Here is a 141,207-nt window from a genome sequence, read left to right as displayed (position 1 = left end):
CGCAGTAGCTTAACAAGACGGTTTAAATGCCCCTTGGAAGAGCGGTGGAGGTCGCAGTAGCTCAACAAGACGGTTTAAATGCCCCTTGGAAGAGACGCGCAGATCCCAGTAGCTTAACAAGACGGTTTACACGCCGCTTAGAAAAGCGGTGGAGGTCGCAGTAGAGTAACAAGATGGTTTAAATGCCCCTTTGAAGAGATGTGCAAGTTGCAGTAGCTTAACAAGATGGTTTAAATGCCCCTTGGAAGAGCGGTGGAGGTCACAGTAGCTTAACAAGACGGTTTAAATGCCCCTTGGAAGAGACATGCAGGTCGCAGTAGCTTAACAAGATGGTTTAAATGCCGCTTGGAAGAGCGGTGGAGGTCGCAGAAGCTTAACAAGATAGTTTAACTGCCCCTTGGAAGAGACGTGCAGGTCGCAGTAGCTTAATAACACGGTTTAAATGCCCCTTGGAAGAGACGTGCAGGTCGCAGTACCTGAGCAAGATGGTTTAAAAGCCCCTTGGAAGAGACGTGCAGTTCGCAGTAGCTTAACAAGACGGTTTAAATGCCCCTTGCAAGAGAGATGGAGGCTGCAGTAGCTTAACAAGACGGTTTAAATGCCCCTTGGAAGAGACGTGCAGGTCGCAGCAGCATAACAAGAGGTTTTAAATGCCCCTTTCAAAAGACGTGCAGGTCGCAGTAGCTTAACAAGACAATTTAAATGCCCCTTGGAAGAGACATGCAGGTCGCAGCAGCTTAACAAGATGGTTTAAATGCCCCTTCGTAGAGACGTGCAGGTCGCAGTAGCTTAACAATACGGTTTAAAAGCCCCTTGGAAAAGACATGCAGGTCGCAGTAGCTTAAAAAGATGGTTCAAATGCCCCTTGGACGAGACAAGCAGGTCGCAGTAGCTTAATAAGACGGTTTTAATGCCCCTTGGAAGAGACGTGAAGGTCCCAGTAGCTTAACAAGACGGTTTAAATGCCCCTTTGAAAAGCGGTGGAGGTCGCAGTAGCTTAACAGGACGGTTTAAATGCCCCTTGAAAGAGACGTGCAGGTCGCAGTAGCTTAACAAAACGGATTAAATACCCCTTGCAAGAGACGTGCAGGTCGCAGTAGCGTAACAAGACGGTTTAAATGCCCCTTGGAAGAAGCATGCAGGTCGCAGTAGCTTTACAAGATGGTTTAAATGCCCCTTGGAAGAGACGTGCAGGTCGCAGTAGCTTAGCAAGACGGTTTAAATGCCCCTTGGAAGAGACGTGGAGGTCGTAGTAGCTAAACAAGACGGATTAAATGGCCCTTGGTAGAGACGTGCAGGTCGCAGCAGCTTAACAAGACAGTTTAAATGCCCCTTGGAAGAGACGTGCAGGTCGCAGTAGCTTAACAAGACGGTTTAAATGCCCCTTGGAAGAGACGTGCAGGTCGCAGTAGCTTAACAAGACGGTTTAAATGCCCCATGGAAGAGAGGCGCAGGTCGCAGTAGCTTAACAAGACGGTTTAAATGCCCCTTGGAAGAGCGGTGGAGGTCGCAGTAGCTCAACAAGATGGTTTAAATGCCCCTTGGAAGAGACGTGCAGTTCGCAGTAGCTTAACAGGACGGTTTACACGCCGCTCGGAAAAGCGGTGGAGTTCGCAGTAGAGTAAGAAGATGGTTTAAATGCCCCTTGGAAGAGACATGCAGGTCGCAGTAGCTTAACAAGATGGTTTAAATGCCCCTTGGAAGAGCGGTGGAGGTCACAGTAGCATAACAAGACGGTTTAAATGCCCCTTGGAAGAGACATGCAGGTCGCAGTAGCTTAACAAGATGGTTTAAATGCCCCTTGGAAGACACGTGCAGTTCGCAGTAGCTTAATAAGACGGTTTAAATGCCCCTTGGAAGAGACGTGCAGGTTGCAGTAGCTGAGCAAGACGGTTTAAAAGCCCCTTGGAAGAGACGTGCAGTTCGCAGTAGCTTTACAAGATGGTTTAAATGCCCCTTGGAAGAGACGTGCAGGCCGCAGTAGCTTATCAAGACGGTTTAAATGCCCCTTGGAAGAGAAGTGGAGGTCGTAGTAGCTAAACAAGACGGATTAAATGCCACTTGGTAGAGACGTGCAGGTCGCAGCAGCTTAACAAAACGGTTTAAATGCCCCTTGGAAGAGACGTGCAGGTCGCAGTAGCTTAGCAAGATGGTTTAAATGCCCCATGGAAGAGACGTGCAGGTCGCAGTAGCTTAACAAGACGGTTTAAAAGCCCCTTGGAAGAGCGGTGGAGGTTGCAGTAGCATAACAAGACAGTTTGAATGCCCCTTGGAAGAGACGTGCAGTTCGCAGTAGCTTAACAAGACAGTTTAAATGCCCCTTGGAAAAGCGGTGGAGGTCACAGTAGATTAAAAAGATGGTTTAAATGACCCTTGGAAGAGACGTGCAGGTCGCAGTAGCTTAACAAGACAGTTTAAATGCCCCTTGGAAGAGCGGTGGAGGTAGCAGTAGCTTAACAAGACGGTTTAAATGCCCCTTGGAAGAGACGTGCAGGTCGCAGTAGCTTAACAAGACGGTTTAAGTACGCTTTGGTAGAGTAGTGCAGGTCGCAGTAGCTTAACTGGACAGTTTAAATGCCCCTTGGAAGAGCGGTGGAGGTAGCAGAAGCTTAACAAGACGGTTTAAATGCCCCTTGGAAGAGACGTGCAGTTCGCAGTAGAATAACAAGACGGTTTAAATGCCCCTTGGAAGAGACGTGCAGGTCGCAGTATTTTAACATGACGGATTAAATGCCCCTTGGAAGAGCAGTGAAGGTCGCAGTAGCTTAACAAGACGGTTTAAATGACCCTTGGTAGAGACGTGCAGGTCACAGTAGCTTAAAAAGACGATTAAAATGCCCTTTGGAAGAGCGGTGGAGGTCGCAGTAGCTTAACAAGACGGTTTAAATGCCCCTTGGAAGAGACGTGCAGGTCGCAGTAGCTTAACAAGACGGTTTAAATGCCCCTTGGAAAAGACGTGCATGTCGCAGTAGATTAACAGGACGGTTTAAATGCCCCTTGATAGAGACGTGCAGGTCGCAGTAGCTAAACAAGACGGTTTAAATGCCCCTTGGAAGAGCGATGGAGGTCGCAGTAGCTTAACAAGACAATTTAATTGCCCCTTGGAAGAGACGTGCAGGTCGCAGTAGCTTAATAAGACGGTTTTAATGCCCCTTGGAAGAGACGTGCAGGTCCCAGTAGCTTAACAAGACGGTTTAAATGCCCCTTTGAAAAGCGGTGGAGGTCGCAGTAGCTTAACAGGACGGTTTAAATGCCCCTTGAAAGAGACGTGCAGGTCGCAGTAGCTTAACAAAACGGTTTAAATACCCCTTGCAAGAGACGTGCAGGTCGCAGTAGTGTAACAAGACGTTTTAAATGCCCCTTGGCAGAAGCATGCAGGTCGCAGTAGCTTTACAAGATGGTTTAAATGCCCCTTGGAAGAGACGTGCAGGTCGCAGTAGCTTAACAAGACGGTTTAAATGCACCTTGGAAGAGACGTGGAGGTCGTAGTAGCTAAACAAGACGGATTAAATGGCCCTTGGTAGAGACGTGCAGGTCGCAGCAGCTTAACAAGACGGTTTAAATGCCCCTTGGAAGAGACGTGCAGGTCGCAGTAGATTAACAAGACGGTTTAAATGCCCCATGGAAGAGAGGCGCAGGTCGCAGTAGCTTAACAAGACGGTTTAAATGCCCCTTGGAAGAGCGGTGGAGGTGGCAGTAGCTCAACAAGACGGTTTAAATGCCCCTTTCAAGAGACGTGCAGTTCGCAGTAGCTTAACAAGACGGTTTACACGCCGCTGGGAAAAGCGGTGGAGGTCGCAGTAGAGTAACAAGATGGTTTAAATGCCCCTTGGAAGAGACGTGCAGGTCGCAGTAGCTTAACAAGATGGTTTAAATGCCCCTTGGAAGAGACGTGCAGGTCGCAGTAGCTTAACAAGACGGTTTAAATGCCCCTTGGAAGAGACGTGCAGGTCGCAGTAGCTTAACAAGACGGTTTAAATGCCCCATAGAAGAGAGGCGCAGGTCGCAGTAGCTTAACAAGACGGTTTAAATGCCCCTTGGAAGAGCGGTGGAGGTCGCAGTAGCTTAACAAGACGGTTTACACGCCGCTTAGAAAAGCGGTGGAGGTCGCAGTAGAGTAACAAGATGGTTTAAATGCCCCTTGAAACAGACGTGTAAGTTGCAGTAGCTTAACAAGATGGTTTAAATGCCCCTTGGAAGAGCGGTGGAGGTCACAGTAGCTTAACAAGACGGTTTAAATGCCCCTTGAAAGATACCTGCAGGTCGCAGTAGCTTAACAAGATGGTTTAAATGCCACTTGGAAGAGCGGTGGAGGTCGCAGTAGCTTAACAAGATAGTTTAACTGCCCCTTGGAAGAGACGTGCAGGTCGCAGTAGCTTAATAACACGGTTTAAATGCCCCTTGGAAGAGACGTGCAGGTCGCAGTAGCTGAGCAAGACGGTTTAAAAGCCCCTTGGAAGAGACGTGCAGTTCGCAGTAGCTTAACAAGACGGTTTAAATGCCCCTTGCAAGAGAGATGGAGGCTGCAGTAGCTTAACAAGATGGTTTAAATGCCCCTTGGAAGAGACGTGCAGGTCGCAGCAGCATAACAAGAGGTTTTAAATGCCCCTTTCAAGAGACGTGCAGGTCGCAGTAGCTTAACAAGACGGTTTAAATTCCCCTTGGAAGAGACATGCAGGTCGCAGCAGCTTAACAAGATGGTTTAAATGCCCCTTCGTAGAGACGTGCAGGTCGCAGTAGCTTAACAAAACGGTTTAAAAGCCCCTTGGAAGAGACATGCAGGTCGCAGTAGCTTAAAAAGATGGTTCAAATGCCCCTTGGAAGAGACATGCAGGTCGCAGTAGCTTATTAAGACGGTTTTAATGCCCCTTGGAAAGACGTGAAAGTCCCAGTAGCTTAACAAGACGGTTTAAATGCCCCTTTGAAAAGCGGTGGAGGTCGCAGTAGCTTAACAGGACGGTTTAAATGCCCCTTGAAAGAGACGTGCAGGTCGCAGTAGCTTAACAAAACTGATTAAATACCCCTTGCAAGAGACGTGCAGGTCGCAGTAACGTAGCAAGACGGTTTAAATGCCCCTTGGAAGAAGCATGCAGGTCGCAGTAGCTTTACAAGATGGTTTAAATGCCCCTTGGAAGAGACGTGCAGGTCGCAGTAGCTTAGCAAGGCGGTTTAAAAGCCCCTTGGAAGAGACGTGCAGTTCGCAGTAGCTTAACAAGACGGTTTAAATGCCCCTTGCAAGAGAGATGGAGGCTGCAGTAGCTTAACAAGACGGTTTAAATGCCCCTTGGAAGAGACGTGCAGGTCGCAGCAGCATAACAAGAGGTTTTAAATGCCCCTTTCAAGAGACGTGCAGGTCGCAGTAGCTTAACAAGACGGTTTAAATTCCCCTTGGAAGAGACATGCAGGTCGCAGCAGCTTAACAAGATGGTTTAAATGCCCCTTCGTAGAGACGTGCAGGTCGCAGTAGCTTAACAAAACGGTTTAAAAGCCCCTTGGAAGAGACATGCAGGTCGCAGTAGCTTAAAAAGATGGTTCAAATGCCCCTTGGATGAGACATGCAGGTCGCAGTAGCTTAATAAGACGGTTTTAATGCCCCTTGGAAAGACGTGAAAGTCCCAGTAGCTTAACAAGACGGTTTAAATGCCCCTTTGAAAAGCGGTGGAGGTCGCAGTAGCTTAACAGGACGGTTTAAATGCCCCTTGAAAGAGACGTGCAGGTCGCAGTAGCTTAACAAAACGGATTAAATACCCCTTGCAAGAGACGTGCAGGTCGCAGTAGCGTAGCAAGACGGTTTAAATGCCCCTTGGAAGAAGCATGCAGGTCGCAGTAGCTTTACAAGATGGTTTAAATGCCCCTTGGAAGAGACGTGCAGGTCGCAGTAGCTTAGCAAGGGGGTTTAAATACCCCTTGGAAGAGACGTGGAGGTATTAGTAGCTAAACAAGACGGATTAAATGGCCCTTGGTAGAGACGTGCAGGTCGCAGCAGCTTAACAAGACAGTTTAAATGCCCCTTGGAAGAGACGTGCAGGTCGCAGTAGCTTAACAAGACGGTTTAAATGACCCCTGGAAGAGACGTGCAGGTCGCAGTAGCTTAACAAGACGGTTTAAATGCCCCATGGAAGAGAGGCGCAGGTCGCAGTAGCTTAACAAGATGGTTTAAATGCCAGTTGGAAGAGCGGTGGAGGTCGCAGTAGCTCAACAAGATGGTTTAAATGCCCCTTGGAAGAGACGTGCAGTTCGCAGTAGCTTAACAGGACGGTTTACACGCCACTTGGAAAAGCGGTGGAGGTCGCAGTAGAGTAAGAAGATGGTTTAAATGCCCCTTGGAAGAGACATGCAGGTCGCAGTAGCTTAACAAGATGGTTTAAATGCCCCTTGGAAGAGCGGTGGAGGTCACAGTAGCATAACAAGACGGTTTAAATGCCCCTTGGAAGAGACATGCAGGTCGCAGTAGCTTAACAAGATGGTTTAAATGCCCCTTGGAAGAGACGTGCAGTTCGCAGTAGCTTAATAAGACGGTTTAAATGCCCCTTGGAAGAGACGTGCAGGTTGCAGTAGCTGAGCAAGATGGTTTAAATGCCCCTTGGAAGAGACGTGCAGGCCGCAGTAGCTTATCAAGACGGTTTAAATGCCCCTTGGAAGAGAAGTGGAGGTCGTAGTAGCTAAACAAGACGGATTAAATGCCCCTTGGTAGAGACGTGCAGGTCGCAGCAGCTTAACAAGACGGTTTAAATGCCCCTTGGAAGAGAGGTGCAGGTCACAGTAGTTTAACAAGACGGTTTAAATGCCCCTTGGAAGAGACTTGCAGGTTGCAGTAGCTTAGAAAGATGGTTTAAATGCCCCATGGAAGAGACGTGCAGGTCGCAGTAGCTTAACAAGACGGTTTAAATGCCCCTTGGAAGAGCGGTGGAGGTTGCAGTAGCATAACAAGATGGTTTGAATGCCCCTTGGAAGAGACGTGCAGGTCGCAGTAGCTTAACAAGACGGTTTAAATGCCCCTTGGAAGAGCGGTGGAGGTTGCAGTAGCATAACAAGACGGTTTGAATGCCCCTTGGAAGAGACGTGCAGTTCGCAGTAGCTTAACAAGACAGTTTAAATGTCCCTTGGAAAAGCGGTGGAGGTCGCAGTAGATTAAAAAGATGGTTTAAATGCCCCTTGGAAGAGACGTGCAGGTCGCAGTAGCTTAACAAGACAGTTTAAATGCCCCTTGGAAGAGCGGTGGAGGTAGCAGTAGCTTAACAAGACGGTTAAAATGCCCCTTGGAAGAGACGTGCAGGTCGCAGTAGCTTAACAAGATGGTTTAAATACGCTTTGGTAGAGTAGTGCAGGTCGCAGTAGCTTAACTGGACAGTTTAAATGCCCCTTGGAAGAGCGGTGGAGGTAGCAGACGCTTAACAAGACGGTTTAAATGCCCCTTGGAAGAGACGTGCAGTTCGCAGTAGAATAACAAGACGGTTTAAATGCCCCTTGGAAGAGACGTGCAGGTCGCAGTATTTTAACATGACGGATTAAATGTCCCTTGGAAGAGCAGTGAAGGTCGCAGTAGCTTAACAAGACGGTTTAAATGACCCTTGGTAGAGACGTGCAGGTCACAGTAGCTTAAAAAGACGATTAAAATGCCCTTTGGAAGAGCGGTGGAGGTCGCAGTAGCTTAACAAGACGGTTTAAATGCCCCTTGGAAGAGACGTGCAGGTCGCAGTAGCTTAACAAGACGGTTTAAATGCCCCTTGATAGAGACGTCCAGGTCGCAGTAGCTAAACAAAACGGTTTAAATGCCCCTTGAAAGAGCGATGGAGGTCGCAGTAGCTTAACAAGACGATTTAATTGCCCCTTGGAAGAGACGTGCAGGTCGCAGTAGCTTAATAATACGGTTTTAATGCCCCTTGGAAGAGACGTGCTGGACCCAGTAGCTTAACAAGACGGTTTAAATGCCCCTTTGAAAAGCGGTGGAGGTCGCAGTAGCTTAACAGGACGGTTTAAATGCCCCTTGGCAGAAGCATGCAGGTCGCAGTAGCTTTACAAGATGGTTTAAATGCCCCTTGGAAGAGACGTGCAGGTCGCAGTAGCTTAACAAAACGGTTTAAATACCCCTTGCAAGAGACGAGCAGGTCGCAGTAGCGTAACAAGACGTTTTAAATGCCCCTTGGCAGAAGCATGCAGGTCGCAGTAGCTTTACAAGATGGTTTAAATGCCCCTTGGAAGAGACGTGCAGGTCGCAGTAGCTTAACAAGACGGTTTAAATGCACCTTGGAAGAGACGTGGAGGTCGTAGTAGCTAAACAAGACGGATTAAATGGCCCTTGGTAGAGACGTGCATGTCGCAGCAGCTTAACAAGACAGTTTAAATGCCCCTTGGAAGAGACGTGCAGGTCGCAGTAGCTTAACAAGACGGTTTAAATGCCCCTTGGAAGAGACGTGCAGGTCGCAGTGGATTAACAAGACGGTTTAAATGCTCCATGGAAGAGAGGCGCAGGTCGCAGTAGCTTAACAAGACGGTTTAAATGCCCCTTGGAAGAGCGGTGGAGGTGGCAGTAACTCAACAAGACGGTTTAAATGCCCCTTTCAAGAGACGTGCAGTTCGCAGTAGCTTAACAAGACGGTTTACACGCCGCTTGGAAAAGCGGTGGAGGTCGCAGTAGAGTAACAAGATGGTTTAAATGCCCCTTGGAAGAGACGTGCAGGTCGCAGTAGCTTAACAAGATGGTTTAAATGCCCCTTGGAAGAGACGTGCAGGTCGCAGTAGCTTAACAAGACGGTTTAAATGCCCCATGGAAGAGAGGCGCAGGTCGCAGTAGCTTAACAAGACGGTTTAAATGCCCCTTGGAAGAGCGGTGGAGGTCGCAGTAGCTTAACAAGACGGTTTACACGCCGCTTAGAAAAGCGGTGGAGGTCGCAGTAGAGTAACAAGATGGTTTAAATGCCCCTTGGAAGAGACGTGCAAGTTGCAGTAGCTTAACAAGATGGTTTAAATGCCCCTTGGAAGAGCGGTGGAGGTCACAGTAGGTTAACAAGACAGTTTAAATGCCCCTTGGAAGAGACCTGCAGGTCGCAGTAGCTTAACAAGATGGTTTAAATGCCACTTGGAAGAGCGGTGGAGGTCGCAGTAGCTTAACAAGATAGTTTAACTCCCCCTTGGAAGAGACGTGCAGGTCGCAGTAGCTTAATAACACGGTTTAAATGCCCCTTGGAAGAGACGTGCAGGTCGCAGTAGCTGAGCAAGACGGTTTAAAAGCCCCTTGGAAGAGACGTGCAGTTCGCAGTAGCTTAACAAGACGGTTTAAATGCCCCTTGCAAGAGAGATGGAGGCTGCAGTAGCTTAACAAGACGGTTTAAATGCCCCTTGGAAGAGACGTGCAGGTCGCAGCAGCATAACAAGAGGTTTTAAATGCCCCTTTCAAGAGACGTGCAGGTCGCAGTAGCTTAACAAGACGGTTTAAATGCCCCTTGGAAGAGACATGCAGGTCGCAGCAGCTTAACAAGATGGTTTAAATGCCCCTTCGTAGAGACGTGCAGGTCGCAGTAGCTTAACAATACGGTTTAAAAGCCCCTTGGAAGAGACATACAGGTCGCAGTAGCTTAAAAAGATGGTTCAAATGCCCCTTGGAAGAGACATGCAGGTCGCAGTAGCTTAATAAGACGGTTTTAATGCCCCTTGGAAGAGACGTGAAGGTCCCAGTAGCTTAACAAAATGGTTTAAATGCCCCTTTGAAAAGCGGTGGAGGTCGCAGTAGCTTAACAGGACGGTTTAAATGCCCCATTGAAAGAGACGTGCAGGTCGCAGTAGCTTAACAAAACGGATTAAATACCCCTTGTAAGAGACGTGCAGGTCGCAGTAGCGTAACAAGACGGTTTAAATGCCCCTTGGAAGAAGCATGCAGGTCGCAGTAGCTTTACAAGATGGTTTAAATGCCCCTTGGAAGAGACGTGCTGGTCGCAGTAGCTTAGCAAGACGGTTTAAATGCCCCTTGGAAGAGACGTGTAGGTCGTAGTAGCTAAACAAGACGGATTAAATGGCCCTTGGTAGAGACGTGCAGGTCGCAGCAGCTTAACAAGACAGTTTAAATGCCCCTTGGAAGAGACGTGCAGGTCGCAGAAGCTTAACAAGACGGTTTAAATGCCCCTTGGAAGAGACGTGCAGTTCGTAGTAGATTAACAACACGGCTTAAATGCCCCTTGGTAGAGACGTGCAGGTCACAGTAGCTTAACAAGACGGTTAAAATGCCCTTTGGAAGAGTGTTGGAGGTCGCAGTAGCTTAACAAGACGGTTTAAATGCCCCTTGGAAGAGACGTGCAGGTCGCAGTAGCTTAACAAGACGATTTAAATGCCCCATGGAAGAGAGGCGCAGGTCGCAGTAGCTTAACAAGACGGTTTAAAAGCCCCTTGGAAGAGCGGTGGAGGACGCAGTAGCTCATCAAGATGGTTTAAATGCCCCTTGGAAGAGACGTGCAGTTCGCAGTAGCTTAACAAGACGGTTTACACGCCGCTTGGAAAAGCGGTGGAGGTCGCAGTAGAGTAAGAAGATGGTTTAAATGCCCCTTGGAAGAGACCTGCAGGTCGCAGTAGCTTAACAAGATGGTTTAAATGCCCCTTGGAAGAGCGGTGGAGGTCACAGTAGCTTAACAAGACGGTTTAAATGCCCCTTTGAAGAGACATGCAGGTCGCAGTAGCTTAACAAGATGGTTTAAATGCCCCTTGGAAGAGACGTGCAGTTCGCAGTAGCTTAATAAGACGGTTTAAATACCCCTTGGAAGAGACGTGCAGGTTGCAGTAGCTGAACAAGACCTTTTAAAAGCCCCTTGGAAGAGATGTGCAGTTCGCAGTAGCTTAACAAGACGGTTTAAATGCCCCTTGCAAGAAAGGAGGAGGCTGCAGTAGCTTAAAAAGACAGTTTAAATGCCCCTTGGAAGAGACGTGCAGGTCGCAGTAGCATAACAAGAGGTTTTAAATGCCCCTTTCAAGAGACGTGTATGTCGCAGTAGCTTAACAAGATGGGTTAAATGCCCCTTGGAAGAGTGGTAGAGGTCGCAGTAGCTTAACAAGACGGTATAAATGCCCCTTGGAAGAGACATGCAGGTCGCAGCAGCTTAACAAGACGGTTTAAATGCCCCTTCGAAGAGACGTGCAGGTCGCAGTAGCTTAACAATACGGTGTAAATGCCCCTTGGAAGAGACATGCAGGTCGCAGTAGCTTAAAAAGATGGTTCAAATTCCCCTTGGAAGAGACATGCAGGTCGCAGTAGCTTAACAAGACAGTTTACATGCCCCTTGGAAGAAACGTGCAGGTCGCAGTAGCTTAACAAGACGGTTTAAATGCCCCTTGGCAGAGCGGTGGAGGTCGCAGTAGCTTAACAACACAGTTTAAATGTCCCGTGGAAGAGACATGCAGGTCGCAGTAGCTTGACAAGATGGTTTAAATGCCCCTTGGAAGAGACGTGCAGGTCGCAGAAGCTTAACAAGACGGTTTAAATGCCCCTTGGAAGAGACGTGCAGTTCGTAGTAGATTAACAACACGGTTTAAATGCCCCTTGGAAGAGACGTGCAGGTCGCAGTAGCTTAACAAGACGGATTAAATGCCCCTTGGAAAAGCAGTGGAGGTCGCAGTAGCTTAGCAAGATGGTTTAAATGCCCCTTGGAAGAGACGTGCAGGTCGCAGTAGCTTAACAAGATGGTTTAAATGCCACTTGAAAGAGACGTGCATGCCGCAGTAGATTAACAAGACGGTTTAAATGCCCCTTGGTAGAGACGTGCAGGTCGCAGTAGCTAAACAAGACGGTTTAAATGCCCCTTGGAAGAGCAGTGGAGGTCGCAGTAGCTAACAAGATGATTTAATTGCCCCTTGGAAGAGACGTGCAGGTCACAGTAGCTTAATAAGACGGTATAAATGCCCCTTGGAAGAGACGTGCAGGTCCCAGTAGCTTAGGAAGACGGTTTAAATGCCCGTTTGAAAAGCGGTGGAGGTCGCAGTAGCTTAACAAGACGGTTTAAATGCCCCTTGGAAGAGACATGCAGGTCGCAGTAGCTTAACAGGACGGTTTAAATGCCCCTTGGAAGAGCGGTGGAGGTCGCAGTAGCTTAACAAGACGGTTTAAATGCCCCTTGGAAGAGACATGCAGGTCGCAGTAGCTTAACAGGACGGTTTAAATACCCTTTGGTAGAGACGTGCAGGTCGCAGTAGCTTAACAAGACGGTTTAAATGCCCCTTGGAAGAGCGGTGGAGGTCGCAGAATCTTAACAAGACGGTTTAAATGCCCCTTCGAAGAGACGTGCAGTTCGCAGTAGCTTAACAAGACAGTTCAAATGTCCCTTGGAAGAGACGTGCAGGCCGCAGTAGCTTAACAAGACGGATTAAATGCCCCTTGGAAGAGCAGTGGAGGTCGCAGTAGCTTAAGAAGACGGTTTAAATGCCCCTTGGTAGAGACGAGCAGGTCACAGTAGCTTAACAAGACGGTTAAAATGCCCTTTGGAAGAGCGATGGAGGTCGCAGTAGCTTAACAAGACGATTTAATTGCCCCTTGGAAGAGACGTGCAGGTCGCAGTAGCTTAATAAGATGGTTTTAATGTCCCTTGGAAGAGACGTGCAGGTCCCAGTAGCTTAACAAGACGGTTTAAATGCCCCTTTGAAAAGCGGTGGAGGTCGCAGTAGCTTAATGACGCGCCCCCTGGGCCTTTGCTGCTGCTGCTGTGCAGGGGGAATACCTGGAGCCGGATCGCTGAGATGCTGGGGGTTGTAGTCTCTGTGTGGCGGTGACCCGGTCCGTGCCCAGGGTGGTCAATCCAGTGGCAGTCTAAATGTTGTAATAAGTGTCCGACTACGCCACCCGTGGATTGCGGTCAGTGGGGACCGCCGCTGAGCTGCAGACCGCTGAGGCTGATGTTGTTCGCGCAGCCGAGTATGGGATGACTCCCCACGGGAGAAGTATTGCCTCAGGGCAGCTAATGTGGAAGATGATGGGAGTGATGGTGTGAGGGTCCCAGTGCTAATGGTGCTGGAGCGGCAAGGAATCACAGAGACGTGAGGTGCAGTTCAGGGTCTTTACTGATGGTACAAGGCGGACCCTCCCGGGAGTACTGGCTAGTATAAGGGGCCTGGTCAGTCTGCGAGCAAGCAGGAGTTCCCCTGGCCAGGTGGAGTTGTAGGCCTCCCCGTTAATCTGCACTCTTCCTGGCTACCTTGCTGTCAGCGTTTACAAGTAGCCCACGTCCCTGAGTATACCGTGTGGTGCTCACCCGTATGGCTGGTGACTTGGGGCCTTCTGTTAGCCTCCGCTCCTGGATGGCGGCGCTGGTCCCTTCTCTGTGACTGAGCCTCCGGGCTTCTATGGCCAGAGGACCTGGAATCCCCTGCCGGCTGGTTTCTGCTGCTGGGTGTAGATCAATCCCCACAGCCTCGGACTCCTGTGTCCGGTTTTAGTGTACTCAGCCAGGGCGAGCTATATCTCTGCTCAAAGCCCCTGGCCTTCTGCCTCTGCTCCTCCAGAGCTCCTGTTCTTGCTTTCCCTCTCCAGGCTCTGACTGCTCTAATCCCGCCCCAGACCCAGTTTAAAAGGGCAGATTCCTCCCCTCCCAGGTCTGGGCGGACCATGTTGCATGTTTAGAGATCCTGACCAGAGAAACCTCCCACTTGCTCTCAGACATAATATCTCTATTACTGTGGCAACCAGACCCCTGGGGTGTCACATTCCCCCCTAGTAAATTTTAGTACTCCGGGACTAAACACATTTTTAAAGAAACATAAATACAAGGTATAACAATAACAAGACAACATATTTACAAGAAACTTTAGTCTGTAGAGGTCACGGCGTTTCCGTGACCGGGTGTCCATATCACCCAAGGTGAAGTTTATGAAACAAATGGGGTGTCCATGTCACCCAACAAGGCGAAGTCTTGGCACAGAATAGGGGACCTGTCCAAAGCAAACCCCTTGCGTTGTCCTTGGGCGTGGCTGCAAGGCTGGAGCTAGCTACTTTGGGCCGCAAGTAGGCCACGCCAGACAGGTTTTCTCTTCTGCGGCCGTCTTCGCAAGAGGCACCAAGGTGCAACTATCTACAAGCATTGTTCCGGTTATCCAGTGTCCATAACCTGTTAGTCCAAATAAATCTGCAGGGTAACTGAGAAACATAATTAGTAACATGCAACAACAAAAACCATAAACATTTTTCAATAAACAGTCAACTTTACAGTGCATTGGTTTAGATTCTCCAGCGAGCGGGCATCTGACCTCTAGTGACTCTAGTGGACCTACGGAGCACACTAACTGGTTCTGCACTACAGGGTGTAGGAGGTGTTATGGGCAAGCTGGGCAGCTTTCTGCGCACTCTTTGGCTCACTAGGGGCACGGCAGGCTCACTACTAGCAGAGGGTTGATTCTCCTGTACTGCTGGTGTGGACACTTCTGCCTTTTGGGCCGGCTGCCCTTCCAGCTCTACCGGTTCCTCTGTAGGCACTTGCGGGGCTGGCTGGAGAAAGGTGAGGACGGGTACTACGACAGCGCCGTTTACTTGTGTCCAAGACCGGGGGAAGTCTCCAAGTACGGTACTGATCATTTCTTCCCTTTCCTCTGTGGGTTGAGGGTTTTCTTGATCTTCTTCAGGGCTTTGCAGCTGCTCGGGACACTTCTTCAGGTGGTCTCTGGAGACAATGGCTGTGGTTTCTCCTCCATCCTTACTGATTACGCAGATTTTTGGGTTCTCATGGCTTGATGGCAGTACGGTGTACGGGTCCTTCTCCCACTGGTCGTCCAACTTGTGGAGCCGCCTCTTCCTCTTCAAGACCTGCTCTCCAGGTACCAGGGGAACAGTGGGAGCATACTGGTTATAAGCCTTCTCTTGCCTTTCTCTAGCTTGAGACAGACTTCGCTTGACGCTCTCCTGTACTTTCCGATGCTGCTGCTGCCATTCTGTATCCCAGTCTGCCTCTGGCGAGGTGTCCTCAGGCATCAGGACTCCCATATCCAGGTCAATAGGCAGCTTACCAGGTCTTGCTCTCATTAGGTAAGCCGGGGTACAGTTGGTGGAACCTACAGGGATGTGGTTATACAGGTCCACCAGATCGGGCAGTTTCTCAGGCCACAGACTGCGTTCTTCCAGGGGCAATGTTTTTAGCAGATCTATCACCACCTGGTTCATCTTCTCGCAGAGTCCATTGGTTTGAGGGTGATAGGACGTTGTTCTTATCTTCTTGCAGCCATACAGGTTGCAGAACTCCTGGAAGACCTCCGCTTCAAAGGCTGGTCCTTGGTCTGTCAGCACTTGGTCCGGGTACCCGTGTGGACGGCAGAAGTGCTGCTGGAAGGCTCTAGCTGCTGTTTGAGCCGTTAAATCCTTGACCGGGACCACCACCAGGAACCGGGAGTAATGATCTACGATTGTGAGGGCGTAGACATACCCAGATCTGCTTGGAGCCAGTTTCACATGGTCCAGGGTTACCAGTTCCAGTGGCTGTCTGGTGATGATGGGCTGCAGGGGAGTCTTCTGGCTGGCACGGTCTTTTCTTCTCAGGTGGCACGGGCCACAGTCTCTGCACCACCTCTCGATGGCTCCTCTCATGCCTACCCAGTAGAACCGTTCACGCAACAAGAACTCCAGCTTCTTCCATCCGAAATGCCCTGCTCCGTTGTGGTATGCCTCCAGAACCATAGCCGCGTCTCGTCTTGGGACCACTACCTGCCAGGTCAACTCATGTGTTCGAGAGTTAACCATTCTCCAGCACAGCTTCTCCCTGTAGAGGAACAGCTTACTTTTCTCCTTCCACAGTTGCTTGGTCTCCTCCGGAGCGTCTGGGTCAAGACTGGCATCGGCCTGGGTCAGCATTTCCTTCACCAAACGGACTGCGGGATCACTGTCTTGCGTCTTCGCCCAGTTGTAGTGGGGCAAGGGATTGAACGTCACGGAGCGCCTGTCCTTCACACGGTGGGAATACAGGGTAATCCCATGACGGAGGAACGCAGGGAGCTCAACTTCTTCCAGATCTTCTGGATCTTCCCCTACGTCCGGTAAGTTCGGCATTCTAGACAGGGCATCCGCGTTGGCATTTGAGTGTCCTGCCCGGTATTTGATGGTGAATTCAAAGTTGGACAGGCGGGCCATCCATCTCTGTTCCAGGGCACCGAGCCTTGCAGTGTCCAGGTGTGTCAACGGGTTGTTATCCGTGTACACGGTGAATTTGGAGGAGGCAAAGTAATGCTTGAAACATTCGGTCACTGCCCACACTACTGCCAGGAACTCCAGCTTGAATAAGCTATAATTCTCAGGGTTCCTCTCCGTGGGCCGTAGCTTTCGGCTGGCGTAAGCGATTACCCGTTCTTTCCCTTGCTGGATCTGGGACAGTACGGCTCCTAGCCCGATGTTGCTTGCGTCCGTGTGGAGGATAAAGGGCTGGCTGTAGTCTGGATATGCCAGGATTTCATCCCCCGTGAGGGCCATCTTCAGCTGGCAAAAGGACTCCTCTTCCAGCTTTTCCCACCTGAAGGGCGGCTTCTGGTTTTTGGCTTTCCAAGATTGACCTATCAGGAGGTCCTGCATAGGGGCTGCCATTTTGGTGAAACCGGGAATGAATCTTCGGTAGTAGCCTACCAACCTGAGGAACTGCCGCACTTCCTTTATGCTGGAGGGTCTTGGCCAGTCCTTAATCACAGTGATCTTATCAGGGTCGGGAGCCACTCCGTCAGCACTCACCACGTGTCCCAGGTACTGCACCTTTGATTTCAGGAGGTGACACTTGGAGGGTTTCACCTTTAGGCCGTAATTTGCCAGAGCTTCGAACACTTCTGCCAGGTGTTTCAGGTGGTCCTCGTAGGTCTTGGAATAGACGATGACATCGTCCAGGTATAACAGGACCGTCTCGAAGTTCCGGTGTCCCAGACAGCATTCCATCAACCGTTGGAAGGTTCCTGGTGCGTTGCAGAGCCCGAACGGCATGCAGTTAAATTCACTGAGACCCATCGGGGTGGTGAATGCGGTCTTCTCCCGGTCCGCCTCTGCTACAGGAACCTGCCAGTACCCGCTAGTGAGATCCAAAGTAGAGAAGAAGTTAGCAGATTTTAATGCAGCTAAGGACTCTTCTATCCTTGGTAACGGGTACGCATCTTTGTGTGTGATACGGTTGACCTTCCTGTAGTCTACATACATTCTCATGGTGTTGTCTTTCTTTTTCACTAAGACTAGTGGAGCTGCCCAGGGGCTACAGCTGTCCCTGATTAATTGGGCCACCAGTATGCTCACTTTTTGCTCTTCTGTGAGGGGGTACAACTGGAAGAGGCTATCCAGTCTTTCTCTAAAGTCATTTAGGGTATGTGACTCCCCTGAGTACTGGGGTAGCCAGGTTGCCCCCGGGATATAGGGCATGGTGAATGGCATGACTGCTGCAGCGGTTGCGCTTGCGGTGGCTGTGGCAGTGGAGCTCCCCTCGGTGTCCGGCATCCTCCTCCCCCCTAGTGGACCGTGGCCTACCTTGCGATGCTCTTCTTCCGTAGGCCGCGGCTCCGCAGTCGATCGTCGGGGTTGAGGACCTGGCGTCGCGCTCCGATGACGTCAGCGTCGCTCTTCCTCCCTTCCAGGACCTTGCGCAGCGTCAGAGCGTGGGGCAGAGCTTTGGATCTCGCGCGCTTTCGGCGTCCACGCCCCTCTTCTTCCCGTGCGGCGTCCCGAAGATGGCGTCCGAAGGCGGGAAGCAGCTGCGGATGGCGGGAAGAAGGCAGAAGACGGCGGGAAACAGTCCAAGATGGCGTCTGATGGCGGGAATCGGCTCCGGATGGCGGGAAACGACTCCGGACGGCGGGAAACTTCACCACAGGTAAGTATAAAAGTCTCTTTTTCAGGCACGCAGTACCCGGTGGTTGCGGGCAAGAAATCCTGCCGACTATGCCAAAGTTGACGCGCTCCCTGGGCCTATGCTGCTGCTGCTGTGCAGGGGGAATACCTGGAGCCGGATCGCTGAGATGCTGGGGGTTGTAGTCTCCGTGTGGCGGTGACCCGGTCCGTGCCCAGGGTGGTCAAACCAGTGGCAGTCTAAATGTTGTAATAAGTGTCCGACTATGCCACCCGTGGATTGCGGTCAGTGGGGACCGCCGCTGCGCTGCAGACCGCTGAGGCTGATGTTGTTCGCGCAGCCGAGTATGGGATGACTCCCCACGGGAGAAGTATTGCCTCAGGGCAGCTAATGTGGAAGATGATGGGAGTGATGGTGTGAGGGTCCCAGTGCTAATGGTGCTGGAGCGGCAAGGAATCACAGAGACGTGAGGTGCAGTTCAGGGTCTTTACTGATGGTACAAGGCGGACCCTCCCGGGAGTACTGGCTAGTATAAGGGGCCTGGTCAGTCTGTGAGCAAGCAGGAGTTCCCCTGGCCAGGTGGAGTTGTAGGCCTCCCCGTTAATCTGCACTCTTCCTGGCTACCTTGCTGTCAGCGTTTACAAGTAGCCCACGTCCCTGAGTATACCGTGTGGTGCTCAACCGTATGGCTGGTGAATTGGGGCCTTCTGTTAGCCTCCGCTCCTGGATGGCGGCGCTGGTCCCTTCTCTGTGACTGAGCCTCCGGGCTTCTATGGCCAGAGGACCTGGAATCCCCTGCCGGCTGGTTTCTGCTGCTGGGTGTAGATCAATCCCCACAGCCTCGGACTCCTGTGTCCGGTTTTAGTGTACTCAGCCAGGGCGAGCTATATCTCTGCTCAAAGCTCCTGGCCTTCTGCCTCTGCTCCTCCAGAGCTCCTGTTCTTGCTTTCCCTCTCCAGGCTCTGACTGCTCTAATTCCGCCCCAGACCTAGTTTAAAAGGGCAGATTCCTCCCCTCCCAGGTCTGGGCGGACCGTGTTGCATGTTTAGGGATCCTGACCAGAGAAACCTCCCACTTGCTCTCAGACATAATATCTCTATTACTGTGGCAACCAGACCCCTGGGGTGTCACATTAACAGGACAGTTTAAATGCCCCTTGAAAGAGACGTGCAGGTCGCAGTAGCTTAACAAAACGGTTTAAATACCCCTTGCAAGAGACGTGCAGGTCGCAGTAGCGTAACAAGACGTTTTAAATGCCCCTTGGAAGAAGCATGCAGGTCGCAGTAGCTTTACAAGATGGTTTAAATGCCCCTTGGAAGAGACGTGCAGGTCGCAGTAGCTTAACAAGACGGTTTAAATGCCCCTTGGAAGAGATGTGGAGGTTGTAGTAGCTAAACAAGACGGATTAAATGGCCATTGATAGAGACATGCAGGTCGCAGTTGCTTAACAAGACTGTTTAAATGCCCCATGGAAGAGAGGCGCAGGTCGCAGTAGCTTAACAAGACGGTTTAAATGCCCCTTGAAAGAGCGGTGGAGGTCGCAGTAGCTCAACAAGACGGTTTTAATGCCCCTTGGAAGAGACGTGCAGTTCGCAGTAGCTTAACAAGACGGTTTACACGCCGCTTGGAAAAGCGGTGGCGGTCGCAGTAGAGTAACAGGATGGTTTAAATGCCCCTTGGAAGAGACGTCCAGGTCGCAGTAGCTTAACAAGATGGTTTAAATGCCTCTTGGAAGAGCGGTGGAGGTCGCAGTAGCTTAAGAAGATAGTTTATCTGCCCCTTGGAAGAGACGTGCAGGTCGTAGAAGCTTAATAAGACGGTTTAAATGCCCCTTGGAAGAGACGTGCAGGTCGCAGTAGCTGAGCAAGACGGTTTAAAAGCCCCTTGGAAGAGACGTGCAGTTCGCAGTAGCTTAACAAGACGGTTTAAATGACCCTTGCAAGAGAGGTGGAGGCTGCAGTAGCTTAACAAGACAGTTTAAATGCCCCTTGGAAGAGACATGCAGGTCGCAGTAGCATAACAAGAGGTTTTAAATGCCCCTTTCAAGAGACGTTCAGGTCGCAGTAGCTTAACAAGATGGTTTAAATGCCCCTTGGAAGAGCGGTGGAGGTCGCAGTAGCTTAACAAGACGGTTTAAATGCCCCTTCGAAGAGACGTGCAGGTCGCAGTAGCTTAACAAGACGGTTTAAATGCCCCATCCAAGAGACGTGCAGGTCGCTCTAGCTTAACAATACGGTTTAAATGCCCCTTGGAAGAGACATGCAGGTCGCAGTAGCTTAAAAAGATGGTTCAAATGCCCCTTGGAAGAGACATGCAGGTCGCAGTAGCTTAACAAGACAGTTTAAATGCCCCTTGGAAGAGACGTGCAGGTCGCAGTAGCTTAACAAGACGGTTTAAATGCCCCTTGGCAGAGCGGTGGAGGTCGCAGTAGCTTAACAACACAGTTTAAATGTCCCTTGGAAGAGACATGCAGGTCGCAGTAGCTTGGCAAGATGGTTTAAATGGCCCTTGTAAGAGACGTGCAGGTCGCAGAAGCTTAACAAGACGGTTTAAATGCCCCTTGGAAAAGCAGTGGAGGTCGCAGTAGCTTAACAAGACGGTTTAAATGCCCTTGGTAGAGACGTGCAGGTCACAGTAGCTTAACAAGACGTTTAAAATGCCCTTTGGAAGAGTGTTGGAGGTCGCAGTAGCTTAACAAGATGGTTTAAATGCCCCTTGGAAGAGACGTGCAGGTTGCAGTAGCTTAACAAGATGGTTTAAATGCCCCTTGGAAGAGACGTGCCTGCCGCAGTAGATTAACAAGACGGTTTAAATGCCCCTTGGTAGAGACGTGCAGGTCGCAGTAGCTAAACAAGACGGTTTAAATGCCCCTTGGAAGAGCGGTGGAGGTCGCAGTAGCTAACAAGATGATTAAATTGCCCCTTGGAAGAGACATGCAGGTCAGAGTAGCTTAATAAGATTGTATAAATGCCCCTTGGAAGAGAAGTGTAGGTCCCAGTAGCTTAACAAGACGGTTTAAATGCCCCTTTGAAAAGCGGTGGAGGTCGCAGTAGCTTAACAAGATGGTTTAAATGCCCTTTGGAAGAGCGGTGGAGGTCGCAGTAGCTTAACAAGACGGTATAAATGCCCCTTGGAAGAGACATGCAGGTCGCAGCAGCTTAACAAGACGTTTTAAATGCCCCTTCGAAGAGACGTGCAGGTCGCAGTAGCTTAATAAGAAGGTATAAATGCCCCTTGGAAGAGACGTGCAGGTCCCAGTAGCTTAACAAGACGGTTTAAATGCCCCTTTGAAAAGCGGTGGAGGTCGCAGTAGCTAAACAAGACGGTTTAAATGCCCTTTGGAAGAGACGTGCAGGTCGCAGTAGCTTAACAAGACGGTTTAAATACCCTTTGGTAGAGTAGAGCAGGTCGCAGTAGCTTAACAAGACAGTTTAAATGCCCCTTGGAAGAGCGGTGGAGGTCGCAGAAGCTTAACAAGACGAATTAAATGCCCCTTCGAAGAGACGTGCAGTTCGCAGTAGCTTAACAAGACGGTTTAAATGCCCCATGGTAGAGACGTGCAGGTCACAGTAGCTTAACAAGAGGGTTAAAATGCCCCTTGGAAGAGCAGTGGAGGTCGCAGTAGCTTAACAAGACGGTTTAAATGCCCCTTGGAAGAGACGTGCAAGTCGCAGTAGCTTAACAAGACGGTAGAAATGCCCCTTGGAAAAGCAGTGGCGTTCGCAGTAACTTAACAAGACGGTTTAAATGCCCCTTGGTAGACACGTGCAGGTTGCAGTAGCTTAACAAGACGATTTAAATGCCCCTTTGAACAGCGGTGGAGGTCGCAGTAGCTTAACAAGACGGTTTAAATGCCCTTTGGAAGAGACGTGCAGGTCGCAGTAGCTTAACAAGACGGTTAAAATGCCCCTTGGAAGAGCAGTGGAGGTCGCAGTAGCTTAACAAGACAGTTTAAATGCCCCTTGGAAGAGACGTGCATGTCGCAGTAGATTAACAAGACGGTTTAAATGTCCCTTGGTAGAGACGTGCAGGTCGCAGTAGCATAACAAGACGTTTAAAAGCTCGTTTGAAGAGAGGTGGAGGTCGCAGTAACTTAACAAGATTGTTTAAATGCCCCTTGGAAGAGACGTGCAGGTCCCAGTAGCTTAACAAGTTGCTTTAAATGCCCCTTTGAAAAGCAGTGGAGGTCGCAGTAGCTTAACAAGATGGTTTAAATGCCCCTTGGAAGAGACGTGCAGGTCGCAGTAGCTTAACAAGACGGTTTAAATGCCCCTTGGAAGAGACGTGCATGTCGCAGTAGATTAACAAGACGGTTTAAATGCCCCTTGGAAGAGACATGCATGTCGCAGTAGATTAACAAGACGGTTTAAATGCCCCTTGGTAGAGACGTGCAGGTCGCAGTAGCTTAACAAGACAGTTTAAATGCCCCTTGGAAGAGACGTGCATGTCGCAGTAGCTTAACAACACAGTTTAAATGTCCCTTGGAAGAGACATGCAGGTCGCAGTAGCTTGGCAAGATGGTTTAAATGTCCCTTGTAAGAGACGTGCAGGTCGCAGAAGCTTAACAAGACGGTTTAAATGCCCCTTGGAAAAGCAGTGGAGGTCGCAGTAGCTTAACAAGACGGTTTAAATGCCCTTGGTAGAGACGTGCAGGTCACAGTAGCTTAACAAGACGTTTAAAATGCCCTTTGGAAGAGTGTTGGAGGTCGCAGTAGCTTAACAAGATGGTTTAAATGCCCCTTGGAAGAGACGTGCAGGTTGCAGTAGCTTAACAAGATGGTTTAAATGCCCCTTGGAAGAGACGTGCCTGCCGCAGTAGATTAACAAGACGGTTTAAATGCCCCTTGGTAGAGACGTGCAGGTCGCAGTAGCTAAACAAGACGGTTTAAATGCCCCTTGGAAGAGCGGTGGAGGTCGCAGTAGCTAACAAGATGATTAAATTGCCCCTTGGAAGAGACATGCAGGTCAGAGTAGCTTAATAAGATTGTATAAATGCCCCTTGGAAGAGAAGTGTAGGTCCCAGTAGCTTAACAAGACGGTTTAAATGCCCCTTTGAAAAGCGGTGGAGGTCGCAGTAGCTTAACAAGACGGATTAAATGCCCTTTGGAAGAGACGTGCAGGTCGCAGTAGCATAACAAGACGGTTTAAATGCCCGTTGGAAGAGTGGTGGAGGTCGCAGTAGCTTAACAAGACGGTTTAAATGCCCCTTGGAAGAGACGTGCAGGTCGCAGTAGCTTAACAAGACGGTTTAAATGCCCCATGGAAGAGAGGCGCAGGTCGCAGTAGCTTAACAAGACGGTTTAAATGCCCCTTGGAAGAGCGGTGGAGGTGGCAGTAGCTCAACAAGACGGTTTAAATGCCCCTTGGAAGAGACGTGCAGTTCGCAGTAGCTTAACAAGACGGTTTACACGCCGCTTGGAAAAGCGGTGGAGGTCGCAGTAGAGTAACAAGATGGTTTAAATGCCCCTTGGAAGAGACGTGCAGGTCGCAGTAGCTTAACAAGATGGTTTAAATGCCCCTTGGAAGAGCGGTGGAGGTCACAGTAGCTTAACAAGACGGTTTAAATGCCCCTTGGAAGAGACATGCAGGTCGCAGTAGCTTAACAATATGGTTTAATTGCCCCTTGGAAGAGCGGTGGAGGTCGCACTAGCTTAACAAGATAGTTTAACTGCCCCTTGGAAGAGAAGTGCAGGTCGCAGTAGCTTAATAAGACGGTTTAAAAGCCCCTTGGAAGAGACGTGCAGGTCGCAGTAGCTGAATAAGACGGTTTAAAAGCCCCTTAGAAGAGACGTGCAGTTATTAGTAGCTTAACAAGACGGTTTAAACGCCCCTTGCAAGAGAGGGGGAGGCTGCAGTAGCTTAACAAGACAGTTTAAATGCCCCTTGGAAGAGACGTGCAGGTCGCAGTAGCATAACAAGAGGTTTTAAATGCCCCTTTCAAGAGACGTGGAGGTCACAGTAGCTTAACAAGACGGTATAAATGCGCCTTGGAAGAGACATGCAGGTCGCAGCAGCTTAACAAGACGGTTTAAATGCCCCTTCGAAGAGATGTGCAGGTCGCAGTAGCTTAACAATACGGTTTAAATGCCCCTTGGAAGAGAAATGCAGGTCGCAGTAGCTTAAAAAGATGGTTCAAATGACCCTTGGAAGAGACATGCAGGTCGCAGTAGCTTAATAAGACGGTTTTAATGCCCCTTGGAAGAGACGTGCAGGTCCCAGTAGCTTAACAAGACGGTTTAAATGCCCCTTTGAAAAGCGGTGGAGGTAGCAGTAGCTTAACAGGACGGTTTAAATGCCCCTTGAAAGAGACGTGCTGGTCGCAGTAGCTTAACAAAACGGTTTAAATACCCCTTACAACAGATGTGCAGGTCGCAGTAGCGTAACAAGACGGTTTAAATACCCCTTGGAAGAAGCATGCAGGTCGCAGTAGCTTTACAAGATGGTTTAAATGCCCCTTGGAAGAGACGTGCAGGTCGCAGTAGCTTAACAAGAAGGTTTAAATGCCCCATGGAAGGGAAGTGGAGGTTGTAGTAGCTAAACAAGACAGATTAAATGGCCCTTGGTAGAGACGTGCAGGTCGCAGCAGCTTAACAAGACAGTTTAAATGCCCCTTGGAAGAGGCGTGCAGGTCGCAGTAGCTTAACAAGACGGTTTAAATGCCCCTTGGAAGAGACGTGCAGGTCGCAGTAGCTTAACAAGACGGTTTAAATGCCCCATGGAAGAGAGGCGCAGGTCGCACTAGCTTAACAAGACGGTTTAAATGCCCCTTGGAAGAGCGGTGGAGGTCGCAGTAGCTCAACAAGACGGTTTAAATGCCCCTTGGAAGAGACGTGCAGTTCGCAGTAGCTTAACAAGACGGTTTACACGCCGCTTAGAAAAGCGGTGGAGGTCGCAGTTGAGTAACAAGATGGATTAAATGCCCCTTGGAAGAGACGTGCAAGTTGCAGTAGCTTAACAAGATGGTTTAAATGCCCCTTGGAAGAGCGGTGGAGGTCACAGTAGCTTAACAAGACGGTTTAAATGCCCCTTGGAAGAGACATGCAGGTCGCGGTAGCTTAACAAGATGGTTTAAATGCCACTTGGAAGAGCGGTGGAGGTCGCATTAGCTTAACAAGATAGTTTAACTGCCCCTTGGAAGAGACGTGCAGGTCGCAGTTGCTTAATAAGACGGTTTAAATGCCCCTTGGACGAGACGTGCAGGTCGCAGTAGCTGAGCAAGACGGTTTAAAAGCCCCTTGGAAGAGACGTGCAGTTCGCAGTAGCTTAACAAGACGGTTTAAATGCCCCTTGCAAGAGAGATGGAGGCTGCCGTAGCTTAACAAGACGGTTTAAATGCCCCTTGGAAGAGACGTGCAGGTCGCAGCAGCATAACAAGAGGTTTTAAATGCCACTTTCAAGAGACGTGCTGATCGCAGTAGCTTAACAAGACGGTTTAAATGCCCCTTGGTAGAGACATGCAGGTTGCAGCAGCTTAACAAGATGGTTTAAATGCCCCTTCTTAGAGACGTGCAGGTCGCAGTAGCTTAAAAAGATGGTTCAAATGCCCCTTGGAAGAGACATGCAGGTCGCAGTAGCTTAATAAGACGGTTTTAATGCCCCTTGGAAGAGACGTGAAGGTCCCAGTAGCTTAACAGGACGGTTTAAATGCCCCTTTGAAAAGCGGTGGAGGTCGCAGTAGCTTAACAGGACGGTTTAAATGCCCCCTGAAAGAGACGTGCAGGTCGCAGTAGCTTAACAAAACGGTTTAAATACCCCTTGCAAGAGACGTGCAGGTCGCAGTAGTGTAACAAGACGGTTTAAATGCCCCTTGGAAGAAGCATGCAGGTCGCAGTAGCTTTACAAGATGGTTTAAATGCCCCTTGGAAGAGATGTGCAGGTCGCAGTAGCTTAGAAAGACGGTTTAAATGCCCCGTGGAAGAGACGTGCAGGTCGCAGTAGCTTAACAAGAGATATAAATCACTGCACTCCCTCTGAGTGTGCACGAGTAGGGGCCGAACCCTGGTATATCAGATCAAAAGAGCCTCGGCACTCAAAAATCAACTTCAACTAGCGGTGGAGACCGCGTTGTTATGCCCAAGCCCCCACACGCCTTCCAGCAGGCAGCCCTTTTGGGAACCGTTCATTGCTCACATCTCTCACAGAATCATCTGTCAACTGAAGAAGGTCGCTAAGACCGAAACGTTTTGTTGGTGTTATTTCTGTTTGCAGATTTGTTTCACAAAGCCAATAAACTTTCTCTTGCAAAAGGACGTTTGAGTGCCGAGGCTCTTTTCATCTGCAGTAGCTTAACAAGACGGTTTAAATGCCCCTTGGAAGAGACGTGCAGGTCGCAGTAGCTTAACAAGACGGTTTAAATGCCCCATGGAAGAGACGTGCAGGTCGCAGTAGCTTAACAAGACAGTTTAAATGCCCCTTGGAAGAGCGGTGGAGGTCGCAGTAGCTCAACAAGATGGTTTAAATGCCCCTTGGAAGAGACGTGCAGTTCGCAGTAGCTTAAGAAGACGGTTTACACGCCGCTTGGAAAAGCGGTGGAGGTCGCAGTAGAGTAAGAAGATGGTTTAAATTTCCCTTGGAAGAGACATGCAGGTCGCAGTAGCTTAGCAAGATTGTTTAAACGCCCTTGGAAGAGCGGTGGAGGTCACAGTAGCTTAACAAGACGGTTTAAATGCCCCTTGGAAGAGACATGCAGGTCGCAGTAGCTTAACAAGATGGTTTAAATGCCCCTTGGAAGAGACGTGCAGTTCGCAGAAGCTTAATTAGACGGTTTAAATGCCCCTTGGAAGAGACGTGCAGGTTGCAGTAGCTGAGCAAGACGGTTTAAAAGCCCCTTGGAAGAGACGTACAGTTCGCAGTAGCTTAACAAGACGGTTTAAATGCCCCTTGCAAGAGAGGAGGAGGCTGCAGTAGGTTAACAAGACAGTTTAAATGCCACTTGGAAGAGACGTGCAGGTCGCAGTAGCATAACAAGAGGTTTTAAATGCCCCTTTCAAGAGACCTGCAGGTCGCAGTAGCTTAACAAGATGGGTTAAATGCCCATTGGAAGAGCGGTGGAGGTCGCAGTAGCTTAACAAGACGTTATAAATGCCCCTTGGAAGAGACATGCAGGTCGCAACAGCTTAACAAGACGGTTTAAATGCCCCTTTGAAGAGACGTGCAGGTCGCAGTAGCTTAACAATACGGTTTAAATGCCCCTTGGAAGAGAAATGCAGGTCGCAGTAGCTTAAAAAGATGGTTTAAATGCCCCTTGGAAGAGACATGCAGGTTGCAGTAGCTTAACAAGACAGTTTAAATGCTCTTTGGAAGAGACGTTCAGGTCGCAGTAGCTTAACAAGACGGTTTAAATGCCCCTTGGCAGAGCGGTGGAGGTCACAGTAGCTTAACAACACAGTTTAAATGTCCCTTGGAAGAGACATGCAGGTCGCAGTAGCTTGACAAGATGGTTTAAATGCCCCTTGGAAGAGACGTGCAGGTCGCAGAAGCTTAACAAGACGGTTTAAATGCCCCTTGGAAGAGACGTGCAGTTCGTAGTAGATTAACAACACGGTTTAAATGCCCCTTGGAAGAGACGTGCAGGTCGCAGTAGCTTAACAAGACGGATTAAATGCCCCTAGGAAAAGCAGTGGAGGTCGCAGTAGCTTAACAAGACGGTTTAAATGCCCCTTGGTAGAGACGTGCAGGTCACAGTAGCTTAACAAGACGGTTAAAATGCCCTTTGGAAGAGTGTTGGAGGTCGCAGTAGCTTAACAAGATGGTTTAAATGCCCCTTGGAAGAGACGTGCAGGTCGCAGTAGCTTAACAAGACGGTTTAAATGTCCCTTGGAAGAGAAGTGCAGGCCGCAGTAGCTTAACAAGACGGATTAAATGCCCCTTGGAAGAGCAGTGGAGGTCGCAGTAGCTTAACAAGACGGTTTAAATGCCCCTTGGTAGAGACGTGCAGGTCACAGTAGCTTAACAAGACGGTTAAAATGCCCTTTGGAAGAGCGATGGAGGTCGCAGTAGCTTAACAAGACAATTTAATTGCACCTTGGAAGAGACGTGCAGGTCGCAGTAGCTTAAAAAGACGGTTTTAATGCCCCTTGGAAGAGACATGCAGGTCCCAGTAGCTTAACAAGACGGTTTAAATGCCCCTTGAAAGAGACGTGCAGGTCGCAGTAGCTTAACAAAACGGTTTAAATACCCCTTGCAAGAGACGTGCAGGTCGCAGTAGCGTAACAAGACGTTTTAAATGCCCCTTGGAAGCAGCATGCAGGTCGCAGTAGCTTTACAAGATCGTTTAAATGCCCCTTGGAAGAGACGTGCAGGTCGCAGTAGCTTAACAAGACGGTTTAAATGCCCCTTGGAAGAGACGTGGAGGTCGTAGTAGCTAAACAAGACGGATTAAATGGCCCTTTGTAGAGACGTGCAGGTTGCAGCATCTTAACAAGACAGTTTAAATGCCCCTTGGAAGAGACGTGCAGTTCGCAGTAGCTTAACAAGACGGTTTAAATGCCCCTTGCAAGAGAGGTGGAGGCTGCAGTAGCTTAACAAGACAGTTTAAATGCCCCTTGGAAGAGACGTGCAGGTTGCAGTAGCATAACAAGAGGTTTTAAATGCCCCTTTCAAGAGACGTGCAGGTCGCAGTAGCTTAACAAAATGGTTTAAATGCCCCTTGGAAGAGAGGTGGAGGTCGCAGTAGCTTAACAAGACGGTTTAAATGCCCCTTCGAAGAGATGTGCAGGTCGCAGTAGCTTAACAAGACGGTTTAAATGCCCCTTCGAAGAGACGTGCAGGTCGCAGTAGCTTAACAATACGGTTTAAATGCCCCTTGGAAGAGACATGCAGGTCGCAGTAGCTTAAAAAGATGGTTCAAATGCCCCTTGGAAGAGACATGCAGGTCGCAGTAGATTAACAAGACAGTTTAAATGCACCTTGGAAAAGACGTGCAGGTCGCAGTAGCTTAACATGATGGTTTAAATGCCCTTTGGCAGAGCGGTGGAGGTCGCGGTAGCTTAACAACACAGTTTAAATGTCCCTTGGTAGAGACATGCAGGTCGCAGTAGCTTGGCAAGATGGTTTAAATGCCCCTTGTAAGAGACGTGCAGGTCGCAGAAGCTTAACAAGATGGTTTAAATGCCCCTTGGAAGAGACATGCAGTTCGTAGTAGATTAACAACACGGTTTAAATGCCCCTTGGAAGAGACGTGCAGGTCGCAGAAGCTTAACAAGACGGATTAAATGCCCCTTCGAAGAAACGTGCAGTTCGCAGTAGCTTAACAAGACGGTTTAAATGCCCCTTGGAAGAGACGTGCAGGCCGCAGTAGCTTAACAAGAAGGATTAAATGCCCCTTGGAAGAGCAGTGGACGTCGCAGTAGCTTAACAAGATGGTTTAAATGCCTCTTGGTAGAGACGTGCAGGTCACAGTACCTTAACAAAATGGTTAAAATGCCCTTTGGAAGAGCAGTGGAGGTCGCAGTAGCTTAACAAGACGGTTTAAATGCCCCTTGGAAGAGACGTGCAGGTCGCAGAAGCATAACAAGACGGTTTAAATGCCCCTTGGCAGAGACATGCATGTCGCAGTAGATTAACAAGACGGTTTAAATGCCCCTTGGTAGAGACGTGCAGGTCGCAGTAGCTGAACAAGACGGTTTAAATGCCCTTTGGAAGAGCGGTGGAGGTCGCAGTAGCTTAACAAGACGGTATAAATGCCCCTTGGAAGAGACATGCAGGTCGCAGCAGCTTAACAAGACGTTTTAAATGCCCCTTCGAAGAGACGTGCAGGTCGCAGTAGCTTAATAAGAAGGTATAAATGCCCCTTGGAAGAGACGTGCAGGTCCCAGTAGCTTAACAAGACGGTTTAAATGCCCCTTTGAAAAGCGGTGGAGGTCTCAGTAGCTAAACAAGACGGTTTAAATGCCCTTTGGAAGAGACGTGCAGGTCGCAGTAGCTTAACAAGACGGTTTAAATACCCTTTGGTAGAGTAGAGCAGGTCGCAGTAGCTTAACAAGACAGTTTAAATGCCCCTTGGAAGAGCGGTGGAGGTCGCAGAAGCTTAACAAGACGAATTAAATGCCCCTTCGAAGAGACGTGCAGTTCGCAGTAGCTTAACAAGACGGTTTAAATGCCCCATGGTAGAGACGTGCAGGTCACAGTAGCTTAACAAGAGGGTTAAAATGCCCCTTGGAAGAGCAGTGGAGGTCGCAGTAGCTTAACAAGACGGTTTAAATGCCCCTTGGAAGAGACGTGCAAGTCGCAGTAGCTTAACAAGACGGTAGAAATGCCCCTTGGAAAAGCAGTGGCGTTCGCAGTAACTTAACAAGACGGTTTAAATGCCCCTTGGTAGACACGTGCAGGTTGCAGTAGCTTAACAAGACGATTTAAATGCCCCTTTGAACAGCGGTGGAGGTCGCAGTAGATTAACAAGATGGTTTAAATGCCTCTTGGTAGAGACGTACAGGTCGCAGTAGCTAAACAAGACGCTTTAAATGACCCTTGGAAGAGCGTTGGAGGTCGCAGTAGCTTAACAAGACGTTTTAATTGCCCCTTGGAAGAGACGTGCAGGTCCCAGTAGCTTAACAAGACGGTTTAAATGCCCCTTTGAAAAGCGGTGGAGGTCGCATTAGCTTAACAAGACGGTTTAAATGCCCTTTGGAAGAGACGTGCAGATCTCAGTAGCTTAACAAAACGTTTTAAATACCCCTTGCAAGAGACGTGCAGGTAGCAGTAGCTTAACAAGACGGTTTAAATTCCCCTTGGAAGAAATGTGAAGGTCGCAGTAGCTTTACAAGACGGTTTAAATGCCCCTTGGAAGAGACGTGCAGGTCGCAGTAGCTTAACAAGACGTTTTAAATGCCCCTTGGAAGAGACATGCATGTCGCAGTAGATTAACAAGACGGTTTAAATGCCCCTTGGTAGAGACGTGCAGGTCGCAGTAGCTAAACAAGACGGTTTAAATGCCCCTTGAAGAGCGGTGGAGGTTGCAGTATCTTAATAAGTCGATTTAATTGCCCCTTGGAAGAGACTTGCAGGTCGCAGAAGCTTGACAAGACGGTTTAAATGCCCCATGGAAGAGACGTGTAGTTCGCAGTAGATTAACAAGACGGCTTAAATGCCCCTTGGAAGAGACGTGCAGTTCGCAGTAGATTAACAAGACAGATTAAATGCCCCTTGGAAAAGCAGTGGAGGTCGCAGTAGCTTAACAAGACGGTTTAAATGCCCCTTGGACGAGACGTGCAGGTCGCAGTAGCTGAGCAAGACGGTTTAAAAGCCCCTTGGAAGAGACGTGCAGTTCGCAGTAGCTTAACAAGAGGTTTTAAATGCCCCTTTCAAGAGACGTGCTGATCGCAGTAGCTTAACAAGACAGTTTAAATGCCCCTTGGAAGAGACATGCAGGTTGCAGCAGCTTAACAAGATGGTTTAAATGCCCCTTCTTAGAGACGTGCAAGTCGCAGTAGCTTAAAAAGATGGTTCAAATGCCCCTTGGAAGAGACATGCAGGTCGCAGTAGCTTAATAAGACGGTTTTAATGCCCCTTGGAAGAGACGTGAAGGTCCCAGTAGCTTAACAGGACGGTTTAAATGCCCCTTTGAAAAGCGGTGGAGGTCGCAGTAGCTTAACAGGACGGTTTAAATGCCCCTTGAAAGAGACGTGCAGGTCGCAGTAGCTTAACAAAACGGTTTAAATACCCCTTGCAAGAGACGTGCAGGTCGCAGTAGTGTAACAAGACGGTTTAAATGCCCCTTGAAAGAAGCATGCAGGTCGCAGTAGCTTTACAAGATGGTTTAAATGCCCCTTGGAAGAGATGTGCAGGTCGCAGTAGCTTAGCAAGACGGTTTAAATGCCCCGTGGAAGAGACGTGCAGGTCGCAGTAGCTTAACAAGACGGTTTAAATGCCCCTTGGAAGAGACGTGCAGGACGTAGTAGCTTAACAAGACGGTTTAAATGCCCCATGGAAGAGACGTGCAGGTCGCAGTAGCTTAACAAGACAGTTTAAATGACCCTTGGAAGAGCGGTGGAGGTCGCAGTAGCTCAACAAGATGGTTTAAATGCCCCTTGGAAGAGACGTGCAGTTCGCAGTAGCTTTAGAAGACGGTTTACACGCCGCTTGGAAAAGCGGTGGAGGTCGCAGTAGAGTAAGAAGATGGTTTAAATGCCCCTTGGAAGAGACATGCAGGTCGCAGTAGCTTAGCAAGATTGTTTAAACGCCCCTTGGAAGAGCGGTGGAGGTCACAGTAGCTTAACAAGACGGTTTAAATGCCCCTTGGAAGAGACATGCAGGTCGCAGTAGCTTAACAAGATGGTTTAAATGCCCCTTGGAAGAGACGTGCAGTTCGCAGAAGCTTAATAAGACGGTTTAAATGCCCCTTGGAAGAGACGTGCAGGTTGCAGTAGCTGAGCAAGATGGTTTAAAAGACCCTTGGAAGAGACGTACAGTTCGCAGTAGCTTAACAAGACGGTTTAAATGCCCCTTGCAAGAGAGGAAGAGGCTGCAGTAGCTTAACAAGATGGTTTAAATGCCCTTTGGAAGAGCGGTGGAGGTCGCAGTAGCTTAACAAGACGGTATAAATGCCCTTTGGAAGAGACATGCAGGTCGCAGCAGCTTAACAAGACGGTTTAAATGCCCCTTCGAAGAGACGTGCAGGTCGCAGTAGCTTAACAATACGGTTTAAATGCCCCTTGGAAGAGACATGCAGGTCGCAGTAGCTAAACAAGACGGTTTAAATGCCCTTTGGAAGAGCGGTGGAGGTCGCAGTAGCTTAACAAGACGGTATAAATGCCCCTTGGAAGAGACATGCAGGTCGCAGCAGCTTCACAAGACGGTTTAAATGCCCCTTCGAAGAGACGTGCAGGTCGCAGTAGCTTAACAATACGGTTTAAATGCCCCTTGGAAGAGACATGCAGGTCGCAGTAGCCTAAAAAGATGGTTCAAATGCCCCTTGGAAGAGACATGCAGGTCGCAGTAGCTTAAAAAGACAGTTTAAATGCCCCTTGGAAGAGACGTGCAGGTCGCAGTAGCTTAACAAGACAGTTTAAATGCCCCTTGGCAGAACGGTGGAGGTCGCAGTAGCTTAACAACACAATTTAAATGCCCCTTGGAAGAGAAGTGCAGGTCGCAGTAGCTTAACAAGATTTTTTAAATGCCCCATGGAAGAGACGTACAGGTCGCAGTAGCTTAACAAGATGGTTTACATGCCCCTTGGAAGAGACGTGCAGGTCGCAGTAGCTTAAGAAAATGGTTTAAATGCCCCTTTGAAGAGACGTGCAGGTCGCAGTAGCTTAAGAAGATGGTTTAAATGCCCCTTGGAAGAGACGTACAGGTCGCAGTAGCTTAACAGGACGGTTTAAATACCCTTTGGTAGAGTAGTGCAGGTCGCCGTAGCTTAACAAGACGGTTTAAATGCCCCTTGGAAGAGCGGTGGAGGTCGCAGAAGCCTAACAAGATGGATTAAATGCCCCTTGGAAGAGCAGTGGAGGTCGCAGTGGCTTAACAAGACAGTTTAAATGCCCCTTGGTAGAGACGTGCAGGTCGCAGTAGCTTAACAATACGGTTAAAATGCCCTTTGGAAGAGAGGTGCAGGTCGCGGTAGCTTAACAAGATGGTTTAAATGCCCCTTGGAAGAGACGTGCAGATCGCAGTAGCTTAACAAGACGGTTTAAATGCCCCTTGGAAGAGACGTGCAGTTCGCAGTAGATTAACAAGACGGTTTAAATGCCCCTTGGAAGAGACGTGCAGGTCGCAGTAGATTAACAAGACGGTAGAAATGCCCCTTGGAAAAGCAGTGGAGGTCGCAGTAGCTTAACAAGACGGTTTAAATGCCCCTTGGTAGAGACGTGCAGGTCACAGTAGCTTAACAAGGCAGTTAAAATGCCCTTTGGAAGAGTGGTGGAGGTCGCAGTAGCTTAACAAGACGGTTTAATGCCCCTTGGAAGAGATGTGCAGGTCGCAGTAGCTTAACAAGATGGTTTAAATGCACCTTGGAAGAGACGTGCATGTCGCAGTAGATTGACAAGACGGTTTAAATGCCCCTTGGTAGAGAATTGCAGGTCGCAGTAGCTAAACAAGACGGTTTAAATTCCCCTTGGTAGAGCGGTGGAGGTCGCAGTAGCTAACAAGATGATTAAATTGCCACTTGGAAGAGACGTGCCGGTCCCAGTAGCTTAACAAGTCGGTTTAAATGCCGCTTGAAAAGCGGTGGAGGTCGCAGTTGCTTAACAAGATGGTTTAAATGCCCTTTGGAAGAGACGTGCAGGTCGCAGTAGCTTAACAAGACGGTTTAAATGCCCCTTGCAAGAGAGGAAGAGGCTGCAGTAGCTTAACAAGACAGTTTAAATTCCACTTGGAAGAGACGTGCAGGTCGCAGTAGCATAACAAGAGGTTTTAAATGCCCCTTTCAAGAGACCTGCAGGTCGCAGTAGCTTAACAAGATGGGTTAAATGCCCCTTGGAAGAGCGGTGGAGGTCGCAGTAGCTTAACAAGACGGTATAAATGCCCCTTGGAAGAGACATGCAGGTCGCAGCAGCTTAACAAGACGGTTTAAATGCCCCTTTGAAGAGACGTGCAGGTCGCAGTAGCTTAACAATACGGTTTAAATGCCCCTTGGAAGAGACATGCAGGTCGCAGTAGCTTAAAAAGATGGTTTAAATGCCCCTTGGAAGAGACATGCAGGTTGCAGTAGCTTAACAAGACAGTTTAAATGCTCCTTGGAAGAGACGTGCAGGTCGCAGTAGCTTAACAAGACGGTTTAAATGCCCCTTGGCAGAGCGGTGGAGGTCACAGTAGCTTAACAACACAGTTAAATGTCCCGTGGAAGAGACATGCAGGTCGCAGTAGCTTGACAAGATGGTTTAAATGCCCCTTGTCAGAGACGTGCAGGTCGCAGAAGCTTATCAAGACGGTTTAAATGCCCCTTGGAAGAGACGTGCAGTTCGTAGTAGATTAACAACACGGTTTAAATGCCCCTTGGAAGAGACGTGCAGGTCTCAGTAGCTTAACAAGACGGATTAAATGCCCCTAGGAAAAGCAGTGGAGGTCGCAGTAGCTTAACAAGACGGTTTAAATGCCCCTTGGTAGAGACGTGCAGGTCACAGTAGCTTAACAAGATGGTTAAAATGCCCTTTGGAAGAGCGATGGAGGTCGCAGTAGCTTAACAAGACAATTTAATTGCACCTTGGAAGAGACGTGCAGGTCGCAGTAGCTTAATAAGACGGTTTTAATGCCCCTTGGAAGAGACATGCAGGTCCCAGTAGCTTAACAAGACGGTTTAAATGCCCCTTGAAAGAGACGTGCAGGTCGCAGTAGCTTAACAAAACGGTTTAAATACCCCTTGCAAGAGACGTGCAGGTCGCAGTAGCGTAACAAGATGTTTTAAAAGCCCCTTGGAAGAAACATGCAGGTCGCAGTAGCTTTACAAGATCGTTTAAATGCCCCTTGGAAGAGACATGCAGGTCGCAGTAGCTTAACAAGACGGTTTAAATGCCCCTTGGAAGAGACGTGGAGGTCGTAGTAGCTAAACAAGACGGATTAAATGGCCCTTTGTAGAGACGTGCAGGTTGCAGCATCTTAACAAGACAGTTTAAATGCCCCTTGGAAGAGACGTGCAGGTCGCAGTAGCTTAACAAGACGGTTTAAATGCCCCTTGCAAGAGACGTGCAGGGCACAGTAGCTTAACAAGACTGTTTAAATGCCCCATGGAAGAGAGGCGCAGGTCGCAGTAGCTTAACAAGACGGTTTAAATGCCCCTTGGAAGAGCGGTGGAGGTCGGAGTAGCTCAACAAGACGGTTTTAATGCCCCTTGAAAGAGACGTGCAGTTCGCAGTAGCTTAACAAGACTGTTTACACGCCGCTTGGAAAAGCGGTGTCGGTCGCAGTAGAGTAACAAGATGGTTTAAATGCCCCTTGGAAGAGACGTGCAGGTCGCAGTAGCTTAACAAGATGGTTTAAATGCCCCTTGGAAAAGCGGTGGAGGTCACAGTAGCTTAACAAGACGGTTTAAATGCCCCTTGGAAGAGACATGCAGGTCGCAGTAGCTTAACAAGATGGTTTAAATGCCCTTTGGAAAAGCGGTGGAGGTCGCAGTAGCTTAAGAAGATAGTTTAACTGCCCCTTGGAAGAGACGTGCAGGTCGTAGAAGCTTAATAAGACGCTTTAAATGCCACTTCGAAGAGACGTGCAGGTCGCAGTAGCTGAGCAAGACGGTTTAAAAGCCCCTTGGAAGAGAAGTGCAGTTCGCAGTAGCTCAACAAGACGGTTTAAATGCCCCTTGCAAGAGAGGTGGAGGCTGCAGTAGCTTAACAAGACAGTTTAAATGCCCCTTGGAAGAGACGTGCAGGTTGCAGTAGCATAACAAGAGGTTTTAAATGCCCCTTTCAAGAGACGTGCAGGTCGCAGTAGCTTAACAAAATGGTTTAAATGCCCCTTGGAAGAGAGGTGGAGGTCGCAGTAGCTTAACAAGACGGTTTAAATGCCCCTTCGAAGAGATGTGCAGGTCGCAGTAGCTTAACAAGAAGGTTTAAATGCCCCTTCGAAGAGACGTGCAGGTCGCAGTAGCTTAACAATACGGTTTAAATGCCCCTTGGAAGAGACATGCAGGTCGCAGTAGCTTAAAAAGATGGTTCAAATGCCCCTTGGAAGAGACATGCAGGTCGCAGTAGATTAACAAGACAGTTTAAATGCACCTTGGAAGAGACGTGCAGGTCGCAGTAGCTTAACATCATGGTTTAAATGCCCTTTGGCAGAGCGGTGGAGGTCGCAGTAGCTTAACAACATAGTTTAAATGTCCCTTGGAAGAGACATGCAGGTCGCAGTAGCTTGGCAAGATGGTTTAAATGCCCCTTGTAAGAGACGTGCAGGTCGCAGAAGCTTAACAAGACGGATTAAATGCCCCTTCGAAGAAACGTACAGTTCGCAGTAGCTTAACAAGACGGTTTAAATGCCCCTTGGAAGAGACGTGCAGGCCGCAGTAGCTTAACAAGAAGGATTAAATGCCCCTTGGAAGAACAGTGGACGTCGCAGTAGCTTAACAAGATGGTTTAAATGCCTCTTGGTAGAGACGTGCAGGTCACAGTAGCTTAACAAGACGGTTAAAATGCCCTTTGGAAGAGCAGTGGAGGTCGCAGTAGCTTAACAAGACGGTTTAAATGCCCCTTGGAAGAGACGTGCAGGTCGCAGAAGCATAACAAGACGGTTTAAATGCCCCTTGGCAGAGACATGCATGTCGCAGTAGATTAACAAGACGGTTTAAATGCCCCTTGGTAGAGACGTGCAGGTCGCAGTAGCTAAACAAGACGGTTTAAATGCCCTTTGGAAGAGCGGTGGAGGTCGCAGTAGCTTAACAAGACGGTATAAATGCCCCTTGGAAGAGACATGCAGGTCGCAGCAGCTTAACAAGACGGTTTAAATGCCCCTTCGAAGAGACGTACAGGTCGCAGTAGCTTAACAATACGGTTTAAATGCCCCTTGGAAGAGACATGCAGGTCGCAGTAGCCTAAAAAGATGGTTCAAATGCCCCTTGGAAGAGACATGCAGGTCGCAGTAGCTTAACAAGACAGTTTAAATGCCCCTTGGAAGAGACGTGCAGGTCGCAGTAGCTTAACAAGACAGTTTAAATGCCCCTTGGCAGAGCGGTGGAGGTCGCAGTAGCTTAACAACACAATTTAAATGCCCCTTGGAAGAGAAGTGCAGGTCGCAGTAGCTTAACAAGATGGTTTAAATGCCCCATGGAAGAGACGTACAGGTCGCAGTAGCTTAACAAGATGGTTTACATGCCCCTTGGAAGAGACGTGCAGGTCGCAGTAGCTTAAGAAAATGGTTTAAATGCCCCTTTGAAGAGACGTGCAGGTCGCAGAAGCTTAAGAAGACGGTTTAAATGCCCCTTGGAAGAGACGTACAGGTCGCAGTAGCTTAACAGGACGGTTTAAATACCCTTTGGTAGAGTAGTGCAGGTCGCCGTAGCTTAACAAGACGGTTTAAATGCCCCTTGGAAGAGCGGTGGAGGTCGCAGAAGCCTAACAAGATGGATTAAATGCCCCTTGGAAGAGCAGTGGAGGTCGCAGTGGCTTAACAAGACAGTTTAAATGCCCCTTGGTAGAGACGTGCAGGTCGCAGTAGCTTAGCAATACGGTTAAAATGCCCTTTGGAAGAGAGGTGCAGGTCGCGGTAGCTTAACAAGATGGTTTAAATGCCCCTTGGAAGAGACGTGCAGGTCGCAGTAGCTTAACAAGACGGTTTAAATGCCCCTTGGAAGAGACGTGCAGTTCGCAGTAGATTAACAAGACGGTTTAAATGCCCCTTGGAAGAGACGTGCAGGTCGCAGTAGCTTAACAAGACGGTAGAAATGCCCCTTGGAAAAGCAGTGGAGGTCGCAGTAGCTTAACAAGACGGTTTAAATGCCCCTTGGTAGAGACGTGCAGGTCACAGTAGCTTAACAAGGCAGTTAAAATGCCCTTTGGAAGAGTGGTGGAGGTCGCAGTAGCTTAACAAGACGGTTTAATGCCCCTTGGAAGAGATGTGCAGGTCGCAGTAGCTTAACAAGATGGTTTAAATGCACCTTGGAAGAGACGTGCATGTCGCAGTAGATTAACAAGACGGTTTAAATGCCCCTTGGTAGAGAATTGCAGGTCGCAGTAGCTAAACAAGAAGGTTTAAATTCCCCTTGGTAGAGCGGTGGAGGTCGCAGTAGCTAACAAGATGATTAAATTGCCACTTGGAAGAGACGTGCCGGTCCCAGTAGCTTAACAAGTCGGTTTAAATGCCGCTTGAAAAGCGGTGGAGGTCGCAGTAGCTTAACAAGATGGTTTAAATGCCCTTTGGAAGAGACGTGCAGGTCGCAGTAGCTTAACAAGACGGTTTAAATACCCTTTGGTAGAGTAGTGCAGGTCGCAGTAGCTTAACAAGACGGTTTAAATGCCCCTTGGAAGAGCGGTGGAGGTCGCAGAAGCTTAACAAGATGGATGAAATGCCCCTTCGAAGAGACGTGCAGTTCGCAGTAGCTTAACAAGACGGTTTAAATGCCCCTTGGTAGAGGCGTGCAGGTCACAGTAGCTTAACAAGACGGTTAAAATGCCCCTTGGAAGAGCAGTGGAGGTCGCAGTAGCTTAACAAGACGGTTTAAATGCCCCATGGAAGAGACGTGCAGGTCGCAGTAGCTTAACAAGACGGTTTAAATGCCCCTTGGAAGAGACGTGCAGGTCGCAGTAGCTTAAGAAAATGGTTTAAATGCCCCTTGGAAGAGACGTGCAGGTAGCAGTTGCTTAAGAAGACGGTTTAAATGCCCCTTTGAAGAGACTTGCAGGTCGCAGTAGCTTAACAGGACGGTTTAAATACCCTTTGGTAGAGTAGTGCAGGTCGCCGTAGCTTAACAAGACGGTTTAAATGCCCCTTGGAAGAGCGTTGGAGGTCGCAGAAGCTTAACAAGATGGATTAAATGCCCCTTGGAAGAGCAGTGGAGGTCGCAGTGGCTTAACAAGACGGTTTAAATGCCCCTTAGTAGAGACGTGCAGGTCACAGTAGCTTAACAGTACGGTTAAAATGCCCTTTGGAAGAGCGGTGCAGGTCGCGGTAGCTTAACAAGATGGTTTAAATGCCCCTTGGAAGAGACGTGCAGGTCGCAGTAGCTTAACAAGACGGTTTAAATGCCCCTTGGAAGAGACGTGCAGTTCGCAGTAGATTAACAAGACGGTTTAAATGCCCCTTGGAAGAGACGTGCAGGTCGCAGTAGCTTAACAAGACGATAGAAATGCCCCTTGGAAAAGCAGTGGAGGTCGCAGTAGCTTAACAAGACGGTTTAAATGCCCCTTGGTAGAGACGTTCAGGTCGCAGTAGCTTTACAAGATGGTTTAAATGCCACTTGGAAGAGACGTGCAGGTCGCAGTAGCTTAACAAGATGGTTTAAATGCCACTTTGAAGAGACGTGCATGTCGCAGTAGATTAACAAGACGGTTTAAATGCCCCTTGGTAGAGCGGTGGAGGTCGCAGTAGCTAACAAGATGATTAAATTGCCCCTTGGAAGAGGCATGCAGGTCACAGTAGCTTAATAAGAAGGTATAAATGCCCCTTGGAAGAGACGTGCAGGTCCCAGTAGCTTAACAAGACGGTTTAAATGCCCCTTTGAAAAGCGGTGGAGGTCGCAGTAGCTAAACAAGACGGTTTAAATGCCCTTTGGAAGAGACGTGCAGGTCGCAGTAGCTTAACAAGATGGTTTAAATACCCTTTGGTAGAGTAGTGCAGGTCGCAGTAGCTTAACAAGACAGTTTAAATGCCCCTTGGAAAAGCGGTGGAGGTCGCAGAAGCTTAACAAGACGAATTAAATGCCCCTTCGAAGAGACGTGCAGTTCGCAGTAGCTTAACAAGACGGTTTAAATGCCCCATGGTAGAGACGTGCAGGTCACAGTAGCTTAACAAGAGGGTTAAAATGCCCCTTGGAAGAGCAGTGGAGGTCGCAGTAGCTTAACAAGACGGTTTAAATGCCCCTTGGAAGAGACATGCAAGTCGCAGTAGCTTAACAAGACGGTAGAAATGCCCCTTGGAAAAGCAGTGGCGTTCGCAGTAGCTTAACAAGACGGTTTAAATGCCCCTTGGTAGAGACGTGCAGGTTGCAGTAGCTTAACAAGACGGTTTAAATGCCCCTTTGAACAGCGGTGGAGGTCGCAGTAGCTTAACAAGACGGTTTAAATGCCCTTTGGAAGAGACGTGCAGGTCGCAGTAGCTTAACAAGACGGTTAAAATGCCCCTTGGAAGAGCAGTGGAGGTCGCAGTAGCTTAACAAGACAGTTTAAATGCCCCTTGGAAGAGACGTGCATGTCGCAGTAGATTAACAAGACGGTTTAAATGTCCCTTGGTAGAGACGTGCAGGTCGCAGTAGCATAAGAAGACGTTTAAAAGCTCGTTTGAAGAGAGGTGGAGGTCGTAGTAACTTAACAAGATGGTTTAAATGACCCTTGGAAGAGACGTGCAGGTCAGAGTAGCTTAACAAGTTGGTTTAAATGCCCCTTTGAAAAGCAGTGGAGGTCGCAGTAGCTTAACAAGATGGTTTAAATGCCCCTTGGAAGAGACGTGCAGGTCGCAGTAACTTAACAAGACGGTTTAAATGCCCCTTGGAAGAGACGTGCATGTCGCAGTAGATTAACAAGACGGTTTAAATGCCCCTTGGAAGAGACATGCATGTCGCAGTAGATTAACAAAACGGTTTAAATGCCCCTTGGTAGAGACGTGCAGGTCGCAGTAGCTAAACAAGACGGTTTAAATGCCCCTTGGAAGAGCGGTGGAGGTTGCAGTATCTTAACAAGACGATTTAATTGCCCCTTGGAAGAGACGTGCAGGTCACAGTAGCTTAATAATACGGTTTAAATGCCCCTTGGAATAGACGTGCAGGTCCCAGTAGCTTAACAAGACGGTTTAAATGCCCCTTTGAAAAGCGGCGGAGGTCACAGTATCTTAACAAGACGGTTTAAATGCCCCTTGGAAGAGACGTGCAGGTCGCAGTAGCTTAACAAGATGGTTGAAATGCCCCTTGGAAGAGCGGTGGAGGTCGCAGTAGCTTAACAAGACGGTATAAATGCCCATTGGAAGAGACATGCAGGTCGCAGAAGCTTAAGAAGACGGTTTAAATGCCCCTTCGAAGAGACGTGCAGGTCGCAGTAGCTTAACAAGACGGTTTAAATGCCCCTTGGAAGAGACGTGCAGTTCGCAGTAGATTAACAAGACGATTTAAATGCCCCTTGGAAGAGACGTGCAGGTCGCAGTAGATTAACAAGAGGGATTAAATGCCCCTTGGAAAAGCAGTGGAGGTCTCAGTAGCTTAACAAGACGTTTTAAATGCCCCTTGGTAGAGACGTACAGGTCACAGTAGCTTAACAAAACGCTTAAAATGCCCTTTGGAAGAGTGGTGGAGGTCGCAGTAGCTTAACAAGACGGTTTAAATGCCCCTTGGAAGAGACGTGCAGGTCGCAGTAGCTTAACAAGACTGTTTAAATGCCACTTGGAAGAGACGTGCATGTCGCAGTAGATTAACAAGACGGTTTAAATGCCCTTTGGAAGAGACGTGCAGGTCGCAGTAGCTTAACAAGACGGTTAAAATGCCCCTTGGAAGAGCAGTGGAGGTCGCAGTAGCTTAACAAGACAGTTTAAATGCCCCTTGGAAGAGACGTGCATGTCGCAGTAGATTAACAAGACGGTTTAAATGTCCCTTGGTAGAGACGTGCAGGTCGCAGTAGCATAACAAGACGTTTAAAAGCTCGTTTGAAGAGAGGTGGAGGTCGCAGTAACTTAACAAGATGGTTTAAATGCCCCTTGGAAGAGAAGTGCAGGTCCCAGTAGCTTAACAAGTTGGTTTAAATGCCCCTTTGAAAAGCAGTGGAGGTCGCAGTAGCTTAACAAGATGGTTTAAATGACCCTTGGAAGAGACGTGCAGGTCGCAGTAGCTTAACAAGATGGTTTAAATGCCCCTTGGAAGAGACGTGCATGTCGCAGTAGATTAACAAGACGGTTTAAATGCCCCTTGGAAGAGACATGCATGTCGCAGTAGATTAACAAGACGGTTTAAATGCCCCTTGGTAGAGACGTGCAGGTCGCAGTAGCTAAACAAGACGGTTTAAATGCCCCTTGGAAGAGCGGTGGAGGTCGCAGTAGCTAAACAAGACGGTTTAAATGCCCCTTGGAAGAGCGGTGGAGGTTGCAGTATCTTAACAAGACGATTTAATTGCCCCTTGGAATAGACGTGCAGGTCCCAGTAGCTTAACAAGACGGTTTAAATGCCCCTTTGAAAAGCGGTGGAGGTCACAGTATCTTAACGAGACGGTTTAAATGCCCCTTGGAAGAGACGTGCAGGTCGCAGTAGCTTAACAAGATGGTTGAAATGCCCCTTGGAAGAGTGGTGGAGGTCGCAGTAGCTTAACAAGACGGTATAAATGCCCATTGGAAGAGACATGCAGGTCGCAGAAGCTTAAGAAGACGGTTTAAATGCCCCTTCGAAGAGACGTGCAGGTTGCAGTAGCTTAACAAGACGGTTTAAATGCCCCTTGGAAGAGACGTGCAGTTCGCAGTAGATTAACAAGACGATTTAAATGCCCTTGGAAGAGACGTGCAGGTCGCAGTAGATTAACAAGAGGGATTAAATGCCCCTTGGAAAAGCAGTGGAGGTCTCAGTAGCTTAACAAGACGTTTTAAATGCCCCTTGGTAGAGACGTGCAGGTCACAGTAGCTTAACAAAACGCTTAAAATGCCCTTTGGAAGAGTGGTGGAGGTCGCAGTAGCTTAACAAGACGGTTTAAATGCCCCTTGGAAGAGACGTGCAGGTCGCAGTAGCTTAACAAGACTGTTTAAATGCCACTTGGAAGAGACGTGCATGTCGCAGTAGATTAACAAGACGGTTTAAATGCCTCTTGGTGGAGACGTACAGGTCGCAGTAGCTAAACAAGACGCTTTAAATGACCCTTGGAAGAGCGTTGGAGGTCACAGTAGCTTAACAAGACGTTTTAATTGCCCCTTGGAAGAGACGTGAAGATCACAGTAGCTTAACAAGACGGTTTAAATGCCCCTTGGAAGAGACGTGCAGGTCCCAGTAGCTTAACAAGACGGTTTAAATGCCCCTTTGAAAAGCGGTGGAGGTCGCAGTAGCTTAACAAGACAGTTTAAATGCCCTTTGGAAGAGACGTGCAGATCTCAGTAGCTTAACAAAACGTTTTAAATACCCCTTGCAAGAGAAGTGCATGTAGCAGTAGCTTAACAAGACGGTTTAAATTCCCCTTGGAAGAAATGTGAAGGTCGCAGTAGCTTTACAAGACTGTTTAAATGCCCCTTGGAAGAGACGTACAGGTCGCAGTAGCTTAACAAGATGGTTTAAATGCCCCTTGGAAGAGACGTGCAGGTCGCAGTAGCTTAAGAAAATGGTTTAAATGCCCCTTTGAAGAGACATGCAGGTCGCAGTAGCTTAAGAAGACGGTTTAAATGCCCCTTGGAAGAGACGTACAGGTCGCAGTAGCTTAACAGGACGGTTTAAATATCCTTTGGTAGAGTAGTGCAGGTCGCCGTAGCTTAACAAGACGGTTTAAATGCCCCTTGGAAGAGCGGTGGAGGTCGCAGAAGCCTAACAAGATGGATTAAATGCCCCTTGGAAGAGCAGTGGAGGTCGCAGTGGCTTAACAAGACAGTTTAAATGCCCCTTGGTAGAGACGTGCAGGTCGCAGTAGCTTAACAATACGGTTAAAATGCCCTTTGGAAGAGAGGTGCAGGTCGCGGTAGCTTAACAAGATGGTTTAAATGCCCCTTGGAAGAGACGTGCAGGTCGCAGTAGCTTAACAAGACGGTTTAAATGCCCCTTGGAAGAGACGTGCAGTTCGCAGTAGCTTAACAAGACGGTTTAAATGCCCCTTGGTAGAGACGTGCAGGTCACAGTAGCTTAACAAGGCAGTTAAAATGCCCTTTGGAAGAGTGGTGGAGGTCGCAGTAGCTTAACAAGACGGTTTAATGCCCCTTGGAAGAGATGTGCAGGTCGCAGTAGCTTAACAAGATGGTTTAAATGCCACTTGGAAGAGACGTGCATGTCGCAGTAGATTAACAAGACGGTTTAAATGCCCCTTGGTAGAGAATTGCAGGTCGCAGTAGCTAAACAAGATGGTTTAAATTCCCCTTGGTAGAGCGGTGGAGGTCGCAGTAGCTAACAAGATGATTAAATTGCCACTTGGAAGAGACGTGCCGGTCCCAGTAGCTTAACAAGACGGTTTAAATGCCGCTTGAAAAGCGGTGGAGGTCGCAGTAGCTTAACAAGACGGTTTAAATACCCTTTGGTAGAGTAGTGCAGGTCGCAGTAGCTTAACAAGACGGTTTAAATGCCCCTTGGAAGAGCGGTGGAGGTCGCAGAAGCTTAACAAGACGGATGAAATGCCCCTTCGAAGAGACGTGCAGTTCGCAGTAGCTTAACAAGACGGTTTAAATGCCCCTTGGTAGAGACGTGCAGGTCACAGTAGCTTAACAAGACGGTTAAAATGCCCCTTGGAAGAGCAGTGGAGGTCGCAGTAGCTTAACAAGATGGTTTAAATGCCCCATGGAAGAGACGTGCAGGTCGCAGTAGCTTAACAAGACGGTTTAAATGCCCCTTGGAAGAGACGTGCAGGTCGCAGTAGCTTAAGAAAATGGTTTAAATGCCCCTTGGAAGAGACGTGCAGGTAGCAGTAGCTTAAGAAGACGGTTTAAATGCCCCTTTGAAGAGACTTGCAGGTCGCAGTAGCTTAACAGGACGGTTTAAATACCCTTTGGTAGAGTAGTGCAGGTCGCCGTAGCTTAACAAGACGGTTTAAATGCCCCTTGGAAGAGCGTTGGAGGTCGCAGAAGCTTAACAAGATGGATTAAATGCCCCTTGGAAGAGCAGTGGAGGTCGCAGTGGCTTAACAAGACGGTTTAAATGCCCCTTAGTAGAGACGTGCAGGTCACAGTAGCTTAACAGTATGGTTAAAATGCCCTTTGGAAGAGCGGTGCAGGTCGCGGTAGCTTAACAAGATGGTTTAAATGCCCCTTGAAAGAGACGTGCAGGTCGCAGTAGCTTAACAAGACGGTTTAAATGCCCCTTGGAAGAGACGTGCAGTTCGCAGTAGATTAACAAGACGGTTTAAATGCCCCTTGGAAGAGACGTGCAGGTCGCAGTAGCTTAACAAGACGATAGAAATGCCCCTTGGAAAAGCAGTGGAGGTCGCAGTAGCTTAACAAGACAGTTTAAATGCCCCTTGGTAGAGACGTTCAGGTCGCAGTAGCTTAACAAGATGGTTTAAATGCCACTTGGAAGAGACGTGCAGGTCGCAGTAGCTTAACAAGATGGTTTAAATGCCACTTTGAAGAGACGTGCATGTCGCAGTAGATTAACAAGATGGTTTAAATGCCCCTTGGTAGAGCGGTGGAGGTCGCAGTAGCTAACAAGATGATTAAATTGCCCCTTGGAAGAGGCATGCAGGTCACAGTAGCTTAATAAGAAGGTATAAATGCCCCTTGGAAGAGACGTGCAGGTCCCAGTAGCTTAACAAGACGGTTTAAATGCCCCTTTGAAAAGCGGTGGAGGTCGCAGTAGCTAAACAAGACGGTTTAAATGCCCTTTGGAAGAGACGTGCAGGTCGCAGTAGCTTAACAAGACGGTTTAAATACCCTTTGGTAGAGTAGTGCAGGTCGCAGTAGCTTAACAAGACAGTTTAAATGCCCCTTGGAAAAGCGGTGGAGGTCGCAGAAGCTTAACAAGACGAATTAAATGCCCCTTCGAAGAGACGTGCAGTTCGCAGTAGCTTAACAAGACGGTTTAAATGCCCCATGGTAGAGACGTGCAGGTCACAGTAGCTTAACAAGAGGGTTAAAATGCCCCTTGGAAGAGCAGTGGAGGTCGCAGTAGCTTAACAAGACGGTTTAAATGCCCCTTGGAAGAGACGTGCAAGTCGCAGTAGCTTAACAAGACGGTAGAAATGCCCCTTGGAAAAGCAGTGGCGTTCGCAGTAGCTTAACAAGACGGTTTAAATGCCCCTTGGTAGAGACGTGCAGGTTGCAGTAGCTTAACAAGACGGTTTAAATTCCCCTTTGAACAGCGGTGGAGGTCGCAGTAGCTTAACAAGACGGTTTAAATGCCCTTTGGAAGAGACGTGCAGGTCGCAGTAGCTTAACAAGACGGTTAAAATGCCCCTTGGAAGAGCAGTGGAGGTCGCAGTAGCTTAACAAGACAGTTTAAATGCCCCTTGGAAGAGACGTGCATGTCGCAGTAGATTAACAAGACGGTTTAAATGTCCCTTGGTAGAGACGTGCAGGTCGCAGTAGCATAACAAGACTTTTAAAAGCTCGTTTGAAGAGAGGTGGAGGTCGTAGTAACTTAACAAGATGGTTTAAATGCCCCTTGGAAGAGACGTGCAGGTCAGAGTAGCTTAACAAGTTGGTTTAAATGCCCCTTTGAAAAGCAGTGGAGGTCGCAGTAGCTTAACAAGATGGTTTAAATGCCCCTTGGAAGAGACGTGCAGGTTGCAGTAACTTAACAAGACGGTTTAAATGCCCCTTGGAAGAGACGTGCATGTCGCAGCAGATTAACAAGACGGTTTAAATGCCCCTTGGAAGAGACATGCATGTCGCAGTAGATTAACAAGACGGTTTAAATGCCCCTTGGTAGAGACGTGCAGGTCGCAGTAGCTAAACAAGACGGTTTAAATGCCCCTTGGAAGAGCGGTGGAGGTTGCAGTATCTTAACAAGACGATTTAATTGCCCCTTGGAAGAGACGTGCAGGTCACAGTAGCTTAATAATACGGTTTAAATGCCCCTTGGAATAGACGTGCAGGTCCCAGTAGCTTAACAAGACGGTTTAAATGCCCCTTTGAAAAGCGGTGGAGGTCACAGTATCTTAACAAGACGGTTTAAATGCCCCTTGGAAGAGACGTGCAGGTCGCAGTAGCTTAACAAGATGGTTGAAATGCCCCTTGGAAGAGCGGTGGAGGTCGCAGTAGCTTAACAAGACGGTATAAATGCCCATTGGAAGAGACATGCAGGTCGCAGAAGCTTAAGAAGACGGTTTAAATGCCCCTTCGAAGAGACGTGCAGGTCGCAGTAGCTTAACAAGACGGTTTAAATGCCCCTTGGAAGAGACGTGCAGTTCGCAGTAGATTAACAAGACGATTTAAATGCCCCTTGGAAGAGACGTGCAGGTCGCAGTAGATTAACAAGAGGGATTAAATGCCCCTTGGAAAAGCAGTGGAGGTCTCAGTAGCTTAACAAGACGTTTTAAATGCCCCTTGGTAGAGACGTGCAGGTCACAGTAGCTTAGCAAAACGCTTAAAATGCCCTTTGGAAGAGTGGTGGAGGTCGCAGTAGCTTAACAAGACGGTTTAAATGCCCCTTGGAAGAGACGTGCAGGTCGCAGTAGCTTAACAAGACTGTTTAAATGCCACTTGGATGAGACGTGCATGTCGCAGTAGATTAACAAGACGGTTTAAATGCCCTTTGGAAGAGACGTGCAGGTCGCAGTAGCTTAACAAGACGGTTAAAATGCCCCTTGGAAGAGCAGTGGAGGTCGCAGTAGCTTAACAAGACAGTTTAAATGCCTCTTGGAAGAGACGTGCATGTCGCAGTAGATTAACAAGACGGTTTAAATGTCCCTTGGTAGAGACGTGCAGGTCGCAGTAGCATAACAAGACGTTTAAAAGCTCGTTTGAAGAGAGGTGGAGGTCGCAGTAACTTAACAAGATGGTTTAAATGCCCCTTGGAAGAGACGTGCAGGTCCCAGTAGCTTAACAAGTTGGTTTAAATGCCCCTTTGAAAAGCAGTGGAGGTCGCAGTAGCTTAACAAGATGGTTTAAATGCCCCTTGAAAGAGACGTGCAGGTCGCAGTAGCTTAACAAGACGGTTTAAATGCCCCTTGGAAGAGACGTGCATGTCGCAGTAGATTAACAAGACGGTTTAAATGCCCCTTGGAAGAGACATGTATGTCGCAGTAGATTAACAAGACGGTTTAAATGCCCCTTGGTAGAGACGTGCAGGTCGCAGTAGCTAAACAAGACGGTTTAAATGCCCCTTGGAAGAGCGGTGGAGGTTGCAGTATCTTAACAAGACGATTTAATTGCCCCTTGGAAAAGACGTGCAGGTCACAGTAGCTTAATAATACGGTTTAAATGCCCCTATGAATAGACGTGCAGGTCCCAGTAGCTTAACAAGACGGTTTAAATGCCCCTTTGAAAAGCGGTGGAGGTCACAGTATCTTAACAAGACGGTTTAAATGCCCCTTGGAAGAGACGTGCAGGTCGCAGTAGCTTAACAAGATGGTTGAAATGCCCCTTGGAAGAGTGGTGGAGGTCGCAGTAGCTTAACAAGACGGTATAAATGCCCATTGGAAGAGACATGCAGGTCGCAGAAGCTTAAGAAGACGGTTTAAATGCCCCTTCGAAGAGACGTGCAGGTCGCAGTAGCTTAACAAGACGGTTTAAATGCCCCTTGGAAGAGACGTGCAGTTCGCAGTAGATTAACAAGACGATTTAAATGCCCCTTGGAAGAGACGTGCAGGTCGCAGTAGATTAACAAGAGGGATTAAATGCCCCCTGGAAAAGCAGTGGAGGTCTCAGTAGCTTAACAAGACGTTTTAAATGCCCCTTGGTAGAGACGTGCAGGTCACAGTAGCTTAACAAAACGCTTAAAATGCCCTTTGGAAGAGTGGTGGAGGTCGCAGTAGCTTAACAAGACGGTTTAAATGCCCCTTGGAAGAGACGTGCAGGTCGCAGTAGCTTAACAAGACTGTTTAAATGCCACTTGGAAGAGACGTGCATGTCGCAGTAGATTAACAAAACGGTTTAAATGCCTCTTGGTAGAGACGTACAGGTCGCAGTAGCTAAACAAGACGCTTTAAATGACCCTTGGAAGAGCGTTGGAGGTCACAGTAGCTTAACAAGACGTTTTAATTGCCCCTTGGAAGAGACGTGCAGATCACAGTAGCTTAACAAGACGGTTTAAAAGCCCCTTGGAAGAGACGTGCAGGTCCCAGTAGCTTAACAAGACGGTTTAAATGCCCCTTTGAAAAGCGGTGGAGGTCGCAGTAGCTTAACAAGACGGTTTAAATGCCCTTTGGAAGAGACGTGCAGATCTCAGTAGCTTAACAAGACGGTTTAAATGCCCCTTTGAAAAGCGGTGGAGGTCGCAGTAGCTTAACAAGACGGTTTAAATACCCCTTGCAAGAGACGTGCAGGTAGCAGTAGCTTAACAAGACGGTTTAAATTGCCCTTGGAAGAAATGTGAAGGTCGCAGTAGCTTTACAAGACTGTTTAAATGCCCCTTGGAAGAGACGTGCAGGTCGCAGTAGCTTAACAAGATGGTTTAAATGCCCCTTGGAAGAGACATGCATGTCGCAGTAGATTAACAAGACGGTTTAAATGCCCCTTGGTAGAGACGTGCAGGTCGCAGTAGCTAAACAAGACGGTTTAAATGCCCCTTGAAGAGCGGTGGAGGTTGCAGTATCTTAATAAGACGATTTAATTGCCCCTTGGTAGAGACGTGCACGTCACAGTAGCTTAATAATACGGTTTAAATGCCCCTTGGAATAGACGTGCAGGTCCCAGTAGCTTAACAAGACGGATTAAATGCCCCTTTGAAAAGCGGTGGAGGTCGCAGTATCTTAACAAGACGGTTTAAATGCCCCTTGGAAGAGATGTGCAGGTCGCAGTAGCTTAATAAGTTGGTTTAAATGCCCCTTGGAAGAGCGGTGGAGGTCGCAGTAGCTTAACAAGACGGTATAAATGCCCATTGGAAGAGACATGCAGGTCGCAGAAGCTTAAGAAGACGGTTAAAATGCCCCTTCGAAGAGACGTGCAGGTCGCAGTAGCTTAACAAGACGGTTTGAATGCCCTTGGAAGAGACGTGCAGTTCGCAGAAGCTTAACAAGATGGTTTAAATGCCCTTTGGAAGAGACGTGCAGGTCGCAGTAGATTAACAAGACGGTTTAAATGCCCCTTGGAAGAGACGTGCAGGTCGCAGTAGGTCAACAAGACGGATTAAATGCCCCTTGGAAAAGCAGTGGAGGTCTCAGTAGCTTAACAAGACGTTTTAAATGCCCCTTGGTAGAGACGTGCAGGTCACAGTAGCTTAACAAAACGCTTAAAATGCCCTTTGGAAGAGTGGTGGAGGTCGCAGTAGCTTAACAAGTCGGTTTAAATGCCCCTTGGAAGAGACGTGGAGGTGGTAGTAGCTTAACAAGACGGATTAAATGACCCTTGGTAGAGACGTGCAGGTCGCAGCAGCTTAACAAGACGGTTTAAATGCCCCATGGAAGAGACGTGCAGTTCGCAGTAGCTTAATAACAAGACGGTTTAAATGCCGGTTGGAAGAGACGTGCAGGTCGCAGTAGCTTAACAAGACGGTTTAAATGCCCCTTGGAAGAGACGTGCAGGTCGCAGTAGCTTAACAAGACGGTTTAAATGCCCCTTGGAAGAGACGTGCAGTTCGCAGTAGCTTAACAAGACGGTTTAAATGCCCCTTGGTAGAGACGTGCAGGTCACAGTAGCTTAACAAGGCAGTTAAAATGCCCTTTGGAAGAGTGGTGGAGGTCGCAGTAGCTTAACAAGACGGTTTAATGCCCCTTGGAAGAGATGTGCAGGTCGCAGTAGCTTAACAAGATGGTTTAAATGCCACTTGGAAGAGACGTGCATGTCGCAGTAGATTAACAAGACGGTTTAAATGCCCCTTGGTAGAGAATTGCAGGTCGCAGTAGCTAAACAAGATGGTTTAAATTCCCCTTGGTAGAGCGGTGGAGGTCGCAGTAGCTAACAAGATGATTAAATTGCCACTTGGAAGAGACGTGCCGGTCCCAGTAGCTTAACAAGACGGTTTAAATGCCGCTTGAAAAGCGGTGGAGGTCGCAGTAGCTTAACAAGACGGTTTAAATACCCTTTGGTAGAGTAGTGCAGGTCGCAGTAGCTTAACAAGACGGTTTAAATGCCCCTTGGAAGAGCGGTGGAGGTCGCAGAAGCTTAACAAGACGGATGAAATGCCCCTTCGAAGAGACGTGCAGTTCGCAGTAGCTTAACAAGACGGTTTAAATGCCCCTTGGTAGAGACGTGCAGGTCACAGTAGCTTAACAAGACGGTTAAAATGCCCCTTGGAAGAGCAGTGGAGGTCGCAGTAGCTTAACAAGATGGTTTAAATGCCCCATGGAAGAGACGTGCAGGTCGCAGTAGCTTAACAAGACGGTTTAAATGCCCCTTGGAAGAGACGTGCAGGTCGCAGTAGCTTAAGAAAATGGTTTAAATGCCCCTTGGAAGAGACGTGCAGGTAGCAGTAGCTTAAGAAGACGGTTTAAATGCCCCTTTGAAGAGACTTGCAGGTCGCAGTAGCTTAACAGGACGGTTTAAATACCCTTTGGTAGAGTAGTGCAGGTCGCCGTAGCTTAACAAGACGGTTTAAATGCCCCTTGGAAGAGCGTTGGAGGTCGCAGAAGCTTAACAAGATGGATTAAATGCCCCTTGGAAGAGCAGTGGAGGTCGCAGTGGCTTAACAAGACGGTTTAAATGCCCCTTAGTAGAGACGTGCAGGTCACAGTAGCTTAACAGTATGGTTAAAATGCCCTTTGGAAGAGCGGTGCAGGTCGCGGTAGCTTAACAAGATGGTTTAAATGCCCCTTGAAAGAGACGTGCAGGTCGCAGTAGCTTAACAAGACGGTTTAAATGCCCCTTGGAAGAGACGTGCAGTTCGCAGTAGATTAACAAGACGGTTTAAATGCCCCTTGGAAGAGACGTGCAGGTCGCAGTAGCTTAACAAGACGATAGAAATGCCCCTTGGAAAAGCAGTGGAGGTCGCAGTAGCTTAACAAGACAGTTTAAATGCCCCTTGGTAGAGACGTTCAGGTCGCAGTAGCTTAACAAGATGGTTTAAATGCCACTTGGAAGAGACGTGCAGGTCGCAGTAGCTTAACAAGATGGTTTAAATGCCACTTTGAAGAGACGTGCATGTCGCAGTAGATTAACAAGATGGTTTAAATGCCCCTTGGTAGAGCGGTGGAGGTCGCAGTAGCTAACAAGATGATTAAATTGCCCCTTGGAAGAGGCATGCAGGTCACAGTAGCTTAATAAGAAGGTATAAATGCCCCTTGGAAGAGACGTGCAGGTCCCAGTAGCTTAACAAGACGGTTTAAATGCCCCTTTGAAAAGCGGTGGAGGTCGCAGTAGCTAAACAAGACGGTTTAAATGCCCTTTGGAAGAGACGTGCAGGTCGCAGTAGCTTAACAAGACGGTTTAAATACCCTTTGGTAGAGTAGTGCAGGTCGCAGTAGCTTAACAAGACAGTTTAAATGCCCCTTGGAAAAGCGGTGGAGGTCGCAGAAGCTTAACAAGACGAATTAAATGCCCCTTCGAAGAGACGTGCAGTTCGCAGTAGCTTAACAAGACGGTTTAAATGCCCCATGGTAGAGACGTGCAGGTCACAGTAGCTTAACAAGAGGGTTAAAATGCCCCTTGGAAGAGCAGTGGAGGTCGCAGTAGCTTAACAAGACGGTTTAAATGCCCCTTGGAAGAGACGTGCAAGTCGCAGTAGCTTAACAAGACGGTAGAAATGCCCCTTGGAAAAGCAGTGGCGTTCGCAGTAGCTTAACAAGACGGTTTAAATGCCCCTTGGTAGAGACGTGCAGGTTGCAGTAGCTTAACAAGACGGTTTAAATTCCCCTTTGAACAGCGGTGGAGGTCGCAGTAGCTTAACAAGACGGTTTAAATGCCCTTTGGAAGAGACGTGCAGGTCGCAGTAGCTTAACAAGACGGTTAAAATGCCCCTTGGAAGAGCAGTGGAGGTCGCAGTAGCTTAACAAGACAGTTTAAATGCCCCTTGGAAGAGACGTGCATGTCGCAGTAGATTAACAAGACGGTTTAAATGTCCCTTGGTAGAGACGTGCAGGTCGCAGTAGCATAACAAGACTTTTAAAAGCTCGTTTGAAGAGAGGTGGAGGTCGTAGTAACTTAACAAGATGGTTTAAATGCCCCTTGGAAGAGACGTGCAGGTCAGAGTAGCTTAACAAGTTGGTTTAAATGCCCCTTTGAAAAGCAGTGGAGGTCGCAGTAGCTTAACAAGATGGTTTAAATGCCCCTTGGAAGAGACGTGCAGGTTGCAGTAACTTAACAAGACGGTTTAAATGCCCCTTGGAAGAGACGTGCATGTCGCAGCAGATTAACAAGACGGTTTAAATGCCCCTTGGAAGAGACATGCATGTCGCAGTAGATTAACAAGACGGTTTAAATGCCCCTTGGTAGAGACGTGCAGGTCGCAGTAGCTAAACAAGACGGTTTAAATGCCCCTTGGAAGAGCGGTGGAGGTTGCAGTATCTTAACAAGACGATTTAATTGCCCCTTGGAAAAGACGTGCAGGTCACAGTAGCTTAATAATACGGTTTAAATGCCCCTATGAATAGACGTGCAGGTCCCAGTAGCTTAACAAGACGGTTTAAATGCCCCTTTGAAAAGCGGTGGAGGTCACAGTATCTTAACAAGACGGTTTAAATGCCCCTTGGAAGAGACGTGCAGGTCGCAGTAGCTTAACAAGATGGTTGAAATGCCCCTTGGAAGAGCGGTGGAGGTCGCAGTAGCTTAACAAGACGGTATAAATGCCCATTGGAAGAGACATGCAGGTCGCAGAAGCTTAAGAAGACGGTTTAAATGCCCCTTCGAAGAGACGTGCAGGTCGCAGTAGCTTAACAAGACGGTTTAAATGCCCCTTGGAAGAGACGTGCAGTTCGCAGTAGATTAACAAGACGATTTAAATGCCCCTTGGAAGAGACGTGCAGGTCGCAGTAGATTAACAAGAGGGATTAAATGCCCCCTGGAAAAGCAGTGGAGGTCTCAGTAGCTTAACAAGACGTTTTAAATGCCCCTTGGTAGAGACGTGCAGGTCACAGTAGCTTAACAAAACGCTTAAAATGCCCTTTGGAAGAGTGGTGGAGGTCGCAGTAGCTTAACAAGACGGTTTAAATGCCCCTTGGAAGAGACGTGCAGGTCGCAGTAGCTTAACAAGACTGTTTAAATGCCACTTGGAAGAGACGTGCATGTCGCAGTAGATTAACAAAACGGTTTAAATGCCTCTTGGTAGAGACGTACAGGTCGCAGTAGCTAAACAAGACGCTTTAAATGACCCTTGGAAGAGCGTTGGAGGTCACAGTAGCTTAACAAGACGTTTTAATTGCCCCTTGGAAGAGACGTGCAGATCACAGTAGCTTAACAAGACGGTTTAAAAGCCCCTTGGAAGAGACGTGCAGGTCCCAGTAGCTTAACAAGACGGTTTAAATGCCCCTTTGAAAAGCGGTGGAGGTCGCAGTAGCTTAACAAGACGGTTTAAATGCCCTTTGGAAGAGACGTGCAGATCTCAGTAGCTTAACAAGACGGTTTAAATGCCCCTTTGAAAAGCGGTGGAGGTCGCAGTAGCTTAACAAGACGGTTTAAATACCCCTTGCAAGAGACGTGCAGGTAGCAGTAGCTTAACAAGACGGTTTAAATTGCCCTTGGAAGAAATGTGAAGGTCGCAGTAGCTTTACAAGACTGTTTAAATGCCCCTTGGAAGAGACGTGCAGGTCGCAGTAGCTTAACAAGATGGTTTAAATGCCCCTTGGAAGAGACATGCATGTCGCAGTAGATTAACAAGACGGTTTAAATGCCCCTTGGTAGAGACGTGCAGGTCGCAGTAGCTAAACAAGACGGTTTAAATGCCCCTTGAAGAGCGGTGGAGGTTGCAGTATCTTAATAAGACGATTTAATTGCCCCTTGGTAGAGACGTGCACGTCACAGTAGCTTAATAATACGGTTTAAATGCCCCTTGGAATAGACGTGCAGGTCCCAGTAGCTTAACAAGACGGATTAAATGCCCCTTTGAAAAGCGGTGGAGGTCGCAGTATCTTAACAAGACGGTTTAAATGCCCCTTGGAAGAGATGTGCAGGTCGCAGTAGCTTAATAAGTTGGTTTAAATGCCCCTTGGAAGAGCGGTGGAGGTCGCAGTAGCTTAACAAGACGGTATAAATGCCCATTGGAAGAGACATGCAGGTCGCAGAAGCTTAAGAAGACGGTTAAAATGCCCCTTCGAAGAGACGTGCAGGTCGCAGTAGCTTAACAAGACGGTTTGAATGCCCTTGGAAGAGACGTGCAGTTCGCAGAAGCTTAACAAGATGGTTTAAATGCCCCTTGGAAGAGACGTGCAGGTCGCAGTAGATTAACAAGACGGTTTAAATGCCCCTTGGAAGAGACGTGCAGGTCGCAGTAGGTCAACAAGACGGATTAAATGCCCCTTGGAAAAGCAGTGGAGGTCTCAGTAGCTTAACAAGACGTTTTAAATGCCCCTTGGTAGAGACGTGCAGGTCACAGTAGCTTAACAAAACGCTTAAAATGCCCTTTGGAAGAGTGGTGGAGGTCGCAGTAGCTTAACAAGTCGGTTTAAATGCCCCTTGGAAGAGACGTGGAGGTGGTAGTAGCTTAACAAGACGGATTAAATGACCCTTGGTAGAGACGTGCAGGTCGCAGCAGCTTAACAAGACGGTTTAAATGCCCCATGGAAGAGACGTGCAGTTCGCAGTAGCTTAATAACAAGACGGTTTAAATGCCGGTTGGAAGAGACGTGCAGGTCGCAGTAGCTTAACAAGACGGTTTAAATGCCCCTTGGAAGAGACGTGCAGGTCGCAGTAGCTTAACAAGACGGTTTAAATGCCCCTTGGAAGAGACGTGCAGTTCGCAGTAGCTTAACAAGACGGTTTAAATGCCCCTTGGTAGAGACGTGCAGGTCACAGTAGCTTAACAAGGCAGTTAAAATGCCCTTTGGAAGAGTGGTGGAGGTCGCAGTAGCTTAACAAGACGGTTTAATGCCCCTTGGAAGAGATGTGCAGGTCGCAGTAGCTTAACAAGATGGTTTAAATGCCACTTGGAAGAGACGTGCATGTCGCAGTAGATTAACAAGACGGTTTAAATGCCCCTTGGTAGAGAATTGCAGGTCGCAGTAGCTAAACAAGATGGTTTAAATTCCCCTTGGTAGAGCGGTGGAGGTCGCAGTAGCTAACAAGATGATTAAATTGCCACTTGGAAGAGACGTGCCGGTCCCAGTAGCTTAACAAGACGGTTTAAATGCCGCTTGAAAAGCGGTGGAGGTCGCAGTAGCTTAACAAGACGGTTTAAATACCCTTTGGTAGAGTAGTGCAGGTCGCAGTAGCTTAACAAGACGGTTTAAATGCCCCTTGGAAGAGCGGTGGAGGTCGCAGAAGCTTAACAAGACGGATGAAATGCCCCTTCGAAGAGACGTGCAGTTCGCAGTAGCTTAACAAGACGGTTTAAATGCCCCTTGGTAGAGACGTGCAGGTCACAGTAGCTTAACAAGACGGTTAAAATGCCCCTTGGAAGAGCAGTGGAGGTCGCAGTAGCTTAACAAGATGGTTTAAATGCCCCATGGAAGAGACGTGCAGGTCGCAGTAGCTTAACAAGACGGTTTAAATGCCCCTTGGAAGAGACGTGCAGGTCGCAGTAGCTTAAGAAAATGGTTTAAATGCCCCTTGGAAGAGACGTGCAGGTAGCAGTAGCTTAAGAAGACGGTTTAAATGCCCCTTTGAAGAGACTTGCAGGTCGCAGTAGCTTAACAGGACGGTTTAAATACCCTTTGGTAGAGTAGTGCAGGTCGCCGTAGCTTAACAAGACGGTTTAAATGCCCCTTGGAAGAGCGTTGGAGGTCGCAGAAGCTTAACAAGATGGATTAAATGCCCCTTGGAAGAGCAGTGGAGGTCGCAGTGGCTTAACAAGACGGTTTAAATGCCCCTTAGTAGAGACGTGCAGGTCACAGTAGCTTAACAGTATGGTTAAAATGCCCTTTGGAAGAGCGGTGCAGGTCGCGGTAGCTTAACAAGATGGTTTAAATGCCCCTTGAAAGAGACGTGCAGGTCGCAGTAGCTTAACAAGACGGTTTAAATGCCCCTTGGAAGAGACGTGCAGTTCGCAGTAGATTAACAAGACGGTTTAAATGCCCCTTGGAAGAGACGTGCAGGTCGCAGTAGCTTAACAAGACGATAGAAATGCCCCTTGGAAAAGCAGTGGAGGTCGCAGTAGCTTAACAAGACAGTTTAAATGCCCCTTGGTAGAGACGTTCAGGTCGCAGTAGCTTAACAAGATGGTTTAAATGCCACTTGGAAGAGACGTGCAGGTCGCAGTAGCTTAACAAGATGGTTTAAATGCCACTTTGAAGAGACGTGCATGTCGCAGTAGATTAACAAGATGGTTTAAATGCCCCTTGGTAGAGCGGTGGAGGTCGCAGTAGCTAACAAGATGATTAAATTGCCCCTTGGAAGAGGCATGCAGGTCACAGTAGCTTAATAAGAAGGTATAAATGCCCCTTGGAAGAGACGTGCAGGTCCCAGTAGCTTAACAAGACGGTTTAAATGCCCCTTTGAAAAGCGGTGGAGGTCGCAGTAGCTAAACAAGACGGTTTAAATGCCCTTTGGAAGAGACGTGCAGGTCGCAGTAGCTTAACAAGACGGTTTAAATACCCTTTGGTAGAGTAGTGCAGGTCGCAGTAGCTTAACAAGACAGTTTAAATGCCCCTTGGAAAAGCGGTGGAGGTCGCAGAAGCTTAACAAGACGAATTAAATGCCCCTTCGAAGAGACGTGCAGTTCGCAGTAGCTTAACAAGACGGTTTAAATGCCCCATGGTAGAGACGTGCAGGTCACAGTAGCTTAACAAGAGGGTTAAAATGCCCCTTGGAAGAGCAGTGGAGGTCGCAGTAGCTTAACAAGACGGTTTAAATGCCCCTTGGAAGAGACGTGCAAGTCGCAGTAGCTTAACAAGACGGTAGAAATGCCCCTTGGAAAAGCAGTGGCGTTCGCAGTAGCTTAACAAGACGGTTTAAATGCCCCTTGGTAGAGACGTGCAGGTTGCAGTAGCTTAACAAGACGGTTTAAATTCCCCTTTGAACAGCGGTGGAGGTCGCAGTAGCTTAACAAGACGGTTTAAATGCCCTTTGGAAGAGACGTGCAGGTCGCAGTAGCTTAACAAGACGGTTAAAATGCCCCTTGGAAGAGCAGTGGAGGTCGCAGTAGCTTAACAAGACAGTTTAAATGCCCCTTGGAAGAGACGTGCATGTCGCAGTAGATTAACAAGACGGTTTAAATGTCCCTTGGTAGAGACGTGCAGGTCGCAGTAGCATAACAAGACTTTTAAAAGCTCGTTTGAAGAGAGGTGGAGGTCGTAGTAACTTAACAAGATGGTTTAAATGCCCCTTGGAAGAGACGTGCAGGTCAGAGTAGCTTAACAAGTTGGTTTAAATGCCCCTTTGAAAAGCAGTGGAGGTCGCAGTAGCTTAACAAGATGGTTTAAATGCCCCTTGGAAGAGACGTGCAGGTTGCAGTAACTTAACAAGACGGTTTAAATGCCCCTTGGAAGAGACGTGCATGTCGCAGCAGATTAACAAGACGGTTTAAATGCCCCTTGGAAGAGACATGCATGTCGCAGTAGATTAACAAGACGGTTTAAATGCCCCTTGGTAGAGACGTGCAGGTCGCAGTAGCTAAACAAGACGGTTTAAATGCCCCTTGGAAGAGCGGTGGAGGTTGCAGTATCTTAACAAGACGATTTAATTGCCCCTTGGAAGAGACGTGCAGGTCACAGTAGCTTAATAATACGGTTTAAATGCCCCTTGGAATAGACGTGCAGGTCCCAGTAGCTTAACAAGACGGTTTAAATGCCCCTTTGAAAAGCGGTGGAGGTCACAGTATCTTAACAAGACGGTTTAAATGCCCCTTGGAAGAGACGTGCAGGTCGCAGTAGCTTAACAAGATGGTTGAAATGCCCCTTGGAAGAGCGGTGGAGGTCGCAGTAGCTTAACAAGACGGTATAAATGCCCATTGGAAGAGACATGCAGGTCGCAGAAGCTTAAGAAGACGGTTTAAATGCCCCTTCGAAGAGACGTGCAGGTCGCAGTAGCTTAACAAGACGGTTTAAATGCCCCTTGGAAGAGACGTGCAGTTCGCAGTAGATTAACAAGACGATTTAAATGCCCCTTGGAAGAGACGTGCAGGTCGCAGTAGATTAACAAGAGGGATTAAATGCCCCTTGGAAAAGCAGTGGAGGTCTCAGTAGCTTAACAAGACGTTTTAAATGCCCCTTGGTAGAGACGTGCAGGTCACAGTAGCTTAGCAAAACGCTTAAAATGCCCTTTGGAAGAGTGGTGGAGGTCGCAGTAGCTTAACAAGACGGTTTAAATGCCCCTTGGAAGAGACGTGCAGGTCGCAGTAGCTTAACAAGACTGTTTAAATGCCACTTGGAAGAGACGTGCATGTCGCAGTAGATTAACAAGACGGTTTAAATGCCCTTTGGAAGAGACGTGCAGGTCGCAGTAGCTTAACAAGACGGTTAAAATGCCCCTTGGAAGAGCAGTGGAGGTCGCAGTAGCTTAACAAGACAGTTTAAATGCCTCTTGGAAGAGACGTGCATGTCGCAGTAGATTAACAAGACGGTTTAAATGTCCCTTGGTAGAGACGTGCAGGTCGCAGTAGCATAACAAGACGTTTAAAAGCTCGTTTGAAGAGAGGTGGAGGTCGCAGTAACTTAACAAGATGGTTTAAATGCCCCTTGGAAGAGACGTGCAGGTCCCAGTAGCTTAACAAGTTGGTTTAAATGCCCCTTTGAAAAGCAGTGGAGGTCGCAGTAGCTTAACAAGATGGTTTAAATGCCCCTTGAAAGAGACGTGCAGGTCGCAGTAGCTTAACAAGACGGTTTAAATGCCCCTTGGAAGAGACGTGCATGTCGCAGTAGATTAACAAGACGGTTTAAATGCCCCTTGGAAGAGACATGTATGTCGCAGTAGATTAACAAGACGGTTTAAATGCCCCTTGGTAGAGACGTGCAGGTCGCAGTAGCTAAACAAGACGGTTTAAATGCCCCTTGGAAGAGCGGTGGAGGTTGCAGTATCTTAACAAGACGATTTAATTGCCCCTTGGAAAAGACGTGCAGGTCACAGTAGCTTAATAATACGGTTTAAATGCCCCTTGGAATAGACGTGCAGGTCCCAGTAGCTTAACAAGACGGTTTAAATGCCCCTTTGAAAAGCGGTGGAGGTCACAGTATCTTAACAAGACGGTTTAAATGCCCCTTGGAAGAGACGTGCAGGTCGCAGTAGCTTAACAAGATGGTTGAAATGCCCCTTGGAAGAGTGGTGGAGGTCGCAGTAGCTTAACAAGACGGTATAAATGCCCATTGGAAGAGACATGCAGGTCGCAGAAGCTTAAGAAGACGGTTTAAATGCCCCTTCGAAGAGACGTGCAGGTCGCAGTAGCTTAACAAGACGGTTTAAATGCCCCTTGGAAGAGACGTGCAGTTCGCAGTAGATTAACAAGACGATTTAAATGCCCCTTGGAAGAGACGTGCAGGTCGCAGTAGATTAACAAGAGGGATTAAATGCCCCCTGGAAAAGCAGTGGAGGTCTCAGTAGCTTAACAAGACGTTTTAAATGCCCCTTGGTAGAGACGTGCAGGTCACAGTAGCTTAACAAAACGCTTAAAATGCCCTTTGGAAGAGTGGTGGAGGTCGCAGTAGCTTAACAAGACGGTTTAAATGCCCCTTGGAAGAGACGTGCAGGTCGCAGTAGCTTAACAAGACTGTTTAAATGCCACTTGGAAGAGACGTGCATGTCGCAGTAGATTAACAAAACGGTTTAAATGCCTCTTGGTAGAGACGTACAGGTCGCAGTAGCTAAACAAGACGCTTTAAATGACCCTTGGAAGAGCGTTGGAGGTCACAGTAGCTTAACAAGACGTTTTAATTGCCCCTTGGAAGAGACGTGCAGATCACAGTAGCTTAACAAGACGGTTTAAAAGCCCCTTGGAAGAGACGTGCAGGTCCCAGTAGCTTAACAAGACGGTTTAAATGCCCCTTTGAAAAGCGGTGGAGGTCGCAGTAGCTTAACAAGACGGTTTAAATGCCCTTTGGAAGAGACGTGCAGATCTCAGTAGCTTAACAAGACGGTTTAAATGCCCCTTTGAAAAGCGGTGGAGGTCGCAGTAGCTTAACAAGACGGTTTAAATACCCCTTGCAAGAGACGTGCAGGTAGCAGTAGCTTAACAAGACGGTTTAAATTGCCCTTGGAAGAAATGTGAAGGTCGCAGTAGCTTTACAAGACTGTTTAAATGCCCCTTGGAAGAGACGTGCAGGTCGCAGTAGCTTAACAAGATGGTTTAAATGCCCCTTGGAAGAGACATGCATGTCGCAGTAGATTAACAAGACGGTTTAAATGCCCCTTGGTAGAGACGTGCAGGTCGCAGTAGCTAAACAAGACGGTTTAAATGCCCCTTGAAGAGCGGTGGAGGTTGCAGTATCTTAATAAGACGATTTAATTGCCCCTTGGTAGAGACGTGCACGTCACAGTAGCTTAATAATACGGTTTAAATGCCCCTTGGAATAGACGTGCAGGTCCCAGTAGCTTAACAAGACGGATTAAATGCCCCTTTGAAAAGCGGTGGAGGTCGCAGTATCTTAACAAGACGGTTTAAATGCCCCTTGGAAGAGATGTGCAGGTCGCAGTAGCTTAATAAGTTGGTTTAAATGCCCCTTGGAAGAGCGGTGGAGGTCGCAGTAGCTTAACAAGACGGTATAAATGCCCATTGGAAGAGACATGCAGGTCGCAGAAGCTTAAGAAGACGGTTAAAATGCCCCTTCGAAGAGACGTGCAGGTCGCAGTAGCTTAACAAGACGGTTTGAATGCCCTTGGAAGAGACGTGCAGTTCGCAGAAGCTTAACAAGATGGTTTAAATGCCCCTTGGAAGAGACGTGCAGGTCGCAGTAGATTAACAAGACGGTTTAAATGCCCCTTGGAAGAGACGTGCAGGTCGCAGTAGGTCAACAAGACGGATTAAATGCCCCTTTTAAAAGCAGTGGAGGTCTCAGTAGCTTAACAAGACGTTTTAAATGCCCCTTGGTAGAGACGTGCAGGTCACAGTAGCTTAACAAAACGCTTAAAATGCCCTTTGGAAGAGTGGTGGAGGTCGCAGTAGCTTAACAAGTCGGTTTAAATGCCCCTTGGAAGAGACGTGGAGGTGGTAGTAGCTTAACAAGACGGATTAAATGACCCTTGGTAGAGACGTGCAGGTCGCAGCAGCTTAACAAGACGGTTTAAATGCCCCATGGAAGAGACGTGCAGTTCGCAGTAGCTTAATAACAAGACGGTTTAAATGCCGGTTGGAAGAGACGTGCAGGTCGCAGTAGCTTAACAAGACGGTTTAAATGCCCCTTGGAAGAGAAGTGCAGGTAGCAGTAGCTTAACAAGACGGTTTAAATGCCCCATGGAAGAGACGTGCAGGTTGCAGTAGCTTAACAAGATGGTTTAAATGCCCCTTGGAAGAGCGGCGGAGGTCGCAGTAGCTTAACAAGACAGTTTAAATGCCCCTTGGAAGTGAAGTGCAGGTCACAGTAGCTTAACAAAACGGTTTCAATGCCCCTTGGAAAAGCGGTGGAGGTTGCAGTAGATTAACAAGATGGTTTAAATGCCCCTTGGAAGAGACGTGTTGGTCGCAGTAGCTTAACAAGACGGTTTAAATGCCCCTTGGAAGAGCTGTGGAGGTCGAAGTAGCTTAACAAGACGGTATAAATGCCCATTGGAAGAGACATGCAGGTCGCAGAAGCTTAACAAGACGGTTTAAATGCCCCTTCGAAGAGACGTGCAGGTCGCAGTAGCTTAACAAGACGGTTTAAATGCCCCTTGGAAGAGACATGCAGGTCGCAGTAGCTTTACAAGATGGTTTAAATGCCCCTTGGAAGAGACATGCAGGTTGCAGTAGCTTAACAAGACGGTTTAAATGCCCCTTGGAAGAGACGTGCAGGTCGCAGTAGCTTAACAAGACGGTTTAAATGCCCCTTGGCAGAGCGGTGGAGGTCGCAGTAGCTTAACAAGACGGTTTAAATGCCCCTTGGAAGAGACGTGCAGGTCGCAGTAGCTTAACAAGACTGTTTAAATGCCACTTGGAAGAGACGTGCATGTCGCAGTAGATTAACAAGACGGTTTAAATGCCTCTTGGTGGAGACGTACAGGTCGCAGTAGCTAAACAAGACGCTTTAAATGACCCTTGGAAGAGCGTTGGAGGTCACAGTAGCTTAACAAGACGTTTTAATTGCCCCTTGGAAGAGACGTGAAGATCACAGTAGCTTAACAAGACGGTTTAAATGCCCCTTGGAAGAGACGTGCAGGTCCCAGTAGCTTAACAAGACGGTTTAAATGCCCCTTTGAAAAGCGGTGGAGGTCGCAGTAGCTTAACAAGACAGTTTAAATGCCCTTTGGAAGAGACGTGCAGATCTCAGTAGCTTAACAAAACGTTTTAAATACCCCTTGCAAGAGAAGTGCATGTAGCAGTAGCTTAACAAGACGGTTTAAATTCCCCTTGGAAGAAATGTGAAGGTCGCAGTAGCTTTACAAGACTGTTTAAATGCCCCTTGGAAGAGACGTACAGGTCGCAGTAGCTTAACAAGATGGTTTAAATGCCCCTTGGAAGAGACGTGCAGGTCGCAGTAGCTTAAGAAAATGGTTTAAATGCCCCTTTGAAGAGACATGCAGGTCGCAGTAGCTTAAGAAGACGGTTTAAATGCCCCTTGGAAGAGACGTACAGGTCGCAGTAGCTTAACAGGACGGTTTAAATATCCTTTGGTAGAGTAGTGCAGGTCGCCGTAGCTTAACAAGACGGTTTAAATGCCCCTTGGAAGAGCGGTGGAGGTCGCAGAAGCCTAACAAGATGGATTAAATGCCCCTTGGAAGAGCAGTGGAGGTCGCAGTGGCTTAACAAGACAGTTTAAATGCCCCTTGGTAGAGACGTGCAGGTCGCAGTAGCTTAACAATACGGTTAAAATGCCCTTTGGAAGAGAGGTGCAGGTCGCGGTAGCTTAACAAGATGGTTTAAATGCCCCTTGGAAGAGACGTGCAGGTCGCAGTAGCTTAACAAGACGGTTTAAATGCCCCTTGGAAGAGACGTGCAGTTCGCAGTAGCTTAACAAGACGGTTTAAATGCCCCTTGGTAGAGACGTGCAGGTCACAGTAGCTTAACAAGGCAGTTAAAATGCCCTTTGGAAGAGTGGTGGAGGTCGCAGTAGCTTAACAAGACGGTTTAATGCCCCTTGGAAGAGATGTGCAGGTCGCAGTAGCTTAACAAGATGGTTTAAATGCCACTTGGAAGAGACGTGCATGTCGCAGTAGATTAACAAGACGGTTTAAATGCCCCTTGGTAGAGAATTGCAGGTCGCAGTAGCTAAACAAGATGGTTTAAATTCCCCTTGGTAGAGCGGTGGAGGTCGCAGTAGCTAACAAGATGATTAAATTGCCACTTGGAAGAGACGTGCCGGTCCCAGTAGCTTAACAAGACGGTTTAAATGCCGCTTGAAAAGCGGTGGAGGTCGCAGTAGCTTAACAAGACGGTTTAAATACCCTTTGGTAGAGTAGTGCAGGTCGCAGTAGCTTAACAAGACGGTTTAAATGCCCCTTGGAAGAGCGGTGGAGGTCGCAGAAGCTTAACAAGACGGATGAAATGCCCCTTCGAAGAGACGTGCAGTTCGCAGTAGCTTAACAAGACGGTTTAAATGCCCCTTGGTAGAGACGTGCAGGTCACAGTAGCTTAACAAGACGGTTAAAATGCCCCTTGGAAGAGCAGTGGAGGTCGCAGTAGCTTAACAAGATGGTTTAAATGCCCCATGGAAGAGACGTGCAGGTCGCAGTAGCTTAACAAGACGGTTTAAATGCCCCTTGGAAGAGACGTGCAGGTCGCAGTAGCTTAAGAAAATGGTTTAAATGCCCCTTGGAAGAGACGTGCAGGTAGCAGTAGCTTAAGAAGACGGTTTAAATGCCCCTTTGAAGAGACTTGCAGGTCGCAGTAGCTTAACAGGACGGTTTAAATACCCTTTGGTAGAGTAGTGCAGGTCGCCGTAGCTTAACAAGACGGTTTAAATGCCCCTTGGAAGAGCGTTGGAAGTCGCAGAAGCTTAACAAGATGGATTAAATGCCCCTTGGAAGAGCAGTGGAGGTCGCAGTGGCTTAACAAGACGGTTTAAATGCCCCTTAGTAGAGACGTGCAGGTCACAGTAGCTTAACAGTATGGTTAAAATGCCCTTTGGAAGAGCGGTGCAGGTCGCGGTAGCTTAACAAGATGGTTTAAATGCCCCTTGAAAGAGACGTGCAGGTCGCAGTAGCTTAACAAGACGGTTTAAATGCCCCTTGGAAGAGACGTGCAGTTCGCAGTAGATTAACAAGACGGTTTAAATGCCCCTTGGAAGAGACGTGCAGGTCGCAGTAGCTTAACAAGACGATAGAAATGCCCCTTGGAAAAGCAGTGGAGGTCGCAGTAGCTTAACAAGACAGTTTAAATGCCCCTTGGTAGAGACGTTCAGGTCGCAGTAGCTTAACAAGATGGTTTAAATGCCACTTGGAAGAGACGTGCAGGTCGCAGTAGCTTAACAAGATGGTTTAAATGCCACTTTGAAGAGACGTGCATGTCGCAGTAGATTAACAAGATGGTTTAAATGCCCCTTGGTAGAGCGGTGGAGGTCGCAGTAGCTAACAAGATGATTAAATTGCCCCTTGGAAGAGGCATGCAGGTCACAGTAGCTTAATAAGAAGGTATAAATGCCCCTTGGAAGAGACGTGCAGGTCCCAGTAGCTTAACAAGACGGTTTAAATGCCCCTTTGAAAAGCGGTGGAGGTCGCAGTAGCTAAACAAGACGGTTTAAATGCCCTTTGGAAGAGACGTGCAGGTCGCAGTAGCTTAACAAGACGGTTTAAATACCCTTTGGTAGAGTAGTGCAGGTCGCAGTAGCTTAACAAGACAGTTTAAATGCCCCTTGGAAAAGCGGTGGAGGTCGCAGAAGCTTAACAAGACGAATTAAATGCCCCTTCGAAGAGACGTGCAGTTCGCAGTAGCTTAACAAGACGGTTTAAATGCCCCATGGTAGAGACGTGCAGGTCACAGTAGCTTAACAAGAGGGTTAAAATGCCCCTTGGAAGAGCAGTGGAGGTCGCAGTAGCTTAACAAGACGGTTTAAATGCCCCTTGGAAGAGACGTGCAAGTCGCAGTAGCTTAACAAGACGGTAGAAATGCCCCTTGGAAAAGCAGTGGCGTTCGCAGTAGCTTAACAAGACGGTTTAAATGCCCCTTGGTAGAGACGTGCAGGTTGCAGTAGCTTAACAAGACGGTTTAAATTCCCCTTTGAACAGCGGTGGAGGTCGCAGTAGCTTAACAAGACGGTTTAAATGCCCTTTGGAAGAGACGTGCAGGTCGCAGTAGCTTAACAAGATGGTTAAAATGCCCCTTGGAAGAGCAGTGGAGGTCGCAGTAGCTTAACAAGACAGTTTAAATGCCCCTTGGAAGAGACGTGCATGTCGCAGTAGATTAACAAGACGGTTTAAATGTCCCTTGGTAGAGACGTGCAGGTCGCAGTAGCATAACAAGACGTTTAAAAGCTCGTTTGAAGAGAGGTGGAGGTCGTAGTAACTTAACAAGATGGTTTAAATGCCCCTTGGAAGAGACGTGCAGGTCAGAGTAGCTTAACAAGTTGGTTTAAATGCCCCTTTGAAAAGCAGTGGAGGTCGCAGTAGCTTAACAAGATGGTTTAAATGCCCCTTGGAAGAGACGTGCAGGTTGCAGTAACTTAACAAGACGGTTTAAATGCCCCTTGGAAGAGACGTGCATGTCGCAGCAGATTAACAAGACGGTTTAAATGCCCCTTGGAAGAGACATGCATGTCGCAGTAGATTAACAAGACGGTTTAAATGCCCCTTGGTAGAGACGTGCAGGTCGCAGTAGCTAAACAAGACGGTTTAAATGCCCCTTGGAAGAGCGGTGGAGGTTGCAGTATCTTAACAAGACGATTTAATTGCCCCTTGGAAGAGACGTGCAGGTCACAGTAGCTTAATAATACGGTTTAAATGCCCCTTGGAATAGACGTGCAGGTCCCAGTAGCTTAACAAGACGGTTTAAATGCCCCTTTGAAAAGCGGTGGAGGTCACAGTATCTTAACAAGACGGTTTAAATGCCCCTTGGAAGAGACGTGCAGGTCGCAGTAGCTTAACAAGATGGTTGAAATGCCCCTTGGAAGAGCGGTGGAGGTCGCAGTAGCTTAACAAGACGGTATAAATGCCCATTGGAAGAGACATGCAGGTCGCAGAAGCTTAAGAAGACGGTTTAAATGCCCCTTCGAAGAGACGTGCAGGTCGCAGTAGCTTAACAAGACGGTTTAAATGCCCCTTGGAAGAGACGTGCAGTTCGCAGTAGATTAACAAGACGATTTAAATGCCCCTTGGAAGAGACGTGCAGGTCGCAGTAGATTAACAAGAGGGATTAAATGCCCCTTGGAAAAGCAGTGGAGGTCTCAGTAGCTTAACAAGACGTTTTAAATGCCCCTTGGTAGAGACGTGCAGGTCACAGTAGCTTAGCAAAACGCTTAAAATGCCCTTTGGAAGAGTGGTGGAGGTCGCAGTAGCTTAACAAGACGGTTTAAATGCCCCTTGGAAGAGACGTGCAGGTCGCAGTAGCTTAACAAGACTGTTTAAATGCCACTTGGAAGAGACGTGCATGTCGCAGTAGATTAACAAGACGGTTTAAATGCCCTTTGGAAGAGACGTGCAGGTCGCAGTAGCTTAACAAGACGGTTAAAATGCCCCTTGGAAGAGCAGTGGAGGTCGCAGTAGCTTAACAAGACAGTTTAAATGCCTCTTGGAAGAGACGTGCATGTCGCAGTAGATTAACAAGACGGTTTAAATGTCCCTTGGTAGAGACGTGCAGGTCGCAGTAGCATAACAAGACGTTTAAAAGCTCGTTTGAAGAGAGGTGGAGGTCGCAGTAACTTAACAAGATGGTTTAAATGCCCCTTGGAAGAGACGTGCAGGTCCCAGTAGCTTAACAAGTTGGTTTAAATGCCCCTTTGAAAAGCAGTGGAGGTCGCAGTAGCTTAACAAGATGGTTTAAATGCCCCTTGAAAGAGACGTGCAGGTCGCAGTAGCTTAACAAGACGGTTTAAATGCCCCTTGGAAGAGACGTGCATGTCGCAGTAGATTAACAAGACGGTTTAAATGCCCCTTGGAAGAGACATGTATGTCGCAGTAGATTAACAAGACGGTTTAAATGCCCCTTGGTAGAGACGTGCAGGTCGCAGTAGCTAAACAAGACGGTTTAAATGCCCCTTGGAAGAGCGGTGGAGGTTGCAGTATCTTAACAAGACGATTTAATTGCCCCTTGGAAAAGACGTGCAGGTCACAGTAGCTTAATAATACGGTTTAAATGCCCCTTGGAATAGACGTGCAGGTCCCAGTAGCTTAACAAGACGGTTTAAATGCCCCTTTGAAAAGCGGTGGAGGTCACAGTATCTTAACAAGACGGTTTAAATGCCCCTTGGAAGAGACGTGCAGGTCGCAGTAGCTTAACAAGATGGTTGAAATGCCCCTTGGAAGAGTGGTGGAGGTCGCAGTAGCTTAACAAGACGGTATAAATGCCCATTGGAAGAGACATGCAGGTCGCAGAAGCTTAAGAAGACGGTTTAAATGCCCCTTCGAAGAGACGTGCAGGTCGCAGTAGCTTAACAAGACGGTTTAAATGCCCCTTGGAAGAGACGTGCAGTTCGCAGTAGATTAACAAGACGATTTAAATGCCCCTTGGAAGAGACGTGCAGGTCGCAGTAGATTAACAAGAGGGATTAAATGCCCCCTGGAAAAGCAGTGGAGGTCTCAGTAGCTTAACAAGACGTTTTAAATGCCCCTTGGTAGAGACGTGCAGGTCACAGTAGCTTAACAAAACGCTTAAAATGCCCTTTGGAAGAGTGGTGGAGGTCGCAGTAGCTTAACAAGACGGTTTAAATGCCCCTTGGAAGAGACGTGCAGGTCGCAGTAGCTTAATAAGACTGTTTAAATGCCACTTGGAAGAGACGTGCATGTCGCAGTAGATTAACAAAACGGTTTAAATGCCTCTTGGTAGAGACGTACAGGTCGCAGTAGCTAAACAAGACGCTTTAAATGACCCTTGGAAGAGCGTTGGAGGTCACAGTAGCTTAACAAGACGTTTTAATTGCCCCTTGGAAGAGACGTGCAGATCACAGTAGCTTAACAAGACGGTTTAAAAGCCCCTTGGAAGAGACGTGCAGGTCCCAGTAGCTTAACAAGACGGTTTAAATGCCCCTTTGAAAAGCGGTGGAGGTCGCAGTAGCTTAACAAGACGGTTTAAATGCCCTTTGGAAGAGACGTGCAGATCTCAGTAGCTTAACAAGACGGTTTAAATGCCCCTTTGAAAAGCGGTGGAGGTCGCAGTAGCTTAACAAGACGGTTTAAATACCCCTTGCAAGAGACGTGCAGGTAGCAGTAGCTTAACAAGACGGTTTAAATTGCCCTTGGAAGAAATGTGAAGGTCGCAGTAGCTTTACAAGACTGTTTAAATGCCCCTTGGAAGAGACGTGCAGGTCGCAGTAGCTTAACAAGATGGTTTAAATGCCCCTTGGAAGAGACATGCATGTCGCAGTAGATTAACAAGACGGTTTAAATGCCCCTTGGTAGAGACGTGCAGGTCGCAGTAGCTAAACAAGACGGTTTAAATGCCCCTTGAAGAGCGGTGGAGGTTGCAGTATCTTAATAAGACGATTTAATTGCCCCTTGGTAGAGACGTGCACGTCACAGTAGCTTAATAATACGGTTTAAATGCCCCTTGGAATAGACGTGCAGGTCCCAGTAGCTTAACAAGACGGATTAAATGCCCCTTTGAAAAGCGGTGGAGGTCGCAGTATCTTAACAAGACGGTTTAAATGCCCCTTGGAAGAGATGTGCAGGTCGCAGTAGCTTAATAAGTTGGTTTAAATGCCCCTTGGAAGAGCGGTGGAGGTCGCAGTAGCTTAACAAGACGGTATAAATGCCCATTGGAAGAGACATGCAGGTCGCAGAAGCTTAAGAAGACGGTTAAAATGCCCCTTCGAAGAGACGTGCAGGTCGCAGTAGCTTAACAAGACGGTTTGAATGCCCTTGGAAGAGACGTGCAGTTCGCAGAAGCTTAACAAGATGGTTTAAATGCCCCTTGGAAGAGACGTGCAGGTCGCAGTAGATTAACAAGACGGTTTAAATGCCCCTTGGAAGAGACGTGCAGGTCGCAGTAGGTCAACAAGACGGATTAAATGCCCCTTGGAAAAGCAGTGGAGGTCTCAGTAGCTTAACAAGACGTTTTAAATGCCCCTTGGTAGAGACGTGCAGGTCACAGTAGCTTAACAAAACGCTTAAAATGCCCTTTGGAAGAGTGGTGGAGGTCGCAGTAGCTTAACAAGTCGGTTTAAATGCCCCTTGGAAGAGACGTGGAGGTGGTAGTAGCTTAACAAGACGGATTAAATGACCCTTGGTAGAGACGTGCAGGTCGCAGCAGCTTAACAAGACGGTTTAAATGCCCCATGGAAGAGACGTGCAGTTCGCAGTAGCTTAATAACAAGACGGTTTAAATGCCGGTTGGAAGAGACGTGCAGGTCGCAGTAGCTTAACAAGACGGTTTAAATGCCCCTTGGAAGAGAAGTGCAGGTAGCAGTAGCTTAACAAGACGGTTTAAATGCCCCATGGAAGAGACGTGCAGGTTGCAGTAGCTTAACAAGATGGTTTAAATGCCCCTTGGAAGAGCGGCGGAGGTCGCAGTAGCTTAACAAGACAGTTTAAATGCCCCTTGGAAGTGAAGTGCAGGTCACAGTAGCTTAACAAAACGGTTTCAATGCCCCTTGGAAAAGCGGTGGAGGTTGCAGTAGATTAACAAGATGGTTTAAATGCCCCTTGGAAGAGACGTGTTGGTCGCAGTAGCTTAACAAGACGGTTTAAATGCCCCTTGGAAGAGCTGTGGAGGTCGAAGTAGCTTAACAAGACGGTATAAATGCCCATTGGAAGAGACATGCAGGTCGCAGAAGCTTAACAAGACGGTTTAAATGCCCCTTCGAAGAGACGTGCAGGTCGCAGTAGCTTAACAAGACGGTTTAAATGCCCCTTGGAAGAGACATGCAGGTCGCAGTAGCTTTACAAGATGGTTTAAATGCCCCTTGGAAGAGACATGCAGGTTGCAGTAGCTTAACAAGACGGTTTAAATGCCCCTTGGAAGAGACGTGCAGGTCGCAGTAGCTTAACAAGACGGTTTAAATGCCCCTTGGCAGAGCGGTGGAGGTCGCAGTAGCTTAACAAGACTGTTTAAATGCCCCTTGGAAGAGACGTGCAGTTCGTAGTAGATTAACAAGACGGTTTAAATGCCCCTTGGAAGAGACGTGCAGTTCGCAGTAGATTAACAAGACAGATTAAATGCCCCTTGGAAAAGCAGTGGAGGTCTCAGTAGCTTAACAAGACGGTTTAAATGCCCCTTGGTAGAGACGTGCAGGTCACAGTAGCTTAACAAGACACTTAAAATGCCCTTTGGAAGAGTGGTGGAGGTCGCAGTAGCTTAACAAGACCGTTTAAATTCCCCTTGGAAGAGACATGCAGGTCCCAGTAGCTTAACAAGACGGTTTAAATACCACTTCCAAGAGATGTGCAGGTAGCAGTAGCTTAACAAGACGGTTTAAATTCCCCTTGGAAGAGACATGCAGATCTCAGTAGCTTAACAAAACGGTTTAAATACCACTTGCAAGAGACGTGCAGGTAGCAGTAGCTTAACAAGACGGTTTAAATTCTCCTTGGAAGAAATGTGAAGGTCGCAGTAGCTTTACAAGACTGTTATGTTCTGCTACCAAAGCTAAGGAAAGAGAGGAGATCTGTCCCTACTATAAGACTCAGCTGAATCCCTACGATGTAACAGGGAACCTGATCCTGCGATCAGACCTGCTAAAGTCCTAATCTAGTCTGTACGAAGACCTATAGATGTGGGGAGGAAATCCCTACAGGTACTAAGGACTGGGAGGAATATGGGACACCTCCTAACAGAAATAGTAGCAGACAGACGAACAAACAAAATAGATAGAACATAGAGGTCCGTAGACCAAGCAAACTAACAGAGTTAGATACAGAGCACAGGCTAGCCAGAAAGTAGATATACAATAAAGTCCAGCAAAGCCAGAAGGGCGGAGCAGGATTAAATAGGCCAACAAGGTCATGTGACCAGCAAAGGAAAAAAATCCTAACAGCAAGGTTCTAACAGTACCCCCCCTTCTAAGAGGATCCTCCGGATCCCCTAGGACCAGGCTTATCAGGAAATCTCCTGTGAAACGCTCTGATAAGTCTGGACGCAGAAACATCATCTGACCTCACCCAAGAGTTATCCTCGGGTCCGAAACCTTTCCAGGCCACAAGATACTGCAAACTACCTCTATACCGTCTAGAGTCAAGGATGCGAGAAATTTCATATTCCCCGTCCTCCAACACCGGAGGAACAGAGGCAGAGGCGTCACCATCCGACACGACAGCTTTTTTTAACAGAGAGACATGAAAGACCGGATTAATTCTCCAGGAGGTAGGAACCTCCAACCTAACAGCAGATTGGTTGACAACCTGAAGCACCTTAAAGGGCCCTACAAACTTGGGACCCAATTTCTTAGAAGGAATCCTCAACCGCAGATTCCTAGAGGACAACCAAACCATGTCACCAACAGCGAACAAAACCTCCTGTCGTTTCCTATCAAAGTAGTCTTTAGATTTTCTGTTGGCCTCCTGAAGATTACCACGCACATCCGTCCAAACTCTTTCCAAATCACCGGAAAAATTCTCCTCCTCAGGCACGGCAGATCCCAACTTGGAGAACGACCCAAACGACGGATGTCTCCCAGAACAACAAAAAAAAGGCGAACAACCAGCAGAAGAAGATGTATGATTGTTCAGAGCAAATTCGGCAAGTGGCAGAAACTCAGACCACCCCTCTTGATTGTCTGCCACAAAACAACGCAAGAACTGCTCAACATCCTGGTTTTTCCTTTCTGTTTGGCCATTAGATTCAGGATGGTATCCGGACGAAAACGACAAATGAATTCCCAACCTGTCACAAAAGGCACGCCAAAAACGAGCCACGAACTGAGGACCCCTATCAGAAACAATGTCAGTAGGAACGCCATGAAGTCTGACAATTTCCTTGACAAAGGCCTTAGCGAGAGTTTTAGCGCAGGGCAGTTTGACGAAGGGAACCAAGTGACACATCTTGCTAAAACGGTCCACGACCACCCAGATGACAGTAAAACCCTCAGAGGGGGGAAGGTCAGTTATAAAGTCCATAGCCAAATGTGTCCAAGGAGCACTGGGGACCTCCAAAGGACAAAGCAACCCCGCAGCAGGAGTATGTGAGGACTTGGATCTAGCACATATAGTACATTGGCGCACCCACTTAATGACTTCCTTCTGCCATCCAGGCCACCAAAAACTGCGACCCACCAGTCTCTTGGTCTCAGAGATTCCGGGATGACCTGCCAACCGAGATTCGTGACACTCAACAAACAAATCTCTCCTAAAGGTCCCAGGCACAAACAACCTCCCATGAGGAGTGTTAGATGGGGCATTCTCCTGAGCTTTAAGAATCTCATCTTCCAAAACGGAGTCTAAAGCAGCTATCACAACACCTTCTTGTAAAATGTTTTCCTCTTTCTCAGCACCGACTATGGGAGAAAAACTGCGAGACAAGGCATCCGCCTTAACATTCTTAGTACCAGGGATGTAAGTAACGGAGAAATTAAACCGCGAGAAAAACAGTGCCCACCTAGCCTGACGGGCATTCAGGCGCTTGGCAGCATCAAGATATATCAGATTTTTATGATCCGTAAGAACCTGAACGGGAAATTCTGCACCTTCCAAGAAGTGGCGCCAGTGTTCAAATGCGAGTTTAATAGCCAATAATTCCCGATTACCAATATCGTAATTCAATTCAGTCTCCGAAAATTTTTTGGAAAAAAAGGCACAAGGATGTAATCCATCCCCGTTATCCTGAGACAATACTGCGCCAACCCCTACATAGGAAGCATCAACCTCAACCAAAAACGGCCTAGTAACATCAGGCTGCATAAGGATGGGAGCAGAGGTGAACCTCTCCTTGAGATACACAAAAGCTTCAATGGCCTCAGAAGACCACTGAACAGCATCAGCACCTTTCCTGGTGAGATCAGTCAGAGGTTTGACAATACTAGAAAAATTTTTTATGAATTTTCTATAGTAATTGGCGAAACCCAAAAACCTCTGTATCGATTTCAAACCAATAGGCCTAGGCCATTCCTGCACAGCCTGAACCTTAACCGGATCCATCTCAAAACCTTTGCTGGAGATAATGTAGCCCAAAAAACTAATTCTCTGTACAGCGAACTCACATTTCTCCAGCTTAGCAAAAAGCGAATTGTCCATTAATAACTGTAATACCTCACGCACGCTCCGCCAATGAGACTCCAGATCTGGCGAATAAATCAAAATGTCATCCAAATACACAACCACATTTTTACCAATCAAAGGTCTAAGGATGTCATTAATCAGATTCTGAAAAAATGCAGGAGCATTAGTAAGACCAAAAGGCATAACCAGATTCTCAAAATGACCCACAGGAGTGTTAAAAGCAGTCTTCCATTCATCACCCTCCTTCATGCGCAACAGATTGTATGCCCCCTTAAGGTCAATTTTAGAGAACCACTTGGCCCCCAATAACTGGTTAAACAGATCAGGAATCAATGGCAGTGGGTAAGGATTGCGTACCGTAATTTTGTTAATCTCACGGAAATCCAGACAAGGACGTAAACCACCGTCCTTTTTTTTTACAAAAAAAAATCCAACCGCCACAGGAGACTTAGAGGGCCTAATGTGACCGGCGGCCAAACTTGTCTGTATGTATTCCTCCAAAGCCTTCCTCTCAGGAATAGTAAGGTTAAATAAACGACTTTTAGGAAGAGTCGCTCCAGGGACAAATTCAATAGAACAATCATAGTCTCTATGGGGAGGCAAAACCTGCGATTCCTTCTCAGAAAAAACTCTCCAAAAATCCTGAATAGGAACAGGCAATTCTCCCCTATCCAAAGCTGCAATACGCCCGTTACAACACTTGTCATAACATTTATGGCTCCAGGATTTAATTTCACTGGTAGACCAATCCAGTACAGGATTGTGAAATTTTAACCAGGGCAAACCCAATATTACTGGAGAAGGCAAGTTATTCAACACTACCAAATCCAATTTCTCATGGTGAACACCATTAATAGTGAGAGGAAATTCACTGACCTTGAGAGTAATATTCTTCAAAGGGGAGCCATCCACAGAAACCACAGCAATGGGGGATGATAAAGGTTCAGGTTTTAAATTGAGTTTTTCCACGAATCCCCCATCAATTACATTCAATGTAGACCCGCAATCAACAAACACCCGAAATTCCATTAATTTTTCCTGAGCAATCGTGGAAGCAGCTAAAAATATACCCTTGGAATTTAAACAGGCAATACGGGCGTGACTGACCATTTTTTTTTCTTTCTTTATACGGAGCTCACAGCCTTTAATCAAATGACCAGATTTCCCGCAATAGAAACACAAGCCTTCTGAAAAACGACGATCTTTTTCTTGAGAGCGAGGTGCCACCGATCCAATCTCCATCGGTTCACCACTGTTAGTACACACATTATCATAACCAGAAACTGACATAGCAGAGGATTTGCTCTCATTAACCCTAGCACGCAGTCTCCTATCCACCCGTATAGCTAATTGCATAGCCTGTTGTAAATCCTCAGGTGTAGGATAAGCAATTAGCAGGTCTTTAACCCTTTCACTGAGCCCAGCAAGAAATAGACTTTTCAGAGCAGAATCGTTCCACCCTGTTTGAGTAGACCAACGACGAAAATGTGTACAATATTTTTCTACAGTACCAGATCCTTGTTTTAGACGTCTTAACTCAGTCTCAGCTGATGCGACACGGTCAGGATCATCATATAATAGTCCTAAAGCAGAAAAAAAACTATCCACTGATCTGAAGCATGTATCACTAGGTTGCAAAGAAAAGGCCCACTCCTGAGGCTCTTTGCGCAAAAGTGACATTATGAACCCTACGCGCTGGGATTCATCCCCAGAGGACTTGGGTCTCAAACGAAAATACAATAAGCAAGCATTTTTAAATGAAAAAAATTCTCGATGTTCACCAAAAAATAAATCCGGCAAACATACCTTAGGCTCCAAGAAATATGCTCCAGGACAGTTACTCACGTGCTGACGGAGCTCGGCCACTTCCAGAGAGAGTCCCTGCAGGTGTTTAGCCAAATCCTGAACCGACACCATGATGGAAAGAAAAAAAAAAAAAAAAAAAAAATCTTTCCTTAGAGAATTTGCAGGCTGGACTTACTGTTATGTTCTGCTACCAAAGCTAAGGAAAGAGAGGAGATCTGTCCCTACTATAAGACTCAGCTGAATCCCTACGATGTAACAGGGAACCTGATCCTGCGATCAGACCTGCTAAAGTCCTAATCTAGTCTGTACGAAGACCTATAGATGTGGGGAGGAAATCCCTACAGGTACTAAGGACTGGGAGGAATATGGGACACCTCCTAACAGAAATAGTAGCAGACAGACGAACAAACAAAATAGATAGAACATAGAGGTCCGTAGACCAAGCAAACTAACAGAGTTAGATACAGAGCACAGGCTAGCCAGAAAGTAGATATACAATAAAGTCCAGCAAAGCCAGAAGGGCGGAGCAGGATTAAATAGGCCAACAAGGTCATGTGACCAGCAAAGGAAAAAAATCCTAACAGCAAGGTTCTAACAAAGACGGTTTAAATGCCCCTTGGAAGAGACGTGCAGGTCGCAGTAGCTTAACAAGATGGTTTAAATGCCATTTGGAAGAGACATGCAGATCTCAGTAGCTTAACAAAACGGTTTAAATACCTCTTGCAAGAGACGTGCAGGTAGCAGTAGCTTAACAAGACGGTTTAAATTCCCCTTGGAAGAAATGTGAAGGTCGCAGTAGCTTTACAAGACGGTTTAAAAGCCCCTTGGAAGAGACGTGTAGGTCGCAGTAGCTTAACAAGACGGTTTAAATGCCCCTTGGAAGAGACGTGGAGGTCGTAGTAGCTTAACAAGACGGATTAAGTTACCCTTGGTAGAGACGTGCAGTTCACAGCAGCTTAACAAGACGCTTTAAATGCCCCATGGAAAAGACGTGCAGGTCGCAGTAGCTTATTAACAAGACGGTTTAAATGCCTGTTGGAAGAGATGTGCAGGTCGCAGTACCTTAACAAGACGGTTTAAATGCCCCTTGGAAGAGAAGTGCAGGTCGCAGTAGCTTAACAAGATGGTTTAAATTCCCCATGGTAGAGACGTGCAGGTCGCAGTAGCTTAACAAGATGGTTTAAATGCCCCTTGGAAGAGCGGTGGAGGTCGCAGTAGCTTAACAAGACGGTTTAAATGCCCCTTGGAAGAGACATGCAGGTCGCAGTAGCTTAACAAGATGGTTTAAATGACCCTTGGAAGAGACGTGCAGGTCGCAGAAGCTTAACAAGACGGTTTAAATTCCCCTTGGAAGAGACATGCAGTTCGCAGTAGATTAACAAGACGGTTTAAATGCCCCTTGGAAGAGACGTGCAGATCGCAGTAGATTAACAAGACAGATTAAATGCCCCTTGGAAAAGCAGTGGAGGTCGCAGTAGCTTAACAAGACGGTTTAAATGCCCCTTAGTAGAGACGTGCAGGTCACAGTAGCTTAACAAGACGCTTAAAATGCCCTTTGGAAGAGTGGTGGAGGTCGCAGTAGCTTAACAAGACCGTTTAAATGCCCCTTGGAAGAGACATGCAGGTCGCAGAAGGTTAACAAGACGGTTTAAATGCCCCTTCGAAGAGACGTGCAGGTCGCAGTAGCTTAACAAGACGGTTTAAATGCCCCTTGGAAGAGACATGCAGGTCGCAGTAGCTTTACAAGATGGTTTAAATGCCCCTTGGAAGAGACATGCAGGTTGCAGTAGCTTAACAAGACGGTTTAAATGCCCATTGGAAGAGATGTGCAGGTCGCAGTAGCTTAACAAGACGGTTTAAATGCCCCTTGGCAGAGCGGTGGAGGTCGCAGTAGCTTAACAAGACAGTTTAAATGCCCCTTGGAAGAGACATACAGGTCGCAGTACCTTAACAAGATGGTTTAAATGCCCCTTGGAAGAGACTTGCAGGTCGCAGAAGCTTAACAAGACGGTTTAAATGCCCCATGGAAGAGACGTGCAGTTCGCAGTAGATTAACAAGACGGTTTAAATGCCCCTTGGAAGAGACGTGCAGTTCGCAGTAGATTAACAAGACAGATTAAATGCCCCTTGGAAAAGCAGTGGAGGTCGCAGTAGCTTAACAAGACGGTTTAAATGCCCCTTGGTAGAGACGTGCAGGTCACAGTAGCTTAACAAGACACTTAAAATGCCCTTTGTAAGAGTGGTGGAGGTCGCAGTAGCTTAACAAGACCGTTTAAATTCCCCTTGGATGAGACATGCAGGTCCCAGTAGCTTAACAAGACGGTTTAAATACCACTTCCAAGAGACGTGCAGGTAGCAGTAGCTTAACAAGACGGTTTAAATTCCCCTTGGAAGAGACATGCAGATCTCAGTAGCTTAACAAAACGGTTTAAATACCACTTGCAAGAGACGTGCAGGTAGCAGTAGCTTAACAAGACGGTTTAAATTCCCCTTGGAAGAAATGTGAAGGTCGCAGTAGCTTTACAAGACGGTTTAAATGCCCCTTGGAAGAGACGTGCAGGTCGCAGTAGCTTAACAAGATGGTTTAAATGCCATTTGGAAGAGACATGCAGATCTCAGTAGCTTAACAAGACTCTTTAAATGCCCCTTGGAAGAGACGTGCAAGTCGCAGTAGCATAACAAGACTGTTTAAATTCCCCTTGGAAGAAATGTGAAGGTCGCAGTAGCTTTACAAGACGGTTTAAAAGCCCCTTGGAAGAGACGTGTAGGTCGCAGTAGCTTAACAAGACGGTTTAAATGCCCCTTGGAAGAGACGTGGAGGTCGTAGTAGCTTAACAAGACGGATTAAGTTACCCTTGGTAGAGACGTGCAGTTCACAGCAGCTTAACAAGACGCTTTAAATGCCCCATGGAAGAGACGTGCTGGTCGCTGTAGCTTATTAACAAGACAGTTTAAATGCCTGTTGGAAGAGATGTGCAGGTCGCAGTAGCTTAACAAGATGGTTTAAATGCCCCTTGGAAGAGAAGTGCAGGTCGCAGTAGCATAACAAGATGGTTTAAATGCCCCATGGTAGAGACGTGCAGGTCGCAGTAGCTTAACAAGATGGTTTAAATGCCCCTTGGAAGAGCGGTGGAGGTCGCAGTAGCTTAACAAGACGGTTTAAATGCCCCTTGGAAGAGACATGCAGGTCGCAGTAGCTTAACAAGATGGTTTAAATGACCCTTCGAAGAGACGTGCAGGTCGCAGAAGCTTAACAAGAGGGTTTAAATGCCCCATGGAAGAGACGTGCAGTTCGCAGTAGATTAATAAGACGGTTTAAATGCCCCTTGGAAGAGACGTGCAGATCGCAGTAAATTAACAAGACAGATTAAATGCCCCTTGGAAAAGCAGTGGAGGTCGCAGTAGCTTAACAAGATGGTTTAAATGCCCCTTGGTAGAGACGTGCAGGTCACAGTAGCTTAACAAGACGCTTAAAATGCCCTTTGGAAGAGTGGTGGAGGTAGCAGTAACTTAACAAGACCGTTTTAATGCCCCTTGGAAGAGACATGCAGGTCCCAGTAGCTTAACAAGACGGTTTAAATACCACTTGCAAGAGACGTGCAGGTAGCAGTAGCTTAATAAGACGGTATAAATTCCCCTTGGAAGAGACATGCAGATCTCAGTAGCTTAACAAAACAGTTTAAATACCACTTGCAAGAGACGTGCAAGTAGCAGTAGCTTAACAAGACGGTTTAAATTCCCCTTGGAAGAAATGTGAAGGTCGCAGTAGCTTTACAAGACGGTTTAATGCCCCTTGGAAGAGACGTGCAGGTCGAAGTAGCTTAACAAGACGGTTTAAATGCCCTTTGGAAGAGACATGCAGATCTCAGTAGCTTATCAAAACGGTTTAAATACCACTTGCAAGAGACGTGCAGGTAGCAGTAGCTTAACAAGACGTTTAAATGCCCCTTGGAAGAGACGTGGAGGTCGTAGTAGCTTAACAAGACGGATTAAATTACCCTTGGTAGAGATGTGCAGGTCGCAGCAGCTTAACAAGACGCTTTAAATGCCCGATGGAAGAGACGTGCAGGTCGCAGTAACTTATTAACAAGATGGTTTAAATGCCCGTTGGAAGAGATGTGCAGGTCGCAGTAGCGTAACAAGACGGTTTAAATGCCCCTTGGAAGAGAAGTGCAGGTCGCAGTAGCTTAACAAGATGGTTTAAATGCCCCATGGTAGAGACGTGCAGGTCCCAGTAGCTTAACAAGATGGTTTAAATGCCCCTTGGAAGTGAAGTGCAGGTCACAGTAGCTTAACAAGACGGTTTCAATGCCCCATGGAAAAGCGGTGGAGGTTGCAGTAGATTAACAAGATGGTTTAAATGCCCCTTGGAAGAGAAGTGCAGTTCGCAGTAGCTTAACAAGACGCTTTAAATGCCCCTTGGAAGAGACGTGCTGGTCGCAGTAGCTTAACAAGAGGGTTTAAATGCCCCTTGGTAGAGACGTGCAGGTCACAGTAGCTTAACAAAACGCTTAAAATGCCCTTTGGAAGAGTGGTGGAGGTCGCAGTAGCTTAACAAGTCGGTTTAAATGCCCCTTGGAAGAGACGTGGAGGTGGTAGTAGCTTAACAAGACGGATTAAATGACCCTTGGTAGAGACGTGCAGGTCGCAGCAGCTTAACAAGACGGTTTAAATGCCCCATGGAAGAGACGTGCAATTCGCAGTAGCTTAATAACAAGACGGTTTAAATGCCGGTTGGAAGAGACGTGCAGGTCGCAGTAGCTTAACAAGACGGTTTAAATGCCCCTTGGAAGAGAAGTGCAGGTAGCAGTAGCTTAACAAGACGGTTTAAATGCCCCATGGAAGAGACGTGCAGGTTGCAGTAGCTTAACAAGATGGTTTAAATGCCCCTTGGAAGAGCGGCGGAGGTCGCAGTAGCTTAACAAGACAGTTTAAATGCCCCTTGGAAGTGAAGTGCAGGTCACAGTAGCTTAACAAAACGGTTTCAATGCCCCTTGGAAAAGCGGTGGAGGTTGCAGTAGATTAACAAGATGGTTTAAATGCCCCTTGGAAGAGACGTGTTGGTCGCAGTAGCTTAACAAGACGGTTTAAATGCCCCTTGGAAGAGCTGTGGAGGTCGAAGTAGCTTAACAAGACGGTATAAATGCCCATTGGAAGAGACATGCAGGTCGCAGAAGCTTAACAAGACGGTTTAAATGCCCCTTCGAAGAGACGTGCAGGTCGCAGTAGCTTAACAAGACGGTTTAAATGCCCCTTGGAAGAGACATGCAGGTCGCAGTAGCTTTACAAGATGGTTTAAATGCCCCTTGGAAGAGACATGCAGGTTGCAGTAGCTTAACAAGACGGTTTAAATGCCCCTTGGAAGAGACGTGCAGGTCGCAGTAGCTTAACAAGACGGTTTAAATGCCCCTTGGCAGAGCGGTGGAGGTCGCAGTAGCTTAACAAGACTGTTTAAATGCCCCTTGGAAGAGACGTGCAGTTCGTAGTAGATTAACAAGACGGTTTAAATGCCCCTTGGAAGAGACGTGCAGTTCGCAGTAGATTAACAAGACAGATTAAATGCCCCTTGGAAAAGCAGTGGAGGTCTCAGTAGCTTAACAAGACGGTTTAAATGCCCCTTGGTAGAGACGTGCAGGTCACAGTAGCTTAACAAGACACTTAAAATGCCCTTTGGAAGAGTGGTGGAGGTCGCAGTAGCTTAACAAGACCGTTTAAATTCCCCTTGGAAGAGACATGCAGGTCCCAGTAGCTTAACAAGACGGTTTAAATACCACTTCCAAGAGACGTGCAGGTAGCAGTAGCTTAACAAGACGGTTTAAATTCCCCTTGGAAGAGACATGCAGATCTCAGTAGCTTAACAAAACGGTTTAAATACCACTTGCAAGAGACGTGCAGGTAGCAGTAGCTTAACAAGACGGTTTAAATTCCCCTTGGAAGAAATGTGAAGGTCGCAGTAGCTTTACAAGACGGTTTAAATGCCCCTTGGAAGAGACGTGCAGGTCGCAGTAGCTTAACAAGATGGTTTAAATGCCATTTGGAAGAGACATGCAGATCTCAGTAGCTTAACAAAACGGTTTAAATACCTCTTGCAAGAGACGTGCAGGTAGCAGTAGCTTAACAAGACGGTTTAAATTCCCCTTGGAAGAAATGTGAAGGTCGCAGTAGCTTTACAAGACGGTTTAAAAGCCCCTTGGAAGAGACGTGTAGGTCGCAGTAGCTTAACAAGACGGTTTAAATGCCCCTTGGAAGAGACGTGGAGGTCGTAGTAGCTTAACAAGACGGATTAAGTTACCCTTGGTAGAGACGTGCAGTTCACAGCAGCTTAACAAGACGCTTTAAATGCCCCATGGAAAAGACGTGCAGGTCGCAGTAGCTTATTAACAAGACGGTTTAAATGCCTGTTGGAAGAGATGTGCAGGTCGCAGTACCTTAACAAGACGGTTTAAATGCCCCTTGGAAGAGAAGTGCAGGTCGCAGTAGCTTAACAAGATGGTTTAAATTCCCCATGGTAGAGACGTGCAGGTCGCAGTAGCTTAACAAGATGGTTTAAATGCCCCTTGGAAGAGCGGTGGAGGTCGCAGTAGCTTAACAAGACGGTTTAAATGCCCCTTGGAAGAGACATGCAGGTCGCAGTAGCTTAACAAGATGGTTTAAATGACCCTTGGAAGAGACGTGCAGGTCGCAGAAGCTTAACAAGACGGTTTAAATTCCCCTTGGAAGAGACATGCAGTTCGCAGTAGATTAACAAGACGGTTTAAATGCCCCTTGGAAGAGACGTGCAGATCGCAGTAGATTAACAAGACAGATTAAATGCCCCTTGGAAAAGCAGTGGAGGTCGCAGTAGCTTAACAAGACGGTTTAAATGCCCCTTGGTAGAGACGTGCAGGTCACAGTAGCTTAACAAGACGCTTAAAATGCCCTTTGGAAGAGTGGTGGAGGTCGCAGTAGCTTAACAAGACCGTTTAAATGCCCCTTGGAAGAGACATGCAGGTCGCAGAAGGTTAACAAGACGGTTTAAATGCCCCTTCGAAGAGACGTGCAGGTCGCAGTAGCTTAACAAGACGGTTTAAATGCCCCTTGGAAGAGACATGCAGGTCGCAGTAGCTTTACAAGATGGTTTAAATGCCCCTTGGAAGAGACATGCAGGTTGCAGTAGCTTAACAAGACGGTTTAAATGCCCATTGGAAGAGATGTGCAGGTCGCAGTAGCTTAACAAGACGGTTTAAATGCCCCTTGGCAGAGCGGTGGAGGTCGCAGTAGCTTAACAAGACAGTTTAAATGCCCCTTGGAAGAGACATACAGGTCGCAGTACCTTAACAAGATGGTTTAAATGCCCCTTGGAAGAGACTTGCAGGTCGCAGAAGCTTAACAAGACGGTTTAAATGCCCCATGGAAGAGACGTGCAGTTCGCAGTAGATTAACAAGACGGTTTAAATGCCCCTTGGAAGAGACGTGCAGTTCGCAGTAGATTAACAAGACAGATTAAATGCCCCTTGGAAAAGCAGTGGAGGTCGCAGTAGCTTAACAAGACGGTTTAAATGCCCCTTGGTAGAGACGTGCAGGTCACAGTAGCTTAACAAGACACTTAAAATGCCCTTTGTAAGAGTGGTGGAGGTCGCAGTAGCTTAACAAGACCGTTTAAATTCCCCTTGGATGAGACATGCAGGTCCCAGTAGCTTAACAAGACGGTTTAAATACCACTTCCAAGAGACGTGCAGGTAGCAGTAGCTTAACAAGACGGTTTAAATTCCCCTTGGAAGAGACATGCAGATCTCAGTAGCTTAACAAAACGGTTTAAATACCACTTGCAAGAGACGTGCAGGTAGCAGTAGCTTAACAAGACGGTTTAAATTCCCCTTGGAAGAAATGTGAAGGTCGCAGTAGCTTTACAAGACGGTTTAAATGCCCCTTGGAAGAGACGTGCAGGTCGCAGTAGCTTAACAAGATGGTTTAAATGCCATTTGGAAGAGACATGCAGATCTCAGTAGCTTAACAAGACTCTTTAAATGCCCCTTGGAAGAGACGTGCAAGTCGCAGTAGCATAACAAGACTGTTTAAATTCCCCTTGGAAGAAATGTGAAGGTCGCAGTAGCTTTACAAGACGGTTTAAAAGCCCCTTGGAAGAGACGTGTAGGTCGCAGTAGCTTAACAAGACGGTTTAAATGCCCCTTGGAAGAGACGTGGAGGTCGTAGTAGCTTAACAAGACGGATTAAGTTACCCTTGGTAGAGACGTGCAGTTCACAGCAGCTTAACAAGACGCTTTAAATGCCCCATGGAAGAGACGTGCTGGTCGCTGTAGCTTATTAACAAGACAGTTTAAATGCCTGTTGGAAGAGATGTGCAGGTCGCAGTAGCTTAACAAGATGGTTTAAATGCCCCTTGGAAGAGAAGTGCAGGTCGCAGTAGCATAACAAGATGGTTTAAATGCCCCATGGTAGAGACGTGCAGGTCGCAGTAGCTTAACAAGATGGTTTAAATGCCCCTTGGAAGAGCGGTGGAGGTCGCAGTAGCTTAACAAGACGGTTTAAATGCCCCTTGGAAGAGACATGCAGGTCGCAGTAGCTTAACAAGATGGTTTAAATGACCCTTGGAAGAGACGTGCAGGTCGCAGAAGCTTAACAAGACGGTTTAAATGCCCCATGGAAGAGACGTGCAGTTCGCAGTAGATTAATAAGACGGTTTAAATGCCCCTTGGAAGAGACGTGCAGATCGCAGTAAATTAACAAGACAGATTAAATGCCCCTTGGAAAAGCAGTGGAGGTCGCAGTAGCTTAACAAGATGGTTTAAATGCCCCTTGGTAGAGACGTGCAGGTCACAGTAGCTTAACAAGACGCTTAAAATGCCCTTTGGAAGAGTGGTGGAGGTAGCAGTAACTTAACAAGACCGTTTTAATGCCCCTTGGAAGAGACATGCAGGTCCCAGTAGCTTAACAAGACGGTTTAAATACCACTTGCAAGAGACGTGCAGGTAGCAGTAGCTTAATAAGACGGTATAAATTCCCCTTGGAAGAGACATGCAGATCTCAGTAGCTTAACAAAACAGTTTAAATACCACTTGCAAGAGACGTGCAAGTAGCAGTAGCTTAACAAGACGGTTTAAATTCCCCTTGGAAGAAATGTGAAGGTCGCAGTAGCTTTACAAGACGGTTTAATGCCCCTTGGAAGAGACGTGCAGGTCGCAGTAGCTTAACAAGACGGTTTAAATGCCCTTTGGAAGAGACATGCAGATCTCAGTAGCTTATCAAAACGGTTTAAATACCACTTGCAAGAGACGTGCAGGTAGCAGTAGCTTAACAAGACGTTTAAATGCCCCTTGGAAGAGACGTGGAGGTCGTAGTAGCTTAACAAGACGGATTAAATTACCCTTGGTAGAGATGTGCAGGTCGCAGCAGCTTAACAAGACGCTTTAAATGCCCGATGGAAGAGACGTGCAGGTCGCAGTAGCTTATTAACAAGATGGTTTAAATGCCCGTTGGAAGAGATGTGCAGGTCGCAGTAGCGTAACAAGACGGTTTAAATGCCCCTTGGAAGAGAAGTGCAGGTCGCAGTAGCTTAACAAGATGGTTTAAATGCCCCATGGTAGAGACGTGCAGGTCCCAGTAGCTTAACAAGATGGTTTAAATGCCCCTTGGAAGTGAAGTGCAGGTCACAGTAGCTTAACAAGACGGTTTCAATGCCCCATGGAAAAGCGGTGGAGGTTGCAGTAGATTAACAAGATGGTTTAAATGCCCCTTGGAAGAGAAGTGCAGGTCGCAGTAGCTTAACAAGACGCTTTAAATGCCCCTTGGAAGAGACGTGCTGGTCGCAGTAGCTTAACAAGAGGGTTTAAATGCCCCTTGGAAGAGACGCGCATGTCGCAGTAGCTTAAAAAGACGGTTTAAATGTCCCTTGGAAGAGACTTGCAAGTCGCAGTAGCTTAACACGAGGGTTTAAAAGCCCCTGGGAATAGGCTTGCAGGTCGCAGTAGCTTAACAAGACGGTTTAAATGCCCCTTGGAAGAGACATGCAGGTAGAAGTAGCATAACAAGATGGTTTAAATGCCCCTTGGAAGAGACGTGCAGGTCGCAGTAGCTTAACAAGACGGTTTAAATGTCCCTTGGAAGAGCGGTGGAGGTCGCCGTAGCTTAACAAGACAGTTTAATTGCCCCTTGGAAGAGATGTGCAGATCACAGTGGTTTAACCAGAAGGTTTTAAGGCAACGTGGAAGAGACATGGAGGTCACAGTAGCTAAACAGGACGGTTTTAATGCTACTTGGAAGAGAGATGGAGGTCGCAGTGGATTAAAAAGACAAAATCAATGCCCCTTGGAAGAGTGGTGGAGGTTACAGTGGAATAAAAAGACAATATCAATGCCTCTTGCAAGAGCTGTGGAGTTCAGAGTGGTTTAAATTGACGGGTTTAATGCCCCATGGAAGAGACGTGGAGGTCGCAGTAGCTTAACAAGACGGTATAAATGCCCATTGGAAGAGACATGCAAGTCGCAGTAGATTAACAAGACGGATTAAATGCCCCTTGGAAAAGCAGTGGAGGTCGCAGTAGCTTTACAAGATCATTTAAATGCCCCTTGGTAGAGACTTGCAGGTCACAGTAGCTTAACAAGACGCTTAAAATGCCCTTTGGAAGAGTGGTGGAGGTCGCAGTAGCTTAACAAGACCGTTTAAATGCCCCTTGGTAGAGACGTACAGGTCACAGTAGCTAAACAAGACGCTTTAAATGCCCCTTGGAAGAGCGGTGGAGGTCGCAGTAGCTTAACAAGACGTTTTAATTGCCCCTTGGAAGAGATGTGCAGATCACAGTAGCTTAATAATACTGTTTAAATGCTTCTTGGAAGAGACGTGCAGGTCCCAGTAGCTTAACAAGACGGTTTAAATGCCCCTTTGAAAAGCGGTGGAGGTCGCAGTAGCTTAACAAGACGGTTTAAATGATCTTTGGATGAAACGTGCAGATCTCAGTAGCTTAACAAAACGGTTTAAATACCACTTGCAAGAGACGTACAGGTAGCAGTAGCTTAACAATCGGTTTAAATTCCCCTTGGAAGAAACGTGAAGGTCGCAGTAGCTTTACAAGACGGTTTAAATGCCCCCTAGAAGAGACGTGCAGGTCGCAGTAGCTTAACGAGACGGTTTAAATGCCTCTTGGAAGAGACGTGGAGGTCGTAGTAGCTTAACAAGACGGATTAAATGACCCTTGGTAGAGACGTGCTGGTCGCAGCAGCTTAACAAGACGGTTTAAATGCCCCTTGGAAGAGACGTGCAGGTCGCAGTAGCTTAACAAGACGGTTAAAATGCCCGTTGGAAGAGACGAGCAGGTCGCTGTAGCTTAACAAGACAGTTTAAATGCCCCTTGGAAGAGAAGTGCAGGTCGCAGTACCTTAACAAGACGGTTTAAATGCCCCATGGAAGAGACGTGCAGGTCGCAGTAGCTTAACAAGATGGTTTAAATGCCCCTCGGAAGAGCGGTGGAGGTCGCAGTAGCTTAACAAGACAGTTTAAATGCCCCTTGGAATTGAAGTGCAGGTCGCAGTAGCTTAACAAGACGGTTTCAATGCCCCTTGGAAAAGCGGTGGAGGTTGCAGTAGATTAACAAGATGGTTTAAATGCCCCTTGGAAGAGACTTGCAGGTCGCAGTAGCTTAACAAGACGGTTTAAATGCCCCTTGGAAGAGCGGTGGAGGTCGCAGTAGCTTAAGAAGACGGTTTAAATGCCCCTTGGAAGAGACGTGCAGGTCGCAGTAGATTAACAAGATAGATTAAATGCCCCTTGGAAAAGCAGTGGAGGTCGCAGTAGCTTAACAAGACGGTTTAAATGCCCCTTGGTAGAGACGTGCAGGTCACAGTAGCTTAACAAGACAGTAAAAATGCCCTTTGGAAGAGTGGTGGAGGCCGCAGTAGCTTAACAAGACAGTTAAAATGCCCTTTGGAAGAGTGGTGGAGGTCGCAGTAACTTAACAAGACGGTTCAAATGCCCCTTGGAAGAGACGTGCAGGTCGCAGTAGCTTAGCAAGACGGTTTAAATGCCACTTGGAATAGACGTGCATGTCGCAGTAGCTTAACAAGACGTTTTAATTGCCCCTTGGAAGAGACGTGCAAATCACAGTAGCTTAATAAGACCGTTTAAATGCCCCCTGGAAGAGACGTGCATGTCAAAGTAGCTTAACAAGACAGTTTAAATGCCCCTTTGAAAAGCGGTGGAGGTCGCAGTAGCTTAACAAGACGGTCTAAATGCCCTTTGGAAGAGACGTGCAGATCTCAGTAGCTTAACAAATCGGTTTAAATACCCCTTGCAAGAGACGTACAGGTCGCAGTAGATTAACAAGACAGTTTAAATGCCCCTTTTAAGAGACGAGCAGGTCGCAGTAGCTTAACAAGACGGTTTAAATGCCCCTTGGAAGAGACGTGCAGGTCCCAGTAGCTTAACAAGACGGCTTAAATGCCCCTTTTAAGAGACTTGCAGGTCGCAGTAGCTTAACAAGACGGTTTAAATGCCCCTTGGAAAAGTGGTGGAATTTACAGTAGCTAAACAAGAAGGTTTAAATGCCCCTTGGAAGAGACGTGCAAGTCGCAGTAGCTTAACAAGACGGTTTAAATGCCCCTTGGAAGAGACGTGCAGGTCGCAGTAGCTTAACAAGACGGTTTAAATGCCCCATGGAAGAGACATGCTGGTCGCAGTAGCTTAACAAGACAGTTTAAATGCCCCTTGGAAAAATGGTGGAGGTTACAGTAGCTAAACAAGAAGGTTTAAATGCCCCTTGGAAGAGACGTGCAAGTCGCATTAGCTTAACAAGACGGTTTAAATGCCCCTTAGAAGAGACGTGCAGGTCGCAGTAGCTTAACAAGATGGTTTAAATGCCCCTTGGAAGAGACGCGCATGTCGCAGTAGCTTAAAAAGACGGTTTAAATGCCCCTTGGAAGAGACTTGCAAGTCGCAGTAGCTTAACAAGACGGTTTAAGTGCCCCTTGGAAGAGACGTGCAAGTCGCAGTAGCTTAACAAGACGGTTTAAATGCCCCTTGGATGAGACGTGCAGGTCGCAGTAGCTTAACAAGACGGTTTAAATGCCACTTGGAAGAGCGGTGGAGGTCGCAGTAGCTTAACAAGACAGTTTAAATGCCCCTTGGACGAGACGTGCAGGTCGCAGTACCTTAATAAGACAGTTTAAATGCACCTTGGAAGAGACGTGCAGGTCGCAGTAGCTTAATAAGGCGGTTTAAATGCCCCTTGGAAGAGACGTGCAGGTCGCAGTAGCTTAACAAGACGGTTTAAATGCCCCTTGGAAGAGTGGTGGAGGTCGCAGTAGCTTAACAAGACAGTTTAAATGCCCCTTGGAAGTGACATGCAGGTCACAGCAGCTTAACAAGACTGTTTAAATGCCCCTTCGAATTGACGTGCAGGTCGTAGTAGGTTAACCAGACGGTTTAAATGCCCCTTGGAAGAGCGGTGGAGGTCGCAGTAGCTTAACAAGACTGTTTAAATGCCCCTTGGAAGTGACATGCAGGTCACAGCAGCTTAAGAAGACAGTTTAAATGCCCCTTCGAAGAGACGTGCAGGTCGCAGTAGCTTAACAAGACGGTTTAAATGCCCTTTGGAAGAGAGGTGGAGGTTGCAGTAGCTTAACAAGACAGTTTAAATGCCCCTTGGAAGAGACATGCAGGTCGCAGTAGCTTAACAAGACTGTTTAAATGCCCCTTGGAAGAGAGGTGCAGGTCGCATTAGCTTAACAATAGGGTTTAAATTCCCCTTTCAAGAGACGTGCGGGTCGCAGTATCTTAACAAGAGGGTTTAAATGCCCCTTGGAAGAGACGTGCAGGTCGCAGTAGCTTAACAAGATGGTTTAACTGCCCCTTGGAAGAGCGGTGGAGGTCGCAGTAGCTTAACAAGACGGTTTAAATGCCCCTTGGAAGAGACATGCAGGTCGCTGCAGCTTAACAAGACGGTTTAAATGCCCCTTGGTAGAGACGTGGAGGTCACAGTAGCTTAACAAGACGGTTTCAATGCCCCTTGGAAGAGACGTGGAGGTCGCAGTAGCTTAACAAGACGGTTTAAATGCCCCTTGGAAGAGACGTGGAGGTCGTAGTAGCTTAACAAGACAGTTTAAATGCCCCTTGGAAGAGACGTGCAGGTCGCAGTAGCTTAATAAGACGGTTTAAATGCCCGTTGGAAGAGACGTGCAGGTCGAAGTAGCTTAATAAGACGGTTTAAATGCCCCTTGGAAGAGAAGTGCAGGACGCAGTAGCTTAACAAGACGATTCAGATGCCCGTTGTAAAAGTGGTGATGGATACAGTAGCTTAACAAGACGGTTTAAATGCCCCTTGGAAGAGACGTTCAAGTTGCAGCAGCTTAAAAAGACTGTTTAAATGCGCCTTGGAAGAGACTTGCAGGTCGCAGTAGCTTCACAAGACGGTTTAAATGCCCCTTGGAAGAGACGTGCAGGTCGCAGTAGCTTAACAAGACGGTTTAGATGCCCCTGGGAAAAGTGGTGATGGTTACAGTAGCTTAACAAGACGGTTTAAATGCCCATTGGAAGAGACGTTCAAGTTGCAGTAGTTTAAAAAGACTGTTTAAATGCGCCTTGGAAGAGACTTGCAGCTCGCAGTAGCTTAACAAGACAGTTTAAATGCCCCTTGGAAGAGACGTGCAGGTCGCAGTAGCTTAACAAGACGGTTTAGATGCCCCTGGGAAAAGTGGTGATGGTTACAGTAGCTTAACAAGACGGTTTAACTGCCCCTTGGAAGAGACGTTCAAGTTGCAGTAGCTTAAAAAGACTGTTTAAATGTGCCTTGGAAGAGACTTGCAGGTCGCAGTAGCTTAACAAGACAGTTTAAATGCCCCTTGGAAGAGACGTGCAGGTCGCAGTAGCTTAACAAGACGGTTTAGATGCCCCTGGGAAAAGTGGTTATGGTTACAGTAGCTTAACAAGACTGTTTAAATGCCCCTTGGAAGAGACATGAAGGTCGCAGTAGCTTAACCAGACAGTTTAAATGCCCCTTGGAAGAGACGTGCAAGTCGCAGTAGCTTAACAGGAAGGTTTAAATGCCCCTTGGAAGAGACATGCAGGTCGCAGTAGCTTAACAAGACTGTTTAGTTGCCCCTTGGAAAAGTGGTGGAGGTTAGAGTAGCTTAATAAGACTGTTTAAATGCCTATTGGAAGAGACGTGCAAGTCGCAGTATCTTAACAAGACGGTTTAAATGCCCCTTAGAAGAGACGTACAGGTCGCAGTAGCTTAACAAGACGGTTTAAATGCCCCTTGGAAGAGACGTGCAGATTGCAGTAGCTTAACAAGACGGTTTCGATGCCCCTTGGAAGAGACGTGCAGGTCGCAGTAGCTTAACAAGACGGTTTAGATGCCCCTTGGAAAAGTGGTGATGGTTACAGTAGCTTAACAAGACGGTTTAAATGCCCCTTGGAAGAGACGTTCAAGTTGCAGTAGCTTAAAAAGACTGCTTAAATGCACGTTGGAAGAGACTTGCAGGTCGCAGTAGCTTACCAAGACGGTTTAAATGCCCCTTGGAAGAGACGAGCAGGTCGCAGTAGCTTAACAAGACAGTTTAAATGCCCTTTGGAAGAGACGTGCAGGTCGCAGTAGCTTAACAAGAAGGTTTAAATGCCGCTTTGAAGAGACATGCAGGTCGCAGTAGCTTAACAAGACAGTTTAATTGCCCCTTGGAAAAATGGTGGAGGTTACAGTAGCTTAACAAGACTGTTTAAATGCCCATTGGAAGAGACGTGCAAGTCGCAGTAGCTTAGCAAGACGGTTTAAATGCCCCTTAGAAGAGACGTGCAGGTCGGAGTAGCTTAACAAGACGGTTTAAATGCCCCTTGGAAGAGACGTGCAGATTGCAGTATCTTAACAAGACGGTTTAAATGCCCCTTGGAAGATAAGTGCAGGTCGCAGTAGCTTAACAAGACTGTTTAAATGCCCCTTGGAAAACTGGTGGAGGTTACAGTAGCTTAACAAGACTGTTTAAATGCCCCTTGGAAGAGACGTGCAAGTCGCAGTAGCTTAACAAGACAGTTTAAATGCCCCTTGGAAGAGACGTGCAGGTCGCAGTAGCTTAACAAGACGGTTTAAATGCCCCTTGGAAGAGACGTGCAGGTCGCAGTAGCTTAACAAGATGGTTTAAATGCCCATTGGTAGAACGGTGGAGGTAGCAGTAGCTTAACAAGACAGTTTAAATGCCTCTTGGAAGAGACGAGCAGGTCGCAGTAGCTTAATAAGACGGTTTAAATGCCCCTTGGAAGAGACGTTCAAGTTGCAGTAGCTTAAAAAGACTGTTTAAATGCGCGTTGGAAGAGACTTGCAGGTCGCAGTAGCTTAACAAGACAGTTTAAATGCCCCTTGGAAGAGACTTGCAGATCGCAGTAGCTTAACAAGACGATTTAAATGCCCCTTGGAAAAGTGGTGGAGGTTACATTAGCTAAACAAGAAGGTTTAAATGCCCCTTGGAAGAGACGTGCAAGTCGCAGCAGCTTAACAAGACGGTTTAAATGCCCCTTGGAAGAGACGTGCAGGTCGCAGTAGCTTAACAAAACGGTTTAAATGCCCCTTGGAAGAGACATGCTGGTCGCAGTAGCTTAACAAGACAGTTTAAATGCCCCTTGGAAAAATGGTGGAGGTTACAGTAGCTAAACAAGAAGGTTTAAATGCCCCTTGGAAGAGACGTGCAAGTCGCAGTAGCTTAACAATACGGTTTAAATGCCCCTTGGAAGAGACGTGCAGGTCGCAGTAGCTTAACAAGATGATTTAAATGCCCCTTGGAAGAGACACAAATGTCGCAGTAGCTTAAAAAGATGGTTTAAATGCCCCTTGGAAGAGACGTGCAAGTCGCAGTAGCTTAACAAGACGGTTTAAGTGCCCCTTGGAAGAGACGTGCAAGTCGCAGTAGCTTAACAAGACGGTAAAAATGCCCCTTGGAAGAGACGTGCAGGTCGCAGTAGCTTAACAAGACGGTTTAAATGCACCTTTGAAAAGTGTTGGAGGTTACAGTAGCTTAACAAGAAGGTTTAAATGACCCTTGGAAGAGACGTGCAAGTCACAGGAGCTTAACAAGACGGTTTAAATGCCCCTTGGAAGAGACGTGCAGGTCGCAGTAGCTTAACAAGACGGTTTAAATGCCCCTTGGAAGAGACGTGCAGGTCGCAGTAGCTTAACAAGATGGTTTAAATGTCCCTTGGAAGAGGGGTGGAGGTCGCAGTAGCTTAACAAGACAGTTTAAATGCCCCTTTTAAGAGACGAGCAGGTCGCAGTAGCTTAATAAGAAGGTTTAAATGCCCCTTGGAAGAGACATGCAGGTCGCAGTAGCTTAACAATACGGTTTAAATGCCCCTTGGAAGAGACATGCTGGTCGCAGTAGCCTAACAAGACGGTTTAAATGCCCCTTGGAAGAGAGGTGGAGGTTGCAGTAGCTTAACAAGACAGTTTAAATGCCCCTTGAAAGAGACGTGCAGGTCGCAGTAGCTTAATAAGACGGTTTAAATGCCTCTTGGAAGAGACGTGCAGGTCGCAGTAGCTTAACAAAATGTTTTAAATGACCCTTGAAAAAGACGTGCAGGTCGCAGTAGCTTAACATGAGGGTTTAAATGTCCCTTTCAGGAGACGTGCAGGTCGCAGTAGCTTAACAAGAGGGTTTAAATGCCCCTTGGAAGAGACGTGCTGGTCGCAGTAGCTTAACAAAATGGTTTAAATGTCCCTTGGAAGAGCGGTGGAAGTCGCAGTAGCTTAACAAGACAGTATAAATGCCCCTTTTAAGAGACAAGCAGGTCGCAGTAGCTTAATAAGAAGGTTTAAATGCCCCTTGGAAGAGACGTGCAGGTCGCAGTAGCTTAACAATACGGTTTAAATGCCCCTTGGAAGAGACGTGCAGGTCGCTGTAACTAAACAAGAAGGTTTAAATGCCCCTTGGAAGAGACGTGCAGGTCGCAGTAGCTTAACAATACGGTTTAAATGCCCCTTGGAAAAGTGGTGGAGGTTACCGTAGCTAAACAAGAAGGTTTAAATGCCCCTTGGAAGAGACGTGCAAGTCGCAGTAGCTTAACAAGACGGTTGAAATGCCCCTTGTAAGAGACGTGCAGGTCGCAGTAGCTTAACAACATGGTTTAAATGCCCCTTGGAAGAGACGTGCAGGTCGCAGTAGCTTAAAAATACGGTTTAAATGCCCCTTGGAAGAGACGTGCAAGTCGCAGTAGCTTAACAACATGGTTTAAGTGCCCCTTGTAAGAGACGTGCAGGTCGCAGCAGCTTAACAAGGCGGTTTAAATGCCCCTTGGAAGAGACATGCAGGTCGCAGCAGCTTAACAAGACGGTTTAAATGCCCCTTGGAAGAGACGTGCAGGTCCCAGTAGCTTAACAAGAAGGCTTAAATGCCCCTTGGAAGAGACTTGCAGGTCGCAGTAGCTTAACAAGACGGTTTAAATGCCCCTTGGAAAAGTGGTGGAATTTACAGTAGCTAAACAAGAAGGTTTAAATGCCCCTTGGAAGAGACGTGCAAGTCGCAGTAGCTTAACAAGACGGTTTAAATGCCCCTTGGAAGAGACGTGCAGGTCGCAGTAGCTTAACAAGACGGTTTAAATGCCCCATGGAAGAGACATGCTGGTCGCAGTAGCTTAACAAGACAGTTTAAATGCCCCTTGGAAAAATGGTGGAGGTTACAGTAGCTAAACAAGAAGGTTTAAATGCCCCTTGGAAGAGACGTGCAAGTCGCATTAGCTTAACAAGACGGTTTAAATGCCCCTTAGAAGAGACGTGCAGGTCGCAGTAGCTTAACAAGATGGTTTAAATGCCCCTTGGAAGAGACGCGCATGTCGCAGTAGCTTAAAAAGACGGTTTAAATGCCCCTTGGAAGAGACTTGCAAGTCGCAGTAGCTTAACAAGACGGTTTAAGTGCCCCTTGGAAGAGACGTGCAAGTCGCAGTAGCTTAACAAGACGGTTTAAATGCCCCTTGGATGAGACGTGCAGGTCGCAGTAGCTTAACAAGACGGTTTAAATGCCACTTGGAAGAGCGGTGGAGGTCGCAGTAGCTTAACAAGACAGTTTATATGCCCCTTGGACGAGACGTGCAGGTCGCAGTACCTTAATAAGACAGTTTAAATGCCCCTTGGAAGAGACGTGCAGGTCGCAGTAGCTTAATAAGGCGGTTTAAATGCCCCTTGGAAGAGACGTGCAGGTCGCAGTAGCTTAACAAGACGGTTTACATGCCCCTTGGAAGAGTGGTGGAGGTTGCAGTAGCTTAACAAGACAGTTTAAATGCCCCTTGGAAGTGACATGCAGGTCACAGCAGCTTAACAAGACTGTTTAAATGCCCCTTCGAATTGACGTGCAGGTCGTAGTAGGTTAACAAGACGGTTTAAATGCCCCTTGGAAGAGCGGTGGAGGTCGCAGTAGCTTAACAAGACTGTTTAAATGCCCCTTGGAAGTGACATGCAGGTCACAGCAGCTTAAGAAGACAGTTTAAATGCCCCTTCGAATAGACGTGCAGGTCGCAGTAGCTTAACAAGATGGTTTCAATGCCCTTTGGAAGAGAGGTGGAGGTTGCAGTAGCTTAACAATAGGGTTTAAATTCCGCTTTCAAGAGACGTGCGGGTCGCAGTATCTTAACAAGAGTGTTTAAATGCCCCTTGGAAGAGACGTGCAGGTCGCAGTAGCTTAACAAGATGGTTTAACTGCCCCTTGGAAGAGCGGTGGAGGTCGCAGTAGCTTAACAAGATGGTTTAAATGCCCCTTGGAAGAGACATGCAGGTCGCAGCAGCTTAACAAGACGGTTTAAATGCCCCTTGGTAGAGACGTGGAGGTCACAGTAGCTTAACAAGACGGTTTAAATGCCCCTTGGAAGAGACGTGGAGGTCGCAGTAGCTTAACAAAACGGTTTAAATGCCCCTTGGAAGAGACGTGGAGGTCGTAGTAGCTTAACAAGACAGTTTAAATGCCCCTTGGAAGAGACGTGCAGGTCGCAGTAGCTTAATAAGACGGTTTAAATGCCCGTTGGAAGAGACGTGCAGGTCGAAGTAGCTTAATAAGACGGTTTAAATGCCCCTTGGAAGAGAAGTGCAGGACGCAGTAGCTTAACAAGACGATTCAGATGCCCGTTGTAAAAGTGGTGATGGATACAGTAGCTTAACAAGACGGTTTAAATGCCCCTTGGAAGAGACGTTCAAGTTGCAGCAGCTTAAAAAGACTGTTTAAATGCGCCTTGGAAGAGACTTGCAGGTCGCAGTAGCTTAACAAGACGGTTTAAATGCCCCTTGTAAGAGACGTGCAGGTCGCAGTAGCTTAACAAGACGGTTTAGATGCCCCTGGGAAAAGTGGTGATGGTTACAGTAGCTTAACAAGACGGTTTAAATGCCCATTGGAAGAGACGTTCAAGTTGCAGTAGTTTAAAAAGACTGTTTAAATGCGCCTTGGAAGAGACTTGCAGCTCGCAGTAGCTTAACAAGACAGTTTAAATGCCCCTTGGAAGAGACGTGCAGGTCGCAGTAGCTTAACAAGACGGTTTAGATGCCCCTGGGAAAAGTGGTGATGGTTACAGTAGCTTAACAAGACGGTTTAAATGCCCATTGGAAGAGACGTTCAAGTTGCAGTAGTTTAAAAAGACTGTTTAAATGCGCCTTGGAAGAGACTTGCAGCTCGCAGTAGCTTAACAAGACAGTTTAAATGCCCCTTGGAAGAGACGTGCAGGTCGCAGTAGCTTAACAAGACGGTTTAGATGCCCCTGGGAAAAGTGGTGATGGTTACAGTAGCTTAACAAGACGGTTTAACTGCCCCTTGGAAGAGACGTTCAAGTTGCAGTAGCTTAAAAAGACTGTTTAAATGTGCCTTGGAAGAGACTTGAGGGTCGCAGTAGCTTAACAAGACAGTTTAAATGCCCCTTGGAAGAGACGTGCAGGTCGCAGTAGCTTAACAAGACGGTTTAGATGCCCCTGGGAAAAGTGGTTATGGTTACAGTAGCTTAACAAGACTGTTTAAATGCCCCTTGGAAGAGACATGAAGGTCGCAGTAGCTTAACCAGACAGTTTAAATGCCCCTTGGAAGAGACGTGCAAGTCGCAGTAGCTTAACAGGAAGGTTTAAATGCCCCTTGGAAGAGACATGCAGGTCGCAGTAGCTTAACAAGACTGTTTAGTTGCCCCTTGGAAAAGTGGTGGAGGTTAGAGTAGCTTAATAAGACTGTTTAAATGCCTATTGGAAGAGACGTGCAAGTCGCAGTATCTTAACAAGACGGTTTAAATGCCCCTTAGAAGAGACGTACAGGTCGCAGTAGCTTAACAAGACGGTTTAAATGCCCCATGGAAGAGACGTGCAGATTGCAGTAGCTTAACAAGACGGTTTCGATGCCCCTTGGAAGAGACGTGCAGGTCGCAGTAGCTTAACAAGACGGTTTAGATGCCCCTTGGAAAAGTGGTGATGGTTACAGTAGCTTAACAAGACGGTTTAAATGCCCCTTGGAAGAGACGTTCAAGTTGCAGTAGCTTAAAAAGACTGCTTAAATGCACGTTGGAAGAGACTTGCAGGTCGCAGTAGCTTACCAAGACGGTTTAAATGCCCCTTGGAAGAGACGAGCAGGTCGCAGTAGCTTAACAAGACAGTTTAAATGCCCTTTGGAAGAGACGTGCAGGTCGCAGTAGCTTAACAAGAAGGTTTAAATGCCGCTTTGAAGAGACATGCAGGTCGCAGTAGCTTAACAAGACAGTTTAATTGCCCCTTGGAAAAATGGTGGAGGTTACAGTAGCTTAACAAGACTGTTTAAATGCCCATTGGAAGAGACGTGCAAGTCGCAGTAGCTTAGCAAGACGGTTTAAATGCCCCTTAGAAGAGACGTGCAGGTCGGAGTAGCTTAACAAGACGGTTTAAATGCCCCTTGGAAGAGACGTGCAGATTGCAGTATCTTAACAAGACGGTTTAAATGCCCCTTGGAAGATAAGTGCAGGTCGCAGTAGCTTAACAAGACTGTTTAAATGCCCCTTGGAAAACTGGTGGAGGTTACAGTAGCTTAACAAGACTGTTTAAATGCCCCTTGGAAGAGACGTGCAAGTCGCAGTAGCTTAACAAGACAGTTTAAATGCCCCTTGGAAGAGACGTGCAGGTCGCAGTAGCTTAACAAGACGGTTTAAATGCCCCTTGGAAGAGACGTGCAGGTCGCAGTAGCTTAACAAGATGGTTTAAATGCCCATTGGTAGAACGGTGGAGGTAGCAGTAGCTTAACAAGACAGTTTAAATGCCTCTTGGAAGAGACGAGCAGGTCGCAGTAGCTTAATAAGACGGTTTAAATGCCCCTTGGAAGAGACGTTCAAGTTGCAGTAGCTTAAAAAGACTGTTTAAATGCGCGTTGGAAGAGACTTGCAGGTCGCAGTAGCTTAACAAGACAGTTTAAATGCCCCTTGGAAGAGACTTGCAGATCGCAGTAGCTTAACAAGACGATTTAAATGCCCCTTGGAAAAGTGGTGGAGGTTACATTAGCTAAACAAGAAGGTTTAAATGCCCCTTGGAAGAGACGTGCAAGTCGCAGCAGCTTAACAAGACGGTTTAAATGCCCCTTGGAAGAGACGTGCAGGTCGCAGTAGCTTAACAAAACGGTTTAAATGCCCCTTGGAAGAGACATGCTGGTCGCAGTAGCTTAACAAGACAGTTTAAATGCCCCTTGGAAAAATGGTGGAGGTTACAGTAGCTAAACAAGAAGGTTTAAATGCCCCTTGGAAGAGACGTGCAAGTCGCAGTAGCTTAACAATACGGTTTAAATGCCCCTTGGAAGAGACGTGCAGGTCGCAGTAGCTTAACAAGATGATTTAAATGCCCCTTGGAAGAGACACAAATGTCGCAGTAGCTTAAAAAGATGGTTTAAATGCCCCTTGGAAGAGACGTGCAAGTCGCAGTAGCTTAACAAGACGGTTTAAGTGCCCCTTGGAAGAGACGTGCAAGTCGCAGTAGCTTAACAAGACGGTAAAAATGCCCCTTGGAAGAGACGTGCAGGTCGCAGTAGCTTAACAAGACGGTTTAAATGCACCTTTGAAAAGTGTTGGAGGTTACAGTAGCTTAACAAGAAGGTTTAAATGACCCTTGGAAGAGACGTGCAAGTCACAGGAGCTTAACAAGACGGTTTAAATGCCCCTTGGAAGAGACGTGCAGGTCGCAGTAGCTTAACAAGACGGTTTAAATGCCCCTTGGAAGAGACGTGCAGGTCGCAGTAGCTTAACAAGATGGTTTAAATGTCCCTTGGAAGAGGGGTGGAGGTCGCAGTAGCTTAACAAGACAGTTTAAATGCCCCTTTTAAGAGACGAGCAGGTCGCAGTAGCTTAATAAGAAGGTTTAAATGCCCCTTGGAAGAGACATGCAGGTCGCAGTAGCTTAACAATACGGTTTAAATGCCCCTTGGAAGAGACATGCTGGTCGCAGTAGCCTAACAAGACGGTTTAAATGCCCCTTGGAAGAGAGGTGGAGGTTGCAGTAGCTTAACAAGACAGTTTAAATGCCCCTTGAAAGAGACGTGCAGGTCGCAGTAGCTTAATAAGACGGTTTAAATGCCTCTTGGAAGAGACGTGCAGGTCGCAGTAGCTTAACAAAATGTTTTAAATGACCCTTGAAAAAGACGTGCAGGTCGCAGTAGCTTAACATGAGGGTTTAAATGTCCCTTTCAGGAGACGTGCAGGTCGCAGTAGCTTAACAAGAGGGTTTAAATGCCCCTTGGAAGAGACGTGCTGGTCGCAGTAGCTTAACAAAATGGTTTAAATGTCCCTTGGAAGAGCGGTGGAAGTCGCAGTAGCTTAACAAGACAGTATAAATGCCCCTTTTAAGAGACAAGCAGGTCGCAGTAGCTTAATAAGAAGGTTTAAATGCCCCTTGGAAGAGACGTGCAGGTCGCAGTAGCTTAACAATACGGTTTAAATGCCCCTTGGAAGAGACGTGCAGGTCGCTGTAACTAAACAAGAAGGTTTAAATGCCCCTTGGAAGAGACGTGCAGGTCGCAGTAGCTTAACAATACGGTTTAAATGCCCCTTGGAAAAGTGGTGGAGGTTACCGTAGCTAAACAAGAAGGTTTAAATGCCCCTTGGAAGAGACGTGCAAGTCGCAGTAGCTTAACAAGACGGTTGAAATGCCCCTTGTAAGAGACGTGCAGGTCGCAGTAGCTTAACAACATGGTTTAAATGCCCCTTGGAAGAGACGTGCAGGTCGCAGTAGCTTAAAAATACGGTTTAAATGCCCCTTGGAAGAGACGTGCAAGTCGCAGTAGCTTAACAACATGGTTTAAGTGCCCCTTGTAAGAGACGTGCAGGTCGCAGCAGCTTAACAAGGCGGTTTAAATGCCCCTTGGAAGAGACATGCAGGTCGCAGCAGCTTAACAAGACGGTTTAAATGCCCCTTGGAAGAGACGTGCAGGTCCCAGTAGCTTAACAAGAAGGCTTAAATGCCCCTTGGAAGAGACTTGCAGGTCGCAGTAGCTTAACAAGACGGTTTAAATGCCCCTTGGTAAAGTGGTGGAATTTACAGTAGCTAAACAAGAAGGTTTAAATGCCCCTTGGAAGAGACGTGCAAGTCGCAGTAGCTTAACAAGACGGTTTAAATGCCCCTTGGAAGAGACGTGCAGGTCGCAGTAGCTTAACAAGACGGTTTAAATGCCCCATGGAAGAGACATGCTGGTCGCAGTAGCTTAACAAGACAGTTTAAATGCCCCTTGGAAAAATGGTGGAGGTTACAGTAGCTAAACAAGAAGGTTTAAATGCCCCTTGGAAGAGACGTGCAAGTCGCATTAGCTTAACAAGACGGTTTAAATGCCCCTTAGAAGAGACGTGCAGGTCGCAGTAGCTTAACAAGATGGTTTAAATGCCCCTTGGAAGAGACGCGCATGTCGCAGTAGCTTAAAAAGACGGTTTAAATGCCCCTTGGAAGAGACTTGCAAGTCGCAGTAGCTTAACAAGACGGTTTAAGTGCCCCTTGGAAGAGACGTGCAAGTCGCAGTAGCTTAACAAGACGGTTTAAATGCCCCTTGGATGAGACGTGCAGGTCGCAGTAGCTTAACAAGACGGTTTAAATGCCACTTGGAAGAGCGGTGGAGGTCGCAGTAGCTTAACAAGACAGTTTATATGCCCCTTGGACGAGACGTGCAGGTCGCAGTACCTTAATAAGACAGTTTAAATGCCCCTTGGAAGAGACGTGCAGGTCGCAGTAGCTTAATAAGGCGGTTTAAATGCCCCTTGGAAGAGACGTGCAGGTCGCAGTAGCTTAACAAGACGGTTTACATGCCCCTTGGAAGAGTGGTGGAGGTTGCAGTAGCTTAACAAGACAGTTTAAATGCCCCTTGGAAGTGACATGCAGGTCACAGCAGCTTAACAAGACTGTTTAAATGCCCCTTCGAATTGACGTGCAGGTCGTAGTAGGTTAACAAGACGGTTTAAATGCCCCTTGGAAGAGCGGTGGAGGTCGCAGTAGCTTAACAAGACTGTTTAAATGCCCCTTGGAAGTGACATGCAGGTCACAGCAGCTTAAGAAGACAGTTTAAATGCCCCTTCGAATAGACGTGCAGGTCGCAGTAGCTTAACAAGATGGTTTCAATGCCCTTTGGAAGAGAGGTGGAGGTTGCAGTAGCTTAACAATAGGGTTTAAATTCCGCTTTCAAGAGACGTGCGGGTCGCAGTATCTTAACAAGAGTGTTTAAATGCCCCTTGGAAGAGACGTGCAGGTCGCAGTAGCTTAACAAGATGGTTTAACTGCCCCTTGGAAGAGCGGTGGAGGTCGCAGTAGCTTAACAAGATGGTTTAAATGCCCCTTGGAAGAGACATGCAGGTCGCAGCAGCTTAACAAGACGGTTTAAATGCCCCTTGGTAGAGACGTGGAGGTCACAGTAGCTTAACAAGACGGTTTAAATGCCCCTTGGAAGAGACGTGGAGGTCGCAGTAGCTTAACAAAACGGTTTAAATGCCCCTTGGAAGAGACGTGGAGGTCGTAGTAGCTTAACAAGACAGTTTAAATGCCCCTTGGAAGAGACGTGCAGGTCGCAGTAGCTTAATAAGACGGTTTAAATGCCCGTTGGAAGAGACGTGCAGGTCGAAGTAGCTTAATAAGACGGTTTAAATGCCCCTTGGAAGAGAAGTGCAGGACGCAGTAGCTTAACAAGACGATTCAGATGCCCGTTGTAAAAGTGGTGATGGATACAGTAGCTTAACAAGACGGTTTAAATGCCCCTTGGAAGAGACGTTCAAGTTGCAGCAGCTTAAAAAGACTGTTTAAATGCGCCTTGGAAGAGACTTGCAGGTCGCAGTAGCTTAACAAGACGGTTTAAATGCCCCTTGTAAGAGACGTGCAGGTCGCAGTAGCTTAACAAGACGGTTTAGATGCCCCTGGGAAAAGTGGTGATGGTTACAGTAGCTTAACAAGACGGTTTAAATGCCCATTGGAAGAGACGTTCAAGTTGCAGTAGTTTAAAAAGACTGTTTAAATGCGCCTTGGAAGAGACTTGCAGCTCGCAGTAGCTTAACAAGACAGTTTAAATGCCCCTTGGAAGAGACGTGCAGGTCGCAGTAGCTTAACAAGACGGTTTAGATGCCCCTGGGAAAAGTGGTGATGGTTACAGTAGCTTAACAAGACGGTTTAAATGCCCCTTGGAAGAGACGTTCAAGTTGCAGTAGCTTAAAAAGACTGTTTAAATGCGCCTTGGAAGAGACTTGCAGGTCGCAGTAGCTTAACAAGACAGTTTAAATGCCCCTTGGAAGAGACGTGCAGGTCGCAGTAGCTTAACAAGACGGTTTAGATGCCCCTGGGAAAAGTGGTTATGGTTACAGTAGCTTAACAAGACTGTTTAAATGCCCCTTGGAAGAGACATGAAGGTCGCAGTAGCTTAACCAGACAGTTTAAATGCACCTTGGAAGAGACGTGCAAGTCGCAGTAGCTTAACAGGAAGGTTTAAATGCCCCTTGGGAGAGACATGCAGGTCGCAGTAGATTAACAAGACTGTTTAGTTGCCCCTTGGAAAAGTGGTGGAGGTTAGAGTAGCTTAATAAGACTGTTTAAATGCCCATTGGAAGAGACGTGCAAGTCGCAGTATCTTAACAAGACGGTTTAAATGCCCCTTAGAAGAGACGTACAGGTCGCAGTAGCTTAACAAGACGGTTTAAATGCCCCTTGGAAGAGACGTGCAGATTGCAGTAGCTTAACAAGACGGTTTAGATGCCCCTTGGAAGAGACGTGCAGGTCGCAGTAGCTTAACAAGACGGTTTAGATGCCACTTGGAAAAGTGGTGATGGTTACAGTAGCTTAACAAGACGGTTTAAATGCCCCTTGGAAGAGACGTTCAAGTTGCAGTAGCTTAAAAAGACTGCTTAAATGCACGTTGGAAGAGACTTGCAGGTCGCAGTAGCTTACCAAGACGGTTTAAATGCCCCTTGGAAGAGACGAGCAGGTCGCAGTAGCTTAACAAGACAGTTTAAATGCCCCTTGGAAGAGACGTGCAGGTCGCAGTAGCTTAACAAGAAGGTTTAAATGCCGCTTTGAAGAGACATGCAGGTCGCAGTAGCTTAACAAGACAGTTTAATTGCCCCTTGGAAAAATGGTGGAGGTTACAGTAGCTTAACAAGACTGTTTAAATGCCCGTTGGAAGAGACGTGCAAGTCGCAGTAGCTTAACAAGACGGTTTAAATGCCCCTTAGAAGAGACGTGCAGGTCGGAGTAGCTTAACAAGACGGTTTAAATGCCCCTTGGAAGAGACGTGCAGATTGCAGTATCTTAACAAGACGGTTTAAATGCCCCTTGGAAGATAAGTGCAGGTCGCAGTAGCTTAACAAGACTGTTTAAATGCCCCTTGGAAAACAGTTGGAGGTTACAGTAGCTTAACAAGACTGTTTAAATGCCCCTTGGAAGAGACGTGCAAGTCGCAGTAGCTTAACAAGATGGTTTAAATGCCCCATGGAAGAGACGTGCAGGTAGCAGTAGCTAAACATGAGAGTTTAAATGCCCCTCTCAAGAGACGTGCAGGTCGCAGTAGCTTAACAAGAGGGTTTAAATGCCCCTTGGAAGAGACGTGCAGGTCGCAGTAGCTTAACAAGATGTTTTAAATGCCCCCTGGAAGAGCGATGGAGGTCGCAGTAGCTTAACAAGACAGTTTAAATGCCCCTTGGAAGAGACATGCAGGTCACAGCAGCTTAACAAGACGGTTTAAATGCCCCTTCGAAGAGACGTACAGGTCGCAGTAGCTTAACAAGACGGTTTAAATGCCCCTTGGAAGAGACGTGCAGGTTGCAGTAGCTTAACAAGACGGTTTAGATGCCCCTTGGAAAAGTGGTGAAGGTTACAGTAGCTTAACAAGACGGTTTAAATGCCCCTTGGTACAGACGAGCAGGTCGCAGTAGCTTACCAAGACAGTTTAAATGCCCCTTGGAAGAGACGTGCAGGTGGCAGTAGCTTAACAAGAAAGTTTAAATGCCCCTTGGAAGAGACATGCAGGTCGCAGTAGCTTAAGAAGACAGCTTAATTGACCCTTGGAAAAGTGGTGGAGGTTACAGTAGCTTAACAAGACTCTTTAAATGCCCCTTGGAAGAGACGTGCAGGTCGCAGTAGCTTAACAAGACTGTTTAAATGCCCCTTAGAAGAGACGTGCAGGTCGCAGTAGCTTAACAACACAGTTTAAATGCCCCTTGGAAGAGACGTGCAGGTCGCAGTAGCTTAACAAGAAGGTTTAAATGCCCTTTGGAAGAGACATGCAGTTCGCAGCAGCTTAACAAGACGGTTTAATTTCCCCTTGGAGAAGTGGTGGAGGTTACAGTAGCTTAAAAAGACTGTTTAAATGCCCCTTGGAAGAGACGTGCAAGTCGCTTTAGCTTAACAAGACGGTTTAAATGCCCCTTAGAAGAGACGGGCAGGTCGCAGTAGCTTAACAAGACGGTTTAATTGTCCCTTGGAAGAGACTTGCAGGTCGCAGTAGCTTAACAAGATGGTTTAAATGCCCCTTGGAATAGCGGTGGAGGTCGCAGTAGCTTAAAAAGACAGTTTAAATGCCCCTTGGAAGAGTTTTGCAGGTCGCAGTAGCTTAACAAGACGGTTTAAATGCCCCTTGGAAGAGGCTTGCACGTCTCAGTAGCTTACCAAGACGATTTAAATGCCCCTTGGAAGAGCGGTGGGGGTCGCAGTAGCTTAACAAGATGGTTTAAATGCCCCTTGGAAGAGACATGCAGGTCGCATTAGCTTAACAAGATGGTTTAAATGCCCCTTGGAAAAGTGGTGGAGGTTACAGTTGCTAAACAAGAAGGTTTAAATGCCCCTTGGAAGAGCATGCAAGTCGCAGAAGCTTAACAAAACGGTTTAAATGCCCCTTGGAAGAGACGTGCAGGTAGCAGTAGCATAAAAAGACGGTTTAAATGCCCCTTGAAAGAGACATGTAGATCGCAGTAGCTTAACAAGACAGTTTAAATGCCCCTTGGAAGAGACGCGCAAGTGGCAGTAGCTTAACAAGACGGTTTAAATGCCCCTTGGAAGATACGTGCAGGTCGCAGTAGCTTAACAAGACAGTTTAAATGCCCCTTGGAAGAGATGTGCGGGTCGCAGTAGCTTAAAAAGATGGTTTAAATGCCCCTTGGAAGAGACATGCTGAGCGCAGTAGCTTAACAAGACGGTTTAAATGCCCCTTGGAAGAGACATGCAGGTCGCAGTAGCTTAACAAGACAGCTTAATTGACCCTTGGAAAAGTGGTGGAGGTTACAGTAGCTTAACAAGACTCTTTAAATGCCCCTTGGAAGAGACGTGCAGGTCGCAGTAGCTTAACAAGACGGTTTAAATGCCCCTTGGAAGAGATGTTCAAGTCGCAGTAGCTTAAAAAGAGGGTTTAAATGCCCCTTGGAAGAGACATGCAGATCGCAGTAGCTTAACAAGACAGTTTAAATGCCCCTTGTAAGAGACGTGCAGGTCGCAGTAGCTTAATAAGACGGTTAAAATGCCCCTTGGAAGATAAGTGCAGGTCGCAGTAGCTTAACAAGACGGTTTAAATGCCCCTTGGAAAAGTGGTGGAGGTTACAGTAGCCTAACAAGACGATTTAAATGCCCCTTGGAAGAGATGTGCAAGTCGCAGTAGCTTAACAAGACGGTTTAAATGCCCCTTGGAAGAGACTTGCAGTTCGCAGAAGCTTAACAAGATGGTTTAAATGCCCCTTGGAAGAGACGTGCAGGTCGCAGTAGCTTAACAAGACGGTTTAAATGTCCCTTGGAAGAGCGGTGGAGGTCGCAGTAGCTTAACAAGACGGTTTAAATGCCCCTTGGAAGAGACGTGCAGGGCGCAGTAGCTTAACAAGACGGTTTAAATGCCCCTTGGAAGAGACGTGCAGGTCGCAGTAGCTTAAGAAGACGGTTTAAATGCCCCTTGGAAGAGACGTTCCATACGCAGTAGCTTAACAAGATGGTTTAAATGCCCCATGGAAGAGACGTGCAGGTAGCAGTAGCTAAACATGAGGGTTTAAATGCCCATCTCAAGAGACGTGCAGATCGCAGTAGCTTAACAAGTGGGTTTAAATGCCCCTTGGAAGAGACGTGCAGGTCGCAGTAGCTTAACAAGATGATTTAAATGCCCCCTGGAAGAGCGATGGAGGTCGCAGTAGCTTAACAAGGCGGTTTAAATGCCCCTTGGAAGAGACATGCAGGTCACAGCAGCTTAACAAGATGGTTTAAATGCCCCTTCGAAGAGACGTACAGGTCACAGTAGCTTAACAAGACGGTTTAAATGCCCCTTGGAAGAGACGTGCAGGTCGCAGTAGCTTAACAAGACAGTTTAAATGCCCCTTGGAAGAGACGCGCAAGTGGCAGTAGCTTAACAAGACGGTTTAAATGCCCCTTGGAAGATACGTGCAGGTCGCAGTAGCTTAACAAGACAGTTTAAATGCCCCTTGGAAGAGATGTGCGGGTCGCAGTAGCTTAAAAAGATGGTTTAAATGCCCCTTGGAAGAGACATGCTGAGCGCAGTAGCTTAACAAGACGGTTTAAATGCCCCTTGGAAGAAACGTGCATGTCGCAGTAGCTTAACAAGACGGTATAAATGTCCCTTGGAAGAGCGGTGGAGGTCGCAGTAGCTTAACAAGAAAGTTTAAATGCCCCTTGGAAGAGACATGCAGGTCGCAGTAAATTAACAAGACAGCTTAATTGACCCTTGGAAAAGTGGTGGAGGTTACAGTAGCTTAACAAGACTCTTTAAATGCCCCTTGGAAGAGACGTGCAGGTCGCAGTAGCTTAACAAAACTGTTTAAATGCCCCTTAGAAGAGACGTGCAGGTCGCAGTAGCTTAACAAGACAGTTTAAATGCCCTTTGGAAGAGACATGCAGTTCGCAGCAGCTTAACAAGACGGTTTAATTGCCCCTTGGAGAAGTGGTGGAGGTTACAGTAGCTTAAAAAGACTGTTTAAATGCCCCTTGGAAGAGACGTGCAAGTCGCTTTAGCTTAACAAGACGGTTTAAATGCCCCTTAGAAGAGACGGGCATGTTGCAGTAGCTTAACAAGACGGTTTAAATGTCCCTTGGAAGAGACTTGCAGGTCGCAGTAGCTTAACAAGACGGTTTAAATGCCCCTTGGAAGAGACGTGCAGGTCGCAGTAGCTTAACAAGACGGTTTAAATGCCCCTTGGAAGAGACGTGCAGGTCGCAGTAGCTTAACAAGACGGTTTAAATGCCCCTTGGAAGAGCGGTGGAGGTCGCAGTAGCTTAACAAGACATTTTAAATGCCCCTTGGAAAAGTGGTGTAGGTTACCGTAGCTAAACAAGAAGGTTTAAATGAACCTTGGAAGAGACGTGCAAGTCGCAGTAGCTTAACAGGACGGTTTAAATGCCCCTTGGAAGAGACGTGCAGGTCGCAGTAGTTTAACAAGACAGTTTAAATGCCCCTTGGAAGAGATGTGCAGGTCGCAGTAGCTTAAAAAGACGGTTTAAATGCCCCTTGGAAAAGACATGCAGATCGCAGTAGCTTAACAAGACGGTTTAAATGCCCCTTGGAAGAAACGTGCAGGTCGCAGTAGCTTAACAAGACGGTATAAATGTCCCTTGGAAGAGCGGTGGAGGTCGCAGTAGCTTAATAAGAAAGTTTAAATGCCCCTTGGAAGAGACATGCAGGTCGCAGTAGCTTAACAAGACAGCTTAATTGACCCTTGGAAAAGTGGTGGAGGTTACAGTAGCTTAACAAGACTCTTTAAATGCCCCTTGGAAGAGACGTGCAGGTCGCAGTAGCTTAACAAGACGGTTTAAATGCCCCTTGGAAGAGATGTTCAAGTCGCAGTAGCTTAAAAAGAGGGTTTAAATGCCCCTTGGAAGAGACATGCAGATCGCAGTAGCTTAACAAGACAGTTTAAATGCCCCTTGTAAGAGACGTGCAGGTCGCAGTAGCTTAATAAGACGGTTAAAATGCCCCTTGGAAGATAAGTGCAGGTCGCAGTAGCTTAACAAGACGGTTTAAATGCCCCTTGGAAAAGTGGTGGAGGTTACAGTAGCCTAACAAGACGATTTAAATGCCCCTTGGAAGAGATGTGCAAGTCGCAGTAGCTTAACAAGACGGTTTAAATGCCCCTTGGAAGAGACTTGCAGTTCGCAGAAGCTTAACAAGATGGTTTAAATGCCCCTTGGAAGAGACGTGCAGGTCGCAGTAGCTTAACAAGACGGTTTAAATGTCCCTTGGAAGAGCGGTGGAGGTCGCAGTAGCTTAACAAGACGGTTTAAATGCCCCTTGGAAGAGACGTGCAGGGCGCAGTAGCTTAACAAGACGGTTTAAATGCCCCTTGGAAGAGACGTGCAGGTCGCAGTAGCTTAAGAAGACGGTTTAAATGCCCCTTGGAAGAGACGTTCCATACGCAGTAGCTTAACAAGATGGTTTAAATGCCCCATGGAAGAGACGTGCAGGTAGCAGTAGCTAAACATGAGGGTTTAAATGCCCATCTCAAGAGACGTGCAGATCGCAGTAGCTTAACAAGTGGGTTTAAATGCCCCTTGGAAGAGACGTGCAGGTCGCAGTAGCTTAACAAGATGATTTAAATGCCCCCTGGAAGAGCGATGGAGGTCGCAGTAGCTTAACAAGGCGGTTTAAATGCCCCTTGGAAGAGACATGCAGGTCACAGCAGCTTAACAAGATGGTTTAAATGCCCCTTCGAAGAGACGTACAGGTCACAGTAGCTTAACAAGACGGTTTAAATGCCCCTTGGAAGAGACGTGCAGGTCGCAGTAGCTTAACAAGACGGTTTAGATGCCCCTTGGAAAAGTGGTGAAGGTTACAGTAGCTTAACAAGTCGGTTTAAATGCCCCTTGGTAGAGACGAGCAGGTCACAGTAGCTTACCAAGACAGTTTAAATGCCCCTTGGAAGAGACGTGCAGGTCACAGTATCTTAACAAGAAAGTTTAAATGCCCCTTGGAAGAGACATGCAGGTCGCAGTAGCTTAACAAGACAGCTTAATTGACCCCTGGAAAAGTGGTGGAGGTTACAGTAGCTTAACAAGACTCTTTAAATGCCCCTTGAAAGAGACGTGCAGGTCGCAGTAGCTTAACAAGACTGTTTAAATGCCCCTTAGAAGAAACGTGCAGGTCGCAGTAGCTTAACAAGACAGTTTAAATGCCCCTTGGAAGAGACGTGCAGGTCGCAGTAGCTTAACAAGAAGGTTTAAATGCCCTTTGGAAGAGACATGCAGTTCGCAGCAGCTTAACAGGACGGTTTAATTGCCCCTTGGAGAAGTGGTGGAGGTTACAGTAGCTTAACAAGACTCTTTAAATGCCCCTTGGAAGAGACCTGCAGGTCGCAGTAGCTTAACAAGACTGTTTAAATGCCCCTTAGAAGAAACGTGCAGGTCGCAGTAGCTTAACAAGACAGTTTAAATGCCCCTTGGAAGAGACGTGCATGTCGCAGTAGCTTAACAAGAAGGTTTAAATGCCCCTTGGAAGAGACTTGCAGGTCGCACTAGCTTAACAAGACGGTTTAAATGCCCCTTGGAAGAGACGTGCAGGTCGCAGTAGCTTAACAAGATGGTTTAAATGCCTAATGGAAGAGACGTGCAGGTAGCAGTAGCTAAACATGAGGGTTTAAATGCCCCTCTCCAGAGACGTGCAGGTAGCAGTAGGTTAACAAGAAGGTTTAAATGCCCTTTGGAAGAGACATGCAGTTCGCAGTAGCTTAACAAGACGGTTTAAATGCCCCTTGGAAGAGACGTGCAAGTCGAGGTCGCTTAACAAGACCGTTTAAATGCCCCTTAGAAGAGACGTGCAGGTCGCAGTAGCTTAACAAGACGGTTTAAATGTCCCTTGGAAGAGACTTGCAGGTCGCAGTAGCTTAACAAGATGGTTTAAATGCCCCTTGGAAGAGCGGTGGAGGTCGCAGTAGCTTAAAAAGACAGTTTAAATGCCCCTTGGAAGAGACTTGCAGGTCGCAGTAGCTTAACAAGACGGTTTAAATGCCCCTTGGAAGAGGCTTGCACGTCGCAGTAGCTTACCAAGACGATTTAAATGCCCCTTGGAAGAGCGGTGAGGGTCGCAGTAGCTTAACAAGACAGTTTAAATGCCCCTTGGAAGAGACATGCAGGTCGCAGCAGCTTAACAAGACGGTTTAAATGCCAATTGGAAGATACGAGCAGGTCGCATTAGCTTAACAAGATGGTTTAAATGCCCCTTGGAAAAGTGGTGGAGGTTACAGTTGCTAAACAAGAAGGTTTAAATGCCCCTTGGAAGAGACGTGCAAGTCGCAGTAGCTAACAAAACGGTTTAATTGCCCCTTGGAAGAGACGTGCAGGTAGCAGGAGCTTAAAAAGACGGTTTAAATGCCCCTTGAAAGAGACATGTAGATCGCAGTAGCTTAACAAGACAGTTTAAATGCCCATTGGAAAAGTGGTGGAGGTTACAGTAGCTAAACAAGAAGGTTTAAATGCCCCTTGGAAGAGACGTGCAAGTCGCAGTAGCTTAACAAGACGGTTTAAATGCCCCTTGGAAGAGACTTGCAGGTCGCAGTAGCTTAACAAGACAGTTTAAATGCCCCTTGGAAGAGACGTGCAGGTCGCAGTAGCTTAAAAAGATGGTTTAAATGCCCCTTGGAAGAGACATGCAGATCGCAGTAGCTTAACAAGACGGTTTAAATGCCCCTTGGAAGAAACGTGCAGGTCGCAGTAGCTTAACAAGACCGTATAAATGTCCCTCGGAAGAGCGGTGGAGGTCGCAGTAGCTTAACAAGAAAGTTTAAATGCCCCTTGGAAGAGACATGCAGGTCACAGTAGCTTAACAAGACAGCTTAATTGACCCGTGGAAAAGTGGTGGAGGTTACAGTAGCTTAACAAGACTCTTTAAATGCCCCTTGGAAGAGACGTGCAGGTCGCAGTAGCTTAACAAGACTGTTTAAATGCCCCTTAGAAGAGACGTGCAGGTCGCAGTAGCTTAACAAGACAGTTTAAATGCCCCTTGGAAGAGACGTGCAGGTCGCAGTAGCTTAACATGAAGGTTTAAATGCCCTTTGGAAGAGACATGCAGTTCGCAGCAGCTTAACAAGACGGTTTAATTGCCCCTTGGAGAAGTGGTGGAGGTTACAGTAGCTTAAAAAGACTGTTTAAATGCCCCTTGGAAGAGACGTGCAAGTCGCTTTAGCTTAACAAGACGGTTTAAATGCCCCTTAGAAGAGACGGGCAGGTCGCAGTAGCTTAACAAGACGGTTTAAATGTCCCTTGGAAGAGACTTACAGGTCGCAGTAGCTTAACAAGATGGTTTAAATGCCCCTTGGAAGAGCGGTGGAGGTCGCAGTAGCTTAAAAAGACAGTTTAAATGCCCCTTGGAAGAGACTTGCAGGTCGCAGTAGCTTAACAAGACGGTTTAAATGCACCTTGGAAGAGGCTTGCACGTCGCAGTAGCTTACCAAGACGATTTAAATGCCCCTTGGAAGAGCGGTGGGGGTCGCAGTAGCTTAACAAGACATTTTAAATGCCCCTTGGAAGAGACATGCAGGTCGCAGCAGCTTAACAAGACGGTTTAAATGCCCCTTGGAAGAGACGTGCAGGTCCCAGTAGCTTAACAAGATGGTTTAAATGCCCCTTGGAAGAGACATGCAGGTCGCATTAGCTTAACAATATGGTTTAAATGCCCCTTGGAAAAGTGGTGGAGGTTACAGTTGCTAAACAAGACGGTTTAAATGCCGCTTGGAAGAGACGTGCAGGTAGCAGTAGCTTAAAAAGACGGTTTAAATGCCCCTTGAAAGAGACATGTAGATCGCAGTAGCTTAACAAGACAGTTTAAATGCCCCTTGGAAAAGTGGTGGAGGTTACAGTAGCTAAACAAGAAGGTTTAAATGCCCCTTGGAAGAGACGTGCAAGTCGCAGTAGCTTAACAAGACGGTATAAATGTCCCTTGGAAGAGCGGTGGAGGTCGCAGTAGCTTAACAAGACAGTTTAAATGCCCCTTGGAAGAGACGTGCATGTCGCAGTAGCTTAACAAGAAGGTTTAAATGCCCCTTGGAAGAGACTTGCAGGTCGCACTAGCTTAACAAGACGGTTTAAATGCCCCTTGGAAGAGACGTGCAGGTCGCAGTAGCTTAACAAGATGGTTTAAATGCCTCATGGAAGAGACGTGCAGGTAGCAGTAGCTAAACATGAGGGTTTAAATGCCCCTCTCCAGAGACGTGCAGGTAGCAGTAGGTTAACAAGAAGGTTTAAATGCCCTTTGGAAGAGACATGCAGTTCGCAGTAGCTTAACAAGACGGTTTAAATGCCCCTTGGAAGAGACGTGCAAGTCGAGGTCGCTTAACAAGACCGTTTAAATGCCCCTTAGAAGAGACGTGCAGGTCGCAGTAGCTTAACAAGACGGTTTAAATGTCCCTTGGAAGAGACTTGCAGGTCGCAGTAGCTTAACAAGATGGTTTAAATGCCCCTTGGAAGAGCGGTGGAGGTCGCAGTAGCTTAAAAAGACAGTTTAAATGCCCCTTGGAAGAGACTTGCAGGTCGCAGTAGCTTAACAAGACGGTTTAAATGCCCCTTGGAAGAGGCTTGCACGTCGCAGTAGCTTACCAAGACGATTTAAATGCCCCTTGGAAGAGCGGTGAGGGTCGCAGTAGCTTAACAAGACAGTTTAAATGCCCCTTGGAAGAGACATGCAGGTCGCAGCAGCTTAACAAGACGGTTTAAATGCCAATTGGAAGATACGAGCAGGTCGCATTAGCTTAACAAGATGGTTTAAATGCCCCTTGGAAAAGTGGTGGAGGTTACAGTTGCTAAACAAGAAGGTTTAAATGCCCCTTGGAAGAGACGTGCAAGTCGCAGTAGCTAACAAAACGGTTTAATTGCCCCTTGGAAGAGACGTGCAGGTAGCAGGAGCTTAAAAAGACGGTTTAAATGCCCCTTGAAAGAGACATGTAGATCGCAGTAGCTTAACAAGACAGTTTAAATGCCCATTGGAAAAGTGGTGGAGGTTACAGTAGCTAAACAAGAAGGTTTAAATGCCCCTTGGAAGAGACGTGCAAGTCGCAGTAGCTTAACAAGACGGTTTAAATGCCCCTTGGAAGAGACTTGCAGGTCGCAGTAGCTTAACAAGACAGTTTAAATGCCCCTTGGAAGAGACGTGCAGGTCGCAGTAGCTTAAAAAGATGGTTTAAATGCCCCTTGGAAGAGACATGCAGATCGCAGTAGCTTAACAAGACGGTTTAAATGCCCCTTGGAAGAAACGTGCAGGTCGCAGTAGCTTAACAAGACCGTATAAATGTCCCTCGGAAGAGCGGTGGAGGTCGCAGTAGCTTAACAAGAAAGTTTAAATGCCCCTTGGAAGAGACATGCAGGTCACAGTAGCTTAACAAGACAGCTTAATTGACCCGTGGAAAAGTGGTGGAGGTTACAGTAGCTTAACAAGACTCTTTAAATGCCCCTTGGAAGAGACGTGCAGGTCGCAGTAGCTTAACAAGACTGTTTAAATGCCCCTTAGAAGAGACGTGCAGGTCGCAGTAGCTTAACAAGACAGTTTAAATGCCCCTTGGAAGAGACGTGCAGGTCGCAGTAGCTTAACATGAAGGTTTAAATGCCCTTTGGAAGAGACATGCAGTTCGCAGCAGCTTAACAAGACGGTTTAATTGCCCCTTGGAGAAGTGGTGGAGGTTACAGTAGCTTAAAAAGACTGTTTAAATGCCCCTTGGAAGAGACGTGCAAGTCGCTTTAGCTTAACAAGACGGTTTAAATGCCCCTTAGAAGAGACGGGCAGGTCGCAGTAGCTTAACAAGACGGTTTAAATGTCCCTTGGAAGAGACTTACAGGTCGCAGTAGCTTAACAAGATGGTTTAAATGCCCCTTGGAAGAGCGGTGGAGGTCGCAGTAGCTTAAAAAGACAGTTTAAATGCCCCTTGGAAGAGACTTGCAGGTCGCAGTAGCTTAACAAGACGGTTTAAATGCACCTTGGAAGAGGCTTGCACGTCGCAGTAGCTTACCAAGACGATTTAAATGCCCCTTGGAAGAGCGGTGGGGGTCGCAGTAGCTTAACAAGACATTTTAAATGCCCCTTGGAAGAGACATGCAGGTCGCAGCAGCTTAACAAGACGGTTTAAATGCCCCTTGGAAGAGACGTGCAGGTCCCAGTAGCTTAACAAGATGGTTTAAATGCCCCTTGGAAGAGACATGCAGGTCGCATTAGCTTAACAATATGGTTTAAATGCCCCTTGGAAAAGTGGTGGAGGTTACAGTTGCTAAACAAGACGGTTTAAATGCCGCTTGGAAGAGACGTGCAGGTAGCAGTAGCTTAAAAAGACGGTTTAAATGCCCCTTGAAAGAGACATGTAGATCGCAGTAGCTTAACAAGACAGTTTAAATGCCCCTTGGAAAAGTGGTGGAGGTTACAGTAGCTAAACAAGAAGGTTTAAATGCCCCTTGGAAGAGACGTGCAAGTCGCAGTAGCTTAACAAGACGGTATAAATGTCCCTTGGAAGAGCGGTGGAGGTCGCAGTAGCTTAACAAGACAGTTTAAATGCCCCTTGGAAGAGACGTGCATTTCGCAGTAGCTTAATAAGACGGTTAAAATGCCCCTTGGAAGATAAGTGCAGGTCACAGTAGCTTAACAAGACGGTTTAAATGCCCCTTGGAAGAGACGTGCAAGTCGCAGTAGCTTAACAAGACGGTTTAAATTCCCCTTGGAAGAGACGTGCAGGTCGCAGTAGCTTAACAAGACTGTTTAAATGCCCCTTGGAAGAGACGTGCAGGTCGCAGTAGCTTAACAAGACGGTTTAAGTGTCCCTTGGAAGAGCGGTGGAGGTCGCAGTAGCTTAACAACCCATTTTAAATGCCCCTTGGAGGAGACGTGCAGGGCGCAGTAGCTTAACAAGACGGTTTAAATGCCCCTTGGAAGAGACGTGCAGGTCGCAGTAGCTTAACAAGATGGTTTAAATGCCCCATGGAAGAGACGTGCAGGTAGCAGTAGCTAAACATGAGGGTTTAAGTGCCCCTCTCAAGAGACGTGCAGGTCGCAGTAGCTTAACAAGAGGGTTTAAATGCCCCTTGGAAGAGACGTGCAGGTCGCAGTAGCTTAACAAGAGGGTTTAAATGCCCCTTGGAAGAGACGTGCAGGTCGCAGTAGCTTAACAAGATGGTTTAAATGCCCCCTGGAAGAGCGATGGAGGTCGCAGTAGCTTATCAAGACGGTTTAAATGCCCCTTGGAAGAGACATGCAGGTCACAGCAGCTTAACAAGACGGTTTAAATGCCCCTTCGAAGAGACGTACAAGTCGCAGTATCTTAACAAGACGGTTTAAATGCCCCTTGGAAGAGACGTGCAGGTCGCAGTAGCTTAACAAGACGGTTTAGATGCCCCTTGGAAAAGTGGTGAAGGATACAGTAGCTTAACAAGACGGTTTAAATGCCCCTTGGTAGAGACGAGCAGGTCGCAGTAGCTTACCAAGACAGTTTAAATGCCCCTTGGAAGAGACGTGCAGGTCGCAGTAGCTTAACAAGAAAGTTTAAATGCCCCTTGGAAGAGACATGCAGGTCACAGTAGCTTAACAAGACAGCTTAATTGACCCTTGGAAAAGTGGTGGAGGTTAGAGTAGCTTAACAAGACTCTTTAAATGCCCCTTGGAAGAGACGTGCAAGTCGCAGTAGCTTAACAAGAAGGTTTAAATGCCCTTTGGAAGAGACATGCAGTTCGCAGCAGCTTAACAAGACGGTTTAATTGTCCCTTGGAGAAGTGGTGGAGGTTACAGTAGCTTAAAAAGACGTGCAAGTCGCTTTAGCTTAACAAGACGGTTTAAATGCCCCTTAGAAGAGACGGGCTGGTCGTAGTAGCTTAACAAGACGGTTTAAATGTCCCTTGGAAGAGACGTGCAGGTCGCAGTAGCTTAACAAGATGGTTTAAATTCCCCTTGGAAGAGCGGTGGAGGTTGCAGTAGCTTAACAAGACAGTTTAAATGCCCCTTGGAAGAGATTTGCAGGTCGCAGTAGCTTAAGAAGACGGTTTAAATGCAACTTGGAAGAGGCTTGCATGTCGCAGTAGCTTACCAAGACGATTTAAATGCCCCTTGGAAGAGCGGTGGGGGTCGCAGTAGCTTAACAAGACAGTTTAAATGCCCCTTGGAAGAGACATGCAGGTCGCAGCAGCTTAACAAGTCGGTTTAAATGCCCCTTGGAAGAGACGTGCAGGTCCCAGTAGCTTAACAAGACGGTTTAAATGCCCCTTGGAAGAGTCATGCAGGTCGCAGGAGCTTAACAAGTCGGTTTAAATGCCCCTTGGAAGAGACGTGCAGGTCCCAGTAGCTTAAAAAGACGGTTTAAATGCCCCTTGGAAGAGACATGCAGGTTGCATTAGCTTAACAAGACGGTTTAAATGCCCCTTGGAAGAGACATGCAGGTCGCAGCAGCTTAAAAAGACGGTTTAAATGCCCCTTGAAAGAGACATGTAGATCGCAGTAGCTTAACAAGACAGTTTAATTGCCCCTTGGAAAAGTGAAGGAGGTTACAGTAGCTAAACAAGAAGGTTTAAATGCCCCTTGGAAGAGACGTGCAAGTCGCAGTAGCTTAACAAGACGGTTTAAATGCCCCTTTGAAGAGACGTGCAGGTCGCAGTAGCTTAACAAGACAGTTTAAATGCCCCTTGGAAGAGACGTGCAGGTCGCAGTAGCTTAAAAAGACGGTTTAAATGCCCCTTGGAAGAGACATGCAGATCGCAGTAGCTTAACAAGACTGTTTAAATGCCCCTTGTAAGAGACGTGCAGGTCGCAGTAGCTTAACAAGATGGTATAAATGTCCCTTGGAAGAGCGGTGGAGGTCGCAGTAGCTTAACAAGACAGTTTAAATGCCCCTTGGAAGAGACGTGCAGGTCGCAGTAGCTTAATAAGACGGTTAAAATGCCCCTTGGAAGATATGTGCAGGTCGCAGTTGCTTAACAAGACGGTTTAAATGCCCCTTGGAAGAGACGTGCAAGTCGCAGTAGCTTAACAAGACGGTTTAAATGCCCCTTGGAAGAGACGTGCAGGTCGCAGTAGCTTAACAAGACGGTTTAAATGCCCCTTGGAAGAGACGTTCAGGTCGCAGTAGCTTAACAAGATGGTTTAAGTGTCCCTTGGAAGAGCTGTGGAGGTCGCAGTAGCTTAACAAGACATTTTAAATGCCCCTTGGAAGAGACGTGCACGGAGCAGTAGCTTAAAATGACGGTTTAAATGCCCCTTGGAAGAGACGTGCAGGTCGCAGTAGCTTAACAAGATGGTTTAAATGCCCCTTGGAAGAGACGTGCAGGTCGCAGAAGCTTAACAAGATGGTTTAAATGCCCCTTGGAAGAGACGTGCAGGTAGCAGTAGCTAAACATGAGGGTTTAATTGCCCCTCTCAAGAGACGTGCAGGTCGCAGTAGCTTAACAAGAGGGTTTAAATGCCCCTTGGAAGAGACATGCAGGTCGGAGTAGCTTAACAAGATGTTTTAAATGCCCCGTGGAAGAGACATGCAGGTCACAGCAGCTTAACAAGACGGTTTAATTGCCCCTTCGAAGAGTCGTAGTGGTCGCAGTAGCTTAACAAGACCGTTTAAATGCCCTTGGAAGATACATGCAGGTCGCAGTAGCTTAACAAGACGGTTTAAATGACCCTTGAAAGAGACGTGCAGGTCGCAGTAGCTTAACAAGATGGTTTAGATGCCCACTGGAAAAGTGGTGAAGGTTACAGTAGCTTAACAAGACGGTTTAAATGCCCCTTGGTAGAGACAAGCAGGTCGCAGTAGCTTACCAAGACAGTTTAAATGCAGCTTGGAAGAGACGTGCAGGTCGCAGTAGCTTAACAAGAAGGTTTAAATGCCCCTTGGAAGAGACATGCAGGTCGCAGTAGCTTAACAAGACGGCTTAATTGACCCTTGGAAAAGTGGTGGAAGTTACAGTAGCTTAAGAAGACTGTTTAAATGCCCCTTGGAAGAGACGTGCAAGTCGCAGTAGCTTAACAAGACGGTTTAAATGCCCCTTAGAAGAGACGTGCAGGTCGCAGTAGCTTAACAAGACAGTTTAAATGCCCCTTGGAAGAGACGTGCAGGTCGCAGTAGCTTAACAAGAAGGTTTAAATGCCCTTTGGAAGAGACATGCAGTTCTCAGTAGCTTAAGAGGACGGTTTAATTGCCCCTTGGAAAAGTGGTGGAGGTTACAGTTGCTTAACAAGACTGTTTAAATGCCCCTTGGAAGAGACGTGCAAGTCGCGGTCGCTTAACAAGACGGTTTAAATGCCCCTTAGAAGAGACGTGCAGGTCGCAGTAGCTTAACAAGATGGTTTAAATGTCCCTTGGAAGAGACGTGCAGGTCGCAGTAGCTTAACAAGATGGTTTAATTGCCCCTTGGAAGAGCGGTGGAGGTCACAGTAGCTTAACAGGACAGTTTAAATGCCCCTTGGAAGAGACAAGCAGGTCGCAGTAGCTTAACAAAACGGTTTAAATGCCCCTTGGAAAAGTGGTGGAGGATACAGTGGCTTAACAAGACGGTTTAAATGCCCCTTGGCAGAGCGGTGGAGATCGCAGTTGCTTAACAAGACAGTTTAAATGGCCCTTGGAAGAGACATGCAAGTCGCAGTAGCTTAACAAGACGTTTAAATGCCCCTTGGAAGAGACTTGCAGGTCGCAGTAGCTTCACAAGGCTGTTTAGATGCCCCTTAGAAAAGTAGTGGAGGTTACAGTAGCTTAACAAGACGGTTTAAATGCCCCTTGGAAGAGATGTTCAAGTCGCAGTAGCTTAAAAAGAGTGTTTAAATGCGCCTTGGAAGAGACTTGCAGGTCGCAGTAGCTTAACAAGACAGTTTAAATGCCCCTTGGAAGAGACGAGCAGGTCGCAGTAGCTTAAAAAGACGTTTTAAATGCCCCTTGGAAGAGAGGTGGAGGTTGCAGTAGCTTAACAAGACAGTTTAAATGCCCCTTTGAAGAGACGTGCAGGTCGCAGTAGCTTAACAAGACGGTTTAAATGCCCATTGGAAAAGTGGTGGAGGTTACAGTAGCTTAACAAGATAGTTTAAATGCCCCTTGGAAGAGACGTGCAAGTCGCAGTAGCTTAACAAGACGACTTAAATGCTCCTTAGAAGAGACGTGCAGGTAGCAGTAGTTTAACAAGACGGTTTAAATGCCCCTTGGAAGAGACGTGCAGGTAGCAGCAGCTTAACAAGATGGTTTATATGCCCATTGGAAGAGACGTGGAGGTCGCAGTAGCTTAACAAGACGGTTTAAATGCCCCTTGGAAGAGACGTGCAGGTCGCAGTAGCTTATCAAGACGATTTAAATGCGCCTTGGAAGAGAGGTGCAGATCTCAGTAGCTTATCAAGACAATTTAAATGCCCCTTGGAAGAGAGGTGCAGGTCGCAGTAGCTTAACAAGTTAGTTTAAATGCCCCTTGGAAGAGACATGCAGGTCGCAGCAGCTAAACAAGACTGTTCAAATGCCCCTTGGAAGAGAAGTGCAGGTAGCAGTAGCTTAACAAGACGGTTTAAATGTCCCTTGGAAGATCAGTGGAGGTCGCAGTAGCTTAACAAGACAGTGTAAATGCCCCTTGGAAGAGACGTGCAGGGCGCAGTAGCTTAATAAGACGGTTTAAATGCCCCTTGGAAGAGACGTGTAGGTCGCAGTAGCTTATCAAGTTGGATTAAATGCCCCATGGAAGAGACGTGCAGGTAGCAGTAGCTAAACATGAGGGTTTAAATGCCCCTCTCAAGAGACGTGCAGGTCGCAGTAGCTTAACAAGAGGGTTTAAATGCCCCTTGGAAGAGACGTGCAGGTCGCAGTAGCTTAACAAGATGGTTTAAATGCCCCCTGGAAGAGCGATGGAGGTCGCAGTAGCTTAACAAGATGGTTTGAATGCCCCTTGGAAGAGACATGCAGGTCACAGCAGCTTAACAAGACGGTTTAAATGCCCCTTCGAAGAGACGTACAGGTCGCAGTAGCTTAACAAGACGGTTTAAATGCCCCTTGGAAGAGACGTGCAGGTCGCAGTAGCTTAACAAGACGGTTTAGATGCCCCTTGGAAAAGTGGTGAAGGTTACAGTAGCTTAACAAGACGGTTTAAATGCCCCTTGGTAGAGACGAGCAGGTCTCAGTAGCTTACCAAGACAGTTTAAATGCCCCTTGGAAGAGACGTGCAGGTCGCAGTAGCTTAACAAGAAAGTTTAAATGCCCCTTGGAAGAGACATGCAGATCGCAGTAGCTTAACAAGACAGCTTAATTGACACTTGGAAAAGTGGTGGAGGTCACAGTAGCTTAACAAGATTTTTTAAATGCCCCTTGGTAGAGACGTGCAGGTCGCAGTAGCTTAACAAGACTGTTTAAATGCCCCTTAGAAGAGACGTGCAGGTCGCAGTAGCTTAACAAAACAGTTTAAATGCCCCTTGGAAGAGACGTGCAGGTCGCAGTAGCTTAACAAGAAGGTTTAAATGCCCTTTGGAAGAGACATGCAGTTCGCAGCAGCTTAACAAGACGGTTTAATTGCCCCTTGGAGAAGTGGTGCAGGTTACAGTAGCTTAAAAAGACTGTTTAAATGCCCCTTGGAAGAGACGTGCAAGTCGCTTTAGCTTAACAAGACGGTTTAAATGCCCCTTAGAAGAGACGGGCATGTCGCAGAAGCTTAACAAGACGCTTTAAATGTCCCTTGGAAGAGACTTGCAGGTCGCAGTAGCTTAACAAGATGATTTAAATGCCCCTTGGAAGAGCGGTGGAGGTCGCAGTAGCTTAAAAAGACAGTTTAAATGCCCCTTGGAAGAGACTTGCAGGTCGCAGTAGCTTAACAAGACGGTTTAAATGCCCCTTGGAAGAGGCTTACACGTCGCAGTAGCTTACCAAGATGATTTAAATGCCCCTTGGAAGAGCGGTGGGGGTCGCAGTAGCTTAACAAGACAGTTTAAATACCCCTTGGAAGAGACATGCAGGTCGCAGCAGCTTAACAAGACAGTTTAAATGCCCCTTGGAAGAGACGTGCAGGTCCCAGTAGCTTAACAAGACGGTTTAAATGCCCCTTGGAAGAGACATGCAGGTTGCATTAGCTTAACAAGACGGTTTAAATGCCCCTTGGAAAAGTTTTGGAGGTTACAGTTGCTAAACAAGAAGGTTTAAATGCCCCTTGGAAGAGAAGTGCAAGTCGCAGTAGCTTAACAAGACGGTTTAAATGCCCCTTGGAAGAGACGTGCAGGTAGCAGTAGCTTAAAAAGACGGTTTAAATGCCCCTTGAAAGAGACATGTAGATCGCAGTAGCTTAACAAGACAGTTTAAATGCCCCTTGGAAAAGAGGTGGAGGTTACAGTAGCTAAACAAGAAGGTTTAAATGCCCCTTGGAAGAGACGTGCAAGTCGCAGTAGCTTAACAAGACGGTTTAAATGCCCCTTGGAAGAGACTTGCAGGTCGCAGTAGCTTAACAAGACAGTTTAAATGCCCCTTGGAAGAGACGTGCAGGTCGCAGTAGCTTAAAAAGACGGTTTAAATGCCCCTTGGAAGAGACATGCAGATCGCAGTAGCTTAACAAGACGGTTTAAATGCCCCTTGGAAGAGACGTGCAGGTCGCAGTAGCTTAACAAGACGGTATAAATGTCCCTTGGAAGAGCGGTGGAGGTCGCAGTAGCTTAACAAGACAGTTTAAATGCCCCTTGGAAGAGACGTGCAGGTCGCAGTCTCTTAATAAGACGGTTAAAATGCCCCTTGGAAGATAAGTGCAGGTCGCAGTAGCTTAACAAGATGGTTTAAATGCCCCTTGGAAGAGACGTGCAAGTCGCAGTAGCTTAACAAGACGGTTTAAATGCCCCTTGGAAGAGACGTACAGGTCGCAGTAGCTTAACAATACGGTTTAAATGCCCCTTGGAAGAGACGTGCAGGTCGCAGTAGCATAACAAGACGGTTTAAGTGTCCCTTGAAAGAGCGGTGGATGTCGCAGTAGCTTAACAAGACATTTTAAATGCCCCTTGGAAGAGACGTGCAGGTAGCAGTAGCTAAACATGAGGGTTTAAATGCCCCTCTCAAGAGACGTGCAGGTCGCAGTAGCTTAACAAGACGGTTTAAATGCCCCTTGGAAGAGACGTGCAGGTCGCAGTAGCTTAACAAGAGAGTTTAAATGCCCCTTCGAAGAGACGTGCAGGTCGCAGTAGCTTAACAAGATGGTTTAAATGCCCGCTGGAAGAGCGATGAAGGTCGCAGTAGCTTAACAAGACGGTTCTAATGCCCCTTGGAAGAGACATGCAGGTCACAGCAGCTTAAGAAGACGGTTTAAATGCCCCTTCGAAGAGACGTACAGGTCGCAGTAGCTTAACAAGACGCTTTAAATGCCCCTTGGAAGAGACGTGCAGGTCGCAGTAGCTTACCAAGACAGTTTAAATGCCACTTGGAAGAGACGTGCAGGTCGCAGTAGCTTAACAAGAAAGTTTAAATGCCCCTTGGAAGAGACATGTAGGTCGCAGTTGCTTAACAAGACAGCTTAATTGACCCTTGGAAGAGTGGTGGAGGTTACAGTAGCTTAACAAGACTCTTTAAATGCCCCTTGGAAGAGACGTGCACGTCGCAGTAGCATAACAAGACTGTTTAAATGCCCCTTAGAAGAGACGTGCAGGTCGCAGTAGCTTAACAAGACAGTTTAAATGCCCCTTGGAAGAGACGTGCAGGTCGCAGTAGCTTAACAAGAAGGTTTAAATGCACTTTGGAAGAGACATGCAGTTCGCAGCAGCTTAACAAGACGGTTTAATTGCCCCTTGGAGAAGTGGTGGAGGTTACAGTAACTTAAAAAGACTGTTTAAATGCACCTTGGAAGAGACGTGCAAGTCGCTTTAGCTTAACAAGACGGTTTAAATGCCCCTTAGAAGAGACGGGCAGGTCGCAGTAGCTTAACAAGACGGTTTAAATGTCCCTTGGAAGAGACGTGCAGGTCGCAGTAGCTTAACAAGATGGTTTAAATGCCCCTTGGAAGAGCGGTGGAGGTCGCAGTAGCTTAACAAGACAGTTTAAATGCCCCTTGGAAGAGACTTGCAGGTCGCAGTAGCTTAACATGACGGTTTAAATGCCCCTTGGAAGAGGCTTGCACGTCGCAGTAGCTTACCAAGACGATTTAAATGCCCCTTGGAAGAGCGGTGGGGGTCGCAGTAGCTTAACAAGACAGTTTAAATTCCCCTTGGAAGAGACATGCAGGTCGCAGCAGCTTAAGAAGACGGTTTAAATGCCCCTTCGAAGAGACGTGCAGGTCCCAGTAGCTTAACAAGACGGTTTAAATGCCCCTTGGAAGAGACATGCAGGTCGCATTAGCTTAACAAGACGGTTTAAATGCCTCTTGGAAAAGTGGTGGAGGTTACAGTTGCTAAACAAGAAGGTTTAAATGCCCCTTGGAAGAGACGTGCAAGTCGCAGTAGCTTAACAAGACGGTTTAAATGCCCCTTGGAAGAGACATGCAGGGCGCAGTAGCTTAATAAGACGGTTTAAATGCCCCTTGGAAGAGACGTGAAGGTCCCAGTAGCGTAACAAGACGGTTTAAATGCCCCTTGGAAGAGATGTGCAGGTCGCAGTAGCTTAACAAGATGGTTTAAATGCCCCATGGAAGAGACGTGCAGGTAGCAGTAGCTAAACATGAGGGTTTAAATGCACCTCACAAGAGACGTGCAGGTCGCAGTAGCTTAACAAGAGGGTTTAAATGCCCCTTGGAAGAGACGTGCAGGTCGCAGTAGCTTAACAAGAAAGTTTAAATGCCCCTTGGAGGAGACATGCAGGTCGCAGTTGCTTAACAAGACAGCTTAATTGACCCTTGGAAAAGTGGTGGAGGTTACAGTAGCTTAACAAGACTCTTTAAATGCACCTTGGAAGAGACGTGCAAGTCGCAGTAGCATAACAAGACTGTTTAAATGTCCCTTAGAAGAGACGTGCAGGTCGCAGTAGCTTAACAAGACAGTTTAAATGCCCCTTGGAAGAGACGTGCAGGTCGCAGTAGCTTAACAAGAAGGTTTAAATGCACTTTGGAAGAGACATGCAGTTCGCAGCAGCTTAACAAGACGGTTTAATTGCCCCTTGGAGAAGTTTTGGAGGTTACAGTAGCTTAAAAAGACTGTTTAAATGCACCTTGGAAAAGACGTGCAAGTCGCTTTAGCTTAACAAGACGGTTTAAATGCCCCTTAGAAGAGACGGGCAGGTCGCAGTAGCTTAACAAGACGGTTTAAATGTCCCTTGGAAGAGACGTGCAGGTCGCAGTAGCTTAACAAGATGGTTTAAATGCCCCTTGGAAGAGCGGTGGAGGTCGCAGTAGCTTAACAAGACAGTTTAAATGCCCCTTGGAAGAGACTTGCAGGTCGCAGTAGCTTAACAAGACGGTTTAAATGCCCCTTGGAAGAGGCTTGCACGTCGCAGTAGCTTGAAAAGACGATTTAAATGCCCCTTGGAAGAGCGGTGGGGGTCGCAGTAGCTTAACAAGACAGTTTAAATGCCCCTTGGAAGAGACATGCAGGTCGCAGCAGCTTAACAAGACGGTTTAAATGCCCCTTCGAAGAGACGTGCAGGTCCCAGTAGCTTAACAAGACGGTTTAAATGCCCCTTGGAAGAGACATGCAGGTCGCATTAGCTTAACAAGACGGTTTAAATGCCTCTTGGAAAAGTGGTGGAGGTTACAGTTGCTAAACAAGAAGGTTTAAATGCCCCTTGGAAGAGACGTGCAAGTCGCAGTAGCTTAACAAATCGGTTTAAAAGCCCCTTGGAAGAGACGTGCAGGTCGCAGTAGCTTAACAAGACGGTTTAAATGCCCCTCGGAAGAGACGTGCAGGTCGCAGTAGCTTAAAAAGACGGTTTAAATGCCCCTTGAAAGAGACATGTAGACCGCAGTAGCTTAACAAGACAATTTAAATGCCCCTTGGAAAAGTGGTGGAGGTTACAGTAGCTAAAAAGAAGGTTTAAATGCCCCTTGGAAGAGACGTGCAAGTCGCAGTAGCTTAACAAGACGGTTTAAATGCCCCTTGGAAGAGACGTGCAGGTCGCAGTAGCTTAACAAGACAGTTTAAATGCCACTTGGAAGAGACATGCAGATCGCAGTAGCTTAACCAGACTGTTTAAATGCCCCTTGGAAGAGACGTGCAGGTCGCAGTAGCTTAACAAGACGGTATAAATGTCCCTTGGAAGAGCGGTGGAGGTCGCAGTAGCTTAACAAGACAGTTTAAATGCCCCTTAGAAGAGACGTGCAGGTCGCAGTAGCTTAATAAGACGGTTAAAATGCCCCTTGGAAGATAAGTGCAGGTCGCAGTAGCTTAACAAGACGGTTTAAATGCCCCTTGGAAGAGACGTGCAAGTCGCAGTAGCTTAACAAGACGGTTTAAATGCCCCTTGGAAGAGACGTGCAGGTCGCAGTAGCTTAACAAGACGTTTAAATGCCCCTTGGAAGAGACGTGCAGGTCGCAGTAGCTTAACAAGATGGTTTAAATGCCCCTTGGAAGAGACGTGCAGGTCGCAGTAGCTTAACAAGATGGTTTAAATGCCCCTTGGAAGAGACGTGCAGGTCGCAGTAGCTTAACAAGATGGTTTAAATGCCCCTTGGAAGAGACGTGCAGGTCGCAGTAGCTTAACAAGATGGTTTAAGTGCCCCTTGGAAGAGACGTGCAAGTCGCAGTAGCTTAAAAAGACGGTTTAAATGCCCCTTGGAAGAGACTTGCAAGTCGCATTAGCTTAACAAGACGGTTTAAATGCCCCTTAGAAGAGACGTGCAGGTCGCAGTAGCTTAACAAGATGGTTTAAATGCCCCTTGGAAGAGACGCGCATGTCGCAGTAGCTTAAAAAGAAGGTTTAAATGCCCCTTGGAAGAGACTTGCAAGTCGCAGTAGCTTAACAAGACGGTTTAAGTGCCCCTTGGAAGAGACGTGCAAGTCGCAGTAGCTTAACAAGACGGTTTAAATGCCACTTGGAAGAGCGGTGGAGGTCGCAGTAGCTTAACAAGACAGTTTAAATGCCCCTTGGAAGAGACGTGCAGGTCGCAGTAGCTTAATAAGGCGGTTTAAATGCCCCTTGGAAGAGACGTGCAGGTCGCAGTAGCTTAACAAGACGGTTTACATGCCCCTTGGAAGAGTGGTGGAGGTTGCAGTAGCTTAACAAGACAGTTTAAATGCCCCTTGGAAGTGACATGCAGCTCACAGCAGCTTAACAAGACTGTTTAAATGCCCCTTCGAATTGACGTGCAGGTCGTAGTAGGTTAACCAGACGGTTTAAATGCCCCTTGGAAGAGCGGTGGAGGTCGCAGTAGCTTAACAAGACTGTTTAAATGCCCCTTGGAAGTGACATGCAGGTCACAGCAGCTTAAGAAGACAGTTTAAATGCCCCTTCGAAGAGACGTGCAGGTCGCAGTAGCTTAACAAGATGGTTTAAATGCCCTTTGGAAGAGAGGTGGAGGTTGCAGTAGCTTAACAAGACAGTTTAAATGCCCCTTGGAAGAGACATGCAGGTCGCAGTAGCTTAACAAGACTGTTTAAATGCCCCTTGGAAGAGAGGTGCAGGTTGCATTAGCTTAACAATAGGGTTTAAATTCCGCTTTCAAGAGACGTGCGGGTCGCAGTATCTTAACAAGAGTGTTTAAATGCCCCTTGGAAGAGACGTGCAGGTCGCAGTAGCTTAACAAGATGGTTTAACTGCCCCTTGGAAGAGCGGTGGAGGTCGCAGTAGCTTAACAAGACGGTTTAAATGCCCCTTGGAAGAGACATGCAGGTCGCAGCAGCTTAACAAGACGGTTTAAATGCCCCTTGGTAGAGACGTGGAGGTCACAGTAGCTTAACAAGACGGTTTAAATGCCCCTTGGAAGAGACGTGGAGGTCGCAGTAGCTTAACAAAACGGTTTAAATGCCCCTTAGAAGAGACGTGGAGGTCGTAGTAGCTTAACAAGACAGTTTAAATGCCCCTTGGAAGAGACGTGCAGGTCGCAGTAGCTTAATAAGACGGTTTAAATGCCCGTTGGAAGAGACGTGCAGGTCGAAGTAGCTTAATAAGACGGTTTAAATGCCCCTTGGAAGAGAAGTGCAGGACGCAGTAGCTTAACAAGACGATTCAGATGCCCGTTGTAAAAGTGGTGATGGATACAGTAGCTTAACAAGACGGTTTAAATGCCCCTTGGAAGAGACGTTCAAGTTGCAGCAGCTTAAAAAGACTGTTTAAATGCGCCTTGGAAGAGACTTGCAGGTCGCAGTAGCTTAACAAGACGGTTTAAATGCCCCTTGTAAGAGACGTGCAGGTCGCAGTAGCTTAACAAGACGGTTTAGATGCCCCTGGGAAAAGTGGTGATGGTTACAGTAGCTTAACAAGACGGTTTAAATGCCCATTGGAAGAGACGTTCAAGTTGCAGTAGTTTAAAAAGACTGTTTAAATGCGCCTTGGAAGAGACTTGCAGCTCGCAGTAGCTTAACAAGACAGTTTAAATGCCCCTTGGAAGAGACGTGCAGGTCGCAGTAGCTTAACAAGACGGTTCAGATGCCCCTGGGAAAAGTGGTGATGGTTACAGTAGCTTAACAAGACGGTTTAAATGCCCCTTGGAAGAGACGTTCCAGTTGCAGTAGCTTAAAAAGACTGTTTAAATGCGCCTTGGAAGAGACTTGCAGGTCGCAGTAGCTTAACAAGACAGTTTAAATGCCCCTTGGAAGAGACGTGCAGGTCGCAGTAGCTTAACAAGACGGTTTAGATGCCCCTGGGAAAAGTGGTTATGGTTACAGTAGCTTAACAAGACTGTTTAAATGCCCCTTGGAAGAGACATGAAGGTCGCAGTAGCTTAACCAGACAGTTTAAATGCCCCTTGGTAGAGACGTGCAAGTCGCAGTAGCTTAACAGGAAGGTTTAAATGCCCCTTGGGAGAGACATGCAGGTCGCAGTAGATTAACAAGACTGTTTAGTTGCCCCTTGGAAAAGTGGTGGAGGTTAGAGTAGCTTAATAAGACTGTTTAAATGCCCATTGGAAGAGACGTGCAAGTCGCAGTATCTTAACAAGACGGTTTAAATGCCCCTTAGAAGAGACGTACAGGTCGCAGTAGCTTAACAAGACGGTTTAAATGCCCCTTGGAAGAGACGTGCAGATTGCAGTAGCTTAACAAGACGGTTTAGATGCCCCTTGGAAGAGACGTGCAGGTCGCAGTAGCTTAACAAGACGGTTTAGATGCCACTTGGAAAAGTGGTGATGGTTACAGTAGCTTAACAAGACGGTTTAAATGCCCCTTGGAAGAGACGTTCAAGTTGCAGTAGCTTAAAAAGACTGCTTAAATGCACGATGGGAGAGACTTGCAGGTCGCAGTAGCTTACCAAGACGGTTTAAATGCCCCTTGGAAGAGACGAGCAGGTCGCAGTAGCTTAACAAGACAGTTTAAATGCCCCTTGGAAGAGACGTGCAGGTCGCAGTAGCTTAACAAGAAGGTTTAAATGCCGCTTTGAAGAGACATGCAGGTCGCAGTAGCTTAACAAGACAGTTTAATTGCCCCTTGGAAAAATGGTGGAGGTTACAGTAGCTTAACAAGACTGTTTAAATGCCCGTTGGAAGAGACGTGCAAGTCGCAGTAGCTTAACAAGACGGTTTAAATGCCCCTTAGAAGAGACGTGCAGGTCGGAGTAGCTTAACAAGACGGTTTACATGCCCCTTGGAAGAGTGGTGGAGGTTGCAGTAGCTTAACAAGACAGTTTAAATGCCCCTTGGAAGTGACATGCAGCTCACAGCAGCTTAACAAGACTGTTTAAATGCCCCTTCGAATTGACGTGCAGGTCGTAGTAGGTTAACCAGACGGTTTAAATGCCCCTTGGAAGAGCGGTGGAGGTCGCAGTAGCTTAACAAGACTGTTTAAATGCCCCTTGGAAGTGACATGCAGGTCACAGCAGCTTAAGAAGACAGTTTAAATGCCCCTTCGAAGAGACGTGCAGGTCGCAGTAGCTTAACAAGATGGTTTAAATGCCCTTTGGAAGAGAGGTGGAGGTTGCAGTAGCTTAACAAGACAGTTTAAATGCCCCTTGGAAGAGACATGCAGGTCGCAGTAGCTTAACAAGACTGTTTAAATGCCCCTTGGAAGAGAGGTGCAGATCGCATTAGCTTAACAATAGGGTTTAAATTCCGCTTTCAAGAGACGTGCGGGTCGCAGTATCTTAACAAGAGTGTTTAAATGCCCCTTGGAAGAGACGTGCAGGTCGCAGTAGCTTAACAAGATGGTTTAACTGCCCCTTGGAAGAGCGGTGGAGGTCGCAGTAGCTTAACAAGACGGTTTAAATGCCCCTTGGAAGAGACATGCAGGTCGCAGCAGCTTAACAAGACGGTTTAAATGCCCCTTGGTAGAGACGTGGAGGTCACAGTAGCTTAACAAGACGGTTTAAATGCCCCTTGGAAGAGACGTGGAGGTCGCAGTAGCTTAACAAAACGGTTTAAATGCCCCTTGGAAGAGACGTGGAGGTCGTAGTAGCTTAACAAGACAGTTTAAATGCCCCTTGGAAGAGACGTGCAGGTCGCAATAGCTTAATAAGACGGTTTAAATGCCCGTTGGAAGAGACGTGCAGGTCGAAGTAGCTTAATAAGACGGTTTAAATGCCCCTTGGAAGAGAAGTGCAGGACGCAGTAGCTTAACAAGACGATTCAGATGCCCGTTGTAAAAGTGGTGATGGATACAGTAGCTTAACAAGACGGTTTAAATGCCCCTTGGAAGAGACGTTCAAGTTGCAGCAGCTTAAAAAGACTGTTTAAATGCGCCTTGGAAGAGACTTGCAGGTCGCAGTAGCTTAACAAGACGGTTTAAATGCCCCTTGTAAGAGACGTGCAGGTCGCAGTAGCTTAACAAGACGGTTTAGATGCCCCTGGGAAAAGTGGTGATGGTTACAGTAGCTTAACAAGACGGTTTAAATGCCCATTGGAAGAGACGTTCAAGTTGCAGTAGTTTAAAAAGACTGTTTAAATGCGCCTTGGAAGAGACTTGCAGCTCGCAGTAGCTTAACAAGACAGTTTAAATGCCCCTTGGAAGAGACGTGCAGGTCGCAGTAGCTTAACAAGACGGTTCAGATGCCCCTGGGAAAAGTGGTGATGGTTACAGTAGCTTAACAAGACGGTTTAAATGCCCCTTGGAAGAGACGTTCCAGTTGCAGTAGCTTAAAAAGACTGTTTAAATGCGCCTTGGAAGAGACTTGCAGGTCGCAGTAGCTTAACAAGACAGTTTAAATGCCCCTTGGAAGAGACGTGCAGGTCGCAGTAGCTTAACAAGACGGTTTAGATGCCCCTGGGAAAAGTGGTTATGGTTACAGTAGCTTAACAAGACTGTTTAAATGCCCCTTGGAAGAGACATGAAGGTCGCAGTAGCTTAACCAGACAGTTTAAATGCCCCTTGGTAGAGACGTGCAAGTCGCAGTAGCTTAACAGGAAGGTTTAAATGCCCCTTGGGAGAGACATGCAGGTCGCAGTAGATTAACAAGACTGTTTAGTTGCCCCTTGGAAAAGTGGTGGAGGTTAGAGTAGCTTAATAAGACTGTTTAAATGCCCATTGGAAGAGACGTGCAAGTCGCAGTATCTTAACAAGACGGTTTAAATGCCCCTTAGAAGAGACGTACAGGTCGCAGTAGCTTAACAAGACGGTTTAAATGCCCCTTGGAAGAGACGTGCAGATTGCAGTAGCTTAACAAGACGGTTTAGATGCCCCTTGGAAGAGACGTGCAGGTCGCAGTAGCTTAACAAGACGGTTTAGATGCGACTTGGAAAAGTGGTGATGGTTACAGTAGCTTAACAAGACGGTTTAAATGCCCCTTGGAAGAGACGTTCAAGTTGCAGTAGCTTAAAAAGACTGCTTAAATGCACGTTGGGAGAGACTTGCAGGTCGCAGTAGCTTACCAAGACGGTTTAAATGCCCCTTGGAAGAGACGAGCAGGTCGCAGTAGCTTAACAAGACAGTTTAAATGCCCCTTGGAAGAGACGTGCAGGTCGCAGTAGCTTAACAAGAAGGTTTAAATGCCGCTTTGAAGAGACATGCAGGTCGCAGTAGCTTAACAAGACAGTTTAGTTGCCCCTTGGAAAAATGGTGGAGGTTACAGTAGCTTAACAAGACTGTTTAAATGCCCGTTGGAAGAGACGTGCAAGTCGCAGTAGCTTAACAAGACGGTTTAAATGCCCCTTAGAAGAGACGTGCAGGTCGGAGTAGCTTAACAAGACGGTTTAAATGCCCCTTGGAAGAGACGTGCAGATTGCAGTATCTTAACAAGACGGTTTAAATGCCCCTTAGAAGAGACGTGCAGGTCGCAGTAGCTTAACAAGACAGTTTAAATGCCCCTTGGAAGAGACGTGCAGGTCACAGTAGCTTAACATGAAGGTTTAAATGCCCTTTGGAAGACACATGCAGTTCGCAGCAGCTTAACAAGACGGTTTAATTGCCTATTGGAGAAGTGGTGGAGGTTACAGTAGCTTAAAAAGACTGTTTAAATGCCCCTTGGAAGAGACGTGCAAGTCGCTTTAGCTTAACAAGACGGTTTAAATGCCCCTTAGAAGAGACGGGCAGGTCGCAGTAGCTTAACAAGACGGTTTAAATGTCCCTTGGAAGAGACTTACAGGTCGCAGTAGCTTAACAAGATGGTTTAAATGCCCCTTGGAAGAGCGGTGGAGGTCGCAGTAGCTTAAAAAGACAGTTTAAATGCCCCTTGGAAGAGACTTGCAGGTCGCAGTAGCTTAACAAGACGGTTTAAATGCACCTTGGAAGAGGCTTGCACGTCGCAGTAGCTTACCAAGACGATTTAAATGCCCCTTGGAAGAGCGGTGGGGGTCGCAGTAGCTTAACAAGACATTTTAAATGCCCCTTGGAAGAGACATGCAGGTCGCAGCAGCTTAACAAGACGGTTTAAATGCCCCTTGGAAGAGACGTGCAGGTCCCAGTAGCTTAACAAGATGGTTTAAATGCCCCTTGGAAGAGACATGCAGGTCGCATTAGCTTAACAATATGGTTTAAATGCCCCTTGGAAAAGTGGTGGAGGTTACAGTTGCTAAACAAGACGGTTTAAATGCCCCTTGGAAGAGACGTGCAGGTAGCAGTAGCTTAAAAAGACGGTTTAAATGCCCCTTGAAAGAGACATGTAGATCGCAGTAGCTTAACAAGACAGTTTAAATGCCCCTTGGAAAAGTGGTGGAGGTTACAGTAGCTAAACAAGAAGGTTTAAATGCCCTTTGGAAGAGACGTGCAAGTCGCAGTAGCTTAACAAGACGGTATAAATGTCCCTTGGAAGAGCGGTGGAGGTCGCAGTAGCTTAACAAGACAGTTTAAATGCCCCTTGGAAGAGACGTGCATTTCGCAGTAGCTTAATAAGACGGTTAAAATGCCCCTTGGAAGATAAGTGCAGGTCACAGTAGCTTAACAAGACGGTTTAAATGCCCCTTGGAAGAGACGTGCAAGTCGCAGTAGCTTAACAAGACGGTTTAAATTCCCCTTGGAAGAGACGTGCAGGTCGCAGTAGCTTAACAAGACGGTTTAAATGCCCTTTGGAAGAGACGTGCAGGTCGCAGTAGCTTAACAAGACGGTTTAAGTGTCCCTTGGAAGAGCGGTGGAGGTCGCAGTAGCTTAACAAGACATTTTAAATGCCCCTTGGAGGAGACGTGCAGGGCGCAGTAGCTTAACAAGACGGTTTAAATGCCCCTTGGAAGAGACGTGCAGGTCGCAGTAGCTTAACAAGATGGTTTAAATGCCCCATGGAAGAGACGTGCAGGTAGCAGTAGCTAAACATGAGGGTTTAAGTGCCCCTCTCAAGAGACGTGCAGGTCGCAGTAGCTTAACAAGAGGGTTTAAATGCCCCTTGGAAGAGACGTGCAGGTCGCAGTAGCTTAACAAGAGGGTTTAAATGCCCCTTGGAAGAGACGTGCAGGTCGCAGTAGCTTAACAAGATGGTTTAAATGCCCCCTGGAAGAGCGATGGAGGTCGCAGTAGCTTATCAAGACGGTTTAAATGCCCCTTGGAAGAGACATGCAGGTCACAGCAGTTAACAAGACGGTTTAAATGCCCCTTCGAAGAGACGCAGAAGTCGCAGTATCTTAACAAGACGGTTTAAATGCCCCTTGGAAGAGACGTGCAGGTCGCAGTAGCTTAACAAGACGGTTTAGATGCCCCTTGGAAAAGTGGTGAAGGATACAGTAGCTTAACAAGACGGTTTAAATGCCCCTTGGTAGAGACGAGCAGGTCGCAGTAGCTTACCAAGACAGTTTAAATGCCCCTTGGAAGAGACGTGCAGGTCGCAGTAGCTTAACAAGAAAGTTTAAATGCCCCTTGGAAGAGACATGCAGGTCACAGTAGCTTAACAAGACAGCTTAATTGACCCTTGGAAAAGTGGTGGAGGTTAGAGTAGCTTAACAAGACTCTTCAAATGCCCCTTGGAAGAGACGTGCAAGTCGCAGTAGCTTAACAAGAAGGTTTAAATGCCCTTTGGAAGAGACATGCAGTTCGCAGCAGCTTAACAAGACGGTTTAATTGTCCCTTGGAGAAGTGGTGGAGGTTACAGTAGCTTAAAAAGACGTGCAAGTCGCTTTAGCTTAACAAGACGGTTTAAATGCCCCTTAGAAGAGACGGGCTGGTCGTAGTAGCTTAACAAGACGGTTTAAATTCCCCTTGGAAGAGCGGTGGAGGTTGCAGTAGCTTAACAAGACAGTTTAAATGCCCCTTGGAAGAGATTTGCAGGTCGCAGTAGCTTAAGAAGACGGTTTAAATGCAACTTGGAAGAGGCCTGCATGTCGCAGTAGCTTACCAAGACGATTTAAATGCCCCTTGGAAGAGCGGTGGGGGTCGCAGTAGCTTAACAAGACAGTTTAAATGCCCCTTGGAAGAGACATGCAGGTCGCAGCAGCTTAACAAGTCGGTTTAAATGCCCCTTGGAAGAGACGTGCAGGTCCCAGTAGCTTAACAAGACGGTTTAAATGCCCCTTGGAAGAGTCATGCAGGTCGCAGGAGCTTAACAAGTCGGTTTAAATGCCCCTTGGAAGAGACGTGCAGGTCCCAGTAGCTTAAAAAGACGGTTTAAATGCCCCTTGGAAGAGACATGCAGGTTGCATTAGCTTAACAAGACGGTTTAAATGCCCCTTGGAAGAGACATGCAGGTCGCAGCAGCTTAAAAAGACGGTTTAAATGCCCCTTGAAAGAGACATGTAGATCGCAGTAGCTTAACAAGACAGTTTAATTGCCCCTTGGAAAAGTGAAGGAGGTTACAGTAGCTAAACAAGAAGGTTTAAATGCCCCTTGGAAGAGATGTGCAAGTCGCAGTAGCTTAACAAGACGGTTTAAATGCCCCTTTGAAGAGACGTGCAGGTCGCAGTAGCTTAACAAGACAGTTTAAATGCCCCTTGGAAGAGACGTGCAGGTCGCAGTAGCTTAAAAAGACGGTTTAAATGCCCCTTGGAAGAGACATGCAGATCGCAGTAGCTTAACAAGATTGTTTAAATGCCCCTTGTAAGAGACGTGCAGGTCGCAGTAGCTTAACAAGATGGTATAAATGTCCCTTGGAAGAGCGGTGGAGGTCGCAGTAGCTTAACAAGACAGTTTAAATGCCCCTTGGAAGAGACGTGCAGGTCGCAGTAGCTTAATAAGACGGTTAAAATGCCCCTTGGAAGATATGTGCAGGTCGCAGTTGCTTAACAAGACGGTTTAAATGCCCCTTGGAAGAGACGTGCAAGTCGCAGTAGCTTAACAAGACGGTTTAAATGCCCCTTGGAAGAGACGTGCAGGTCGCAGTAGCTTAACAAGACGGTTTAAATGCCCCTTGGAAGAGACGTTCAGGTCGCAGTAGCTTAACAAGATGGTTTAAGTGTCCCTTGGAAGAGCTGTGGAGGTCGCAGTAGCTTAACAAGACATTTTAAATGCCCCTTGGAAGAGACGTGCACGGAGCAGTAGCTTAAAATGACGGTTTAAATGCCCCTTGGAAGAGACGTGCAGGTCGCAGTAGCTTAACAAGATGGTTTAAATGCCCCTTGGAAGAGACGTGCAGGTCGCAGTAGCTTAACAAGATGGTTTAAATGCCCCTTGGAAGAGACGTGCAGGTAGCAGTAGCTAAACATGAGGGTTTAATTGCCCCTCTCAAGAGACGTGCAGGTCGCAGTAGCTTAACAAGAGGGTTTAAATGCCCCTTGGAAGAGACATGCAGGTCGGAGTAGCTTAACAAGATGTTTTAAATGCCCCGTGGAAGAGACATGCAGGTCACAGCAGCTTAACAAGACGGTTTAATTGCCCCTTCGAAGAGTCGTAGTGGTCGCAGTAGCTTAACAAGACCGTTTAAATGCCCTTGGAAGATACATGCAGGTCGCAGTAGCTTAACAAGACGGTTTAAATGACCCTTGAAAGAGACGTGCAGGTCGCAGTAGCTTAACAAGATGGTTTAGATGCCCACTGGAAAAGTGGTGAAGGTTACAGTAGCTTAACAAGACGGTTTAAATGCCCCTTGGTAGAGACAAGCAGGTCGCAGTAGCTTACCAAGACAGTTTAAATGCAGCTTGGAAGAGACGTGCAGGTCGCAGTAGCTTAACAAGAAGGTTTAAATGCCCCTTGGAAGAGACATGCAGGTCGCAGTAGCTTAACAAGACGGCTTAATTGACCCTTGGAAAAGTGGTGGAAGTTACAGTAGCTTAAGAAGACTGTTTAAATGCCCCTTGGAAGAGACGTGCAAGTCGCAGTAGCTTAACAAGACGGTTTAAATGCCCCTTAGAAGAGACGTGCAGGTCGCAGTAGCTTAACAAGACAGTTTAAATGCCCCTTGGAAGAGACGTGCAGGTCGCAGTAGCTTAACAAGAAGGTTTAAATGCCCTTTGGAAGAGACATGCAGTTCTCAGTAGCTTAAGAGGACGGTTTAATTGCCCCTTGGAAAAGTGGTGGAGGTTACAGTTGCTTAACAAGACTGTTTAAATGCCCCTTGGAAGAGACGAGCAGGTCGTAGTAGCTTAACAAGATGGTTTAAATGTCCCTTGGAAGAGACGTGCAGGTCGCAGTAGCTTAACAAGATGGTTTAATTGCCCCTTGGAAGAGCGGTGGAGGTCGCAGTAGCTTAACAGGACAGTTTAAATGCCCCTTGGAAGAGACAAGCAGGTCGCAGTAGCTTAACAAAACGGTTTAAATGCCCCTTGGAAAAGTGGTGGAGGATACAGTGGCTTAACAAGACGGTTTAAATGCCCCTTGGCAGAGCGGTGGAGATCGCAGTTGCTTAACAAGACAGTTTAAATGGCCCTTGGAAGAGACATGCAAGTCGCAGTAGCTTAACAAGACGTTTAAATGCCCCTTGGAAGAGACTTGCAGGTCGCAGTAGCTTCACAAGGCTGTTTAGATGCCCCTTAGAAAAGTAGTGGAGGTTACAGTAGCTTAACAAGACGGTTTAAATGCCCCTTGGAAGAGATGTTCAAGTCGCAGTAGCTTAAAAAGAGTGTTTAAATGCGCCTTGGAAGAGACTTTCAGGTCGCAGTAGCTTAACAAGACAGTTTAAATGCCCCTTGGAAGAGACGAGCAGGTCGCAGTAGCTTAAAAAGACGTTTTAAATGCCCCTTGGAAGAGAGGTGGAGGTTGCAGTAGCTTAACAAGACAGTTTAAATGCCCCTTTGAAGAGACGTGCAGGTCGCAGTAGCTTAACAAGACGGTTTAAATGCCCATTGGAAAAGTGGTGGAGGTTACAGTAGCTTAACAAGATAGTTTAAATGCCCCTTGGAAGAGACGTGCAAGTCGCAGTAGCTTAACAAGACGACTTAAATGCCCCTTAGAAGAGACGTGCAGGTAGCAGTAGTTTAACAAGACGGTTTAAATGCCCCTTGGAAGAGACGTGCAGGTAGCAGCAGCTTAACAAGATGGTTTATATGCCCATTGGAAGAGACGTGGAGGTCGCAGTAGCTTAACAAGACGGTTTAAATACCCCTTGGAAGAGACGTGCAGGTCGCAGTAGCTTATCAAGACGATTTAAATGCGCCTTGGAAGAGAGGTGCAGATCTCAGTAGCTTATCAAGACGATTTAAATGCCCCTTGGAAGAGAGGTGCAGGTCGCAGTAGCTTAACAAGTTAGTTTAAATGCCCCTTGGAAGAGACATGCAGGTCGCAGCAGCTAAACAAAACTGTTCAAATGCCCCTTGGAAGAGAAGTGCAGGTAGCAGTAGCTTAACAAGACGGTTTAAATGTCCCTTGGAAGAGCAGTGGAGGTCGCAGTAGCTTAACAAGACAGTGTAAATGCCCCTTGGAAGAGACGTGCAGGGCGCAGTAGCTTAATAAGACGGTTTAAATGCCCCTTGGAAGAGACGTGTAGGTCGCAGTAGCTTATCAAGTTGGATTAAATGCCCCATGGAAGAGACGTGCAGGTAGCAGTAGCTAAACATGAGGGTTTAAATGCCCCTCTCAAGAGACGTGCAGGTCGCAGTAGCTTAACAAGAGGGTTTAAATGCCCCTTGGAAGAGACGTGCAGGTCGCAGTAGCTTAACAAGATGGTTTAAATGCCCCCTGGAAGAGCGATGGAGGTCGCAGTAGCTTAACAAGATGGTTTAAATGCCCCTTGGAAGAGACATGCAGGTCACAGCAGCTTAACAAGACGGTTTAAATGCCCCTTCGAAGAGACGTACAGGTCGCAGTAGCTTAACAAGACGGTTTAAATGCCCCTTGGAAGAGACGTGCAGGTCGCAGTAGCTTAACAAGACGGTTTAGATGCCCCTTGGAAAAGTGGTGAAGGTTACAGTAGCTTAACAAGACGGTTTAAATGCCCCTTGGTAGAGACGAGCAGGTCTCAGTAGCTTACCAAGACAGTTTAAATGCCCCTTGGAAGAGACGTGCAGGTCGCAGTAGCTTAACAAGAAAGTTTAAATGCCCCTTGGAAGAGACATGCAGGTCGCAGTAGCTTAACAAGACAGCTTAATTGACACTTGGAAAAGTGGTGGAGGTCACAGTAGCTTAACAAGATTTTTTAAATGCCCCTTGGTAGAGACGTGCAGGTCGCAGTAGCTTAACAAGACTGTTTAAATGCCCCTTAGAAGAGACGTGTAGGTCGCAGTAGCTTAACAAAACAGTTTAAATGCCCCTTGGAAGAGACGTGCAGGTCGCAGTAGCTTAACAAGAAGGTTTAAATGCCCTTTGGAAGAGACATGCAGTTCGCAGCAGCTTAACAAGACGGTTTAATTGCCCCTTGGAGAAGTGGTGCAGGTTACAGTAGCTTAAAAAGACTGTTTAAATGCCCCTTGGAAGAGACGTGCAAGTCGCTTTAGCTTAACAAGACGGTTTAAATGCCCCTTAGAAGAGACGGGCAGGTCGCAGAAGCTTAACAAGACGCTTTAAATGTCCCTTGGAAGAGACTTGCAGGTCGCAGTAGCTTAACAAGATGATTTAAATGCCCCTTGGAAGAGCGGTGGAGGTCGCAGTAGCTTAAAAAGACAGTTTAAATGCCCCTTGGAAGAGACTTGCAGGTCGCAGTAGCTTAACAAGACGGTTTAAATGCCCCTTGGAAGAGGCTTACACGTCGCAGTAGCTTACCAAGATGATTTAAATGCCCCTTGGAAGAGCGGTGGGGGTCGCAGTAGCTTAACAAGACAGTTTAAATACCCCTTGGAAGAGACATGCAGGTCGCAGCAGCTTAACAAGACAGTTTAATGCCCCTTGGAAGAGACGTGCAGGTCCCAGTAGCTTAACAAGACGGTTTAAATGCCCCTTGGAAGAGACATGCAGGTTGCATTAGCTTAACAAGACGGTTTAAATGCCCCTTGGAAAAGTTTTGGAGGTTACAGTTGCTAAACAAGAAGGTTTAAATGCCCCTTGGAAGAGAAGTGCAAGTCGCAGTAGCTTAACAAGACGGTTTAAATGCCCCTTGGAAGAGACGTGCAGGTAGCAGTAGCTTAAAAAGACGGTTTAAATGCCCCTTGAAAGAGACATGTAGATCGCAGTAGCTTAACAAGACAGTTTAAATGCCCCTTGGAAAAGAGGTGGAGGTTACAGTAGCTAAACAAGAAGGTTTAAATGCCCCTTGGAAGAGACGTGCAAGTCGCAGTAGCTTAACAAGACGGTTTAAATGCCCCTTGGAAGAGACTTGCAGGTCGCAGTAGCTTAACAAGACAGTTTAAATGCCCCTTGGAAGAGACGTGCAGGTCGCAGTAGCTTAAAAAGACGGTTTAAATGCCCCTTGGAATAGACATGCAGATCGCCGTAGCTTAACAAGACGGTTTAAATGCCCCTTGGAAGAGACGTGCAGGTCGCAGTAGCTTAACAAGACGGTATAAATGTCCCTTGGAAGAGCGGTGGAGGTCGCAGTAGCTTAACAAGACAGTTTAAATGCCCCTTGGAAGAGACGTGCAGGTCGCAGTCTCTTAATAAGACGGTTAAAATGCCCCTTGGAAGATAAGTGCAGGTCGCAGTAGCTTAACAAGATGGTTTAAATGCCCCTTGGAAGAGACGTGCAAGTCGCAGTAGCTTAACAAGACGGTTTAAATGCCCCTTGGAAGAGACGTGCAGGTCGCAGTAGCTTAACAATACGGTTTAAATGCCCCTTGGAAGAGACGTGCAGGTCGCAGTAGCATAACAAGACGGTTTAAGTGTCCCTTGGAAGAGCGGTGGATGTCGCAGTAGCTTAACAAGACATTTTAAATGCCCCTTGGAAGAGACGTGCAGGTAGCAGTAGCTAAACATGAGGGTTTAAATGCCCCTCTCAAGAGACGTGCAGGTCGCAGTAGCTTAACAAGACGGTTTAAATGCCCCTTGGAAGAGACGTGCAGGTCGCAGTAGCTTAACAAGAGAGTTTAAATGCCCCTTCGAAGAGATGTGCAGGTCGCAGTAGCTTAACAAGATGGTTTAAATGCCCCCTGGAAGAGCGATGAAGGTCGCAGTAGCTTAACAAGACGGTTCTAATGCCCCTTGGAAGAGACATGCAGGTCACAGCAGCTTAAGAAGACGGTTTAAATGCCCCTTCGAAGAGACGTACAGGTCGCAGTAGCTTAACAAGACGCTTTAAATGCCCCTTGGAAGAGACGTGCAGGTCGCAGTAGCTTACCAAGACAGTTTAAATGCCCCTTGGAAGAGACGTGCAGGTCGCAGTAGCTTAACAAGAAAGTTTAAATGCCCCTTGGAAGAGACATGCAGGTCGCAGTTGCTTAACAAGACAGCTTAATTAACCCTTGGAAAAGTGGTGGAGGTTACAGTAGCTTAACAAGACTCTTTAAATGCCCCTTGGAAGAGACGTGCAAGTCGCAGTAGCATAACAAGACTGTTTAAATGCCCCTTAGAAGAGACGTGCAGGTCGCAGTAGCTTAACAAGACAGTTTAAATGCCCCTTGGAAGAGACGTGCAGGTCGCAGTAGCTTAACAAGAAGGTTTAAATGCACTTTGGAAGAGACATGCAGTTCGCAGCAGCTTAACAAGACGGTTTAATTGCCCCTTGGAGAAGTGGTGGAGGTTACAGTAACTTAAAAAGACTGTTTAAATGCACCTTGGAAGAGACGTGCAAGTCGCTTTAGCTTAACAAGACGGTTTAAATGCCCCTTAGAAGAGACGGGCAGGTCGCAGTAACTTAACAAGACGGTTTAAATGTCCCTTGGAAGAGACGTGCAGGTCGCAGTAGCTTAACAAGATGGTTTAAATGCCCCTTGGAAGAGCGGTGGAGGTCGCAGTAGCT

This window comes from Phyllobates terribilis, unplaced genomic scaffold, assembly GCF_046119375.1.
Source record: "Phyllobates terribilis strain yellow unplaced genomic scaffold, ASM4611937v1 Scaffold_114__1_contigs__length_5359813, whole genome shotgun sequence".
In the NCBI taxonomy this organism is placed as follows: Eukaryota; Metazoa; Chordata; class Amphibia; order Anura; family Dendrobatidae; genus Phyllobates; species Phyllobates terribilis.
Note: the sequence above shows the minus strand (reverse complement) of the source record.